At 34.8% G+C, this 144179-nt stretch overlaps 2 pseudogenes; both read right to left on the bottom strand.

Moving 5' to 3' along the window:
* Positions 1 to 71932: 71932 nt before the first annotated feature.
* LOC149560527 (GDSL esterase/lipase At2g23540-like) lies at positions 71933 to 81891 on the bottom strand (annotated as a pseudogene).
* A 943-nt stretch (positions 81892 to 82834) lies between these two features.
* Positions 82835 to 120219, bottom strand: LOC149560526 (GDSL esterase/lipase At5g45960-like; annotated as a pseudogene).
* Between the last annotated feature and the right edge of the window lie 23960 nt (positions 120220 to 144179).

Raw genomic sequence — 144179 nt, 5'->3', positions numbered from 1 at the left:
TGATAATTTTTCCCTTTGGCATTGATGGAAAAAAATGTGTACTACAAAAATTTTTAATTTCTTACTTGGCTAGCCCCCCCTATGTGTTTGCATTTCTATTCATCTGATTTCTAGTTCTCCCTCTTTTTTCATATACTTATCCTCTCACTTTTAATATATGTAAATTTTGAACTTATTCTCCCTTTTTTGGGTAGAAATGCCAAATATTATAGCATTAATAATTAACTAGGGTATTCACCAAAGTTATTTATGCATGTTCTTGATTCCTGTCAAAGTTTTATTCCATAGCTCCTTGAGTCAATTCATTGTAGTGATATTTCTTTCAACTCTTATTGTTGTTTTTGTGTTGTTGTTGGTAATGCTCAAGTCTAATGTACTTGGTATTTTATTAATTAACTTAACATGTACATAATAGGTGTAATCATATACTGTATTTCATTTTTTTCTTTTGTATCTCCATCTATGTACATTTTCTTATAAATATTATTTACATCTACCAAAATCTTCTCCAAATCCTTTAATTTTCCTAATAATTCTTTTGTAAGTTTTGTCATCTTTCTTACTAATTTATTATCTTTGTTAGTCTCCAATTTATTCTTAACCTTTTCTTTGAACTTTTCTTCCATAATTTAATATGTGTTGACTAAGTCCACAAACTTATTCAATTGATCAATGCAAGGTTGATCTTCATAAGTAGTTATTGTCAATGGCAATCTTGAAAATGTAGTAATAGTTACTTTTAGAATCTTCTTATTCTACTTCTTCCTTATATGTGTCATATGTGTCTCTTTTTCTATGTTTTCTTTATATGTTTGTGCATATATGTGCATCTCTTTGTATTTTAATATATTTGAGTCTTTCTTCATAATACATATTCAGGTTTCTCATCAAGATTTACATTTTCTTCATTTGATTGTGATTCTCTTATTGCTAAATTTGGGAAAAAATTTCAATGATAGTATAGTGAATCAACTAAAAAACAAGCATTGGGATACCAACTCAATGAGATGTTGAACATGTCTCAAAATTTACAATAGATCTTGAAGCTATCAAAATATCGAAGATAGATATCATCAAAATATTAGGAATGAAAGCTGTGAGAGTAACTTAATCATGGTCATTATTGTTAGAGGTCATCAGTATTTCAATAGTTATTGGTTTATTTTATTGATGAAATATATTGTCATGTATAAGGAATCTTCTTCCGAAGGCACGTCAAAAAAAATTATTAGTGCTATCATAAATATGATGATATACTTCAATAGTATAATTGTGTCAGGAAAATGATTTGTCAATTAAAGTATTACCATTTTGGTAGTGATATACTATTCTCTCACCATAAACTATTTTTTATTGTTTAACTTAAGAACTGCATAAATATTCTAAAATAATGCACAAATAATAAGATGAGAGATATCAATTATATAAGAGGCATGTACATCATGCTTCAAGTCCTAGTATTGGAATGAAAATCAACTTAAAGACATTTATAAAATAGATTGACACAATTCTATTAATCTCTTGCATAAATATCTTTAAGTTGCTTATCATTCCAATAATGGGACCTTAAGCTAGATATTTTCTACTTCTATAATCAACACATGTCATATAACCATTTGTGCATTATTTGAGAACATTATTGTAGTTTTTAAGTCAAACTTTAAAAAACATGGTTTGTGGTGGGAGAATACTATACCACTACCAATATTGAAATCATTAACACGTAGATCCTTTTGCTAACATTATTATACTATTGAGAGCTTATCATATTTCAAACAAAGAGAACTGACACTATCGACAAGTTTAAAGAATATAAAATAATAAGAAATATGAAAGCACATTATGGATTTATAGTTATTTTTATAATAGAAAATGAGGTCCGTGTTAATGATGTTCTAGTTATACCAATAAAGGCATTTCTATTATGATTTTGACAAGGATAGGTGGGTGCTTCCATGAGACATAATAACATGTACATTGTATTACCAACTATAATGAGGTATACAAATGGTTTCCTAAGAGACAATTGATGCAAGAACTAGTCAGTTGCCAAAAGTTGCAAGGAACCTTTGAAACAATTTTTTTCCCTAGGCATAAAATATACTACTCATCAAAGTTACTATAATTGTACCACAATAATACATTAAAAAAATTTCCCCTAATAAGTGCTATGAGAGTTTTAAGGAATGTGGAACCCAAATCAATTTAGAGAAAAAGGATGAGCTTGGGTCATTGGAGAAACAGTCATATTTTACTTCATTATATCTTTTCACTAGTAATATTTTAAGCATGCTTTCCCTATAACAGGGCATTGTAGAGTTTTAACTATACTTGCTAAATTTACTCATGGGAATTTTCTCCCACAATGGGTTTCTAACATAAACATAATGTTAAGGTGATGTTCTTGAAATAGTTTGTTTGCATAAATTTTTAAGTTATTATCTCATGCTATACTTCTATTTCATTTCCAACACTATGTCAAGTAAAGAAACATATGTAATCTAATTTAATAAGAACATTGACATTTCAAAAGACTTACAAATTAATATGTAAGATGATTAAAATTTTATTAGCTGAATATTTGAAGAGAAATTTATAAGGCTTGTGGACAAATAACATATTTTGGACTTCCTTCATCATTTGGTCTTGATGGAACCTTGTGCAGTTAATAAAAAACAAAGACTTGAGATTCTAGGTCAGAGCATAAAGGGAAAATCCCTACAAGAAACACCCATTACAAGTATAGTTATTGTTATCTTTTTCTCCCTCATTTCACAATATAAGAGAACTACAAAATTACAAGAAATTATGGTGGAAAGTGCTTGTTTCTAGTATTTGCAAATTATAGTTTCAAGTGATAAAGTTATATATCTTTGATTTTAGGTGAACAAAAAATGAATGTAAATAGTTGATGAACTAGGATAGTACAAATGTTGAAACCAAAAAAAAACATCACTACTTTGTGACAGCCATCCATACAAAAGATCCATTTCATCAAATGATAAACCAAGAAAGTCTAAAATACGTAATAAAGAGATGTAAAATATCAATAATGAGGAGACAAACATACTTTAAATTGACAAGGTTCCATGGAAAAGTAGATGTAAAAATGAGGTGAGTGTAGAGTCTACTAAATTAGAGGAAAAAAGGCAAGGAAGAAAAAAAATGATTATTTTCTAGTAAAGAGAAGTACAGTAGGAAGAAAATTCATCATAGTAGGATTATTTGAACTAATAATATCTTATTGAATTATAGAGGAACAAACATAAACATTATTGTTTCCATCATAAATATGACTTAGAGACGTATGCTATGGTTCAAGACATTAGGAGGCAGAGACATTACTTAATACCAAAGGAGTTCATTGTATATACAAACAACCAAGCACTTAATTTCCTTGATAGCCAAGAAAAAATAAGTAATAGGGATATGAAATGGGTGGAGGTTTTACAAGCATATACCTTCAAAATCAAGAATAAGAATAGCATAGCCAAAAAACTAGCTAATTTGTGTAGGGGTACATAGGTGGGCTAGAGAAAGACCTAGGGCTCCTAGGGTATCTTGTTTAGGGCAAGTTGCTCGTAGTTGCTCATAGTTTCTCAATTAGGTTATATGGGACTTTTTTGTGTTTTAAGGGGTAGAATGGTAAAAAGAGTGTTTGAAGGACCTTATTACATGTTTTACAACTATTTAAGGCTTTTGGAAAGGTTTTACAACATTTGGAGCAAGTTTGAGGGTCAAACACTCAAAATTGCAAAAATTGCTCAAAAATTGTCAATGTTGTCATTGACAACATTGACAACTTTCCTTACAATCGAGAAAATTTTCAATTGGAGCTTTATAACTATCTAAATTAGTTGGGATAGGTGTGGGGTTGTGTTTATAATTCCATCCTTGACCTCTTGGAAGGGTTGGATTTCGGAGAAAATTCTGGTTGTACGGATTGAGCAATAAGTTTAATATCATAGTTTTATGCTTTTGAGTTTTTTTTGGATTTTAATGGTTTAGATTAGGATATTTTGTGCTTGGAAGTGTTAGAGTAGATTTATTTGGAATACTATACAGTGCTAGTTTGTGGCTTTGTTGATTTTTGGTTACTTGAATAAATTAGTTTGGTTTTTGTTATCCCGTTGTTCTGAACTTAGTGTTTGAGAAAAATGGACTCATAAATCCCTCTCCCATCTATACAATCTCTTGGGATTTTGGAGAATACTCCTTGTACATTTTTTAAAACAAAGAATGGCCCTTGGAAAAAAAGGCAAGTGATTTATTGGCAATGCCCTGGGCGAGCCTATGTTGCATGGCTAGGGATCATAGTCAAGTGTAGAGGCATGTGAGTGATTGAATGTATGTGATACTTCAATAAAAGCTTGGAAAGTGTGAGGGGAAGGTGTAATGAATCTCCAACATCATTGGAAAGAAATGGTGAAAGTCCAAGGGAAGAAAAAAATATCTTTTCATCAGACAACTTGCTAAACCCTTAAAACCCTTATTTTTAGGCTAAATTTGTGCTCATACTGTACAAACAACTTGAGAACCATAGACCATTAAAATCCTTAAGGTTTTTGAAAAGGGTGTCTAGATTGGTGGTTTTTTTGACCCCTTGTTAAGGAATTTTACAAGATATTTTTGTATTACTTCATTTGGAGGGCTAATTGCTTGTAGGCCTATTACAAGTATTTGAGTGCATCATTGCTTGGTTGTTGGAACTCGATGAGGGTCACAAGTATGATCATGAATCAAGACCTTGGAGGAAGTACAAATACCTTCCTAAATGACCATTCAACCATTGGGGTGTCAATTGGGCAATTAGAGTTGATTGTAGTGTGGAAGAGTTAGTAAGCTTTCTAATTAGTGTGCACTAGTTCAATGGCCTATGACCTCATGGTTAGGTTCCTAAGGAGATTAGGGTGATTAGAAACCCTAGTATATCTAGTGGAAGACCTAAGGTTGCCCTAGAGGAAGCTAGGGTAGGAGCAAGGCTAATTGTCACATTCGAGTGGTATCAAAGCAAGTTAAAGACCTGGGAACTTAGTGTATGTCTATAGCTACTGGAGAGTTAGTGGGTGAGTCAAGTATGGTGACTAATGCAGAACTAGCTAAGGAAGTTGATGAGAAAAAGTAGAAAAATAGACTCCTTGAAGTAACCTTGGAAGAGGTGAAGATAAAGTTGGAGGAATTTGTTGATGCAGCTAAAAAGAATGAAGAAGAAGATAATGACAAGGGTAAGGAGGTAGAAGAAGAAAAAATTGTCCTTGAGCTTGATCTTGTCTTGAATGAGGAACCTTTCTTGAAAGCCATAAAAACCCCAGGTGGAAAATCTTTGGAAGGTGTGCCATTATTTAGTGGAAAGATGGATATAGATGTAGTGATGGATTGGTTGGATGGGATGGAGAATTATTTTGAGTGTGAAGGGGTATCAAAGGCACAAAAGGTCAAAGTGGCTAAGTCAAGACTTAGAGGATAATCTTTGACATGGTGGAAGTATGTACAAGATGAGAGGATTAACATGGGTAAGAAAACTATAGCCAACTGGAATGCCATGGTTACCAAATTGAAGGAGAATTTCCTACCTAAGGATTTTGAAATCTAGCTTCACAACATAAGAGAAGGATTGAAATAGAAAGATTTGGATGTAGCCTCTTATATAGAGGAGTTTCAAAGGCTATGCCTTAGATCCAAGAACCAAGAGGAAGAGTCAATAAAGGTGGCTAAGTATTTGGGTGGTTCGAGGTGGAGCATCCAAGAGGAGCTTAGTTTATGGGCACTTACTATAGTTCAAAGGTTCCATCAACTAGCCCTAAAGGTGGAGGAAAAGAATAGGAAGAAAGGGGATTCCAACTTCAAGGATAGAGGTAAGGGTAGAAATAAGAGATGACAAAGAGGAGGTTATCAAGGTAGAGTAAATGAATAGAGGAATTAAGGTGAAAACAAGTTGATAGAGAAAGTCGTTGAAAGCACTCCTATAGAAGGATATAGTAGAGGAAGAGTTATTTATTCAACATTTCAAAGAATTTCTTAGCTTCTAAGGTCCACTTGAACTTATACTTGACCCCACCCTTTATTGTATCTAGCAAAGGTGCACATATACCATTAAAATTCCTAATGAATTTCCTATAGAATTAAGCTAGACCATGAAAACTCCTTACCTCAGTAGATGTAGTAGGTGGTGGCTAGATGAGGATTATAGCAACCTTCTCTTGATCCATCTTCAAGGATCCCTTAGACACTACAAAACCTAGGTACACAAGTTCCTTCTTAAAAAAGTCACACTTGTAGTGCCTGCCCCAAGTTTGCATTTTGTTGTTATTGCCAAACTCTTTTAGGCTAGTTTTATGCTTGATTATTAGTAGTATTGTTTTGAGATTATCAGATATTGTTTCACATTTAGTTGATTATATGATGAGATTACTTGGTACTATATACTTCATGTATGCATGATGATTATTACAATGTTTTTAGTTATTGACAATGATTAGTTAGATAGATTATCATATGTGTTTTCTTATGGATACTTACCTCATACTGCATATGTATGGTGTGCATGTATGTTTTCTTTACGTATGGCATTTTTGATGTGGTTAAGGAAGGGAGTCATAGTCACTTGCTTGTCAGGATCTACACGATTCCCCACTTCCTACCATTGCTTGTTCATCTCAATATATATGTGTTTATACATGGGTGGATTTTTTTGCAGATTACAGATAATAAGTATCGGCTTCCCTGAATTGCTAGGATGAGCATACCCTATCACATTATCTCAATGGTAAGAGAGGGGAGATAAATTCTTAAGTCCAGATCCTAACCTTTAAACCCATTTGTCCTAGAAAATTAGGACAAGTATCAGTGTTGTTTACCTTCCAAATGCATCGTATTTCATAAATTCATGATTATAACCCTTTAGTTTGATCTTGTATGTATTTTTCTATGATGGGTTTTCGTATTTTGTCCTATTAGTCTTTGGTGATTTTTCTATTAATTAAGTCAAATTAAATAATTTAATTTAATGAAAAATTGTTATGATATTTTTAATATTTAATTATATTTAATTAATTTAGAGAATTAATTAAATAAAAATAATTAGTTATTATTATTTATTAAGCTTATAAAGAGTCAAACACAAGACCTCTTCACTAAGAGGCTCACAATTTACCATTGCGTTGTAGGCTCTTGCCTATAAAAGAATTAAATTTAAGATAAAATTTATAAGTCCAATTTTAGAACATGATAACATTTATTTAATTTAATAATAATATATTTAGAGTTCATGTTCAAATAAATTTTAAATAGTATTATTATTTAAGTTAATAAATATTTTATCAATTAACATTTCAAAAATAAATTAAAAAGTGAAAAACATATTAATTTATTAAAATTTTTAAGATTACATAAAGTGTGCATGAGATTAAAATTTAATACATTAATTAAAAAGAGAAATCAAGTAAAATTAAATAAAGATATTTTATATTTCTATAAATGTGCATGGAAAAGATAAAGAAAAGATAATAAAGAGTTAAAGACTAGTAAGCAAGGAGTCCTTTTGGGTAATCGCACAATTAGTGCCTTGATTTTATGAGAGAACTCCTTATCAACAATTGAGGACTGCAAAATTTGGAGGAAGAATTTTTGGAAGAGAGAAGGTTTTGAGAGGAGATTTTTATTATTAGATTGAAACAAAGCAAGTTTACAAAGAATAACAGCTACACGAGGTAGCTGGAAGAGAGATTCATCATATACAACAAATCACTACAACAAATAGCTGACATTACATTGATAGGACATGAAAAACACTTTGCAAAGGTCCATATGGCAGTTACTTTGTAGCTGATTCACTTGGTCTTTGAGTTGATGTAGTTGGGCCATGGCCAATAGATTCCTTATAGATAAATTTGATATCTAGGACAACAAAAAAGAAACCTGAAAAACTACATTAGAGTACAACATTAAGATGCCCCTTTCCTGCAAATAATTTCCTGAAAAAACAACACTGCATCTAGTTTTCCAAATATGTCTTAAGATAACTTGCCTAATAGAATTAGCAATAACATCATTATGAAGGCCAAAGCCAAGGAGAGCTTCCTTCCAATTCCATTTATGATGAAAAATAGCTGAAAAGTTTTTAAAGATAACATTCCATTACTTTTTTACGTAGGGGCAGTGCCAAAATATATGCTTCATATCTTCAGTATGCAAACAAAATGGGCACCTAATTGGTTGCACTACAATGTATTTTAATTTCCCACCGATAGGTAATTTGTGGTGTAAAACCTTCCAGGCCAGCAATTGTGAATCAACATCAACTTTGGATTTCCAAACTTGTGCACTCATATTGATCCATCTTTTAATATAAATCTACATTTCCATTTTTGATTAAGATAGGGGAGGATAAACCAATGGGGTAAGGAGCACAAATATGCTTTCTTAAGTGGAAGATGGTTAAAATGAGATGAAGAGAACCATTTCCAATCTTTAAAAAAGTTGCATTCTCTTGGAGTGCAGATTTTAATGGACAACTCAAGTGGAACTAATGACTACACAAATATGATAAACGGTTTATATTTTTTATCTAGAGAAAATTGATTTTTAATATTTAGCCATGAAGCCCTCTCAAGAATACTAAAGTCCCAAATGTCCTTAAAGTTTCTCACACCTTTCTTGAACAAATAGGAGGCATGCTTTGGAAAGAAAATAGCAAGGGGTTGGTTGTGGTATTGAACCAACTTGTTCCACCAAATGGATGAAGAAGAAAAGCTAAAACCATGCTGCAAAGAGGAATCATTCCATTGAAGAAAATGACAAACATGTTGCCAAGCCTTCCAAATGGATTGCTGGGGAACATAAGCCTTAATTTTTTTTTAAAAGGAGCTATGATGATCTTGTCAAGCCAATTGACTGTCTGCCATTTTTTATTTGCAGCAGCCTGCAACACACCATTATGAACAAGAATTTTCCATGGTTCATCTCCTTTAGCAGCTCTTAGTATCCATTTTGTAGCAAGACACACCCCTTGAGTCTTAGGGTCAATAATTCCAAACTCACCCCTATGCCTTGGTTGAATGCAATGAGACCAAGAAGCACCAATAGATCCATCATTTCTATCCCATTTAGACCAAAGAAATTTTTGAATAAGTTTGTTCAACTCTTCATATTTCCTCTTTGATGGCATCCAACACAATGAATAGTAAACATGGGAAGCAATGAATATTTTATTTGCAACTCGTATTTTCCTTGCTAAAGATAAGAATCCATTATTCCAATTGAATATTTCCTCTTTATGTCTATTAAGAAACCACTTCCACATGTTTGAAAGAGAAACCCCAATACCAAATGGAATGCCCAAATATCTAGTGATCTCTCCATGCCTAATATGTCTCCATTCCTTAGGAATCCACTTTGGAATCTGCTCAGAATGGGTCATCATAAATTTAGTTTTACTATGGGCCAACTGGGAGCCATAAATAACACAATATAATTCCAAGATATCCAACACATTATTTAACTCTTCTTCAGAATTTTGCAAGAAAAGCATGCTGTCATTGGCAAAATGAGAATTGATAACCACCTAATTTTGAGGGATGGAAATCCCTTTTATGAGATTCAAATGGTTAGCACCATGAAGGAGATAGCCCAAGGCATCAACTGTAAGAATGTATAAGAAGGGTGATAAAGGGTAGCCCTACCTAATAGATCGCTATAATTGGAATGGTGTTGTCAAAGAATTATTAATCACAATTTGAGTATCGACATCCTGAAACAACATTTTGACATGTTTTTGTAATTTAGGTCCAAATCCCAACCAATGAAGCATTTTAAGAATGAAATCCCTATGAATTTTTTCATAAGCTTTATCGAAGTCTAGCTTGACTAGCAATGCATTTTGCCCCAATTGTTGTGCCCATTCAATAGTCTCCCAAGCAAGCATAAGGTTATCCAAAATGAATCTACCTTTAATAAATCCTATTTGTTCAAGTCTACCAATACTTTGAACCACTAGTTTAATTCTCATAGCCAAAGCTTTTGTAATAATTTTATATGAAGTGTTTAATAGAGTGATTGGTTTCCAACCAGCAATAGTGTTTTCATTCCTCCCTTTAGGAATCAATTTGATAAGACCTCAATTAATATCATTTCCAAGGGATCCTTTATGAAAGGATTCCAAATAAAGCATGTAAAAATCATCCTTAATATAATTCCACATAATTTGATAGAATTCAATAGGAAGACCATCCACACTTGGGCTCTTGTAAGGTTTCATACAAAAAATAGCACATTCAATATCTTCTCAGGAAAGAATGCAATCCAAATAAAGACTATAGCCGGGATCAATTTTTGTAGGGATGTAATCCTTGACCATCTCTTCTAAGGCTTGCTACACATCCATCCAATTTGTATCTTCCTTGAATAGATTCTCATAAAACTGTTGGAATGTTGCAACAATGTCAGCAAGGTCAGTATGTGTTCCAAACTCATCAGATATGGCACCAATTTTCTCCTTTTTATGCCTATAATTAAGATATTGAAAGAAAAATTTAGAGATTTTATTCCCTTCCTTAATCCAATGAAGATGTTCCCTAATCTTAGCCCCTTGGCCCTTATAGATATCCAATTTTTGTAGCTGAGCCTTAATGACATCAATAGAGTTTTAGATATTTTCATTATAAGGGTTGGAATTTAGCATTTTTCTAGCATTTTCTAGCTTCCCATGGAGAGATTTCTCTCTACGTTTTCATCTCCAAGCCATTCTTCGACCAAAGGATTATAGAAAGCTCACACATTGATTCAAAGCGGAGCACCACCAGTTAATCCACGAATCCCCCTCTTTAGGTTTTGGTAGAGAATTCCATATTGCTATTAATGCAGCAACACAATCAGGGTTCTTTAAATGACAAGTATTGAGTTTGTAAGGCAATTGAGATGAAGATCTTGGATTTTGAGTAGTAGAAAGAGAGCAGATGATAGGAAAATTATTAGAAAGGGTAGTAGAGTAATCCACAAGCACCGCGAACCCTGCAGAGAGGTTCTCTAATTGGAGGTTGTGTAAAATATAAAATTTGTCCAATCTACTCATCTTCCTATCAGCACTGAATCTACAATTGGACCAAGTAAACTAGTTCTCACAATTGGTAGAAAATTGGTTGTGGATAGGATCCACCACTCCCAATAAATTGTGATAATATATCCATTTTCAAATTCTTCTTTGCCAAGTTTGTAATAATTATACCAACTATGATCAACATGATGCTCAACCATATTAAAATCCCCTCCCAACACCCAATCAACATGAGGAAGATTTTTCACCATCCAATCCCAAAGAGATGTTCTATTTTTAGGATCATTAGGAGAATAGATAGAACAAAACCCTATGGGCTGTCCATTGATAAAAGTACGCACCCAAACACAACAATGAGAAGGGTCTTCACCATTATTAATGACAAATTTAGCAATCCAAGGAGCCAAACCAATAACCACCTCACCACTACCATCTCTATGTGTGGAATGAAAGAAAGTAGCTTCCTTCCAAGTATTGAATAAGGTAAATTTGAGGTGCTCATTGCTTAATTTGACTTCTTGAAGGAAAAGGACATCTGCTTTCCATTTTAATAAAGTCTTTTTCACACCAAATTTTTGTTGAGGAAGGGAGAGCCCTCTCACATTCCAAGACAACATTTGTAGTTCATGATGAACTTGGGTAAATGTTGTCATCATCTTGTGGCAAAATCCCAAATCGATTTGAGAGAGAAACTGAGAGTTCCTAATTTTGGCAGCCTTCGATAACTTGTGAAAGAGACCTTGATCTTTAGTGAGAACTAGGAGGAGAAGGAGATGTTCATTTAGAAGAATTTTGAATGCTTGGAGAATTAGGTGGAGAAGGATCTATAGAGGTGAGATGAGTATTTGTAGAAAAAGTTATTTCTCAGACATAATGACATCTTTGTAAGTCCCATGACACTCAGTAGATAAAATAGGAGATGGCTGAGGCATGGAAGTAGGGGACAATGTCTTAGTAGGGGGTGATGAGTCCACAACAAGTTTAGCATTAGACAAGACAGATGTATTATGCTTAACACCATTTTGGCTAGGAGTTGAAATAGACTAGTTTCTGGTAACCCTAGGCTTCCTAACAGGACAATCTCTAATAAGATGACCTTCTTGATGATAATAAAAACATGCATTAGGTTTGTTCAAATATACTATTGGCTACTGCAATTCAAATCCTAGACCAAACAATCTAATATTCTCAGGCGAAGGAGTGTTCAGATCCATTTCTACACACACTCATGGGTGGACATGCAAGCTAGAAAATTTATCAGTTGGCTGCTTACACCACATGACTCTACCAAGTTGAGAATCAATGTTTTTGAGAAAAGGTCGAAAGGCTAAGTTTAGATATGGAAGTTCAAGCCACATAGGATAGCATGTGTGGGAGGGGCCCTCTGGATGGAAATCAAACATCCAAGCTTGAAGATAGCAAACTTGGCCACAGATAACCCATGTCCCATACTATAGCACTGCTTGGGCTTGCTTGACATTTTTAAACATGCAAGAAATATAGCCTTTACCTAATCCCTTTATCATTTCAATATCTCATCCCCTGTTATCCCAATTTTTTTGCCCATCTGTAGAATTCAATTTCTGACGATATCCCCCTTTAAAAAATAAATAAAAGTTCTAGTTTAATATTCAGCAATATCATCTAGGAGTTGGTACTCAAGAGTTTTATCTTGATCTATATTTGAAGATTCATGCATCAATCACAAGAATCTACTTAGATTCTGATGCTAATTTCATGATACCCAAAAGATTTGTGAGAGAAATTTCTCCTCTCTGTTGCAGGTTGAGAGGAGAAATTTCTCTCACAAATCTTTTGGGCATTATGAAATTAGCATCAGAATCTAGGTAGATTCTTATGATTGATTCACATAGTTAATTATGATATTTCTTTTCCTGTCTTCTTTGTGACTATGAATTGATTGTCTGTATTTCACTGCAATGAATATTTCAATATTGTAACTTGAAACTTAAGGTATGCATCTTCTATATTCTTGAAGATTAGAATATCTTAGAATCCTATTTTTCAGTCATTTTACAAACTGGGATTTAACCCAGAAGGGTTTTGAATTTAAAAATGGAAATTTTAGATTAAAAATCCGGATGGTTGATTGTATTTTTCCTATCAAACTAAAATTGCAATTGTTTATTAAAAAATATATATTTTATTTAGGGGAGGGGTATTATCTTGAAATGAATTTCATAAAATATAAACAAAATAGTTTAAAAAAAAAAAAAAAAAAATTACATTTAATATGAGGGAGGGGGTTTTACCCCACCTCCCCTCCATTCTTCTTACCTCCCTTGCGACACAACGTGGCCTGCATATGCAGACTGACTATTGACCACAACAATAGTCAAAACTAATGCATGCAATTGCACAACAACCACCATCTTAATAAAGGCTGGTGAGCCTTTTTAATACAATATGTGTGTGGTTTTAAAGTTTTTTATAAATTTGTTTTTTTTAAATTATTTTAATTAATAAATTTTATTAATAAGTTAATTTATTAGTTATTAATAAATTTTTTAATATATTTAAATTTAGTTAAAATTAATGAATTTATTAATAATTTTTTTATTATTTTAATTAATAAGATATTATTTTAATTATTTATTTTCATAATTATTAATTAATTTAACTAAAATTAGTTTAAATAAGCTTAATTAATGATGAATATTGTTTAAAAGAAGATGTAGAGTTATTTTAATATTACTACTAATAATATTGATTTTAATAAAGTGGTAATTATTTTATTTAAACATCAATGATTTTTTAAAAATAAATTAATAAATAATTACCTTTTTTGATTATTTTGGAAAATTTACTTAAAATCAAATAGGGGTAATTGAACATTTTATTTGAATATAAGAATGGGGTAAATTGTAAGGGTTAAATTGTAAATCATAGGTATTTGAAAACTTACATTTAACGAAAACTAAAACCTTACATTTAACTCATCATTATGTTTTCAAATTCAAACCAAACTATGAAACCTACACTAGGTTATTTGTATGTTGTCTATCTTTTAGGTTTGGGTTGACTAAAATGTTGACTAGTTTTAGGATGTTTACTAGAGGCTTGGGAGTTTTGTGAATGTGGTATTTTGCTGAACTAATCTCGATCTTTTAAAATCAACCATGGTAATGTATTGTTATGCTCTACCCATCATGTAGCAACCCAACCTATTTTGCAACTACCTAGCTTTTAGAAATTTTCACCACAGAGTGTGATGGAAGTGACTTAGTAGTAGGGGGAGTGTTAGGTCAAAAAGGTAGGCTAGTAGTCTTCTTTAGTGAAAAACCTAATGAGACAAAAAAGAAGTATTCATCCTATTGTAGACACCTAAAAACCTTTAGAAAATAAAGTATTTTTATTTTCTGAAAAATTCCTGATGACATCATCATTTATTAATTAATTTTTATGCTATTAAATCCCTTTATCTTAATTAAAAATATTTAATTAACGAATCCCTCCCAAAATTTTTTAAATCTTATATAAACATTATTTCCTTATTTATTAATTATTTAATTAATAAATTAACCAAAAATCCCAAAATAAATAAAAAAATTTTTTTTTGCCCAAAACTTGGCCAATTTCCTTAAGATCACTAACCTATTCCAAAATATTCTAATCCTTCTTTAATTTTGATTAAAGGCTAATCCCATCATTTCCTACCCCTAATCCCAACTCAAAATATTTAATTAAGATCAAATATTAATCCTCATGTTTATTAAAAAAGTTTTAATAAATATCTCCTAACCCAAACCCTTGAAATAAATAAAACTTTATTTATTTCCTAAAAATCTAATTTATCCTCATCCTAAGAAGTTCTAGACTCTTGTAGAAAGTCTTCATCCTCATCCTAGGAAATTCTAGACTATTGTAGAAAGTCTTTATCCTCATCCAAAGTCTAGACTCTTCTAGAAGATGTCTTTAAACCTAATCCTAATCCCCTCATAACCTTGTCACATTCCCTAAAAATGGATTAAGACTTACTAACCCAAGCCAAAGTTAACAAATATCTCCTCCTTCACCCACCCTCATTAAATGCCATCCACTTGCCTATCCCTAAGCGAATCCTAAACGATCATAATCCATCCTCTAATCATTTGCACAATCCTAAGCAAGCTTAAAGTCCTCCTAATCAAGCCCAAGTCAAAATTGCTCTCATCTCCCTCAAAATATCTCAACCATAAAACTTTATGAAGCCCACTATGCCATAAATGACTCTTCCAAGCCCTTTTATTGCTCTTACAAGTCATTATGAGGGTCTTTATGAATATTTTATCCCTTGAGCCTCCTTTGTTGACTCATCCTTCTCCTTTCCTCCATCCTCTCACCCTGTGACATGTGTCACTCCTTGATTGGCTGTAAAGAAGCACAATCCATGTGCTCTCTTCTCATGCAATCTGAGCCCTCCATGAGCTTTTTCCCATCCTTGCATCTTAGCCCTCAATCCCTCAAGCCTCTTGCCTATAAATTGGATCCTTCCCCTTTGCAAAATAACAAAATCCATTAAGTAAAGTCATAATGCCATTTTAAGAAGCCATTTTACATCAAAACCATACACTCACACCCAAATTCCAACTCCATTTGAAGCCCTTTTTGAAGCATAAGCTTGAGCATACGTCCTATCTATTTAGAAAAAGTCACTCAACAAGAGAGCTTCTCATTGAGAGATCCCATTAATGGCTCATATTCTCAATTGAGAGTTCATCTTAGTCTATCTTGAAGTTTATTTATTTTGTTTAGTTTGTAGAAGCTTTATTTAAATTTGGTTTCTATTAGCATACTAACATTGCTCATATACATTTTGGCATGCCCGGTGGGACCCCACATGGGTCATCTTCATTAGCTTTTTTTAGTCAAGTTTTGTATGTCATTTGCTGATTTTGGCTAATTTTGCTTGTTTTTGTGATTGGTAGGATTGTATAAATTGGTTTTGTAGGTCCACATGAGCATGAAGAAGACAAAGGAACTCGTAGTCCATCTCATATTATTTGCAGATTTTTCAAGCTTATAGGTGGACAAAGCACTTGGAATTCTTCTTCCTCTTCTTGTCTATATTCTTCTTATTCCATCTACTTCTTATTCTTCTTCTTGTGGGAGATCTTGGCCATTTTTTTTTAAGGAAGCAAAATCATACACACTTATTTTTAGTGCTTAAAATGAACCCCCAAATCATACTTAAATGCATTAAAAAATTAAAAATTTGCAAAAAAGAATTTTTTTTAAAAAAAGTGAAACTAAACCAATCCAATCATTTGCATCCTTGCAACATCAAGGTTTTAGATGCATTCATGCAAAGTTAGGAACACTTCATTTTTGGGAATTTAAAAAGAACTTCAAGTTTCCATTTCAAAAAGTTCAAAATCAACACTACGTGCACACTAAAATCTAAATCAAACTCAAAGCATCAATCAAGGATAAAATGAACCTCATTAGCAAATATTTTAAAGTTCTTTTAAAAATCTCATGAAAACTAAGAGTCCTAAATGGTTGCCAAAAATTGTCCTAAAAGCTTTGTTATTTGTTCCAAACAAATGTCTTGTTGCAAAATCTTGAATGTTTCTTAGGTTTTTCATGCATCAAAACAATCTAGGAATATCATTTTTGGGCTTAAAATATGCAAACTAGAACACAAAATCTTGAATGAAAACCAAATTTCAAAGAGTCATTTTCACTATTGAGTCCAAAACAATCTTGAATGATCTAAGGTTTAAACAAAGCACTTCAAAGTTCTTAAAACAACACACAAAATATCAATCTTGAATGCTCAAAGGAAAAAAAACTTGAATGTTTAATCACTTGTCTTTGAATGCATGTTGCTAAAATCACCTTGAGTGCCATGGATTAAAATCAAGTTTTTTTTTTTTATGAATGCATGATTAAAACAACAAATCCAATCTTGAATGCCAAGGATCAATTAACCATTGCAATATCAAACACTTCATTTGGAGCTTCTAAAATTGAACAAAACAAATCTCTTTTCCACATGCAATTTAGGTAAAGTTTGATTTTTGGACATTTAAGAAACTTTGTTAAGTTAAATACAAATTTGCAAAAATTAATTTGAGTAGTTCCTTGGACTCACCTCTTTTCTAATCACCCATCAATTCAACCATTGGTTGCAATCTCAGCGCCATTTATGGGGCTGGGTCTACTTGAAAAAGGTGTTAAATGTTCCACAATCTAACTCACTCACTTGGTCTTTGAACGTTTGCTTTAACTTTATCAAAAAATTTAAATGACCAAAACTCTAGATTAAATCGATCACACTTCAAGTTTGGGCACTAAAATTAAACAACTATTGACGTGGAGGGCCTCCGGGCGCGCACTTGACAAATCAAGTCTCACACATCTTTGCTTTTGGCTTAAAACAAAATCACACCAACTCTTGAATGCTTTAAAAGAAATTAATCGATACTTGACGTGGAGGGCCTCCGGGTGCGCGAGTTTGCTTTTGTTGACCCTAACTCTTCTTCTTGTTTGCATTTTTCGATCGATTTACTTTTGTCGGCGCTTCAAGTTGGAATTGAACATTGTCTCTTAAATATGAGTGCTTGCAAAGTCTATATTAGCACACATAAGAGTCAGTTGGTAAAAGAACAAGCATATTTTTTTTAGCCCAAGGTCATCCAAGTCTTCTCTCCCCTTGTCGTCTTTCGAGGCCATCTTGGTTACATAAGATTAGGATCCAAAACCTTGTTTCTTTTTAGGAGGCCTACTTGGGGATTTCATCACCCCTTGGATGACCTCAACTCCCACGTTCCAGCAGAGTATAAGAACCGGGAGGTGAATCGAAAGACACCTCTCTTGGGATCAAGATTTTGTCACTTGGGCTAAGCCTCAAGGAACTTTATACCCTTGAGAAGTGAAAGAGGAGAAGTGGGTTATCGCTCCTCTCGGCTGTGTGACATCTTGTTGGTTTCATCTACGGATTTGGGCCTCACGTACCTTGGGTATATCGAGGAATCCCAAACTAAACCAACTGTTAGCCTTGTAGACAACCATCTAGGATGTTAATGTGCTTGAAGTGACTGATCGAAACATTTGTAGAACACACACACTCCTTGGTGCAAGTATCACATTCTAGGAATCAAAACTTCTATCTGGTTGTTTCTATCTATTGCTTGGTCTTTTACTTATTGAATGAATGTTTGCCAAACTTGGTCAATCCTAGCTTAGGGTACACTTAGCGTAGTCACTGCCGATTCCAGAAGTTGAACAAGTTGAAGCAAAATAATCGAGGTCTCTCAAAGCCAAGCAGATTCAAGAATTCATGTCAGAGCAACCCAAACCCAAACAAAAGTTTCACAAAGTTAAACTCAAGCCATCTTAGGCATACCAAGAACTTTCAGCCAAGAGAAAAGAAATAACACCAAGCCCGCGAATTGCCAAACTCCACAAAGCAGAGGATAAAGCTGCTGATGAAGCACTTCAAGAGGCTTGGTTAGAGCACACCATCAAATTTAGCCAACATCCAAGAGTTAATCCTACTTATGCCTTACCAACTAGGCACGATTTCTATGATTAGACAACCTTGTTTCTCCACACCTTCTTGTATAAGCTTCACCTTAGAGTCATCTTTGTAAAAAAGTCGGCCATCTTAGGTTATCCCCTTAAGCATTATTAGCTCATCCATCTCATTTAGGACCAAACCATCTAGCCAAAAATCCAAAATCTTCACATCTAAGCCTTCAAAAATTGTTGTCACCTTGCTAAAAGTTTGTCATTCCTAAAATCTTTCAAAACCACCAATCTCACCAAGGTTATCCCTTTGAAAAAGCTTTGTCTAGGGTAATCTAGCTTTGCCACTTGTCATCCCTCATCACCTTGAGCTAAAGGTTGGGATCCACAAGTGGTCAATCTCATGTTCTTCCTAAAGGATCATCAGTCTATCCTTAAGTTGACACAATCACCACCAAGCTTGCACATAGGAAAGCAAACCTTTTGTGCTTTGGCAACATATCTTTGAAGTTAGAATCCCCAACCCAATCCTCCTTAGGTTTTTTCATATAGCTTTGCCTCAACCTAGGAAATCATTTGCATAGAAAAGCCTTCCTCCCTTTTGTATCCACCAGCATTTGTTGCATCTCATCCCTAGGAGCATTTTTCATGCCACCCGTCACTCGCTTTGCCAAGAAGAAAGAAACAATGGAGCCCTATCATTTGGATCGAACAGCCTCACCCCCCTTGAGCACTCAGCCATCCTTCAGCCCAGAGAAAGCTATGCCATCATCTACTGACATTGAAGCTTTCATGAACCAACCAGGAAATGCAGTATTCGTAAGCGCCATTATAGACAAGAACAAAGAGACAATCATGGCTAATTTTCGAAGGGAAAATGTAGGAACCTTTGACTTTGGAAGACCCCCTCCATAATCAGATCCATCTCACCCATTGTTTGGGCAGCTGCCACCACCCATAGGCTCTTATGATCCAAATTATCCTCAATATATTCCAAAAGATGAGCCTCCAGCCAATCCATATGATCCAACAAACCCAAACATACCATCATCCACCCAAGTTGAAATCTCCATGCCGCAAGCCAACTCAGCCACCACCACTCCATCCTTGGTTCATACCTCTCCGCTCTAAACCCTCTTTACCCAAAACACCTCACCGTTCACACCCTTCACTATTGTTGCTGCTGCTCCCCAACCCAGCCTTCCAAATCCACCCATCTCCCAAATCAGTGCTAGCATCTTTGGGAAACCTCAGCAATATACAACAGGGATGCCACCCATGGGGCCAAGTAATCAAAATTTCATCACCCTTAGCTTGTTCACCACAACCCAAAGCACAATCCCATCATTTCCATTAGGTCTTGGGAGCTCAGTGCCATCAGCCACAAATCCACAAGCTACTACCCTCACTCCACAAAGCTATCAAACCCCACAAGCTACTACCAATGTTTTGCCCAACTCTCAAGTGACCCAAGCTCCCACCACCACTCTACCAAGCTTCCAAATCTAGCCACCAAGCTATCAAACCCCATCAATTCCATTTCCTAGCTTTCAATTCCCACCACCTCCACCACCAACTAATCCATTACCTCCTATTACCAACTACTTTTCAATGCCACTTATAGGAGGTAACCCACCAATCCAGCCAACCACCAATTATTTGAAGGTAATAGGGGCGCAAACCACATACCTTGGTCAAACCCCACAAGCCCCTTGATCCTTTCCCCAAGCTTCACAACCATCTTATACCTTACCTCCACAAAGCAATTCATTTATCCCACAGCCAGCTTATGTTCCTCAATCCCAACCTCAAATCCCATATCAACAGCAATCCTCGCAGCACATGCAACACTATGTGCCACCTCCCCCTCAGCAAACCGTCATCCACCATGCAGCTGCCCAAACAATGTACAATCCCTATCAGAAAATCCCTCATAGCCATCCATATTCAGTGGCCCCATCTAGTGCATACCTACCTCAAGGCACTCCTACATTGGGGGCACCCTAGCCATCACCCATTAATTCAGAATGGGAAGGCATGAAAATAGCTTTGAAGAACATCCAAGAGGGAAATGATCCAAAAACTTTCAAGTTTGAGAATGTGTGCCCTTACCCATTTGACAGAGCCATTACCATGACACCATTCCCCAAGCATTTTGAGACACCCAAATTTGACAAATTTAGAGGAAAAGGAGACCCTGTCACACATATCAAAGAATTTTACATGCACTGCCAAGAAGTGGCATATGATGACGTCTTCCTCTTGCGTCTCTTTCCCAAAAGCTTGGCCAGACCAGCTCTTGAATGGTTTTATAGAATCCCCTATGGCACAATTAAAAATTTTGCTGAATTATCTGAGGCATTTGTAGCCCAATATGCCCATCTTGTTGAAATAGAGCTATTAGTATTAGATCTTGTCCACACCAAGCAAAAAGGTGGAGAAAGCCTTCTCGAATATTTGCAAAGATGGAAAACCCTTACCACCTGCATATCTTGCACCTTGCCAGAGCGCCATTTGGTGAAAATGTTTATTGATAATGCCCATCCTAGCTTGGCTCACCACATGACAATGAACTGTTTGCAGACCTACAAAGATATCAAAAAGAAAGGAATGATCCTTGAGCAAGGACTCATTAAAGATGGTGTGGTCAAGATTTACAAGGAAGCCAACCAAAATCAATCACATTCCAATGACAAGTCTAGGTATTGGAACAAAAACAAGCATGTTGCAACAGATGGCGTCATTGACACCAGACATGTGAATATTTTTGGCCCTTCTCACAACCAGTCCAACCCACCCTATCAACCAAAAAATCAACAAGCTATCAACTACCAACAGCAGAATAACCACAGCTATCAAAACCACAATCCAAGACCAAACTTTCAAGGTTCTAGCAATCAAGCTAATTCCATCAATGTAGCTGTAGGAAAAAAGCCCAGATTCCAACCTACACCTAGAAACTATACACCCCTTGGTGAGCCATTGGATGTCATTTTTGAGAAATTAGTCAAGGAGAACCTCATCAAATTTCTTCCTACCCAGCAAATTAACCCAAGCCAATCCAAAGCTACATGGTACAAAGACAATGAGTACTGCAAATTTCATAGGGTAAAAGGTCGCACTACCCTCAGATGCATGAAACTGAAAGACTATGTGCAGGACCTCATTGATTGGAAGGAAATCACTATTGGTGCCCAAACCTCTCCCAATGCAGGCTTACAGATCTATCAGAATGCTTTTCTTCCTCACAACAATCAAAATCCTAGAAAAGCACCTATCCAAACCAACAACAACACCAACAACCGTCAGCCAAACCAACAGCATGGGAAGAACAATGACCACACTTCATCCTATATAGACTATGGTAGCCTTATAGGTTGTTTATCTGAGAAAGAGCCTTCTGTCAATGTTATCAATATCTAAGGACCAAACAATGAGTGTGCAGTCACCTCTCGAAGAGCCCGATTTAACATTGCAGGCCCACTTGTTTCACTAGCACCATCAGCTCCATCAAAAAGCTAGTACAATATCTTGGAACACCTTGGGAACATGCCAGCCCAAATCTCCATTTTAGACCTTCTTTGCACTATTCATGTGTACAAGAACATCCTTGACAGTGCTCTCATAGAATCCTGTGTCCCTTCTGATATCAATGCTACTAATTTTCGTAATCTTGTTGGACACCTGTCATCCTCATGTGCCCTACCATTCAAACCCACTGACATACCCGTGGTCGAGCCAGATCACACCCTTCCACTTCCCATAGCCATCATGGTATCCAATTTTTCCATGAATAGAGTAATGATAGATAATGGATCAGCCTTGAATATTTGCACCCTAAAATTCATAAAACAAGTTGGGTATACTGAGGCAGATATCATCAGTGAGGTTATCACCATCAAAGCTTATGACAACTTGGAAAGAACCACAGAAGGAACTATTTTGCTACCAATCAAGGTTGGGCCAGTCATCCAAGAGACACTCTGCCATTTTATTGATCTAAACCTACCATTCAACATCCTCCTCGATCGCCCATGGATTCATGCCATGAAAGCTGTTCCATCCACTTACCATCAGTGTGTCAAATTTTTGCATCAAGGCACTGAGGTAACCATGCATGCTGATCCAGAACCCTTTGCTTATTGCAATACGGTTGAAGCCTCATATACAAACCATTGCCCTGGAATTGATATCGGCACAGCCATCGCCAGCTCATCCCACACTTGTAATGACCCAGAAACCATCCTCGCCTCCACCCTATCTACTGTGAAGATCAATAACAAAGGCTGTGGAAAGTATAGTCTATCAGATGCCTTTGTTGTCAGGGCACTCCCACTTGATCCACATGCCCATGGAACACTGACATATCACAAAGCTAAGGAGATTCCACCTCCTCGGTACAAACAGTTTGGCCCAACAACCTTTGTATCCTCGAAAATCCCTCTTCATCAGGAGCTCACTCTGGATATCAACAATTGGTTACATAAGGACGCACCTCAAAGAAATCAAGCATGCCTTGATCAATTCAGCCAAAAGTATCCCCAAGAACATAAGCTCATCACTGACAAATGGAACTATCAAGGTGGTGGCCTAGGACCAGAAGAAAGAGGCATGCAGTGCCCCATCGACGCACACAAGTGGGAATTGAAGTCAGGTCTTGGCTTTGGCATACCAACAACTGGGGGCACCAATGAGAATGGTCACGCTTTTTCAAACATTCACCACGACCTTGTCAAAATCGAAGACATTCCTGAGGAAGTTGAAAAGAGAGCCTACGACGATATCCTAGACCAAATCTCCCTCGAATACATTATTCTCCAAGAACTATCCATCCACCTCATTGACCTACCACTCGCCCATCCACAACTCATAGATTGGGACCAACCAAGCGTCATACACATTGATAAGTTCACATCAGAGGAAGCACTTCTGAGATTCATGGGAGCCGAGACACCTCACAAGAAAACAAAGCCAGATTTTGCCTATATCTACAAGCTAGATCTCAAGGGGTATTTTGGAGAAAATCCCCAACCTAGTTCCGATACACCCAAAACTGGAACTAAGGTGAATCTGAGACTAGCTAAGGAAATGAAGAGAACCCCTCAGCAAGAGCATCCTGAGCCACAAGAAGAACATTAGGATTTAGCATTACCTCCTCAAGATAATCGACCAGAGATATCTTCTATTCTAATTGAGGATACTAGGGAAGTCAACATCGGTTCTTCAGAGATCCCTAGGCTTGTTCACATGGCTGCATCCCTATCACAAGACCAAGCTAATCTCCTTTTTGAGGTCTTAAGAGAGAACATTGGCCAATTTGCATGGTCATATCACGACATGCCAGGACTTGATCCAAAGCTTGTAGTTCATCATCTTGCAGTTGATCCAAAGATCAAGCCCGTCAGACAAAAGCTTAGAAAAATGCACCCCAAGGTGGCATTATTGGTCAAAGCTGAATTAGAAAGAATGTTAGCTGCTAAGGTTATCTAACCTATCGACTACTTAGAGTGGATCTCCAACATGGTCCTTGTCACTAAACCTTCTGGTGACATCATAATTTTTACTGATGTTAGAGATCTTAACAAAGCTTGTCTAAAAGATGATTTTCCCTTGCCCAACATAGATATGATTGTAGATCTTACAGCTGGACATGAAATTTTGTCCCTCATGGATGGATTTTTTGGGTATAATCAAATCAAGATTGCAGAAGAGGATCAGCATAAGACAACATTCACTACCCCTTGGGGAACCTTTTGCTACAACATGATGCCTTTTCGCCTAAAGAATGTTGGGGCTACCTATCAAAGAGCTATAACAGCCATTTTTCATGATCTCATCCATAGCATTTTGGAGGATTATGTGGATGATATCTTGGTCAAGTCTCATACCTTCATGGATCATCTTGCTGACCTGGAGAAAGTCTTTGATAGGTTAGCCAAATATCATCTCATGCTGAATCCCAAGAAATGTGTCTTTGGGGTCACATCTGGAAAGCTTCTAGGCTTTATAGTTTCTAAATGAGGTATAGAGATCGACCACAAGAAGGTCAAGGCTATCTTAGACATGCCTCCTCCCCAAACACTGCGACAGCTTCGTTCTCTTTAGGGAAAGCTTCAATCTGTTCGGCGCTTCATCTCCCAGCTTGCAGATAAGTGTACACCATTTTCACATTTACTGAAGAAGGATGAGAACTTCAAGTGGGATCCTTTATGTCAGTGCAGCTTCGACCATCTCAAGCAGTATCTCATCAATCCCCCTATCTTGGTTCCACTAGTTCTTGGTCGTCCCTTGATTTTGTACATATCAGCAACACATACTACTCTTGGGGCACTTCTAGCACAACTCAATGACTACAACAGAGAAAGAGTCATCTACTACATCAGTAGAACCCTAGTTGGTTATGAACTCAATTACACTCCTATGGAAAAAGCTTGTTTGGCAGTTGTTTTCTCAACTCAAAAGCTTTGCCATTACATGCTAAGTCATACCATCCAACTAGTCTCCAAGATTGACCCTCTCAAGTATATGCCATCTAGAACAGCACTTATAGGTCATTTGGCCAAATGGGTTATGCTCCTTAGCGAATTTGACATCTAGTATGTGGATAGAAAGGCAATCAAAGGGCCAGCTATAGCAGATCACCTAGCTAATGCACCTCTAATAGATGCTTATCCATTGATCACAAAATTTCCAGATGAGCATATCTGTCTAATTGAAGAACAACCCCCATGGAAACTTTATTTTGATGGCTCATACACATCTCATGGATCAGGGGTAGGAATATTGTTGGTCACACCTCAAGGAGATTACATTCCAAAAGCCTTCAAGCTACAATTCCCTAGCACCAACAATATAGCTAAATATGAGGCCCTCATAGCAAGATTAAAGATAGTTGCAGAATGGAACATTGCTGAGCTACAAATCTTTGGTGATTCTCAGCTCATCATCAAGCAAGCCCTAAATGAATATCAAACCAAAGATGAAAAGCTATTACCCTAAAAAGAGCTAATTGATCATCTAACCCAGCATTTTACAAGGCTTCAGTTTACACAAGTGCCTCGAATACAGAACAAAGCAGCAGATGCTATGGCTACTATAGGCTCGCTCTTGGAAATTCCCCAAGTAGCTACACAGTATGAGTTTTTAGTGGAGCAGCTCCTCACACCCGCCTATGTGAATGAGGATTCAAACCATGTTTGTATCTTGGTTGGTCCCCAATCCCCTTAGTACCATGAGATTCATGCTTACTTTAATGATGGTATCATATCCCCTCACCTCACACGTACCCAATGCCAGAACCTCATCTAAAAATCATCCCGCTATGTTATCATAGCCAATACCCTATATCGTCGGGGTTATCACGATACTCTCTCTCGATGTTTAGACCAAAACGAGGCCACGATGGTGTTAAAGGAAGCACACTCTGGATTTTGCGGTACCCACACGAGTGGTATTGTCCTAGCGTGACAAATCCTTAGAGCAGGCTACTATTGGCCTACCATTGAAGAAGACTCCTGTGAATTTGTCAGAAAGTGTCTCCCATGTCAGTAGCATACAAATCTTGTGCACGCTCCAGCACAAGATCTACAACCTATTGCACCACCTTGGCCTTTCGCTTGTTGGGGCCTTGATCTAGTTGGAACTATCACACCTCTCTCATTTGATGGACATAAATGGACAATAACAGCTATAGACTATTTAACTAAATGGGTGGAAGCAGTCCCCCTAGTCTCAGCTACAGGAGTTCAGGTCTCCAAGTTCATCTTGTACCACATTGTTTTCCACTTTGGCATCCCATCCACCATCTTCACCGACCACGGAGGTAACTTTGAAAATCTCAACATGAAAGAATTATGCACTTCCCTCCGCATCCATCACCACTTTTCTAGCCCATATTTCCCACAAGGTAACGGCTAGGCAGAGGCAACTAACAAAACCCTCCTCAAAATCCTAACAAAAGTTGTTAATGATTCCAGTCGTGATTGGCACCTACAAATAAATCCAGCCCTATGGGCCTATTGAACTTCCTTCTGTACATCCACAGGCACAACTCCATACTCCCTAGTCTATGGTGTCAAAGCGGTACTACCTATAGAGGTTAAACTTCCCTCCTTGCGCATATCTTTGCAAGGGCAAATATCAAATGAAGAATACAGAGTAGCTCAGCTCACCCAGCTAGATCTCTTAGACGAGAAGTGATAACAAGCCTATGATCATCTCACAATCTATCAAACTCGTCTCAAAAGGAATTTCAACAAGAAGGTGCTTCCATGACACTTTCAGCCAGGTGACATGGTCCTCAAAGAGAACATGAAAGTCTAAGCAAATCGAGAAAAGAAAGGCAAGTTTGAACCTACATAGTTTGGTCCTTATGTTGTCACTGCTTCCTTTGGCTCTGGAGCCTATCAACTATCTACACCAAAAGGAGAACTCTTGAATGATCCTACTAACATCATTCAGCTCAAGAAGTTCTATGCTTGAAGATCCTTGGTATACCCAGCTTTTGAAAAATACAAAAAAAAAAAAAAAATAGTAAAGAGAAATAAGTGTCCAATGGTGAAAACTTGGCAATTCAAGCACCTTGGATAGGTACCTTGGTGAAAACCTAGTGATTCAGGTGCCTTGTGTACTAAGACTAATCCATTATCTATCACTATCCTATCTGTCATCCATTCACCCACCATCCCATAAAACACCTGCTTGTTCCCTTGGTGTTCCAACCAAATATCCAAAATCTAATGGAGCTTGTAAATACCTCCTGTGCAGCTTGTAAAATCTTGTACCTCATCTTGTAAAATCTTGTACCAAAGCTTGTATTATACCTTGTAAATCTTGTACCATACCTTGTATATCCAAATCTTGTCCAAAGTTTGTACCATATTCCAGCCTATAAACAATCTTTTATCCTAGCTTGTATACTATCATGTGCACACATAAAACCCCATTTTCACTTAAGCTTTTCGCAAACCATCTACCTATCCACCTATCACCTATTATAGACATCCCATCCTTCACGAACATTTCCATCTCACAAAAACCAAAACATGAACAAACTTGTACATTTGTATCATATCTTGGTCCATCAGCTTGTACATCCTCTTTAGCATAGTACTCATACAAATCCACCATCTTAGGTGCTCTCCGATAGGTCCTTGCAAGATATAGCTCTCCTCATGTCTGATCTTGGTCCATTAGTACCTCATCCTACCCATCTCATTGGCAAATGGTTCTCTTTTAGATTTTCGCTTTCTTTTGATTTGGACTCTTCCCTGTTGGGCCTTGAAATATCTTTTCTAAGCAATCTCCTTGTTCCCTCCTCAAGGTTGCCACAATCTTCCATATCGTGGTATACTACGAATGGGGCAATCAGAGCGTAAGGTCTTGATCATGTCTTTTGCTTGTTTTCTTTTCTGCTTGTGGGTTACCCAGTGTCGTTTCCACACTGCTTCCTCTAGGATTCATGTGTGATACTAGGGCAATCCTTGTGTGTTTGTTTTGAGTCAGTTCATCAATCCTCTAGACAGTTGGTGAAAAGGCCTTGATGTTCTTGGTAACCTTGGCAATTAACCAACAGTCCTATAGCAAATCTAGTGCTCAACTACATGGTGGTACTTCTCTTTGAAGTATCCCCCCGCTCAAAAAGCTTCAATGGTTTTCCTTCATCTCCATTATCCCCCATCCATATCCAACATCTATCTCTCCTACCCTAGCTTATGCATCAGTATCTCTTTGAATCACTCCTCACCTCTAGCTTTAGGGATCCACAATCCTAGTCTTAGGGATCCACCAATCCAAATCAATCCACCAAGCCTCATCTTTCGAGATCCACAATCCTAGTCCTGGGGATCTCTGAAACCCATCTTCCACCAATCTAACTCTTTGAAATCCTATTGCATCAGCTTTATAATCCCCCCATCCATCTCCCTATCCTATATTCCTTTTTATAGCACTCCGCTCCTTCATCCTCCACCTTCCCTAAAGTCTTAAGCTTGCTTCCTCTTGTGCATCTGATTCTCCTTTATCATTCTCCCATAGTGAGAGTTTGAGCTAATTCAGCCCCTTCTCTTTGCCAATCTGAGTTTCCTTGCTCATTCGAGATTCTTGTACTTTTCAAGAAGCCATCGAGCCTCACTTTCTCTCCCTGCCACCTTCTTGAGGGGGCATCTTGCAGTCCATTCTCTCCTCTTCTGCTCTAGTCTTGGGCATCTTATTTTCTTATCTTTGATGCCATGTCACTTGCGGCATCACATCAAAGAGGGGCAAAATGTGGACACCTAAAAACATTTAGAAAATAAAGTATTTTTATTTTTTGAAAAATTCCTGATGACATCATCATTTATTAATTAATAAATTTATTTATTTTTATGCCATTAAATCCCTTTATCTTAATTAAAAATATTTAATTAAGGAATCCCTCCCAAAAATGTTTAAATCTTATTTAAACATTATTTCCTTATTTATTAATTATTTAATTAATAAATTAACCAAAAATCCCAAAATAAATAAAAAATTTATTTTTTGCCCAAAACTTGGCCAATTTCTTTAAGATCACTAACCTCTTCCAAAATCTTCTAATCCTTCTTTAATTTTGATTAAAGGCTAATCCCATCATTTCCTACCCCTAATCCCAACTCAAAATATTTAATTAAGATTAAATATTAATCCTCATGTTTATTAAAAAAGTTTTAATAAATATCTCCTCAACCCAAACCCTTGAAATAAATAAAACTTTATTTATTTCTTAAAAATCTAATTTATCCTCATCCTAAGAAGTTCTAGACTCTTGTAGAAAGTCTTCATCCTCATCCTAGGAAATTCTAGACTATTGTAGAAAGTCTTTATCCTCATCCAAAGTCTATACTCTTCTAAAAGATGTCTTTAAACCTAATCCTAATCCCCTCCCAACCTTGTCACATTCCCTAAAAATGGATTAAGACTTACTAACCCAAGCCAAAGTTAACAAATATCTCCTCCTTCACCCACCCTCATTAAATGCCATCCACTTGCCTATCCCTAAGCTAATCCTAAACCATCCTAATCCATCCTCTAATTATTTGCACAATCCTAAGCAATCTTAAAGCCCTCCTAATCAAGCCCAAGTCGAAATTGCTCTCATCTCCCTCAAAATATCTCAACCATAAAACTTTATGAAGCCCACTAGGCCATAAATGACTCTTCCAAGCCCTTTTATTGCTCTTACAAGTCATTATGAGGGTCTTTATGAAGATTTTATCCCTTGAGCCTCCTTTGTTGACTCATCCTTCCCCTTTCCTCCATCCTCTCACCCTGTGACATGTGTCACTCCCTGATTGGCTGTAAGGAAGCACAATCCATGTGCTCTCTTCTCATGCAATCTGAGCCCTCCATGAGTTTTTTCACATCCTTGCATCTTAGCCCTCAATCCCTCAAGCCTCTTGCCTATAAATTGGATCCTTCCCCTTTGAAAAATAACACAATCCATGAAGTAAAGTTATAATGCCATTCTAAGAAGCCATTTTACATCAAAACCATACACTCATACCCAAATTCCAACTCCATTTGAAGCCCTTTTTGAAGCATAAGCTTGAGCATACATCCTATCTATTTAGACAAAGCCACTCAACAAGAGAGCTTCTCATTGAGAAAGCCCATTAATGGCTCATATTCTCAATTGAGAGTTCATCTTAGTCTATCTTGAAGTTTATGAATTTTGTTTAGTTTGTAGAAGCTTTATTTAAATTTGGTTTCTATTAGCATACTAACATTGCTCATATACACCTATGACCTAGAATTATATGCTATAGTTTAGTCTCTTAGGCAGTGGAGACACTACCTATTACCTAAGGAATTTCTTGGTTTTACAAATAATCAAGCTCATAGCTATATTAACACCCAAGAATATTTGAGTAATAGGCATTTGAAGTGGATGGAATATTTACAAGCTTTCACCTTCACAATCAAGCATAAGAAGGAACATATGAATAAAGTGACAGATGGATTGAGTAGGAGGTTGCTAACAATTCAAGAGGTACAGTTACATAGCATTGGGATAGAGATTTTCAAGAGTCATTATAAGGAGTATGTGGACTTTGCTCAGGCATACAAGGTATGTTTTGACTTTGAGAATCACTTTAATAGAAAATTCTCTGAGTTTACATTGTGGAATGAATTGTTATTCAAGGGAAACCAGTTGTGTGTACCAAGAGATTTAATAAGGGAGAACCTAATTTAGGAGAAACACAATGGAAGCCTAAGTGGACACTTTGGTGTGGGGAAGACCTTGGAGTTAGTCCAAAGGTTCTATTAATGGCCTAAACTAGTCAAAGATGTGACTAAGTATGTGGAGCAATGTGCAATGTGCATGAAGACTAAGGGTGGAATGAGTAATGTAGGTCTCTATCAACCCCTACTAGTCCCAAATAGGGCATAGGAATGTGCGAGCATGGATTTCATAGTGGGACTTCCCAAGACAAAATAGGGTTATGACATTGTCTATGTAGTTGTTGATAGGTTCAACAAGATGGGGTACTTCACTCAATGCAAAACTACTAATGATGCAAGCCACATTGCACATTTGTTCTTCAAAGAGGTTGTAAGGATTCATGGCCTTCCATTGTGTATAATTTTAGATAGGGATCTAAAATTTATGAGCCACTTTTGAAAGACCTTGTGAAATAGACTTGGCACAAAATTGCCATTTGGATCAGCATACCATCCTCAAAATGATGGTCAGACTAAGATGGCCAACAAGGTGATAGGTAGTCTCTTGAGGTCCCTAACTAAGAAGTATGGAATAACTTGGAATATCATTATTCCCCAAGCAGAGTATGCCTATAATGATAGTAGAAATAGAACCGCATGCAAAAGTTCCTTTGAAATTGTCCATGGAATGCATCCTAGAGGTGTACGTGAGTTAAGGGATCTTGGAGGGATGGAGCATAGAAGTGGACATGCTGAGGATTTTTCTAAAACCATGAAAGAAATCAAAGAACAAGTCAAGATGACTATTCAAGACAATACACAAAAACCAAAAGCCAAAGTGGATGAAAGGAGGAAACACATTTATTTTGTTTTTGGTGACTATGTCATGGTGCATTTGGACAAGTCTAGGTTACAAAAAGGTATGCTAACCAAGCTACAAATGAAAAGCATGGGACCTTTCAAAAATATAGCCAAATATGGAGCTGATGCCTATAAAACTAATTTACCATCAGATTTGGGCATCTCTTTTGTCTTCAATATGAAGGATTTGGTTGAGTTCAACGGTCCACTACCTTAGATCAGTCATGGGGTTAACACTGATCTAGAGCCACAGTAGTACCTACAACAAGCAAGTTGGTAGCTGAACAAGTGTTGGGTTCTAGAGTTAAGAAGGAAACAAGACACTAGGTGTAAATTGAGCACCTCATTAAGTGGAAGGAAAAACTTGATTTAGGGAAACTTGGGTTATTGAAGTAGATTTCAAAAAGGTAGGCATCCCTCAAGACCTATTGTCCAGAGGAGTGACATAGTTTTATTTTGTGGGGGAGTATGGTGTAGGGGCACCTAGGTAGGATAGATAAAGACCTAGGGCTCCTAGGTTATATTGGCTTGTAGTGGTGCTAGGCACAACACTAGGTGAATAATAGGGCTAGCCTAGTCCTAAGGTGAGGTTGATCAAGGCAAGTTGCTCATAGTTTCTCAATTAGGCTATACAGGACATTTTTTTGTTTTAGGAGGTAGAATGGTCAAAAAAGTTTTTTAAGGACCTCATTACATGCTTTATAACCATTTAAGGCCTTTGGAAAGGTATGAAAATATTTGGAGCAAGTTTGAGGGTCAAACACTCAAAATTGCAAAAATTGCTCAAAAATTGACAATGTTGTCATTGACAACATTGACAACTTTTCTTGCAATCGAGAAAATTTTTATATGGAGCTTTATAATTTTTTTAAGAAGTTTGGATAGGTGTGGGGATATATTTATAAGGCCATCCTCGACCTCTGGGTAGGGTTGGATTTTGGAGAAAATTTTGGATGTACGGACTAAGCAACAGGTTTAATATCACAATTTTATGCTTTTAAGTTCTTTTTTGCTTTCAATGGATTAGATTAGGACCTTTTGTGTTTGGAAGTGTTAGATTAGATTTATTTGGAATACTGTACAATTCTAGTTTGTGGCTTTGTTGAGTTTTTGTTACTTGAATAAATTAGTTTGGTTTTTGCTATCTTGTTGTTCTGAACTTAGTGTTTGACCAAAATGGAGTCCCAACTCGCTCTCCCATCATATAATCCATATGGTCTCTAGGGATTTTTGGAGATGACTCCTTGTACATATTGTATAGAAAATGAAGGCCCTTGGAAAGCAAGGCAAGTGATTTATTGGTGATGCCCTAGCCAAGCATGTGTTGCATGGCTAGGGATCATAGTCAAGTGCATGCAGAGGCATGTGAGTGATTGAAGGTGTGTGATACTTCAATAAAAGATTAGAAAATGTGAGGGGAAGGTGTAATGAAGCTCCAAAATCATTGGGAATATTTTGTAAAAGTCTAAGGGAAGGCAAAACCATCTTTTCATCAGACAACTTGCTAAACCCTTAAAACCCTTGTTTTAAGGCTAAATTTGTGCTTGTACTGTATGAACAAATTGAGAACCTAAACCACCAAAATATTTAAAGTTTCTAAAAATGGCATTTGGATTGGTGGTTTTTTTGACCCCATATTAAGGATTTTTATAGTTTTGCTTCATTTGGAGGGCTAATTGCTTGCATCCCTATTACAAGCATCTGAGTGCATCTTTTCTTGGTTTTTGGAACTCAATTAGGGTCACAAGTATGATTATGAATGAGGACCTTGGAGGAAGTCCAAATACCTTCCTAATTGACCATTCAGACACTGGGGTGTCAATTGGGCATTTGCAGTTAATTGTAGTGTGGAAGAGTTGGTAAGCTTTTTGATTGGTGTGCACTAGTTGAATGGCCTAGGACCTCATGGTTATGTTCCTAAGGAGATTAGGGTAATTAGAAACCCTAGTACATCTAGTGGAAGACCTAAGGTGGCCTTAGAGGAAGCTAGGGTAGGAACAAGGCTAGTTGTCACATCAATAATGCACTTAGTAAAAGGAACAACTATTTCTTAGATTCAACTAGAAAGTGTGGGAAATGAAGCACTCAAAGAAAGGTGTGCAACATATCCTAATTTTGGACGTATACATAAGGTATTTATGTGTTGAAAATATATTGTTCCAAAATGCAGAACCTATAATGGACCAATCATTTTTTTGTTAATGATGTCAAACCTGCTGCTTGTTGGTGAGACAATTGCTTTTTGGTCTAAATGTTATCATGTGGTTGATTGATGAAGAGGATTTGAAAAAAGGAGATAAGAAGAGAACCTAGAGAAAGGTTGAGTTATTTGGTGTATAAAAGGAGCACTAAGACCAAGTAAGACATTGATACTATAGTGTACTGTTTATCTACTTAAAGTCTATAATTAAAGATTAATCAAGCAAAGTTTGGAAGAAGATCAAGTAAGAAAGATGTCCACTAAGCCTTGCCAAGCAATCAGTGTAAGCCAAGCCGAAAATAATAAAAGCTAAGTGTAAATCAATAGGTTTTGAGTGAAGATGATAAATAGTGCAAGCCGAGTGAAAGCTACTATATGCTAAGTAAAGTTTAGTTGGTGCCAAGCATTTGTAAACTTTAGTGTTTTCTGAGTGAACTAGTATTAGCTGAGTTTGATTAAAGATTTGATGAATCTAAGAAAACTAATTTGATTTCTTGAATTATGTGAAGTGTATGGAAGATAACTATGATGAGATGGTGGCACAAAATTCAAGATAAAACTCTTTGAGGAGAATTTAAGGAAGATTGTAGAGGAACTTTCTAGAGAAACTAAATGAAAAGTGGGTAGATTCATTGAATCCTACCTAACCCTAAAATGGATGATTTTGGTTAAGTGACAAAAGATCTAAACTATCTATTTATAGAGATAGTTGGCCAAAAGAAATGATTGTTGTTACCTATGGATTGGAAACCCTAATTATTTCCCTCTCGTTCAACTATGTGAGAAAATATAAAAGGTAAGCTTTTAAAGATAATTTATAAATTATTTTACATTATATAGTATTTTATTTTTTAAAGAATTAAATATTCAAATATTCAAATATAAAATAATCAAATACCAAATGAATTTAAATAAATCTCTCAAATAATTAATTATTATTTTAATGGGCAAAGAGATAAGGGAGGTAAGATAAAAGTGAAAAAAGAATTTAAAAGAAATAATTCTTTAAAAGAATTAATTATTATTGTAACATGAGACATTTGTGGAAAACCTGTACAAGGAGAAACTTTTGGGAGATGGGGTAGGTTGGAAAAGCAATAATTAATTCTTAATAGAACTAATTATTATTGTAATGTTCCTAAGAGATAAAATATTTGTGACATGAAGTTATAGGTAGTTGGGGAACTACTTGGGTAGGATTTCTTTAAAAGTAGGAAATTTTATTATAAAAGGGTTCTTCTCCCATTTCATAGGTCTACAGTTTTGAAGGAAAGGGATGACAATTTTAGGGTTTTTTAAATTCATAACAAGAAAGGGTTCATCCCTCCATAGATACAAAATTAAAACTACTTTTGTTTAAGTATTTATGCTTTAAACTTTGAACATGTTTTTCAGAAGCTGTGACAAAGTAATAAAAAACTATGTAGTTTTATATGCTGAACTTTTTGGAGTATATACTATTGTTTACTTTGTATTGGTTCATTTTCTTGTGGATATCAATCCCTTGTGAAAGTTTTGGCTTTTCTTTGTTGCATATTGGAAACTTGTTTTTGGAGTTTGAAGGTTCTCAGGGAGGAAGTTAAATTGCTCATTTACTCCTCATTTTAATATTTAGTCATGTTGATAAATGGATGTGAGTGTTCCTTCATTGTATTTTGGGTAAAAGGCATATCAAAAAATTATTTATTTTTAATCAAAAGGAGGGAGTTGTAACTTTATTTCAAAATTCAGAGATCACTTGACAAGATAATTGCAAGTGATTATGTTGTTGGTTTTAGATTTTATCTTCCTTTTTTTGGGTATTCAAGAGTCTTTTGTGAAGGTTTTTTTGAGAGGACAAACCTGTTTAGCAATAGTTTTTGGAAACTCTACTAGGGAAATCAGAGTGCCTTGTGCAGTTGATTTCTAAATTTTGAGGTACTTCCTCTAGGATGGAAGTTGGCAGCTCTATTGAAGATGAATACCAAAATTTATTTCAGAAATATCTAGTAATCCTTAAGGATTGGATCCCTAGAAGAAATGAAGATGATATTGATATGTTTATTTTTATTCCTCCATTTAGAGAAAATCCAATCCAAGAAATCATAGAGGATTTGGCAAAGCCAGTAGCATTTTAAAAATCTTTTTATTATGCTATCCTCATCCAAAGAAGATCTCCTATAAAAGAACTAGAAAAAATAGAAGAAATTTTTGAAGAAAAATAAATTGGTGAAGTAATGCATGAACAAGAAAATTCTCTTGAAGAGGACTTAGGGGACAATCAAGAGGAGGAAAAAGATTCACATATTTTCCAGCATTCTACAAATCTTTTCCACTATCTTCCTTTGGAGGAATCAACACAACAATTTATGGTGGAAAATCACATGAGCAATCAAAAGTTAAAGAAACTCAAGGTATGGAAATATTTATTGGCATTTAATATACCTTTGTGAAAGATGCTTTTGAAAAATGTAGAAGGAGATTGTAATTTTGTATTTATTTTTCCCCCATGCATATGTCTTTCATAGATGAGATAAAATTTACTTTGGCCATGTTGCTTTCCCTTCAACCGAATATGCATTCATCTTTCCAAAAATTGATTAAAAAAGGATCATACTTTTTCTAGCTTGTAAATGGTCACAATTAGTTTTTAGGGTTTTCCCCTTTCCATTGTAAATACCTACCCTTTTTTGCAATTTTGGCTTGCTCTATTTCCCTTTTGTTTTGTTTGTTGTTTCCCTTCAATAAAGTTGCATCATCTTGAACCTTCCTCCTTTTCCTTATTAATCTACATTCTAAAATTTTATAAAGCTTTTAAATGATTGACAACACTCCGTACCCATCTAGTTTCACTATCCAAAATTATTCAAATTATTTGATTAAAATTCTTTTATGTTTCTGAGAGCCATATGTAAAAATATAATGACTACTTTGTGAAAAGCATTTGGTGACATGTGGAGTCTCAATTGAGAGTGGAATTTGGTTTTTACAATAAAAAAGGGCTTTGACATGTGAGTTAAAGAAATTATGGAAATATTTCAATTAGATAAGATGGTTCCTTTTGCTAAAGACACAAATATTTTTCAAAGTGGCTTTTCAAATAATTATGCACACAAGCTCTAGAATTTTTTGCATTTTCATTGGCAAGAAGTTAGGGTGTTACAAAAAAATGATTGGTGGGTGGAGTATTGTGTTGATATTGCTCATGAATTTCCTACGAGTGGAGGAAAGCTACAGGGTTCAACTTGAAAGCTTAATGAGAAACTATAGGAAATTTGCTGCTAAAATGGTTCATATTTGACTTTTGGAATTTAGGAAAAAAAAATTCAAATGTAGAGGGTGAAGCATAGGATCATATCTGATAGCATACACTAGCATGTATATTCTTAGTGTAGTTTCATGTGTTGAAAACTTTCAAAGATATAGGTGATGCTTTGCACCAGTGAAACTAGGAAAATTACATAGGAATATATTGGCAAATGTGCCCGCAAAATGTGGATGATGAATTGAGAGGCTACTTGCATTTTTTAGTTCTTGTTATTTTTTTAAAAGAGGTCATCCCTAATATGTAAGTAGTAAATTTGGAAGCACGCGTTATGGTCGTGGCTAGTCCAAGTAGCTTACAAAGTGGTTTATTGAGGCAACTCTTTGATCATAAAGAATGAACCATAGGAGGTGACCCTGATGAATGGTTTGTAAGTGCCTTTGAATATGCAGTTTCATTATTTTTCATTTTTAGCTCATGTTGATATCAACCAGACATATGTATTTTTAAATAAGCTATGTGCACCAAACATAATTGTCATGCATGTCAAGACATATGATAAGAGACACTTTAAATTGAAGCTACTCTCAGTTTACAAACCAAATATAATGGTTTTGTCACCAAAACAAGGGTCAGGTTGTAGAGATGATGAGTTTCTATGAGCAGAATCAAAACTATAGGAAATTTGAATTTTGCTTTGTGCTGTAGTTGGTCATTCCAAATGTGAAAGCAATACTTTTTGAAGCATGTTTGGGATTGTGCACATAGTTGAAACTATATGATTAGTAATATAATTATTGTAACCAAGCACAAATACGTCCAATGCATATGGCAATGCACCACCAATTCAAGGAATCAATCTTGTAGTCAGAAGGTCATGCAACAATGGATATTTCTTAGAATTGCCCTAATACTTTGCTTGTTGTATTATCATATTAATTTGTGTTTTCATCTCCATGATTTTTTTGAATAGAGCTATTGCACTTGGTGTTTTAGATTCAAAATTTTTTGGACTGCAAACCCTACAATATGTGTTGTGAATTATTCACACTTGGGATTCATCAATGGAAATGTTACTCAAGGGAGGAGAAATAATTTGGGGGAGTCTTGATTGGTCACCTGAAGAAAGATGTGATATCTTTACATACAAAAGTAAATTTAATGCAACACACATATGTAAGGAGCATAGCTCAAACAAATCATTTTCAAAAGAGGAGGGTTTTAGAGAAAAATGTCAAGTCCACTATGGTAGGATCCTTCCATTTGGTAAGGAGGCATTAGAACAATCATTATCACAACTAACAATGGTTGAGATGTCTATTTCCACACAATATCAATATTTTTGTCTACAACAATGTTGTAGTAGCCTTAGCAAGTGGTACAATGAATAAACTTCATGGGTGTGTGTTGATCACTAGCACTAGAACTATAGCTTATGGTTTTACAAAAGGTGGCAGATGAAAAATCAATTTCATAGCTTTTCAAAGCATCTTTCTTGGCTATAATAATATGGAAGCTATACAAAGTTGTGAAAATTGAAAATGTTGATTAGGTAAAAGTGGAAAATTTAAAGGATAAAGCATTAGACTAAACAAATTTGATGCCTTGGAAGGTAGGCTTAAAATCTCCAAATTCTATAATAAATTTGTGTTCAAGCCACACTCAATGAATTGATAACAGAATAGCAATATTCTCATCCACAACCTCTGCATGACTCTCAACCACATAGATCATTTGTAGTCTCAAGCCCTTAGATCTTCACATCCACTAGGGTGCACATAGCTCCATTAGTGATATTGGATTTTTATTTTTAATCATGCCATTCAACAGCAAACCCACAATGTTAAGAAGATGATTTTTTCCTAGAATATTGAGGATGCCCATGATAAATGTTAAGGTGTATAGTGGTACAAAATTGATATTGTCTTGGACTATTTAAGAAAATCATTGCATAGAACTATTGACTCAGCATATGGAAGAATCTATTTATTTTTGCTACTGTAAGGAAGATTCTTTTGTGTTGGATGCAAATTGAATGCACTACAATTAGAGATTGTGAATAACATCCCGATGTGCCTCCCACACTCACTCTTGAATGGTGCTCATGTGATTGACAATGAAAACAATGAAGATATGAATGCAGTGCTGATTGGTATGTTGTGGTGATTTATTTAGAAAAATATCAAGCAACATAAGATGAAATATCCATGTAGCTACATTCCTCTCTGAATTGAATTCCATAGAAGGATATAACAGTGAAGATTTTTATATCAATTTTACAAGTGTAATAAATTCTCAACTATATGACTATGCATTCTCTTTAAAAGCTAAATGTAATGGGGCTTTGGAAGTTTTCCATCAAATGATTGCAAGTGTTTGGAGTAGCTTGAATTTTTACAATGTAAGAACAACATCTATCGAATAGCAGAACCATAGATATGGATAAGAATTTTATTGAAATATTCATTCAAAGGGTACATGTTCAAATTTACATTGATTACTGACTCTACAACCAATAGATGAAGCACTAGATTGTAGCAGGCTGAGATTCTATAGTTCTCTACATCTTGGCATATAATGTAGCCCCTAATTAGAGCCATTGTGACCTATGGATTGGAAACCCTAAATATTTCCCTCCCATTCAACTATGTGAGAAAATATAAAAGGTAATCTTTTAAAGATAATTTATAAATTATTTTGCATTATATAGTATTTACTTCTTTAAATAATTAAATATTAAAGTATTCAAATGGAAAATAATCAAATACCAAATGAATTTAAATAAATCTCTCAAATAATTAATTCAATAAGGATTAATTATTATTGTAATGGGAAAAGAGATAAGGGAGGTAAGATAAAAGAGAAAAAAGAATTTAAAAGAAATAATTATTATTGTAACATGAGGCATTTGTGTAAAACCTGTATGGGGAGAAACTTTTGGGAGATGGGCTAGGTTGGAAAAGAAATAATTAATTCTTAATAGAATTAATTATTATTGTAATGTGCCTAAGAGATACAATATTTGTGACAGGAAGTTATAGGTAGTTGGGGAAATACTTGGGTAGGATTTCTTTAAAAGTAGGAAATTCTATTGTAAAAGGGTTCTTCTCCCATGTCACAACTCTGCACTCCTGAAGGAAAGTGAAGACAATTTTAGATTTTCTCAGATTTATAATGAGAAAGGGTTCATCCCTCTATAGATACAAAATCAAAACTACTTTTGTTTAAGCATTTATGCTTTAAACTTTGAACATGTTTTTTAGAAGCTGTGACAAAGTAATATAAAATTATGTAGTTTTATATGTTGAACTTTCTGGAGTATATACTATTGTTTACTCTGTAGTGGTTTTATTTGTTGCATATTGTAAACTTGTTTCTAAAGTTTAAAGGTTTCAAGGGAGGAAGTTAAACTATTCATTTACTCCTCACTCTAATATTTAGTCATGTTGATAAATGGATGTTAGTGTTCCTTCATTTCCTTCTGGGTTAAAGGCATATAAAAAAATTATTTATTTTGAATCAAAAGGAGGGAGTTGTACCTTTATTTTAAAATTTAGAGATCACTTGACAAGATAATTGCAAGTGATTCTATTGTTGGTTTCAAATTTTGTCTTCCTTTTTTTTGGGTATTGAAGAGTCATTTGTGAAGGTGTTTTTGAGAGGACAAACCTGTTTACTAATAGTTGTCATTTGTGAGAACCTAACAAAGACAAGAAGTCTAGGGTGTTGCTTCATGTAGTGGCTAAATAGAAGAAACTGTAGTTGGCATACAGAGCAAGAACGCTTAAGAGGTTGAATTATTGAAGAGTGAACAAGCTATCAAAGCTAAAGAGTATGAATGCCAAGCAGAATGGAGGACTAAACCAAGGATTTGTAATCTATAAGTGAGTTTTAAGTTTTTATCAGATCAAGTCCTATTGTTTCTTTCTAACAACTGTACCAGTGTGGATAAAATCCTTTGGATTAAGGATGACCTAATAATCATTTGTAAATCCTTTAACAAGGTGACATTCTAATGGAATGTTCTAAATTACTCTAACAAGGCTCACTCCTAATAGGCTGATTGAAATCCTCTAACTAGGTCACATTTAATAGTGTGTATTGTAATATTTAACATGGTTCACCTTTCATAGGGCATCACTTCAGAATAGTGAGATTTAGTAGCATGTTATTGGTGGTTTTTCCCAAATTGGGCTTCTACGTAAAATCCTTGTGTTAAATTGTGTGAATTTTCTTATGGCATTTCACGTTTACATTTTTGCAATGTTATTTTGACCTAGGATAGTAACATACCAAGTTAAGAGATTGTATGATCTAATGGATGCATGCATGTTATGGTTTTATGGATATGGATTTGTTAAGCACTAAAAAGTTTTATTTGTACATCTAGACCTAGGATAACTAATTCACCCCCCTCTCATTTATTTTAAAGAATTCCAATAGTGTGGTGTTTGGTGATAGGTATGATGTTGAATTTATAATTTTCTAATTTATGACATACTTCTCTTCAAAGGATGGAAACTATGTTGATATCTCTAAAACTTGTTGTCTATTAGTGTCAAATACTTAGTCATGTATAAGGCAGAGTTAGACTATCATCACTACAACCAAGCTACTCTATATAGGGAAATTCATGTAAAGACTTATAAATAATGATGTATATGTTGAGCTCTTTAAGAGCTGAGCAAGTCTTTGGTCACTAAGTATTTTCCATACAATTCAAGACTAGTGAATTCTAAGAAGACAAAGCAGATAGAAGTCGAGTAAAGTTAAGGTTGAGTATTACAATAAAGCATAGTTATGACTAAGCATCAGAGACAATAAGTTCCAAGTAACATAGAGAATATAAACTTTGAGGTTACAAAGTAAGGAATATATAGAGGTTGTTATGCATTTTGATGTGAATCATCGATCCCTATGAGGTATGTATAACCAATCAGATGAAGAGGCAAAAAGGGAAGAATCTAGAAGACTCCAAAAAAGTATTTAAATAGGTAGATCCAAACCATACTTTAACATAGAAGAGTGAGTTATCATTGAAGATATTGTAAAGTGTGCAAAGGAAGTGAAGAAGTTAAGTTTTGGATGTTGCATGCATGAGAAAGTTGTGAAGAACAGAGTATAGTGACCTTATGAAGTAGTGAAGGATTGACCAAAGCTATATAAGATTGGAAATAAGATCAACAATTGGAAGGAGGAGATATGTAATTAGTAATTACATTGCATACCAAAGGATTAGGTATTGAGTTAGTTCTAACAGATTAAATTAGGGAAAATCTCTTAACTGAGTGGTTTTAGGAGACCTTTGTAAATATGCTAATAGGTCCTTCATTTTAAGTGTAAAATAATTTAATAAAGTAAGACCTAATAGCCTTAAATTCCTTTAGTAGAGGAAACCCCTCACAAGGTAGATCATCAAAATTGATCAAATTGTAACCCTAACAGGTTAATTTTGTTATTGCAGTAGTGAATATTTGTAGGTGTCATCCCCACCCCATTTTTACCTTCACCTTGGAGGGTTTCTAGGTAACCAAATATTTTGTGTTATGGGTTTACATTACATGGATATTTTTTGATAGACAGATTTACTTATTTCAACATTTAATTTACAAGTTATCATAAAATAGATATGAGAAGGTCAATATGGTGAATACAATAAAGTTGTTTTGAAAGATAAAAGTTTTATAGATCTTAATTCACCCCCCTCATTGTATCTAATTTTCCCAATTAAAATTTCTAGCAATCGGTATCAAAGATATGGTTCTCTTGAAGGAAGTCTAACAACTTGTGAGTTTAGATCTTGGAGATCGAGGCTTACAAATTGGGAAAGGTTATTGATAATCAAGTGATTGACATCTAGCTCATACTGCAACAACTTGAAGTAGCAAGAGAGGAACTAAGGAAATACATTAGAAACATAAAGGATATGGTCATTCAATAGAATGAAACACTTTATGAAGAAGTTGACACAAAAGGATTGTTTGACATTGGAATTTTAATGAAAGTGATGTAGCCATTACAAATCCACTAGAGAAGAACAATATCCTAAATGAAGAAGTTAGAGGATTGAAGAGAGAGCATGAAATCCAGTCAGTAAGGTTATGTGAATATCAAATAGGAAAAAGAAAGGGAAAGAAGAAAAAGTTATAGCTATGGAAGAAAAAAGAAAAAATGACTACTAGATTTGAAGAAAGATCATCTGATGTGAAAAAAAATACAAACACTCAGTTGGACATGATGAATTAATTAATGCTTGAAAATCATGAATTGAATAGGAAATACATGTAGATAGTAAAATTGAGATCAAAGACTAATCTATTGAGGAATGAGTCAAGATCTAAAAAAGAACTTTTGAAAAGAGTGGACAAGCTCGGTAGGGCATTAAAATACTTTGAAGAATTGATGAAATCACCTAGGTCATCAGATAGTACTTTTTGACTAGCACATACAAAGAAAGATTCATCTACTGAAGAAGGAGGATCATCCAAGAGTGGAGAGATAAGGAATAAAAAATCAAAAGGAAAACCTAAATGTTGTTATTGTGGTAAACTTGGACTCATTGCAAACATTTGCAGAAGCAAGAATGGTATGCAAAACCCTAAACCTAAGTTTATTGGTTATTTTTTTACTATAAGAAGCAAGGACATCAAATACATGAGTGTAGAAAAATAATAAAAAATACATCTACTACACCTAGATTTGACGAATATTGTTACAATTGTCAAAACTTTGGACATAAAGAATATGAATACAAATCATAGGTAAAATCCTACTAGACGAAAATGACTTCAGCTAAGAAAGTTTTCTCTGATTGTCACAAGATTGGACATGTTAGCAAGATTTGTAGGACCCAAGAAATAGTACCAAATAATGAACACAAGGGTAAAGGAAAAGTATATGTTGAATAGATGAAGAAGGAGATAAGCCAAACCTAGAAGGAAAGGTAGAAGAAGAAAATAGTGGATCAAATGAAGTCAAGGTCACCCAATCCAATGGAAAGAGTGTTCACATAATCTTAAATTGATCAAGGAAGGTACGTAAGGAATTGCATACTTAATGATTTATCTTACATTAGTTCCTAACATCAAATGTGAAAAATTTTGTATCAAATTGATTAAACATGCATAAGAATAGATCAACGGAAAGAGTAGTGAAAAAAGATCATTTACATAATAAGTGCCATGCATCAGTATAATTGTTTATATTGACCAAGCATTACAATATGGACCAAGTACTCTAGTGTAACACTAATGTATAGGCTGAGTTAGATGGAATGGACCAAGCTATATAATGGAGACTGAATTCAAAAGTGTCAATATCGACCGAGATAACTAGATTCCACCTAATAGAGATACAACATTAATGGAGACCCTAATTTGAATGAATGGAGGTATATATTGAAAATTTGAAGGTATTTTTCATACATTGCATTCAAAGTTTGAGAGCATAGAGAGATTAAGCAAATTACAAAGCAATCTCAAAGTCAACTAAGAGACAAAGAGTAATGAAAGAGCGATTGAGTAGTATTATTCTTCACTTGTGTCGAATAGTTTAGAGAAAAAAGTTTTAGAAACCTAAACACAAAAACATGTCATCTTCATCATCTACAATGAATAATCAAAGAATAGAGGTAAGAAACATTTAATTGGTGATGAATGGTGCTTCACCTATATTTCATGCTATTCTGGATATTGCTATGAAATGAGATTTGACAGGTACGCTATCATTGATACCACCTAAGGTTATTGTGATACATGATGTAAAAATTTGTTACATATGTAAAATTGGCATAGTTGTTGATTATGAGGTTCATGTGGCATATGAGAAATTATGTGAAGAAGGTATACTAAAGGATGAATTAAAAATTATTGAGAGGAAAGGGTTAACTCGTGCCCTAGATTTTTTGAGAAATCTTAAGATGGAATGGATTAAATTTTTTATAAGAAGAATTCATCACATGAAGTTGTGGCTAGATAATGGATCTATCAAAATTTGGAAGAAAGTAATTCATAATGTTATAAGGTATCCAATGATGAATAAGAAGAAGAGTATGTGTTGTCTAAGTTGAGAAGAAATTGAGGCTAATACAAAAGTTGAGTGGAATAGATGAGGATTGTCTATTTCAACCATTACAGATCTAGTGATTGAGTTTGTAGTGGGAGTCATCTAATAAATTTTACTAGTTGAGCATATTGAACAATGTTCCTTGTATGGAAGTTGACCAAGCATCTAAGATTTTGATGAAGGATCATGAATATGATCTTGCCAAGTTGTAGAGGCCACAATTGGAAGAGAAACTGACATCTATCAGGAAGGAAAATAACTTAATGTGTAAGTTTGGATTATTAATTATGTGTATTTTATTCTATCACCTGTCATGAGACAAATATGTTAGTACATAACATAGTTGGGAGAAAATTTTGAACTATTATGGATAAGTACTTTGAGGAATTCAAAAAAAAGATTAGAAAGAGAATGAGAATTCCATCATCATTAGTGATGAAGCATTACAATGATGTATGTTTTTTGGTAGATACAAATATTACATTTTTGTAGGTAGTTAAGCCTAGGAAAGCATGACTTAATCCCTTTGATTATGAGATTGAAGCTAATAATGTTAGTGCAAGCATTGATGCACTATTTAAAGAAGAAATTGATACAGATACCAAACCCTTTGGCAAATTTGAAGAAGCAAAGGCAAGAATCATAGTTGATATCAAAATTGCTTCTAGAGATAAGAAGAGAAAGAAAATGATTAAAGACCTAGAAGAGAAACTAGATAAAAAAGAAAAAGGAAAAGAACCTTTATTTCTAACACAAGGTCTAGGAGAAGATGAAGAAAATGATAGTGGTGATGAGGAAGAGGAAGAAAGTGAAGAGAAAAAGGGAAAAGCCCTAGCTCTAGTACCTCCACAAGAAAAAATGGCTAAAAATGTGAAAATTACAAAGCCTAAGGAGAAGAAGGTTGCAAAAAAGACAACACCAAATCCCCTCTCTCCTCTTGCACCATAAAGAATAATGACTAGGGGATCAACAACAATAAGTTCCAAGTCACTAGTGAAGAAAGGAGTGGTTAAGACCACCAAACCTAGTGGCACCAGTGCAGAAAAGAGGAAAGTACCAACCACTAAAAGCCAACAAAAATGAAGAAGTATAGTAAAGAAGAAAGAAGATGAAGAGGAAGATGTAGAGAAGACTAAGTATGACAAACATGGACATCATCGAGTCATTGTACCTAAAAAGACAAGAAATATTGACAATGTATGTGCCAATATCAAAAGTTTTATAGGATTATCAAGTTTTACATTTGTGACATATGATGTAACGAGTAATGATGACAAATCCAAGGTAGAAGAGGCCATAATAGATGTGATGGCTAACAACAAAATGGACCCTATTGAATTGGAAAAGAAGATTCCAAGAGATTTGTATAGTACACTAGAAAGAAGATGGCAATAGGCATTCGAAGGATTATGCTTGACTTATAAAATAAAATAAAGTCAAAATTTTTGGAGAAGCATAGTAACTGATTTGTTCCTAAATTTAGAACATTCATAATTCTATAGAATAAAATTGAGGTTATTATACAACAAAATGAATTGCTATGGAAGAGTATTATTGGGTTAACTACACAAGGATAGAACAAGTGAAAATAATGGACAAAGTGACTATTGAAGATGATCAAAATGAAGAAGAAATATCAAGTGTGTTGAATCCACAAGAAAACATATCACCTATTCATGACACTACATCTGACACTCCTACTGATGAACAAAATAAAACCTCAGAAGTAGAGGAACTAGTCAAGGAAACAAATGTAGAAATTTCTACTATAGATCAAGAAGGACCACTTGTCTTAGGACCTTAGGATGAAGGGGATAAGGAGACTAGACAAAAAGGAGAATAAATAGAAAATGCAGTGCCAAGTGCTACCATTTTTGCTGCAAGAACTAAAGTCCAAGCAAGATCAAGTTGTGACACCTCATCACCTACTCTCAATGTAGTAGTGTTGAGCAACAACACTCCAAAGAAAATAAAGGGAAAATAGATAAAGGATAGTTCTCTAGATATTAACATTAGTCTAGATGAGGTAATTAATATGCCAAAATGGGATCTAACCAATCTCACTTATGAGAAAATTGTCATCTTACAAGACATTTTAGCAAGGAAGAAGAAACAAGAAGAGATGAAAAGAGAACATCAACAAAAACAAGTGTTGCATGAAATTACATACTATTGATCTCGTTTTGGCTATGAAAAATTAGTGACAAAACACTTAAGTAATACTCTAGTAGAATTTTAGTGTGTATCGAGTGAAAAGAGTAAACTGAGCATAAGTGGTCAGATATTGCGTGCCATGCAATATACTTAGTTAGTGCTGAGTCATTCAAGTGTGAAGAAAGTATATACATGCTGACTAATTCAAGTGCCAAGTAAATAGTGGATGTTGATCCATTCAGAAGCTGAGTTACAATATTATAGATATAGTGGATGCTGAGCATCAGAGACTTTAGGTGCTGAGTAAATAGTTTTTGGCATAGTTGTTTGTAATGGCACAAACTTCTATGTAAACCATTTTTGGGCTGACATAATGATTGTTTTATGATTGTAAAAGATAAGGATGGATGTATATTATGAATCCCTATGTATAACATGAAACTGATTAGATAAATGGATGTTTTAAGTGGCAATATGGATCAATCATAGTCATTGATTCTTACCTAACCCTAGTCCACTTGTGTCTACTTAAGGAGAAAATCCCTAAACAATTTGTGTGTGTGAAGATAGAGAAGGAGATGCAAGAGAGATGAATTTTAAGTGTAGAGAGAGAATTCAATGGCTATGGAGGTTGTGATAATGTTATGAATTGCAAAATTAGTTAGAGAGAAAAGAGTAAAGCAGAGAGAGGACAGAGGAGACATATCTAATAAGGAGGATCAAGTACACATCAGGAAAGAAAAGATCTGACATCTAGCAATAAGGTGCTAACTAAAGGATCATGGTGTTGAATCATTTTAATAGGTAATACAAAGTAAATTTCCTAACAAAGTATTCTTAATAGATTTGTGTAAATCTCTTAACCAAGTGCTCACTTTATTGCAAGTTTAGGTCCTCTAACAAGGAACACTTTTAGTAGGGTATTGAAATCCTTTAATAGGGTGAGACCTAATAGCTTTGTAAGCCTTTAATAGGGTATAACCTTTATAGGGTAGGTCATAGTTTATGATCAAACTTATTGTAACCATAATTGGTGACAGTTGTAGTAGTGACTTGATTTGTGGGTGTCATCCCCACCAAAAATTTACCTTTTCTCATTGGAGGGTTTTTGGGTAAAATTTTTATTGTGCTATGTGTTATTTGATTCATGCTATGGATGAACATGTTTAGTGAACTATTTCAGTTTACATGCTAAATTATGAGATGGATGTGTTGCAAATATTTTGTGGCTAAAGTTTTGAAGTGCTAATTCACCCCCTCCTCTTAGAGTTTACTTTCCCATTGCTATTTCCAACAATTGGTGTTAGAAGTTTGTTATCTGGGAAGGAAATATTTATAGCTTTGGTGGAAAGATCTTCAAGATGGAAGTCTAGAAGTTGGGAAAGGTTATTGAGAACTAGAAGATTGAAATACAAATTTCCCTATACCAACTCAATCAAGTAAGAGATGAATTGCAACATTCATTGAAGAGAAGAAAGGAACTAGCTATTGAGCTAAATGACACTCATTACCAAGAAGAAGATACTATTGGATTGTTTGAGAATGGAAACTCAAGTGAGTTTGATGTACTAGTTGTATATCTCATTCAAAAGAACAATGCCCTAACTTAAGAGGTTAGAGATCTAAAGATAGAACAAGATGTCCAATTAATATTGCTATGTGAGGTGACCCAGTAGAAAAGTAAAGTTGAGGAAAAAAAAGTCATGATTGAAGATGATACAAGAACACTAACAAAAAAAATTGCAAGAAAAGACATTAGATGTGCAAAAGATTGCTAACATGCAATTGGATACAATGGATCAATTGATGATTACAAATCATGAATTGAATGGAAAGGACATTAAGATCACAACTCCAAAGTTATAGAATGAACTACTTAGGAATGAACTGAGAGAAGAAAAGGAATTTGCTAAAAGTTTCAACAAACCTAGTGAAGCCATCAAATACTTTGAGAAATTGTTGAGATCTCCAAGATCTAACAATGATATTGCTAGATTAGGATATACCAATATGGAGGAAGGCGAATAATCTAAAAGTGGTGAACAAAGAAACAAAAAGGGTAAGAACTAAAAACCCACTTGTCATAATTGTGGAAAGTTAGGCCATACAACAAATGTTTGTAGGAGCAACAATGCAAAGCAAAGCATTAAGCAAAAATCCAAGGGTTACTGTCATAAGTGCAATAAGCAAGGACATCAGGCACATGAATGCAAGACCAAGACCATGAACACTCAAAGATTTCAAGGATACTACTATAATTTTCATAAGTATGGACACAAATCATATGAGTGTAGATCCAAGCCCAAATGGTCATCAAACAATCAAGTCAAGGTACACCATGATGTGAACTCTTACAATTGGGATTATAATACAAGATACACTTGTCACTATTGTCAAGATTATGGACATGTTCCTAAGAATTGCATAAGAACACATTTCAAAAGTGATTACAGTAGATGGTTGAGCAAAACTACATGTTTTGGTTGTTTGAAGACTGGTCATATTAGTTGAAATTGTCCAACAAGGTCACCAGCACCAAGTAGTAAATCGAATAAGGGTAAATAAAATATTGATGTTGTAAAAGTAAAATTTTAGATGAATAAAACATGGAACAAGAGAGAATATTGCAACACATCAAGTCAAGATGATGTCACTTCATCTAATGGATTAGGTGATTGCATCACCCCCAACTAGGCAATCAAAAGGTATGTGTGGGATTGATATTTCAAAGTTATATTATACATCCGTTCCAAGAATCGATGATATGAAAAGATTACATATGCATGAATTATGATGCAATATATTAGTTAGAACCTAGAAGAAATCTTTAGTTCTATTATTTTCTATGTTATTTCCGAGCATGTGAAATTTCATAGTTATTGCTAGGCGAAGAAGCTATGTTAGTATTGGATGAGCTTGTTGTATAAGGTGAGCATAGTGGAAATCATGTGTAAGCCAAGTGAATTGGAAACCCTATGGTATCCAAGATTACATCTATGTAAGCATTAATCCTATATTGTAGAATTCTAAGAGTTCATAGTTGTTTCTCAACTCATTTGCATTCACCAACGATCAAAAAGAAAGCATGAAGAGCACAAAGGAGAATTGAAATAGGACATTCTTATGTTTTTGAACTGAATTAAACTACAACTTGATAGAATTCATCAAATAGAAAGGTATTTTGCAAGTTTTGAGTGTCACTATTTGAATTTTTGTAAACCCTAAGTAGCAAATATGGAATCTAGCTCTTATACAAATGTTAGGAAGGATGGAAAGGAAGTGTTTAATGTTTAGCTAATTAGTAATGATGTAAGACAACCACCTTTGTAAAAATACTTGAGATAATATATAAAGGAGACCTATTTAGTTCATTGTCCATGATACAACCAAAATTTCTCATGATCTAGGATGTTAGGTGTTTTTATACTTGTAAAGTTGGAAGTATAGGAGACATGAAGATAATGGATTTGTACAAAAAAAATTGTGAGAATGGAGTCTTGAGGGAAGAAAACAAAATTTTAGAAAAAGAAAGGGTTGACCCTGCCCTAGATTTCCCTAATGTATTCAAAATAGAGTGGATAAAGACTATGCTCAATAGAATACATGACAACTTCATATGGTTAGAAAATGAAACAATCAAGATCACCAAAGGGATCATCAACCAAGTAATAGGGTATCCTACCCTAGATAGACATAAGACCATGCGTAGTGATTCAAAAGAAAAAATTGAGAAAAATATAGGTGTAGTATGGAACAAGAAAGGGATATCTATAGATTCTATCTTAGACCCCCTAATTGCCTTTGTAGTGAGAGTGATTGCATATAAGTTCTTTTATTCTCGTAGATTGAACAATGTATCTTGTATGGCTATGGATTTAGGATGCAAGATAGTGAAGAAAGATCACACCTATGACCTCGCCGAGTTGCAACTTTAGCAACTATATGAAAACTTGGAGGCCATAAGGAAAATAAAGAGTGCATCTTGAAATTTTGGTTCTCTATTGGTCTACATATTCTTTTATGTGAAAAATACTTTTCCTACATTTGGAAAAGTAGTGTGGATATCAAATAGGCCGGTTACAATTCAGATTTCAAAGTTGATAGAGCAACTTGGAGATATTTTTGGGTCAGTTATGACTAGCTATTTTGAGGATTTTAAGAAATCCATGAAGGAAAGGCTAAGAATTCTTGTGTCACTAGTGGAGAAACATTACAATTATGTTTTCTTCTTAGTTGATGTAGATTATACATATGTCTAGGTAGCTATTCCTAAGGTTAGATGGCTTAAGCCCTTTCCATATGAGATTAATGTAGAAGAGAAATTTACAAATATTGCAACACTATTGGTAGAGGACATTGTTAAAAGTTCCACCTTATTTGGAAACTATGAGGAATTCAAATCAAGGATAACATTAAGTTGCAAATAAATTTTGTGATAAGGAAAAAGAACAAATTGGTCAAGAAGTTGAAGGAGAGATTTTGCAAAGTGGGAGAGGAAGAGGAAGATGAAGATAATGAAGAGGATGAACAAGGCCAAGCCCCATTGGCACTCACTCAAGGCCAAGGAGAAGATCAAGAGGAAAATGTAGAAGGCACCAAGGAAGTAGAAGCCAAGGAAGCACCTGAACTAGGTAAGAAGAAAAGGAAGACAAAGGAATTAGAGGTCAAGAAACCAAAGAAGGTTGTGAGAAGTTCACAATAAAAGCTAGTAGTACCTGCTACCAAGTCTAGGACAAGGGTAGCCACCAAGCAAGTGAAATAATTTGAAAAGCCAAAGGGTAAAAGATCTATTGCCATAACTAAATAAAGTCAGCCAGAAGAGCAGACCTACAAGAGGCTAAGAAGGAAATATAAATCACTAGCCAAGTCAGATGAGGAGAAGAATAAGTTAGACGAATTAAGTCAATTTAAAGTGGTCAGTCATAATTGTTAGAATAGATAGTCCATTGATATAATTGGGGGGGGGGGGGGGGGGGGGGAGCGGGCAGGGGGTTAATTAGTTATCTAACTAATATCATAATTATTAACCTTAAACAATGTTAGCCATATGAGTAATATAAACTAAAACAAAAAAAAGATACTCATACACAATAACATAGATATGTTGACTAGGAAAACCCTTGATCAGAGGGAAAACCCCAGTGGGGATGGTACCCACAAGATGATGTTTCTAATATAAATATTCATTCCTTGTTAGAGGATAGACCCTATTAGGAGGTCTATTACAACATTCAATACATATCAGCCCCTATTAGGAGAATTTGAAATCCCTGTTAGTAGATTCCAACCCTATTAGGAGTTGCGGAAGACAACTGATCCCACTACCCAAACAAATTCAATGAAAAGATCAATGAACCTAGTGTCCAAATGATCTCTATATTATTCCTTATAGAATAATAGAATGGTACTATTCTTCCTCTTTCTCAGTCCTATCAACCAAACCTTTGCTCCTTCTGATCTTGTAACCAAATCACAAATCTCGCATCCCAATAGTCCCCTTGGATTTCATACATGCATTCAATAAGAACTCTATTTTTTTTGCACTTCAAACTTCAACAATGATTATAATACACATCATACACTTTAAAATCAAGGAAAAAAACCTTTCCTTTATACCATATCTTCATAATAATTTCCTTGAGTTAGCCTTGACGCTTTCCCAATTAATTGTAATAAGATAATTAATTAATTATACTTATAATAGCACAGTTGGCTCACAGTCTATACAAAACTTCACACATGCGATACTAAGGCTTGCATACTTGTTTGACATCATTAGTTGACTATCCTCTATCATTGCCTTACTACACATCTCTTCATTACATCTTAGAAGTAAGATAGCTAATAACCATTAGGAGTTGGTTTCCCAATACAATGTCCCTGAGCTACTCTCTATAATCAAATACATCTTTCATATGTCTTTGACTAAGGACTCTACGCACTTGAACATATCATCAAGACACTATGTCAAACAGGTCCATAATTGCGTATGTCTAGAAAAATCAAACCATTGTCCATACCATCAAGATCTTTGTCTGCTACTCAGCCAATCTTTACAAGAACCGTGCTATGTTGACATCAATGACAAAAAAAGTCATGAATGAAACATGTCAATATTCTCCAATGCTCAGGATACTGCCCAAAGTTATTACCATTAGCATTCATGCTAACAAAAATCCCCTCCTTAGATATAGATAATTTTTATGAAAATGTAGAATCAAATGTAGATTTATTTGGTTTTAAACACATTGATTTTGATAAATTAGGGAAAGTTGATCAAAATAAGGTAGAAGGAAGCCATATATGAGATGATGGCTACATTTAAATCAACTCCTCTTAAGATTTCCAACCCACTACACAAGAGTCTATATGACTGAGTTGAGAGGAAATGACAATATTGTTTACATAATGAAAGACAAATCAAGGGAAAGTACTTTAGCCCAAGTAATGCGTGAATTGAAAAAGAAAAAGATTAAGAAGGCTATGGAATTGCATAAAGGAAAATTTACTCTAAAAATATATAAAATTTCATATTTTGAGGGAAGAATATAGAAGATGTGGTAACCAAGAGCTCACAAATCTAGAAAACAATCTATGGGTTTCCATAAAGGTTGTCATAGAGAAAGGTGAACAAGAAGTAGTAGGGACTACAAAAGAGGTATCAAACAAGGAAGGTGATGTGGGAGGCACTAAGGGAGACAATAGAAGATGAGGCTACAATTAATGAAGAGAAGAAAAATGATTTGAATGTACCTAATGTACAAGTGATGAGTGCCAGTCCCCCACATGTAGACCAAGAGAGTTAGTAGGACTCAGTGCTAATTAAGGATGTTTCTAATTATCAAATCGGAACATCAATCTGTTGATAGAAGAAGACTTGAAGAAAATTTTGATAGACTCCACCACAACAAAAATTTATGCAGTGATCCTATGTTGGTGAGAGTAGATGAGATTGAGAATGCAAAACTAACATCTCTAGGAGAAAAACCAAAAGAAACATCCAATGTGCCCCCTCAATCTCTAGAGGGAAAAAGACAAAGAATATCACAATAAAAGCACTGAATAGGAAAATGTTACTATTGACACACAAATTTCCATGCCTTAGTGGTATTTGAAATGAAGGATGCAGTGAAATAGAATTTCAACACATTATTGATAGACATTACAAGAAAGCAAGCAATGCTAACTATTGAGAAGGATGAGACTGAGGTTCACATAGGTCAGGAAGCTAGTCATGCACCTACTTCACAAGTGCAATTTGAGTAAATAAGAGATTAAAGCTGAAGAGTTGAAGGTGAATACTACACTAGAAGAACAAAATTGCCATACAAACTCTAGCTACCCTACTAGTTTTCATTACTTCTATCAATAGTCAAGTTCTCTAGAGATCGACCATTGATGCTACACCAATGCAAGTACCAAGGCCTAGTGTAGAGACATCTAGGAGTCAATATTATACACTTATGGAGATGTGAGCTTAGATGAGGTGATTGAACTACCAAAATTTGATCTTTATAACAATCACCATAGAGTAGATGAGGATTCTACAAGAAGTTCTACAGAGAAAGAAACAACAAGAGTTTCTTAGAAGGGAGCATAAGAAGAAGCAAGTACTCCATGACATTAAAGATATATTTCTTGGTTCTTTTAGGACTTCAAGAGCCAAATGACGACATACCAATCATTGAGCAACTGGTAAACATTGTTGACAAGATTAGAGATGAATACCTAGATTCTATTGTCAAACTTTTAGAATGATCTGAAAGAAAATTTTACTCTAAAGTACTTGAAAATATTTCTAGTGCTATTGTGCTTAGATAGGTTGATTTAGCAACCAAGGTAGAGAGTGTGAAGAAGGTGTTGGAGAACATATTCTCTCTTTACACCAATTTATGTGATGTAAATCTATTCACATAGGAAGTACAAAGGGCTATTGGTCAACTATAGGGAGAGCTACAACACACAGGTACAACTTTGAAACTTTCTTTTGGCAAAGCTAATCCCTTTTTTAGAATTACTATCCATCCAAGGAAGACTTGCAAGCTACAAGCATAGGATACAAATATCAGATCCACATTGATAAGTATCTAATCCATGTTGACCCCTCACATGGACATATTGTATAAGGAACTAGCCTGTGTTGAGACATTGATGAAGAAAGATAACCAACTTTCTACTCATTATGGCTTAGTTGATCTTGCTGTTGAGCTAGATATTCAATACCAATCTCTAGAGGTAGCATGCAATAACTATGATGAAACATTAAAAATAATAATGGAGGTCCATAAAACATTTTTTGGAAAACAAACTATTAGTGTACCACCCATGACATAAGTGTCAAAAAAAGGGGGATAGTGAAGTGAAGGGGATAGTGAAGTTTTTGGGATAGTAACATTTTTGAGTAAGGGGGAGTACTAATCTAGAAACATGGGACAACAAAAGAGCACACATTTACTTAGCAAGAGTACCCGAATCAGATACAAAAGGAAACATTTACTCAAGGAGATTAATGGAGTAATGAATTTTTGAGAGGTATGACTATTAGTCATCCATTTTGCAAAATTTTGAAGTTTTTAAATTTTGTATGTGAGCTGAGTAAAGATTATAGTTTTTCTGAGTTATGCTCATATTGAGGTTATATATACATGATCAAGTGTTTTAGCCACTCATGTCGAAGGGGCAATTTTTTAATCTCATTTTAAAAAGTAGTGACAAAACACTTAAGTCATACTCTTGTAGAATTATAGTACAAGCCAACTGCAAAGAGTAAGCTGAGCATAAGTGGTCAGACAGTGCATGCCAAGATATATACTTAGTTAGTACTAAGTCATTGAAGTGCTAAGAAAGTATATACATGCTGAGTGATTTAGGTGTTGAGTAAAAAATAGATGTTGAGCCATTCAAAATCCAAGTTATAACATTGAAGATATAGTGGATGTCGAGCATTAACGACTTTATGTGCCGAGTAAATAGTTTTTGGCATAGTTATTTGTAATGGCACAAGCTTCTATTAAACTATTTTTGGGCCAAGCTAATAATTATTTTATGATTCTAGAAGATGAGGATGGATATATATTATGAATCCCTATGTATAAAAAGTAACCAATTAGATAATGGGATGTTTTGAGTGGCAATATGGATCAACCATAGCCATTGATTCTTACCTAACCCTAGCCCACTTGTATCTACCTAAGGAGAAAAACCCTAAATAGTTTGTGTGGATGAAGATAGAGAAGGAGACACAAGAGAGATGAATTCTAAGTGTAGAGAGAGAATTCATGGTGGCCATGGAGGTTGTGATAATGTTATGAATTGCATAATTAGTTAGAGAAAATAGAGGAAAGAAGAGAGAGGACAGAGGAGACATATCTGATTAGGAGGATCAAGTACACATCAAGAAATAGAAGATTTAACATCTAGCAGTAAGGTGCTAACCAAAGAATCATGGTGTTGAATCATTTTAAAAGGTGGTACAGAGTAAATCTCCTAACGGAGTAGTCTTAAGAAACTTGTGTAAATCTCTTAACCAAATGCTTACTTTATTGTAAGTTTAAGTCCTCTAACAAGGCACACTTTTAGTAGGGTATTGAAATCCTTTAACAAGGTTAGACCTAGTAGTCTTTGTAAGCCTTTAATAGGTCAAACCCCTCATAGGGTAGATCATAGTTTATGATCAAACTTATTGTAACCATAATTAGCTACACTTTACGGCTACAATAGTGAAGATTTTTGGGTGTCATCCCACCCCAGTTTTACCTTTTGATTGGAAGGTTTTTGTGTTATGTGTTATTTGCTTCATGCTATGGATGAACATGTGTAGTTAGTAATTTCATTTTACATGCTAAATTATGAGATGGATGTCTGGTGAATATTTTGTGGCTAAATTTTGTAAGTGCTGGTTCACCCCCTGTCTCTCAGAGTCTACTTTCCCATTGTTATTCCCAAAAAATACATATTTGTTGATGCTTTTGGCATTTGGACCATTGAAAAATAGGAAAAGGTCAACATTGATGATATTGAAGCAAATAAAAATTTGATGGCCTGGTCTGAAAAAATTTTTGAGAAGAAGATATTGGAGAAAGTTTTAACTCCCATTGCAGTTAGAAAAGTTGAATTGTAGGAACTTGGAAAGAAATTAAATTATCTATACAACATACTTTGTGACATGCCTAGATTCAAAAATTAATTTTAGGCAAACATACAAAGCATTTAGGCTGACATGAAGCAATTAGGAGGATCTATCTCTTAGTCAGTTCAATCAAGCACAATGCACTTTAATAGATTGTTGTTTGCACAAGGGAGGTTGGTTGAACTACAAAAAAGAGATAGCCAAATGAGGGCCAAATTAATCTCCATATAATCAATGTTGATATCTAATTTGGAGGTTATGCAATGTGAGCTGATTTCAACAAAGGATCTACTGCAAAGAGATCATTATCTTTTGATTATTGATAGCATAATTGACTCAGTAGTGAATTTGGAGTTAAAGATTCATGTTATCAAAACAACAAGAACCACATTGGATCATGTGCCTATTATGATCAACCAAATTCACAAATCATTCATTGATAAATATAGTTTGGTTCTACCCTCACAACCCCATTAGAAAAACACCCTAGTAGTAGACATAAGTGTAAAAAATAAAGAGATATATGATTGATTGAAAAACATAATAAATGGTGGGTAGATGATATATGTTGAAGGGAACATAGATTAGAAAGAGAAAAGGACAGACAAGGTATGACAAAGTTACAATCAGATTTATTTGAGTCATGTAAGTTATATTATATATTGTATGGTATAGAAAACTTTTGAAGTTCTATATGAATTGAGTCATAGGCTAAGGGGTAGTATGGTTATTCTTTTATTGTAAAGATGTAATAATGACACAATATTTTGTCTACTTATGTCAAAGGGGGAGATTTTTGATATCTCTAAATCTTGTAGTCTGTTAGTATCAAAAACTTAGTCATATATAAGGTAGAGTCAGACAGTCATCACTATGACTGAGCTACTCTATATAGGTGAGTCATGTAAAATCTTATAAATAATCATGTATATGCAAAGATCTATAGGAGCTGAGCTAGACCTTGGTTATCGAGTATTTTCTATACAAGCCTAGCCTAGTGAATGCCAAGAAGAAATAATGCATAAAACCTAAGTACATTTAAGGTCAAGGATTAGAATGAAGAATAGTTATGATTGAGCATCAAAGATAGTGACTGCCGAGTAACATAGAGAGCATATAAAAGTCAAGAATGATACAAACTTTGAGGTAAAAAATTTCAAGCTGACATGAACATGACATTTAATGATCACAATGTTTGTTACAGAGGTTGTTACAAATTTTGATGTGGACCACCCATCCCTATGAGGTATGTGCAACTGATCAAATGAAGAGGCAAAAAGGGAAGCATCTATAAGACTCCACATAAGTCTTTAAATAGGAAGATCCAAACCCTATTTTAACATAGAAGAGTTAGTTATCATAGAAGATATTATAAAGTGTGTGAAGGAAGCGAAGAAGTTAAGTTTTGAATGTTGCATGCATGAGAGATTTGTGAAGAATAGTGTATAGAGACCTTATGAAGTAGTGAAATAATGAATAAAGCTATATCAGATTGGAGATAAGATTAGATATTGGAAGGAGAAGATCCATAATAAAAAATTATAGTGCAGATTGAAGGATCATGTACTGAGTCTATTCTAATAGATTGAATTAGGGACATTTCTTAATAGAGTTGTTTTAACAAATCTTTGTAAATATCCTAACAGATTCCTTACTTCATTTTAAGTGTAAAATCTTTTAACAAGGTAAGACCTAATAGTCTTAAACTCCTTTAGCAAGGTAGACTCCTAATAGGGTAGATAAATAAAAGTGATCAAATTTTAACCATAATAGGTTAACTTTGTTACTACAATAGTGAAGGTTTGTGAATGTCATCCCCACCTTAGTTTTACCTTCACCTTGGAGGGTTTTTGGATAACCAAATGTTTTGTATTATGATTTTACATTTCATGGATGTGATTAATAGACATATTTATTTATTTAGCACTTGCTTTTACAAGTTATGCATAAACTAGATATGAGAAAATCAATATGGTGAATACAAAAAGGGTTTTTTTGAAGGATTAAAGTTTTATAGATCCTAATTCATGCCTCTCCCCCCCCCCCCCCCCCCCCCGTATCTAAGTTTCCTAATTAAACTTCCCATAAACTATGTGTGCCTAGGTCTTCTATGAGGTCAAATATCATCAACGAAAAGCATAGTAGAACCATGGGTGGACACGTTGGTTTGGATAAAAGCTTAGAGTAGGTTAAGATATATTACTATTGGCAAAAAATTTGGACTAATGCCTAAATTTTTTTTGAAGCATGCATGATTTGTCAAAGAGCTAAAGGGAGGACTACAAATGCAAGGCTCTATCAACCTTTTCCAATATCATCTAGGCCATGGGAAAGAATAACAATGGATTTTTTGATGGGGTTTCCAAGGACACAAAGGGGACTTGATAGTGTGTTTTTGGAAGTATGGAGGTTTATGGATTGCAACAAGGTATATTATCAAGGTTTGCTTTGTTTCAAGAGAAGTTTACTATTTTATGCTTAACAAGGCCGACCACATGAAGGTGAAATCTCAAATGTGCCCCTAACCCACACCCTAGCATACCCTGTTAACTTCTCATTAATTCATTATTTCATCAATTAATAAAATAAAATATTCATTCATTATTATCACATTTTTTTTTTTAAATATCCATTTAGTAATCTCATAATATCTAGAAATAACATTCATTAACATTAGAAAATAAACACATAACACAAAAGAAGTTAGAATTCATTACCATTCGATAACATTCATTAAAATTCAATTACATAAAGAAAATTAATAGAAAATGATTACATGCACTCCTTGAGGACTAGCATAGGTTCCTTTCTTTCTTCTTTACCATACATTTGTGACAACAATATTATTAAAACTATCAAAATTACTCCATTTCACTCAAAGTTTTTTCTTGCTTCTATTTAATTTGAACAATAAGAATGAGGTTTTCTTGCTACAAAGAAGAGCCAAGAGTATCAATACCCCCATCAATGCCATGTGGACCTGAGATAGAGATCAAATATAAAAACATCAGAAAAATAATTAATGATAAAATGTTGTAGCAAAAACTCTTATTATTCATAATTGTATTAAATCAATTATCTCTATATGATATATTGACTTATGCATGTTGATCCATGAGATTATAAGAAATGCTAGAGAAAGGGATTAGGTTTTTTCATATGTTAGCTAAAAAATGGAACCATTAAAAATTGGGGCACACACACATTTATATATAAATTGAGCACTATGTACTTACCACTCTATCAAGGTCAAATAAATATATGGGGGGCCAATAGTGCCCACATGGGAATAAAATAAGTTTTAAGGGTCTTATATAGGGTAGATTAGCCTTAGAGTATAGTTGGAATCAATTTGAATGAGTCTTAAATCCATTAAAGAAAAGAAATGTAAGTTCAAAATTAAAAAATTTGAATTCTAACAGCTAGCAAGTTTTTGGAAGGAAAGTTGATTTAGACCATTAAACATATTATTAGTTCCTTCCAACCTACTTGGATTAATTGGGAAAAATAAATTCCACCCTATATATCCTATTCGAGGTATAGATGATACATGGGGTGTGGATTGGACAACATTCAGTACATAATTTTTGAGGAAAAGCAATAACAACTGACTATTTTTGCAATTTCTTATAACTCTTTGATTGTCTCCCATTCCTTTTATTTCTATAATGATCTAGGAATATATACTAATCCTTTGAATCATTTTTGAATGTGTTGAATTCATTTTTGTTGTATCCTCAACAAAAGTTCTCTCAAGCATTAGGAAATTGCTTGGTTTCTAATCGGTATGTAAAAATATATATGCACCGATATATCCAAAAGAACATGAGTATGTAAAAATTAAATACATTTTCATCTATATTTTGGACTTAGTTTGATATGTAAATTTCTATACATGTGAGTGTCTACCTCAAGTTATTCATATGCTTTCTCTATGCTTCCACAATTTGCATCATTATTTACTTGATCATGTGCAACTACAACATCTCATGAAATTACCCTATCTTTTATACTTTAATGGATGTTTATAACATGTTCCAAAGTTCCCATTTTAACATAGGAATGATATATACTAGTAAATTTCCCATATCAACATTCCAAATGAACTAGCTAAGTAAAGAAGTGGAATGGTAAGTAGAAAATATATTTGAAAATAATGTATGCAATATTAGTAGAGTTTATTATTTAGTAGTGGTGATTGTTAAAGGTATGGATTGTATGAATTAAAAGAATGAGATTCTACATATACCAACCTTACAAAGGAATCAATCACATCTTTATTTGAGATGGACAACTCACTCATAGAAATATAAATTTTCATATAAGGTAATCAAAAATATCATACAAACTTTAGTGAGAGTAATGTGTTGGAATTATTTAAAATAACTAAGAGGGGGGAGGGGGGAGTGAATTAGTTATCCAAGGTCTAGATGTACAAATAAATTTTTTCACAACTTAGTGAATCCATATCCATAAAAAATATTCACCATGCATGCATCCATTAGATCATACAATCACTTAAACTTGTAGGTTATTGTCAAATCAACTTTGCAAAAATGTAAGAATGAAACATAAAAGATTCAATAACACATTTAACACAATGATTTTGTTGGAATTATAGATGGGGTAACTGAGAAGGGGGGGGGGGGGGGGGGGGGTTGGGTGGTGTGGGGGCAGTTTTGAATTAGTTATCACAAAAATAATTCACAGATCCTTTAGATGTCTTTAATGCTTATACTTGGTAAATAATGCAAAAATACTGTAACTCAGTAGATTAACTAGTTACTGATCATCTAGCATTCATGGTTATTAATATGCATGCAAAAGTTAAATAAAATGAACACAAGAGACACCAAATTTAATGAGGAAACCCAATATGGGAAAAAACACCAAGTAACTAGCTACCAATTTTCACTCTTCTGAAGTGAGCCCTGTTAGGAGCCAACCCAGTTAAAGGTTACAATACACACTATTAGGTGTGACCCTATTAGAGGATTTAATCACCCTGTTAGGAGTGGCCTTGCTAGAGGTCTTTTAGAAAAATTCAACTGAACTATCACCTTGTTAGAGGATTTACAAAATGGTTGTTAAACCAACTCTATTAAGAGATTTGAAATCACTGCTACAATGGTTAGAAAGCAACAATGAATTGACCTGAACACGATGCAACTAAATTTGTTGGCTACAGGTCTCTGTTCAGTATCATTAGATCCTCCTTGATCAATTATGGCTCTGCTACTCCTCAATGATCTTTGATCATCCTACAAATTCACTTCCATAATAATCAGTCTTCATATCACATTTATTCCATACACTTCCACGCACTTAGAATTCACAACTTGACCTCTTACTTAAACCATTCAGATTGTCAAGTCAGCCCATTTACATGTTACATTTACCAATAAACCATACATCAATTGGCTGCAGATATTACTCTAAAAAAAAAAATGTTATTTCATAAAATAGTGAAATCCTTTACTAGCCAACCCTGCTTGGTAAATACTGCTTCCAAAAATTTCCTAAGTTAACCTTCTTGACTCGGTTAACATTGTAATATCCTTAAAATTCTTTGGCTACTAAGTTTACTTAGTAAGAACTATTTCTACCATATTTCCTTTGATGACCGAGTGAGCTTAGTAAGAACTATTTCTGCCATATTTCCTTTGATGACCAAGTGAGCTCAGTAAGAACTGTTGCTTTTTGCTTCACTGACCATCTAAGCTCGGTAGACACTATCCTTTGCCTTGTTAACCTTCTGAGCTTAGTAAACACTATCCTTTGCTTTGCTGACCTTCTGATCTTTGTAGACATTATCTGATGACTGATATGACATTTGTGTGACATCAAAGACAACACACAATTTGAACAATTGTATCCAACAGATTTTACATGGAAACCCAATTTGGAAAAAACCACTAATAAAATGTTACTCATTCTCACTCTTCTGAAGTGATGCCCAGATAAAGGCCAACCCTATTAAAGGTTACAATGAACATTGTTAAATGTGACCTAGTTAGAGGATTTCAATCACCTTGTTAGGAGTAAGCCTTGTTAGAGGACTTTAGATCATTCATTTGGAATGTCACTAAGTTAAAGGATTTACAAATGACTAGTAGGTCAATCTTAATCTAAAAAATTTACCCTAGACTAGTATAATGATTAGAAAGTAATAGTAAGGCTTGATTTGATAACAACTTACAACTCACTTTGTAGATAATAGATCTCTATTTTAGTCCTTCATTCTACTTGGCTTTCACACACTTCAGCTCTTATAGCTTGTTCATCCTTCAAGAATCCATACCCTTAAGCCTTCTTGGTTTTCTTTCCAATAGCAGTCTCTTCTCTTTGGTTAGTAAATGAAGCAATACCTTAGACTCCTTTTCTTCCTTAGGTTCTCACACATGAAAACCTTTGCTTCTAACCAACCATCTCTATAAATAAAAATATTGAGATCTTTTGTCATTCATCCTCTATCGTCCATTTTAGGGTTAGGTAGGATTCAATGAATTTACCCTTCTTTTCATTTCATTCCCTTCTAGAAACTTCTCTTAGACTTCTCTTTGAATTCCCCTCAAAATGGTTTATTTTGAATTCTATACCACCAGCTTATCAAGTTTATCTTCCACACAGTTCACATAATCTCAAGAAATCAAACTTGTCAGCTCAGATTCATCAAATTTGTGATCTTTCTTATAATGTTGACACTCAACATTAACTTGCTTCTGATGTTTGACACAAACTACATTGCTTGGTATCCATTTCAAATCACTCAACACAAACTAAAGTTTACTGGTACTCAACATTAACTAAACTTTACTTGGCTTACATTGTATCACTCAGCATACACTAAAATTTGACTTTGCTTGGCTCCAACTAATTTTTTTCTTGGCTTACACTAACATTGCTTGACACCTACTATGTAGATTGTTAAACTTGACAGAATTAATTCTTTTTACTTTTTCTTCTAAACTTAATTAGTGTATCTATCCTATGCAACCATAAGTAGATAATCAATGCACTATAATATCACCATCTTAATTGATCCTTTTACTCCTTTTCCATATCATAACTCAACCTTTTGTCTAGGCACTCTTGTTACCTCATTTGATCAAATCTTCTTTATCAATCAAACAAATGATAGTACTCAAATCATTTAAGCAAGTGTCTTACCAGCAAGTAGTAGGTTTGACATTAGTGACAAAACAATGATTGAAACATGTTATCATACTTATATCAATCTGGTTTCAAAAATCTCCCTCTTTGGCATTGATGGATAACCAAACTTAATTAGTATAGCTGACAATAATACAAAAAGAAAATAATTCCTTATATTGAAATCTCTTCCTCTATTAGCAACTTTCATCTTTTGAATAGGTTACAAAATTCTGTTATGTTCAACTAGTAATCAACTCATCCTTATGACTCCCTCTTGATCACTTCTTATATCTTTCTCAACTCTATCTCCCTCTTACTAGGTAGATGTAATCAGCATGTACACTATCTCCCTTTGATTAGATATTCCATGTTTCTTCTATCTATATCTTCTATAATCTTCCTCTCTAGATTACTAGATTTCTACCTTTATTTGTCATTTTCTTTGTCTTTCTTCCTCTTTGACAACAATGCCAAAGACTTGTAATCTTAAAATGTAGATATGAACATTTTTAGTTTCTCCCTTTTTCACTTAGCTTGTGATTGATTTGTATCTCTAGCTCTTTGATTACTTTAGGAAACCCCTAAAGTAAGATCCACTACATCAATGTGTAATATATGTCAATCATCTCAGTTGATGCATGACACTTCTCATGCTTCTTAAATAGCTTTGGATGGGGTATCACCCCTAGTTTACCTCTTAGCTACTCATGAGGATCCTTAGGTAATGCTTTTGTGAAGATTTCAACCATTTTCTTGTTTGTGTTAACATATTCTATTTTCACCTCTTTATCTTGAACCAACTCTCCCAAGTCATGATACTTGATTGAAATGTACTTAGTCTTTGTATGCATCACATGATTTTTTGATATATTTATAGCACTTGTATTATCACAATATAGTATCACAGGTTCACTGATTTCCTCCTTCATACCTTTGAGTAGCTGTTTGATCCACATACAATGTTTGTACAACTTATTGTAGTAGCAACATATTCAACTTTAGCAATAGATTGAGATATACAATTTTGTTTCTTGCTACTCCATGTAACCAACCTTTTTCCTAAGAAAAATGCTTCTCCACTAGTGCTCTTTCTGTCATAAATATTTTTAGCCCAATCAACATAATTGAAGGCTCTCAATTTAAATTTTTCATTTTTCTTTTAGTATAGACCACAGTCTTATGTTCCTTTTAGATATCTCATTATTCTCTTAACAATCATCAAATTATTCTCCTTGGGATTAGAAAAGAATCATGAAACTATTCGAATAGATAATGCAATATCAAATTTTCTATGTACTACATATTGTAATTTACTAATCATAGACCTATGCAATGCTTGATTCACCTCAATTGAATAATCATTCTTAGATAATTTATGTCATATCACCATAGGTGTGGTTACTAGTTTGGAATTTTCCAATCCAAAAGTTTTTAGTATCTCCTTGACATATTTTGACTGAGTGATGTATATACCATATTTCATCTGATCTACTTGCAAACCCACAAAGAACTTGATCTCTCCAAACATAGACATCTCAAATTCTTTCTTCATTTCATTTACAAAAGCTTTACATAAAGTATGTTGACCTCCAACTATGATATCATCAACACAAATTTTAGATAGTAAAATAGCTTTTCCTTTCTCTATCTTCAAGTAAAAATTGTTGTTATCATGTCCTCTCAAATATAATCTTCAAAAGATAATTATGAAGTCTTTCATACCAGGCTCTTGGTGCTTATTTCAAACCATATAAATCTTTGTGTAGTCTCCATACTATATTTTTTTTGTTAGCATCAACAAATCCTTCTAGCTCTTCTTTATAAACCTCCTCTTCCAATATGCAATTCAAAAATATAGATTTAACATTCATTTGGTAAACTTTGAAACCTTTGTATGTAGAGTAAGCAAGTAGAGTTCTTACTCTTTCCAATCTTTCAATGAGAGTGAATGTCTCTCCATAGTCTATCCCTTCTTCTTGTGCATTTCCTTTGCAAACTAATCTTGCCTTATTCCTTGTGACTTCACCATTTTCATCTAACTTGTTTATGTACACCCACTTGGTTCCAATCAGATTTCTATCTTCTAGTCTAGGAACTAGAGTACATGTCTTATTTTTCTCAATTTGTTCAATCTCTTCTTTCATGGCTTTACTACAGTCCACATATTCTAAGGCATCTTTCACTATTTTAGGTTCATACATGCTAAGAAAGTATGTATCATTTCTCAACTTGTTCCTTGCCATTTCTCTTGCATCTTTATCTCCAATTATTTTTGTTGCAGGGTGATGTACCTCAACTTTTTTTTCGTCATTTGGTCTCTCAACTTTTGAATCACTATGTATGTCTCTATTGGACTAATCTCAAAATAAGAATGTGGCTCAACTTCATTCTTTAACTCAGCACTAGAATGTAGCTTTGTTCTTAAATGCAACTTGACATTCATAGTATGTGACTTGAAAACCACTAAAACTTGTTGTTGATTTGCAACTTGATTTGCAACATCTTTATCAACAGGTATACCTTCATAAAAGTATACAAATTTTTTTTTTTCTTTGGTTCCTTCATAGGTTTAGCCTCATGTACTTCTGTATATTTATTAAATTTCACATTTGCAATTTCCACAACTTTGTTAGTGTTAGTGTTTAAACACTTATAAGCTTTAGCTCTTGTGAAATAACCAAAGAATATACCTTCTTCACTTTTTTTTACCAAGTTTACCATTCCTAAAATCTTTGAGAATATAACACTTGCTTCCAAATACCTTCAAATATTTTACATTTGGTGAGTATCCATACTATAGTTTAAAATATGTTGAGTGAGTACCTTTCTTGACTTGCACACAGTTCAAGGTATAGACAACTATACTTGCAAACTCTCTCTAGTATTTCAAAATAACATTCTTCTCCATCATGAATGTCCTAGCATAGTCCATTACAAATCTATTCCTCCTTTCAGCAATTCCATTTTGTGGAGGGCTCCTAGGGGTAGATGTCAATCTTTTGATTCCTCTATCATTACAAAACATCTCAAACTCATTTCATCTAAATTCTCCTCCTCTATCAGATCTCAAACATTTCAAACTTTTACTTGTTTCCTTCTCAACTCTTGATGAGTACCATTTAAACATTTGGAAAGAATTAAATTTCTATTTCAAAAACATAACTATCATCATCCTAGAATAGTCATAAAAAAATAACATAATGTACTTATCACCTTTGTATCTTTGCACATTAGTTGGTCCATGTAAGTCAGTATGAACAATCTTCAATATTCCTTTAGAGGTATGAGTCTTACTCTTAAAACTAGACTTTGTCATTTTGCCTAATTGACATTGTTTGGAAATTATATTGTAAGGTTTCTTCAACTTAGAAAAACCTCTGACTCTTCTCATGTTATTGATACTAACCGGTTATCAAATTTTACATGACATAATATCTTGTGCCATAACCACATATCATCAGACTCGACAACTAGACAAGTAGCATTATCCATATCAAGGTAGAATAGATTACCTCTAGTTTGATCACCTTTTCCAATTAGTTTTCCATTAGTAGCATATATCTTAGCAATCTTGTTCTCAAACTCAACCTTACAATCTAAACTATTCAGTTGTCACACACTAAACAAATTGTAGTTAAGTCCTTCGACATAATAAGCACTATCACATAAAATCATTTTTGTGAGTTTGATAAAACCTTTTCCTTTTATTAGACAAGGTGCATCTTTACCAACCCTTACATTATTTCCATTAGAATAATTCAAGGTTAGGAACTTACATTTATCTCTAGTCATGTGATGTGAACGCCCATTTTCAATGACCCATCTATCATTCTTGTTCACACAAGAGACTAGTGCAATTGCCTCATCCTCATCAAAATCATCCTTCATTGCAACATACAACACTTCATCATCATGATTGTTAGATCCATCTTTAGTTTCCTCTTCAACAGTGTAGCAAGTATTCTTACCTTTGTCTTTGTAATCTTTTTTGTCTTCATCTCTTCTACTTTTGTACTTATCTCCACCTTTATAATTATTCTTCTTTAGACATCTAGCAGCAATATGACCAACCTCATTGCAATTAAAACACATGACAGGTAACTTACCTTTGAATTTTCCTTTACCTCTATGAAATCTCCTTGTTAGTAGTGCTTCAAGTTGTTCTACATCCTCCTCATCTGTAGCATTGTCACTAGAAACATATTTTACCTTTTTCTTCTTCTTCTCATTAAGTTCCTTCAATGATAGCTTAGCTTTGAAAGTAGATTCAAATTGTCAAATTTGAAGTTATCAAAATTAGATAGCTCAAAATCAATGAGCCTACCTACAAGACCTTCAAGAGTTAGATTAGAATCTGGTATACATCGTAGTTCTTGAATTGTAGATTCTCTAATAGCATAAATGGGTAGTAGTATTTTAAAAACCTTGCTTAGTATAGTATAATCATCTATCTTACCAATAACTCCTCTTATTACATTAACAGAATATTTTATCCTAGAGCAATATTGAGCAACATTCTCACCTTCTTGCATTCTCATATCATCGAACTTACCTCTAAGACATTCAAATTTGGAATTTGTGTCTCCTTCATAAATGGTGTGAAGAACATCCCACATTTTCTTTACACTATCACAATCCTTAATGTCATCAAACTTGGCATAACTTAGGGCAGAGGCAATCTCCAACATTTCTTGGTTGTTTTCTTTCTTTATTTTAAAATCTTCAAGAGTTAGTGCTCTAAGAGGATCAACATGCTCTATGGTAATTGTAGATTGTGCATGATCACCAAGGCCTCCTAGGTGTAGCTTCATCATAATTTTCCATGCAAGAAAGTTATCTCTATTATGCTTGGGTACATCTCTTTTTGACATCGTTATCTTTTGCTTCTAGTACCTTCAAACTAGTCCTCTTAAGTAGATGGCTCTAATACCAATTGCTGGAATTCCTTAGAATAACTTGGTTGGGGGGGGGGGGGGGCTGTAAATAATTTATCCAAGGTTCAGATGTACAAATAAAACTTTCACAACTTAGTCAACCATATCAATAAAATATATTCATCATGCATGCATCCATTAAATCATACAATCACTTAAACTTGTAGGTTACTGTCAAATTAACTTTGTAGAAATGCAAGCATGAAACATAACAGATTCAATAACACATTTGACACAATGATTTTAAGTGGAAACCAAATTTGGGAAAAACCACTAGTAACATTATTGATAAATAGATTTTTTCTTTTTAAATTAACTCTCAAATGCCCAAATTTGAAACAACAACCAGATACCAACAATTCGATAATCTATCTCCTGGTTGATAGATTTCTTCTGAATTGAAAGTTACAACTCCCTTATCAAGTGATATTCAATGAATTTACTAGTTCCTAAACTAATTGGTTACATTCTTAACCTAAGAATAGAAGAGGGGAAACCTAGCCAATGCCAAGAACCCACAATTCCTATGACTTCTTGATACTGGCAATTCAAAATGAATGTAAATTATGCAATTGCAATGAAATGATATAAAAGAAGATTAAGAATTATAATCTTTGCAATAGAAACAATTGAAAATATTCTAATCTACAACCCACTCACCATTCGACTCAGAATGCAAGAAAGTGCTCAAACTGGACCATAACAATACTCTAAGTGAAAGTGAATAGAAAAAGTGATGCACAAATACTCTGATTCATAACAAAACCTTTCTTGTTTTAAACACAACAAACACAATGCTTTGACTATATTTTCTTGTAATTTATGGTCAAATTTATTACAAAAATTGAATAACAATCTGCCATGCATAAACATAAATATAGAAATTAAATGCCCTCCCCTCTACTCCAGCAATGCCTACCTTTGCGAAAAAGAACCTCTAATCCATCTCAAAATCTACCATAAATACTATCCTCATAGCAACTATTTAGTTTCTCTGTTGGTAACTTTTCAATTACTAAAATTGTCCTTTCATTCTCTAACTTATGACTTTTCACATTTATGTCTTCATAGCTTTGGAGTTTCTCTTTCATATTTAAATCCATTTCAAATATTTCCAAAACTTTTCTTTTTATGCAACACCGATTGAAACCTTTCGAATTCTAAAAGAAATATCATTTAAATGAGATTTCTTTTTTTAATGGAAGACTTGTAATCTACCCAATAATTATGTGCATGCCATGTTCTACTTTTTCAAGCTTCATACCAAGCTCCTCTGACATGACCTATGCACCAGTTAGTGTAGCTAGATCCTGCAAGCTATTTTTCCTATTCTCACCAAAACCAAGGGCCTTAATAGCACAAACCTTCACCCCTGCACGAAGCTCATTCAAGATGAAAGTAGCCAATGCTTCACTCTCTACATCCTCTACTACAATCTGAAGAGGTATTTGTTTCTATAGTGCTAGCTCCATCACTTGAACTACTACTTGCAAGCTTGACACTTTCTTTTCATGTATCAAAACCACAAGATTCTCCATTTCACATTTCTAAGTCTTTTGGTCTAGAGTTATAAACTGGTATGGAACCACTGCATTTCAATATTAAATGTTGAAACATCAAAATTTAGTGGACTTGAAATTCAATAATTATGAAGAAACCCTGCTGCAATTTTTTTCTCAAGTTTCTCTTCATCCGATGGTTCTCCCATTGATAGCAACCTCACATTGCTAGTGAACTGATATTAACTACATATCCATTTTTATACCTTTCTGACTCTAGTTTTGTGACCAATGACACATCTTTGTTCATTTTGGCATGACCAATATTTTGGCACAATGAATATTATCCTCCAATTAGAAGAAAAATTGTGGGGAACATAACTCATCTATTTTAACGTTGATAACGTTTGTGTTGGTAACCAATATTTTTTGTGAAAATTTTGTTTCATAACATCTTCATCCATTGGAAATCACACCCATATGACAGTCTTCTAGTTGTCCTCTACTATTTTAGAAGATAGAATCTTTTGAGTCTCACTCCTGATGCATCATTTTAAAACCATAAACTTCATTTTTCTCATAGATTAATAAAACTACTTAACATGATCATTTTTAAGTATTGGAAAACTTTATGAATGTATGGAGAAGATACGGTGAATCCCAATATTTGCTCATTTTTCTAGTCCTTCCATGTCACATGCATCTTCATGTTTTCTCTTATTTGATTGCATACATGTGACCGAGCTACATTGTTTTGGTAGATTTTTGTATATGAGAAAGAAACTCTAAATTTGACATGCAATCAAATATTGATTGGATACTTGTGATATGTCATAATGGCTCTAATCTTTTAAGTTGATAATAATAGCCAAATCATGTGATTGTGAACTAATTTGATGCTTTATGTTTCTCTTATCTAATCCTCTATTTAGATTTATAAGGATCTAGAGATTAGACATCATTTGTAACATGAAGCTTATAACACAAGACTAGTCTAGAAATATTAAATGGTACATAATAGAAGAATTTCCCCTCTGTATCTTTTGTGAAAATAGTTCATACACTTTTTTAGTTGGACATGCAATATCCCAGAACACATATGCACTTGTATCATTGCAATACAAATCCTTTTGATTTGTCATTCCACATTGTACTTGTACATTAAACAATCTTGATCCACAACATGCTGACTTTATATCTTTGAATCCATAGGCTTCACCATTTTGAATTATGTTCAAAAGATAACCATAAGTTTGAAATTTTATGATGGATAATCCAGATAGCTTTTGGCTTAACTGGGCCATATGTGACTTCACAACAATGTTATATGAAATGAATAGCTAGTTTGCTATGTCCAAACGTTCACCTTGATCTGTAAGTCTTTGATAAGGATCAAGGACTTTTCTTGCCCCCACCTGATAAAGCCTAGCTATGTTCTGGTCAAAATTGGAGATCAAAAATGTGATAAACTATTGAGGAGAAGTGGTGTTTTGGAGAGTTGTGTTGCCCATGTAAAAGTTAATATCATTTACTCTAATTGAAATGTAGTATATACATTTCTTAAGGTAGGATTTCTCCTATGTAGTTCTAGATGTGTATGTCTTCCTGAGGATAGAAGAATAGTGTTTGAACTAATCTACTTGGCAACCCATTATGATAATATCCTCATCAACTACTATTGATTCAAGCAATCCATTTCCTCTCGATGCAAAATTTGTAAGGAAACTTAGGTGTGGAAGCAACTTCCTACATTAATCTCTTAAGAGGAGTATGGTGCAAATCCTATTAAAATCTTTTACACTTACAGATTCAATATCATGTAAACATCAATATTTCAGCCAAGAAAGTGTAAAGAAAATAGACAAAGAAAGAAACACATAACACAAATATTTTTCGGTGGGGAAAAACCTTTCAGTAAAACAACCCCACCCCTCCAGAACCTACACAATGTATTATCTTCAACACAAGGTTACAATACACTTGCAATGCAAGTTCAATAGCGACAACAAAGGACTCCAGTAGTAACTCACAGTACCAACAATACACTTTTTTGCATCCTCCTCTTTGTAACCCTAAAAATTCTTCTAACATGCACTTCACTTTTAGGGCTACTCCCAAAGATAATCGTATTAGGGTTTTACCAGTCTCCAAGAAAATAGGAACCCTAAAAAAAAATTTGAACCCCACTATTGGGGTAGAGTGTACAGTACTCAAATTTATCAGTTTCCACATGTCTTCACCTATCATTGAATCTTCCTAACATAGCTCTTACGTGTCATTGGAATCTTTCATAACCGTTTTAGTGATGATCTCCTTATATACAATTCAAGATGTCGACACATCAACATTATTTTCAAGAAATACATTTTACAAAACAAATAATAAGAATAGGAATTGTCCAAGGTTGAGACACCTTATTCCTAACACAAAGTGAAACTGCACATCAATGTGCTTCATTCTGGCATGGAAAGTTGGATACTCTGCAAGGCAAATAGTGCTCTAACTGTCACACCAAATAGTAATCTATTCTGCATCAACACCAACATCAAAACACAATCTCTTAAGCCAAATGGCTTCGTTACAAGCATGAGTAGTAGCCATGTACTCAGCTTCTATAGTGGAGAAAGCAACCATAGGTTTTCACTTGCTCATCCAACTGATTATACCACCAAACATAGTGAACACATAAGCACTGGTGGATCTCCTATGATCAATGTCACCTGCCCAATCTGAATCCACAAACCCATGAATACAAACTGAATGCAAAAATCTAGAATAGTTACCATGATAACATATGGAGTAATCTGATGTACCCCTCAAATATCTGAATACTCACTTAACTGCATCCCAATGTACCATCCAAGATTAGCCATAAACTGACTTAGGACTCCTACTACTTGGGCAATGTCTGGTCTAGTACAAACCATAGCATACATAAGACTGCCAACTGCACTAGCATAAGGTACTCTACTCATGTCCTCCATCTCACTAGGAGATTTTGGACAATCATCTACAGATAACTTTGTTCCCACAGAAATAGGAACACATAGTGGTCTACAATCTGCCATGCTAAACCTATCCAACACAAACTTCACATACTTACTCTGACTCAACCAAAGTTTTCTGTTAGACCTATCTCTACTAATTTCCATACCCAAGATGTACCTAGCTGACCCAAGATCTTTCATCTCAAACTGTACTGACAAATGAGATTTAAAATTAGAAATCATACCCTTACCCTTCCTAAACAACAACATATCATCAACATATAATGCAACAATAAGAAGGCGATCATTTTCAACTCAGAAATAAACACAATGATCTGATTTCGATCTTACAAATCTAATTGACAACACAAAGGCATCAAACTTAAGGCACCAGATCCTAGGAGATTGCTTCAAACCATATAGAGATTTCTTTAATTTGCAAACTAAGGATTCTTTACCTTTAACAATGTAGTGCTCAGGCTATGACATATAAATCTCTTCCTCCAAATCACCATGAAGGAAAGTTGTCTTCACATCCATCTATTCTATCTCCAAATCATATGATGTAGCAAGAGATAACAAAAATCTAATGGATGTCAACTTTTCAATAGGAGAGAATATTTCACCATAATCTATTCCCTCTATCTGTGAATACCCCTTTGCAACCAATCTAGCTTTGTACCTTTCAACACTGCCATCTGCACATAATTTCTTCTTGAACACCCATTTACAACCAACCAATTTTCTCCCTTTAAGAAAAGGTACAAGGTCCCAAGTTTTTTTTTCTCTAATGAAGCCATCTCATCATCCATAGCCTCAATCTAGGAACCTGCATCTTCCATGCCCAAAGCCTCTTTCACAGATCTAGGCTCATCAGTGTTAGTAATCAAAGCAAAGGTACAACTGGAATCTAACATAGAATAACCAAACCTTTCTGGTTGCTTTCTTTCTCTCATGGATCTCCTCAAGGGCTACGGTTGAGGTTGTTCTTCCTCTTGTTCTAAACTATCAGAGCTATTAGAGCTCTCCTCATCATTAGACCCAACATGGTCTCTCTGTTTAGTCTTCTCAGGGGTAGGAGGCAACTAAAAACCATCTTTTTCCTTTTCTTTTTCATCTGGTTGTAGCACAATAGGAGAAGATGTTAGCTCTCTAAGAATAACATTTCTACTATACAACACCTTACTAGTCATAGGATCCCAAAGCTTGTATCCTTTCACACCAGCATTGTACCTGATGAAAATACATTTAACAACTTTATTTATCAACTTGGATCTTTTCTCCTTTGGAACATGTGCATAAGCTTCACAACCAAAAACATGAAGATGTCTAATTGAAGGCTTCTTACCAGACCACACCTGAATGGGTGTCTTACCAAAAAGGGCTGGAGTAGGAGATCTATTAACCAGGTAGCAAGCAGTGGCCACAGCTTCAACCCAAAACCTTTGTTCTAAACTAGCTCCATTAAGCATGCTCCTAGCCTTCTCCATCAGTGTCTTTCATTCTCTCTGCAACTCCATTTTGCTATGGGGTATAAGGAGTTTTCTTATGCCTCTCGATACCTTGTTCTTTATAGAATTGTTCAAACTTTGCTGAGCAAAACTCACCACCATTGTTAGTTCTCACACACTTAATCTTCTTACTAGTCTGATTCTCTACAAGGGCTTTAAATTCCTTGAATCAACTAAAGACTTGTGTCTTAATTTTAAGGAAATAAATCCATGTCCTTCTACTATAATCATCTATGAAACATACAAAAAATATAGACTTGGAGATTGAAAGAACTTTTACAGGACCAAATACATCAAAATGAATAAGATCTAAAACATCAAAAGATTTGTGAGAACTAGAGTAAAACTGAACACAATTTTTTTTACCATAGACACAGTGTTTATAGTATTTGAATGCAAGATTACAATCATTTAACCCCTCAACAAGATTTTTATTTTTCATGGTTTTGAGACCCTTTTCACCAATGTGACCAAATCTCATATGCCACAACATTTTCTTTTCTGTAGGAAGCTTACCTTCCAAAGTGTTTGCATTACCATCAAAATCAATAACCATAGAATTCTTCACTACTCGTTCAGATGGTGGGGATGAAGAACTATTGCATAGAGGGATACATGTATCTAGCTGAAACAAGGTACCTCTCCTAGTACCCCTTGCAAGCACTATCGATCCTCTCATCATCTTGCATCCTTCTTTTGGAAAAACAACTTGCACACCTACATCACTCAGCATACTTACAGATAATAGGTTTCATGCCAAACCTGGAATGTGCATAACTCCATTGATTCCCTTTACTTGTCCATCAAGAAATTTGATAGCGACCCTTTCGCATCCAACTATCTTTAGGTGAGAATCATCACCCAAGTACACCTTTCCACCATCAAACTCTTCATATTTTGAGAACTAGTTTCGATGAGAGGTCATGTGAAAAGAAGCACCTGAGTCAACCATCCACACATCATCAGATGCATGGGCTACCAAAGATTCAATTAATGCATCACCATCTTCTTGAGATCTTTCTGAAGCTGAATATGAACCTTTCTTCTTCTTCTTCGGCTCTTTGCAGTCTTTACGAAAGTGCCCAAGTTTATCACAGTTCCAACATTTTGCCTTGGACTTATTGGAAGTCTTTGAATTCCCACAGGATTTGGATCTACCCTTGTTTTCATTCTTATTTTCATTTTTCTTCCTTCTTTTTGTGGATCTCCCACAAATAGCAAGGGCTTCTTTTTCCAAAATGGAAGCCTTTCTCTACATCTCCTCTAATAGCAGTGAAGACACCACATCATCCATTTTGAAAGTGACTAATGTGCTTCCGAGAGCCATCACAAGATGGTCCCATGAATCCGGTAAAGAACACAAAAGTGTGTAGCAATGATCTTCCTCCTCTAACTTGACACTAGTTGATGTTGACTATGTAGCCAATAGATTAAATGTATTTAAATGATTCGTTAAGGATCCACCTTCCTCCATTCGCAAAGATTAAAACTTCTTCCTCAGGAACAACTTGTTCACCAAATATTTGGCCTGATACATGGCCCCAAGTCTTTCCCACAAACTATATGCAATTTTCTCATCTAGAACATTCAAAAGAACTACATTGGTTAAATAGAATCTTATGAGACCCTTAGCTTTATAGTCTTTGATATCCAAATCTGCTTGAGCTACAATTTCTGGTCTTGTAGCACTTGAAGTTGCTTCCCATAGGTCATGATCTTCGAACATGTCTTCCATCTTGAGTTTCTACAACTCAAAATTAGTGCCATTAAATTTCTCCACCTCCATTCTTCCATATGATGAACTCACCATCTCAATCTGCAAATAAGATTCAGGATGCTCTACACAAGACTCCCACTCAACTTGAGATTAGCTCAAAAAACCCTACCCAAAAACTAGGATCAAAAGTTGATTAGGCTCTGATACCACTTGTAAAGAAATTCAGGTGCAAAAACAACTTCCTACACTAATCTCTTAAGAGGAGTATGGTGCAAATCCTATCAAAATATTTTACACTTACAGATTCAATATCATGTAAACATCAATATTTCAGCCAAGCAAGCATAAACAAAATAGACAGAGAAAGAAACGAATAACACAAAGATTTGCCGGTGGGGAAAAACCTTTTGGTAAAACAACCCCACCTCTCCAGAACCTGCACAATGCATTATCTTCAACACAAGGTTACAATACACTTGCAATGCAAGTTCAATAGTGACAACAGAAGACTTCAGTAGCAACTCACAGTACCAACAATATACTTTTTCGTATCCTCCTCTTCGCAACCCTAAAAATGCTTATAACATGTGCTTCACTTTTAGGGCTACTCCCAAAGATAATCGCATTAGGGTTTTACCGTTCTTCGAGAAAATAAGAACCCCAACAAATTTTTTGAACCCTAATATTGTGGTAGAGTGTACAATACTCAAATTTATCAGTTTCCACATGTCTTCACCTGTCATTGAATCTTCCTAACATAGCTCTTATGTGTCATAGGAATCGATCATAACTGTTTTAGTGATGATCTCCTTATACAAAATTCAAGATGTCGACACATCAAAATTATTTGCAAGAAATACATTTTACAAAACAAATAATAAGAATAGGAATTGTCCAAGGTTGAGACACCTTATTCCTAACAAAATTTATACCTTTGCTAAAATTTTCCTTTTTCTCTAGATATAGAGGACTAAAGGGAAGCCTCAAGTAGGTAGCAAAAGTGGCATGGTCTCATTTGTTATCTAAGATCTTCCCATGCCAAAAGCTAAAATAATAAGCCTGCATCAATATGATTATGTTTAGAGATACTATCCCTAAACTCTCCTATAGCCAAGGTAGCTTGGAAAAAAAATCTGCCCATGTTGTTATCAACATCAAAATGGCAACTCCATATGTTAGATTTTCCATCATTGCACAACTTATCATCCCTAATGACAAACCATCGATAGATTTTCTAGACCTATTTTTAAGTATCTCTGATACATGAGAACTTAGATATAGCATTGAAGAGGTCCACCCAAATAGAAATCCAATATCTCTAGTCCATAGTGATGTGGATTCACTAATTGCTAGTAGGGTTCTCTATGAAAGTCCTTTATTCTCCTCTTGTAGCTCCTTTAAGCTTCTCCCTAAAACAAAAAATTTATTCCCCTCTAGAATGGTACTCCTAAAATTAGGCACACTTGAAAAGGATTGCCAACTGAAAGATGCTAGGATTAATAGACCAGTGAAGCAAAAGGAAACCTTGACATGAGATTTCCTTACATGACAATCTATGTTCATGAAGTTGTGCTTGGAGGTTGATCTTTCAAACTATAAGTCAGAATTTGATTGAAACCAAGTGTGTGTACAAATTTGAACATTTAAACTTGAGGATTAGGATTTAGGTTTAGTGATTTCACCAAATGCTACCATAATCATCAAATGAACCAACAAAAGATTTACTTGATGGGCTAAGTTGGAAGCTTAAAATTGGGGGACTGGAAGTACACCTACAACTAGCTCTAATTGGGGATTATGCCCTGCAAAGTACATAAAGAATCCAAAATCTCTAGTAGAATACAAGTGCCTTGCCCATTGGGTTACAGAGTCAAGCCAAAAAGATAGAGTTTCTTGTTAGGAGAGTTGAGGGAAGTGAGGCAAAACCAAAACTGGGAAAGTGAACAACAACACAACAACACAAGGAAATACTAAACTAGGCAAGCTAAAATTTGGAAAGAAAAACATATTTACAAACAGGTGAGGAAACCTCACCAAAAGGAGGGGGGGCATAATGAAACTCATACATAGCCATTAACCAGATGAGAAAAGAAGGAGCCATTCTAGAATAATGTATGTTGTCTCAATGGAGTAATCCATCTCAGCTGTAATTTAATGATCCCCTAAATATTGAAAATCAACTCAATATAATGAAGAAGTCTTGCAAGCTAAATATTATACCCAAAGAGCCATGTTTCATCATAGAATTCCAAATTTTCTTTATCCTTTTGCATGAATGATTCTAGGCCATTCCCAAACTTAAATTGAAACGAACATTCCTCAAATATCTCCAAAGAAGACACTTCATTATCTTTATCATTCAAACACTTGGGACTATCGTAATTTGGAGGATTTTTAGCATACATGACAACCTCAAATTTTGAACACACCTCTCCAATTTTAGGATAAATTTTGACAGAAACAATTTCCTTATCATCCTCATAAATCAACTCTAAAAATCTTCTATCCAAAATAGTGACATAGGATGATGAATCAATAATTGAAGTTATCGGAGGAGCATCCCTTTCTTTAATAATCAGTAAGAGCTAAGAGATAACCTATTCCTTGCAAGGTAATTTGTTTTTTGAAGTCATGGATGGTGTCAACTTTTGTAACCTTTTAACTTCTTCAATCCCAACCATACTTTCATCTTGAAACTCAAAGGAAGAGTTAGAAAACAATGATCCTTCATCTATTTGACATGATGGAATCTTATCATAGCATATTGCTGGAACCAATAAATCTTGAATATTTCCTTCTATTAGCATCGGATCAAACCTCAAACTGAAAGTTCCTTTATTCTCAAAACAATTGACCTTTTCCTCATTCAAACAATCAGGCTGAAAATGTAAATTATAAAAACATCCATCATTACTTACTTGAAGGTCATCTTGTATATATTGTTCTTCTTCTTGTTCATGCGACACATGTAATGAGATGATGTTGGGTTCCTTATTTTCAGCTTGTTGAAGATCTTTACATGCATGGTCTTGTTCCTTGGGTTCTTGCACTGGAGGTTTCTTCTTGATGAGGAAAGAGCCATAGGTAGCCTTCAACCAATTCACACTTCTTGCCATATCTTTTGTAACTTCTTCAATTGGGTTTTTGAATCTTGGGATAAAGATAAAGATGTCTAAAACATCTTCATCTCTTTCTGGCATCCAATCTTTTAAATTTTTTGAATATTTCAAGAAATATTCCTCAACAAAACTGCCAACCTCCATCCTAGGGGAGATACCTTAAATTCTAAAAATGAAAGCACTAAACTACTTGACCACAAATTCTAAGAATTAAAAAGATGGCATCGCCAATCTTCAAGCAACAGAGATAATAATAAATTGAGGAAGTAAAACTCCACACTAATCTTCTTTTCCATTTTCCTAGTAGAGTCACCAAAAATTTGTTGGTAAACAAATTTGTTCTTTTTAAATTAACTCTCAAATGCCCAAATCTGAAAGAACAACCAAATACCAATAGCTAGAAAATCTATCTTCAAGTTAATAGATTTCCTCTGAATTAAAAGGTACAACTCCCTTATGAAGTGACATTCAATGAATTTACTAGTTCCTAAACTAATTGGGTATGTTCTTAACCTGAGAACAAAAGAGGGAAAAGAAAGCGAGCCCTAGAAAAAATTGACTCAGGCAGATTTTAGTTCCTAAACCTAGCCAATGCCAAGAAACCACAATTCTTATGACTTCTTGATATCGGGAATGCAATATGAAAGAAAATTATGCAAGTGCAATAAAATGAAATAAAAGAAGATTAAACATTCTAATCTTTGCAATAGAAATAGCTGAAAATAATCCAATGTACAACCCATTCACCATTTGACTCATAATGCAAGAAAGTGCTCGAAATTAACCATAACAATAATTTTCTTGAAATTAATTAGAAAAAGTGATGCACAAATACTCTAATTCATAACAAAACCTTTCTTGTTTTAAACAGAACAAATACAATGTTTTGATTATATTTGTTTGCAATCTATAGTGAAATTTATTACAAAAACTGAGTACCAATCTCCCATGCATAAAATAGAATACAAAAATTAAATGCCCTCCCCTCTACTCTAGCAATGCCTACCTTTGCGGAAAAGAAGAACCTCTAGTCCATCTCAAGATTTTCCATAAATATTGTTTAGTTTCTCTGTTGGTAACTTTTCAGTTACTCAAACTATCCTTTCAGTTTCTAACATATGTATTTTCACATTTATGTCTTCATAGCTTTTGCGTTTCTCTTTCATATTTCAAATCCATTTCAAATATTTCCAAAACTTTGCCTTTTATGCAGCACTAATTGTAACCTTTCAAATTCTAAAATAAATATCATTTAAATGAGATTTCTTTTTTTAATGGAAGACCTATCATCTACCCAATAATTATGTGCATTCCATGTTCTACTTTGTCAAGCTTCATACCAAGCTCCTCTAATATGACTTGTGCACCAATTAGTGCAACTAGATCCTACAAGTTATTTTTCCTATTCTCACCAAAACTAGGGGCCTTAATAGCACAAACCTTCACCCTTGCATGAATCTCATTCAAGATGAAACTAGCCAATGCTTCACTCTCTACATCCTCTACTACAATCTGAAGAGGTCTTTGTTTCTCCAATGTTAGCTCCATCACTTGAACTACCACTTGCAAGCTTGGCACTTTCTTTTCATGTATCAAAACCATAGGATTCTCCATTTCACATTTTTGAGTCTTTTGGTATGGAGTTATAAACTAGTATGGCACCACTGCACTTCGATATTAGATGTTGAAACATCAAAATTTAGTTGACTTGAAATTTAGTAATTATGAAGAAACCCTGCTGCAATTTTTTTCTCAAGTTTCTCTTCATCCAATGGTTCTCGCATTGATAGCAACCTCACATTGCTAGTGAATTAATACTAACCACGTATCCATTTCTATACCTTGCCGACTCTAGTTTTGTGCCCAATGAGACATCTTTGTTCATTTTGGCATGACCAATATTTTGGCACAATGAATATTATCCTCCAATAAGAAGAAAAATTATGGGGAACATAACTCATCTATTTTACCACTGATAATGTTTGTGTTGGTAACCAATATTTTCTACAAGTACAAATTTGTTTCATAACATATTCATCCATTGGAAATCACACCCATATGCTAGTCTTTTGGTTGTCCTCTGCCATTTTTAGAAGATAGAATCTTTTGGTTCTTGCTCTTGATACATCATTTTAAAACCATAAACTTCATTTTTCTCACAGATTAATAAAACTACTTAACAAGATCATATTTCAGTATTGGAAAACTTGACGAATGTATGGGGAAGATATGGTGAATCCCAATATTTGCTCATTTTTCTAGTCCTTCCATGTCACCTACATCTTCATGTTTTCTCTTATTTGATTGCATACACTTGATTGAGCTACATTTTTTTGGTGGATTTCCATTTATGAGAAAGAAACTCTAAATTTGAAACACAATCAAATATTGATTGGACACTTGTGATATGTCATAATGGCTCTAATCTTTTAAGTTGATAATGATAACCAAATCATGTGATTGAGAGCCAATTTGATGCTTTATATTTCTCTTATCTAATCCTCTATTCAGACTTATAAGGATCTAGAGATTAGACATCATTTGTAACCTAAATTTTTTAACACAAGACTAGTCTAGAAATATTAAATGGGTACATAATAAAAGAATTTCCCCTCCATATCTGTTGTGAAAATAGTTCATACACTTTTTTAGTTGGATGTGCGATATCCTAGAGCACATATGCACTTGTATCATTGCAATACAAATCCTTTGGATTCATCATTTGACATTGTACTTGTAAACTAAACAATCTTGATCCACAACATACTGACTTTATATCTTTGAATCCATAGGCTTCACCATTTTCAGTTATGTTCTAAAGATAATCATAAGTTCAAAATTGTATGATGGATAATCTAGATAGCTTTTGGCTAAACTGGGCCCTATGTGACTTCACAATAGTGTTATATGAAACAAATAGCTGGGTTGCTATGTCCAAACATTCACCTTGATTTGTAAGTCTTTTATAAGGATCGCATCCTATTGGTGGAGTAGCCACTACAAGGAATTTTCTTGCCCTTTCCCGATAAAGCCTACCTATTTATTGATCAAAATTGGAGATCAAAAATGTGATAAACTATTAAGGAGAAGTGGTGTTTTGGAGAGTTGTGTTGCCTATGTAGGAGGTAATATCATTTACTCCAATTGAAATGCAGTATATACATTTCTTAAGGTAGGATTTCACCTCTGCATCTCTAGATGTGTATGTCTTCCTGAGGATAGATGAATAGTGTTCAAACTAATCTACTTGGTGACCCATTGTGATAATATCCTCAATAGCTACTATTGAGTCAAGCAATCCACTACCTCTTGATGTAAAATTTATACCTCTGCTAAATTTTTCCTTTGGCTCTGGATATGGAGGACTAGATGGAAGCCCCAAGTAGGTAGCAAAAGTGGCATGGTCTCATTTTTTATCTAAGATCTTCCCATACAAGAAGCTAAAATAATAAGCCTGCATCAATATGATTATGTCTAGAGATACTATCCCTAAACTACCCAGTAGCCAAGGTACCTAGAAAACAAATATGCCCATGATGTTATCAGCATCAAAATGGAAACTCCATATGTTAGATTTTCCATCATTGCACAGCTTATCATCCCTAATGACAAACCATCAACATATTTTCTAGACTTGTTTTTAAGTATCTACGATACACAGGAACTTAGATATAGCATTGAAGAGGTCCACCCAAATAGAAATCGAATATCTATAGTCCATAGTAATGTGGATTCACTAATTGCCACTAGGGTTCTCTCTGAAAGTCCTTGATTCTCTTCTCATAGCTCCTTTAAGCTTCTCCCTAAAACAAAAAATTCATTGCCCTTTGGAAAGGTACTCTTGAAATTAGGCACACTTGAAAAATACTACCAACTGAATGATGCCAGGATTAACAAACCAGTGAAGCAAAAGGTAACCTTGACAAGAGATTTCTTTCCTTGACAATGTATGTTCATGAAGTTGTGCTTGGAGGTCGATCTTTGAAATTGTACCCAAAATTTGAACATTGAATTTGATTCAAACCAAGTGCATGTAAAGCTTTGAACATTTAAACTTGAGGATTAGGATTCAGGTTTAGTGCTTTCACCAAATGCTACCATAATCAACAAAATGAACCAACAAAAGATTTACTTGATGGGCAGAGTTGGAAGCTTAAAATTGGGGGACTGGATGTACACCTATAGACATGTTACTCATTGTCACTCTTCTAAAGTGATTCTTAGTTAAAGGCCAACCCTATTAAAGTTTACAATGCACACTATTAAATGTGACCTGGTTAGAGGATTTCAATCACCTTACTAGGAGGGAGCCTTGTTAGAAGACTTTAGATTATTTACTTGGAATTGTAGAATAAGAAATTAGCATACAAATAAAATTAACTAAATTGAAAATATTCACAAACAAAGAACATGCTCACATATAAGTTTAGCCAAAATAAGGTGTAAGAGAGTGCAAACCAAGAGTAAGATAACTCCCAAAGCCTCCTCAATCATGTAGATGCATCCTTGGATAGAGATGTGTGCTCAATGATGTTGCTCAAGCTTCAATGGATGAGAGATATATGAGTGCAAGCGTGGATGGAATTTTCCATTATAATGATATTTCAGTAGTTTTTAGGCTCTCAAAATAGCATGATAACTTTAGCATGGAAGTGGATGATATTTGAGAAGGGAGAGGGTTTCATTTATAGGCTAAGGGGTGATCAGATGGAGGGTCAGGAGGTGAGCGTGGAGAAAGGATGAGGGAGGGCTAAGATGCAAAGAGAGGAGAGCACATGGATTGTGCTTCTTCAAATCCATAGTATTGTGACAAGTGTCCCAAGGGGATTGGATAGAGGAAGAGGGTCAAGATGGGTGTTCAAAGGGAGTTATAAGATAGAATAAGGGAGGATGAGGGAAAATGAGTGTGGAAAATGTGTGTGGAAGGAATTTAAGGGCCATTAAGGTAGGTAAGCACATGGGGGAGACTATTGAGTTTGGCTTGGGTTAGAAAGTCTTAACCCAAGTTTAAGGTTGTGCACATGTTTAAAAGGGAGATTAGCTTTGACTTAGGATGATATTAGGAGGCAAGTGGTTTGGGATTTAATGAGGTGGGTTAAGTCTTTGTTTGAATATTTTAAGATGAGGTTAAGTCTTTGTATGAATATTGAAATAGGATATTAAGTCTTTGTTTGAATATTAAAATGAGGGGTGAAGTCTTTGTTTGGATATTAAAATGGAGGTGAAGTCTTTGTTTGAATATTAAAATGAGAGATGAAGTCTTTGATTGAATATTAAAATGGGAGGTGGATGGAAGTTTGACTTTGGCTTGGCTTACGAATTCTTAATCTAGGATTAAGGTTGTGCACATGGTTAGAGTGAGGATTAGACTTGGATTAGAGGGGGATTAGGTGGCAAGTGGTTTATCTTTGATGGGATGGGTTAGTTAAGTGGCTAAGTGAGGTTAGTATGGGTGGATGGGTTGGATTAGGGGTAAAGGTAGGGTTTAGAAATGTTAAGGGGTTTGGATAATTTATTAAATGATTTATTTAAAAGAATGGGGGATGTAAGATGAAATTAAATAGATTTAAGGATTTAATTGATAAATTGATTTCAAGTTATCATTTGATTTTATCAATTGGACTATAGTTAATTAAATTAACTAATTAACTAGGGAATGATGATTAGTTAATTAAGTAATAATTATTTAATCAGTGATGTCCTAGGAGATGACTAAATAAAATTATCTATTTGTGTAATCAGATTTAGGTGTCTACATTTTCCCCCTCTTTGACACAGTGTTAGGACAACACTATTTCAAAGAAGTTTGAATATAAATGATGCAAAGAAGACTTTTTAAAGCAACATGTTTCCCCATTTTTGAGTAGAAGAGGAGAGAATGAACTGTGTGATGGCCCCTCAAGAAGGTGGCAGGGAGAGAATGCAAGGCCCAACAACTTCTTGAAAAGTAGAAGAATCTAGGGTGAGCAGGAAGACTGGGAGTGGCTAAGACAGGGGGTTTAAGGAAGCACATACTCTCATAATGGGAGAATGATACAAAGGAAAACCTTGTGCGCAAGGATAACCAATGGTTAGGAACACTAGTTATAGGGGGAGGGGGGGGGTGTGATTGGCTTTTTACATTGGACCCAGGGAAGTAATTTGGAAGATGGGAGGTTTGGGGAGATTATGATTCTAGGATTTATGATTGGTGATGACTAAGATTACAATTGATGTAGGAGCTATGATGATGATTTATGGAGGAGCTATGATTATAATTGATATAGGATTGGATACTATGGGATTAATGCAGGAGATATGACTATGCTATGGATAAAACTATTGGATCATGATTGTAGGATTGATTGGATGGGATACTTAGATAGGATGGGATGTTTTGATAGGATGGGATACTTGGATAGGACAAGATGCTTTGATAGGATGTGATTCTTGGATAGGATGGGATGTTTTGATAGGATGAGAGTGTGAAGTAATCCATTGAAGCTTGAGCATGGGGGTGTTCCAAAGGGGAGCACCACCATGTAGTTGAGCACTTATTTTGATATAGGAATGTTGGGGATATGCCAAAGTTACTAAGAACATCAAGGCCTTTGTACCAATATTGCATAGGATTGACTTGAAACAAACACACAAGAATTGCCCTAGCATCACACATGAATCCCAAAGGAATCAGAGTGGAAACAATGCTAGGTAACCCACAAGCAAACAATAGTTCTCAATTGCATCATGTGATCATGAATGAAAACATGTTTGAAATATGTAAGGGTGATATCTGATTGACTCACAAGTAGAAAAAGACCTTGTTCAAAAATCATGCTTTCAAGTTGCCCTATAGTTAAAGCACACCATGATATAGAAGACCATGGCAACCATGAGGAGGGAACAACTAAATTATTTGGAAATGACCTACATAAATAAAAATACATTAAAAAACCAATAGTAGAAGAAAGAATAAATCCATGATAAAGTAACCTTTTTCCAAAGAGATTGGGATAATTGGAAACTAACAGGCCAATGTTAAGGACAAGGAAGGATGCATCCTATAAGGACCTAGTGACAGTATGTTTGGGGTGAGGACAAAATTGGGAACTGTACCTATCTACAGACAATGGACTAGTGACACAAGGTTTCACTATAAGACTCAAAAAATGTACAAGAATGACTATACATTGGACAGAGGGTTGAGGAAATTATGATAGACTATAATTGCAAGTGTGCATATGATGGGAAAAATCTTAGGATATGAAGATAGTATCAATGCATTACATTTATTGTTACATGGGTATGATACACAAAGTTTGTTATTGTTACAAAGGTATGGTACATAAAATACCACTATTGTTACAAGGATATGATACATAGAATACTGCTATTGTTACGAGGATGGGATACATAGAATACTACTATTGCTACAAGGATATGATACATAGAATACTATTGTTTGTTCAAGGATGGGATACATAGAATACTATTGTTGTTACAAGGATATGATACATAGACATCATACAAAGGATAAAATAGACTTGATATAATACACATGGTAGGATACAAGAATGGGACATATATGCTAATCATGCTAGAATACATGATCTATGGAGGCTTTTAAAACCAAAGGATGCTAAAAATAAATGTTGTGATGTGGTGAAGTGCGAGGATGAGACACATAGAACATCTTGGAAAATGGGGAGCTGGGTGATGAGGTGCAAAGCGATGATGAGCAAGATGTAGGTCATTGATAGATAATGAATAGGCTAGGTGAAAACCTAGAAATTAAATGCTAGGTGTAGTTAGCATTTAATTTCTAGGTTTTCACCATGTAATCCTCTAGAGTCTTATGGATTAGGTCATGCAAGATGATTTTCATGGCACATTGATATGTTGCCTTGGCATTCTTTAACCTAAATGGCATCATGTTATAGTAAAATGTCCCCCAAGGGGTGGTAAATGTTGTCTTATGCTGGTCTATCTCTACTATCAAAATTTAATTGTAGCTAGAGAAACCATCTATGAGTGATAAGAGTTCATGACATATAGTGAGATCAATAATCATGTCTATTTTTGGTAATGAGAAATCATCCTTCGAACAAGCCTTGTTGAGATCTCTGAAGTTTGTACAAATCCTAATATCAATGGAAGGCTTTGTGATAGGTACCATGTTGGAGATCCATTCTAAATAGTCAATTGGGTGAATGATCTTTGCCTCTAGACATTTTTCTAACTCTACTTTAACTAGTAAGGCAACTTTGAGATGCATTTTGCAAAGTTTTATCTTGACATGCTTAGCCTTTAGATCCATAGCCAAATGATGCACTGCTAACTTGGGGTACAAACCTAGCATGTCTTGATAGGACAATGCAAAGTGACCAACATTTAATGTAGGACTTTGATGAGGAGTTTTTCCTATTTAGGTGGTAGATATTCCATAATGTATGTGATCTATGGTACGTCGGTCAGACTGATATTGACTAGTCTAGTTTCCTCTATTAAGATTGGTGATATGGCAAGCCTGTGACCTATGGGGCGAGGATGAAATCTCCATCCTTGAGTTCCTCTAAGAGGTTTTCATAGTTAGATGCATCTTTTATTTTCTTTTCATTTTTTGAACCATTTAGGGGTGCTCCATAGGAGTTTTTACTAGAGGATGATTTTTTTTTTCTTTTTTCCTTTAGTTTTTAGTTCAATTTTGCAACCAAAGATTTCCTCCTCCCCAAAGTAACCTACTGGATCCAGTTTGTATAAATATGTTAATGGTGGTGTCAATCATTTATGTGGTGTTTTTGCCCCCATGAAATCAAGGAGTGCATGTTCTATAGAGAATTTGTCAACATGGACAAAACTTGGTTGGTCCCAATTGATGAGTTCAAGGTGAGCAAGCGGTAGGTCTATGAGATTTAGGGATAATTAGTAGAGCACAAAAGCTCCTAGGATAATTTTTTCAAGTAAGATATCATCCTAGGACTTTTTTTCTATCTCCTCAGGAATGTCCTCAACCTCAATAGGACTATTATGGATGTTTGTGAAGGCATGGCCTTCTTTCATGGTGCCCCAAGTGATGAGGAGTCCATAGCCTAAGCCTTTCTTTTTCTTTTCTTTGTATGCTTCCACAGGCTACTTAATGCCTAACTCCAAATGACCTAGGCCACCTCCTTGATAATCCCATTGTTTAGTAGCAAGGCAATGTAACCATGGGTATTTTTATTTGAGGTGATTGAGAAGTTCTTCACTTTTTAGAGGTGGCTCTTTCTATAGCTATGTACTAATGCCTAGAATTTTTTCCTCTCCATCAAGGATAAGTTTGGTAATAAATGTGGTAGGGCCACTTTCTTGAGTTGAGGGGTTGTATCTAGACTTTTTCCTTTATGTGTCAGGCAACCTTGAGTATGTGAATCAAGTGGTAAAGTATTGACAACAAAAGCATCTGTGAGACTATACTCTCCGCAACCTTGGTAGTTGATCTTAACTGTTGTAGGTGCTAGAGGAACTAGCCATGGTGTGGCCAATTTTGATTCCAGGATAATGGTTGGTGTATGAATCTTTGACTGCATTGCAATAAGCAAAGGGTTTAGGATCTACATGGATGGTTACCTCAGTGCCACTATGCAAAAACTTGATGCACTGATGATATGTAGATGGAATAGCTTTCATGGCCTGAATCCATTGTCAACCAAGGAAGATGTTGTACAAAAGGTTAAGATCAACTACATGAAAAACTATTTCTTGAGTGGCTAGGCCAGCCCTGATAGGCAGAAAGATGGTTCCTTTGGTGGTGTGCTCCAAGTTGTCATATGCTTTGATGGTAATGACCTCATTAAGAATATTTGCCTTATCATATTCTAATTGTTTGATAAACTTTGAAGTGCATAGATTTAGAGCTGATCCATTATCTATCATGATTCATTTTACCAAAAAATCATAAACCATGACAACAATGCAAACAAGAAGTATATGATCAGGTTGAACTACTAGGATGTTGGAGAGTTTGCAGGAAAAAGCACATGATGTGGAAAGATGGCCAACCAAGTTGTGAAACTCAATGGCATTTATATCAGTGGGGACACATGACTCATGGAGAGTACTATTGTGGATCTCTTGATAAAGTGGGCTTGTTCATAAGAGATCTAGAATGGAAATCTAGGCTAGCATATTTCCAGGTGTTCCAAGATATTATACTATGGTCCTAATGGGGATGATCCTGATGACGGTGGTTTTGATGGTGTAGATGTAGATGGACCAACTATATTGAGTCAAGCTTGTCGAGTAGTAACTACACATTGGACATCTAGGCCTTTGATGTTTATAATATTGATAGAAGGCCCAATTTTTTATATGCATTTGATAATGTTTCCATAGTCTAAGTATGATGAGGTTTAGTTTTGAGCTTTATCTTAGTTATCTCCTTGTTTGTTATGAGAACTTTTGGATTTGTTGATAGGAGAGTTTGTAGGTGCCTTACCTATGTTTATGTTATAGGGAGGAAAAGCATTTTGGTATATCAATAATCCTTCATTTGGTGAGGCTAGTGCCCCCACTATGATCTCTTTTTTATCAATAAGGTATTGGATGTAGTCCTTAAGTTGCATGCACTTGAGGGTGGTATGTCCTTTGACATGATGGAATTTGCAAAACTCATTATCCTTATACCAAGATGCCCTAGATTGATTTGGTTATAAGGGTTGTGTTTGTGGATGTCAAATAAGATTATCCTTGGCTAGTTTTCCAAAGATTGCATCAAGGGGCTTTCCCAATGGGGTGTATACATGAGGTTGTCTTTGAACACATGGTTTAGGTCCATCCAAAAGTGTAATTTTGTCCAACTAGCACATGGTTTAGGTCCATCCAAAATTAGCATTAGTCTAATTTTGATGGCTAGGTATTTAGACATTGTGTTGATTTTTCTACATAGGCAGCTACTTATATATTGGTGGTTGTTGTTGGTAAGGTTGTTGTTGACAAAACATGGTAGGAATGTTAGCTATTGCCTTGATGACATGAAAATGTTGAGTGTCATTGATGCCATCAGTAACTATGTTTTTATTTTTATTCCAATAGCATGGTTTGTCATTGCTTGGACCTAGGTCTAGGGTGTTTTTTTTGTAAATTTTGATGACACAATCCTTGATGAGCCCTTGCTTGAGTTAGATCCCTTTTTCCTTATTATATTTATAAGTTTTTAAATAGTCCATAAGAATGTGTTGGGCAAGATTAGGATGTGCATTTTTAGTGAGAATTTTGACAAGGTGACGTTCGGGGATAGTGCATGAGATGCTAGTTGTGAGAGTTTGCCAACATTGTAAGTATTCAACAAGGCTTTCTCCTTCCTTTTGCTTGGTATGAACTAGGTTGACTAGATGAGCATATTAAGCCACAAAGGCTTTAGAAAGATCAATAAAGGATTTAATGGTACCTTGGGGTATATGACAAAATCATTTGTGGGTAGGGCCCCCTAAGCTTTTTGGAAAAATTTGCATGAGGAACACATCATTATAGGCCACTTCTTGGTAGTGCATATAAAATTCCTTGATGTAGACGACTGGGTCACTTTTCTCTCTAAATTTATCAAACTTGGGGATCTTAAAATGTTTAGGAAATGGTGTCATTGTGATGATTTTTTCAAACGGGTATGGACAATCATTTTTGAGCTTGAAAGTTTTTGATTCTATCCCATCCTTGAGGGCTTTGAGAGCATTTTTCATCTCTTCCCACTCAAAGTTTATAGGCAAAGTAATGGGTGCCAATGATCTAGGTGCCCCTAGTGTAGGTTATGTAGCAGATGTTGAAGGCTGATATGAAAAACCTTGACTACCATATGGTGGTGCCTGAAAAATAGGTTCCACTACTATTGGGATGGATATTGTGGGTTGTTGGAATATAGTTTGGGCATACTAATGCATTTGCTGGATAGACTGTTGATGGGGAACATAGGTGTGAGTTTGTTGCCCTACTAAAGAATTCTGCAGGGATACCTAGGCATATTATTAGTGTGATGATTATGGCTAAAAATATGGTAGTGTAGGCAATATCTGGGCCATGCTCTAGGAGTGTATCCCTTCCCCAATATATGTTGGTTGTGTTCCTCCTTGAGAAAGTAATTGAGTATTAATAAGTGCTAGGTAATTGATGTGAGGAAGAGTGTTTATAGGTAGGTATTATGATGGAGGGGGGATTTTATTGGAATATTTTAAAATAAATAAGGTTGGGGGGGGTGTGAATCAATTATCCAAGGTCAATATGTATAAATAAAACTTTTCACAACTTAGTGAACACATAAAAAAATTATACCCATGGATGCATCCATAAGATTATGCAATCATTAAAAACTTGTATGTTATTGTCAAATCAACTTGCATAAATATAAAGCATGAAACATAACAGATTCATCAACACATTTGACACACTAATTTTTGTGGAAACCTAGTTTGAAAAAAAACCACCAGTAGCATGCTACTCCTATTCACTCTTCTGAAGTGATGCCCTATGAAAGGCCAAACCATTTAAAGGTTACAATACACACTATTAAATGTGTCCCAATTAAGGGATATCAATCACCCTATTAAAAGTGAGCCTTGTTAGAGGACTTTAAACTATTCACTTGGAATGCCACCTGGTTAAAGGATTTACAAATGACTATTAGGTCAACCTTAATCCAAAGGATTTACCCTAAACTAATACAATTGTTAAAGAGTAATAATAGAGCTTTGATTTGATACAACTTACAACTTCTCTTGTAGATTTTAGATCTTTGTTTAGTCCTCAATTCTACTTTAACTTCATACTTTGTATCTCGGATAGCTTGTTCAACCTTCAAGAACTCATTTCCTTAAGTATTCTTGCTTAACATGCCATTGCAAATTCTCCTCTTAGGTCACTTAATGAAGCAAAAATCCTTAGCTCCTTCTTTTCCTTAGGTTCTCACACATGACAACTTTTGCTTCATGACCAAACATTCTTATAAGTAGGATTAGGTAGGATATAATATATCTACCCCATATCTTGTATCTCTTCTAGAAACTTCTCCTATAATCCATTTGAATTTTCCTAAAAAATAGCTTACATCAAGTTTTGTGCCGCTAGCTCATCAACCTTATCTTCCTCCTAGTTTACAAGTTTCAAGAAAACAAACTTGTTAGCCTAGATTTGGTGAATCTTTGATCTTTAACATAATGCAACACCTCAACATTATCAACCTTTTGATGCTCAACTCATACTATGTTTCTTGGCATCAACTAAATTTTTTTGGTGCTCAACATCAACTAATCTTTACTCAGCATCAACTGTCTTGCTCGACATCCACTAGAATTTTCTCTTAATCGGCTCCAATTGACTTTCTGCTTAGCTTGCATTGACTTTTCTTAGAACCTACTATCCACTCAGTCAAGCTTGGGAGACAAATTTTGTGTAACTTTTTTTTTTAGACTTTCTAAGTGTAGCCAACATTTGTAACCTTAAGTAGATTATCAATACATCATGTCATCACTATCTTAACTGATCCTTGTACTTCATTACATAATCATAACTCAACCTTTCCTCTAGGTGCTTTTGTTACATCTTATTGATCAAATCCTCTTCATCAATTAACTAAGTGATAGTAGTTGAATCTTATAAGCAGTTGTCTTACTAGTAAATAGCAGGTTTGACATCAGTGACAAAACAATGATTGAAACATAGTCTTCCTCAATAATCTCTTTTAATAATAATCTTTTCAATCAAATTTCAACAATCTCCCTCTTTGGAATTGATAGAAAACCAAACTAATCAAACAAATCAATGAAATGATGAATATCTTGTTCAAGAAAATTGATTTGGTTAAAACAATAAGACAATACCAAAAAGAAAACTTGTACCAAAATTTCTCCCTCTATCAACAACTTCCATCTTTTGATTAGGTTACAAAACTCTTTCTTATAACTCACTCTAAGTTCCTTCTTGTATCTCCCTCTTACTAGGTAGATTAGAATTTATCCCTTTGTCTTACATTGTTCTCTATCTTTTTTATCATACATCAACAATTATCTAATCTCCCTCTAAGATCACTAGCTTCTTTAACAACAATCTCTTCTACTTTGTCTGACATAATTTCTCCCTCTGATGATAATCAATTTAATCTACTCTCTCCCTCTTTGACAACAATTTCAAATACATATACCAAAAAAAATTCATCATAAAATATGCAGATATAAGCTTTTGCATTTTCTTTAATTTCTCCCTTTGTCACCTTGCTTGTGACTGATCTAAAGTTTCATCTTTGTGATTACTCTAGGTAGCTCCTAAAGTAAGATCCTCTGCATCAATGTGTAATATATGAATATTAGCTTGTTTGATGTAGGGAACTCCTCTTGTTACTTAGATAGTCTTTGATATAGGTATCACCCCTAATTTACCTCTTAGATACTCGTGAGCATCCTTAGGTAATGGTTTTGTGAAGATATCAACAATTTTCTCCTTTGTGTTGACATATTCCATCTTCACCTCTTTATCTTGAACTAACTCTCTCAAGTAATAATACTTAATTTCAATGTGCTTTGTCTTTGTGTGCATCATTGGATTCTTTGATATATTGATAGCACTTGTATTATCACAGTAAGATATCACTTGTATATGCTACTTTAGTATGTTAGAAACACTAAATTAAAACAATCAAAAATCATTTGCATACTAATTTAACATAACTTCATGAGAGACAAAGTGAAGTCCTCAAATGAGAATATGGGCCATGGATAGGCTCTCTCAATGAGCATGATCGCTTGATGTAGAGGTGTGTCTAATAGCTAAGATCGCTTGATTATGTATGTATGCTCAAATGCTCAAATGGGCTTTCAATGGAGGATTTTTGATAGATTTTGGTGAATGGATTTGATGTAAAAATGGCATCATGGCTTTACTTTCAAGATTGTGTTGTGTTTGCAAAGGGGAAGGATCCAATTTATAGGCAAGAGGCTTGAGGGATGGAGGGCTAAGATGGAAGGAAAGGAGAAAGCTTATGAAGGGCTCAGATTGAATGAGAGGAGAGCACATGGATTGTGCTTCCTTACAGCCAATCAAGGAGTGACACATGTCATAGGGTGAGAGGATGAAGGAAAGGGCAAGGATGAGTCAACAAAGGAGGCTCAAGAGATAATATCTTCATAAAGACCCTTCATAAGTGCTTTGTAAGAGCATTGAAGGAGAGTGTAAGAGATATTTGAGGGTCATTTATGTTGGAGGGTAAAGAATTTCGACTTGGGTTGGATTAGGAAGGTTTTAAGCTTACTTAGGATTGTGCAAATGATTAGAGGATGGATTAGGATGGTTTAGGATTAGCTTAGGGATAGGCAAGTGGATGGCAATAAATGAGGGTGGGTGAAGGAGGAGATATTTGTTAACTTTGGCTTGGGTTAGCAAGTCCTAACCCATGTTTAGGGAATGTGACAAGGTTAGGAGGGGATTAGGATTAGGATTAAAGATAAGGATTGACATCTTCTAGAAGAGTCTAGGCTTTGGATGAGGATGAAGACTTTCTAGAAGAGTCTAGAACTTCCTAGGATGAGGATAAAAAAGATTTTTTAGAAAATAAATAAAGTTTTATTTATTTCAAGGGTTTGGGTTAAGGAGATATTTATTAAAACATTTTTAATAAACATGAGGATTAATATTTAATCTTAATTAAATATTTTGAGTTGGGATTAGGGATAGGAAATAATGGGATTAGCCTTTAATTGAAATTAAAGAAGGATTAGAAGATTTTGGAAGAGGTTAGTGGTCTTAAGGAAATTGGCCAAGTTTTGAGCAAAAAATAAATAAATTATTTATTTTGGGATTTTTGGTCAATTAATTAATTAATTAATTAATAAGAAAATAATGTTTAAATAAGATTTAAATATTTTTCAGAGGGATTCCTTAATTAAATATTTTTAATTAAGATAAAGGGATTTAATGGCATATAAATAAATAAATTAATTAATTAATAAATGATGATGTCATCGAGGACTTTTTCAAAAAATAAAAATACTTTATTTTTTAAAGGATTTTTAGGTGTCTACATTTTGCCCCTCTTTGACATAGTGTTGAAACAACACTATTTCAAAGAAGTTTAGATATAAACGACACGAGGAAGATGTTTTAGCAACAAAGTTGCCCCAGTCTTGGATAAGAAAGATAGACTAGACTATGAGATGCCCCCTCAAGAAGGTGGTGGGGAGACAAAATGAGGCTCGATGGCTTCTTGAAAAATACAAGAATCTGGGATAAGCAAGGAGACTCAAATTGGCAAAGAGAAGGGATTGAATTAGCTCAAACTCTCACTATGGGAGAATGATAAAGGAGAATTAGATACACAAGAGGAAGCAAGCTTAAGACTTTAGGGAAGGTGGAGGATGAAGGAGCGGAGCATTATAAAAAGTAATTCAGGATAGGGAGAAGGATGAGGGGATTATAAAGCTGATGCAATAGGATTTCAAAGAGTCATATTGGTGGAAGATGGGTTTCGGAGATCCCTAGGACTAGGATTGTGGATCTCGAAAGAGGAGGCTTGGTGGATCCTTAAGACTAGGATTATGGATCCCTAAAGCTAAAAGTGAAGATTGATTCAAAGAGATATTGATGCATAAGCTAGGGTAGGAGAGACAGATGCTAGATATGGATGGGGGATAGTGGAGATGAAGGGAATCCATTGAAGCTTTTTGAGCAAGGGGATACTTCAAAGAGAAGTACCACCATGTAGTTGAGCACTAGATTTTCTATAGGACTGTTGGTTAATTGCCAAGGTTACCAAGAACATCAAGGTCATTTCACCAACCGTCTAGAGGACTAATGGACTGACTTGAAACAAACACACAAGGATTGCCCCAGCATCACACATGAAACCCAGAGGAAATAGTGTGGAATCGACATCAGGTAACCCACAAGCAAAAAAGAAATAAACAAAAGACCTGATCAAAACCTTACACTCATATTGCCCCATTCACAGTATACCATGATATGGTAGATCATGGCAACCTTGAGGAGGGAACAAAAAGATTGCTTGGAAAAGATACCTCAATACCTAAAGGGAAGATTCCAAATCAAAAGAAAGTGAAAATCCAAAAGAGAACCATTTGCCAACGAGATGGATAGGATGAGGTACTAATGGACCAAGATCAGACATGAGGAAAGCTATGTCCTACAGGGATCTATCGAAGAGCACCTAAGCTGATGGATCTAGATGAGTGATGCGTCTGGCAAGTTGAACTAAGAAGGATAACACTTTGGTGACAGGATATCTAGCTAAAGGATGCATTGGAATAGCTAACCAAGGGTTGTGCAATGTGTGCAAGATGCCAATCAAGGATGAACTAACACAAAAGCTGGATAGATGTAATGGTACTAAGCTAAAGAGGATGTACAAGCTGATAGACCAAGATATGTTACAAATGTGCAGGTTGTTCATGTTTGGTTTTTGTGAGATGGAAATTTTTTAGACTGTGTTGGATGGATAGTTGGATAATTTTATGGTTTTGTGAAAAGCTTAAGGAAAATGGGATTCTTTTTGTGCATGTGATAGGATACAAGATTACTTACAAGCTAGAATATGGTACAAGTTTTGGACAAGATTTGGATATACAAGCTATGATACAAGGGATGATACAAGATTTACAAGGTATGATACAAGCTTTAATACAAGATTTACAAGCTGAGGTACAAGATTTACAAGCTATACAAGAGGTATTTACAAGCTTCATTAGATGTTAGCTATTTGGTTGGAACACCAAGGGAACAAGCAAGTATTTTATGGGATGGTGAGTGGATGGATGAGGGATAGGATAGTGATAGATAATGGATTAGTCTTAGTACACAAGGCACCTAAATTACTAGGTTTTTACCAAGGTACCTATCCAAGGCGTTTGAATTGCCAAGTTTTCACCATTGGACGCTTATTTCTCTTTACTATTTTTTTTTGTATTTTTCAAAAGTTGGGTATACCAAGGATCTTCAAGCATAGAACTTCTTGAGATGAATGATGTTAGTAGGATCATTCAAGAGTTCTCCTTCTGGTGTAGATAGTTGATAGGCTTCAAAGCCAAAGGAGGTAGTGACAACATAAAGACCAAGCCATGTAGGTTCAAACTTGCCTTTATTTTCTCGATCGGCTTGGACTTTAATATTTTCTTTGAGGACCATGTCACCTAGCTGAAAGTGTAGGGGAAGCACCTTCTTATTGAAGTTCCTTTTGAGATGAGATTGATAGACTGTAAGGTGATCATAGGCATGTTGTCACTTCTCATCTAGGAGATCTAGCTGGGTGAGCCAAGCTACTCTGTATTCTTCATCTAATAATTGCCCTTGCAAAGATATGCACAAGGAGGGAAGTTCAACCTCTATGGGTAGTACTGCTTTGGCACCATAGACTAGGGAGTATGGGGTTGTTCCTGTGGATGTACAAAAGGAGGTTTGATAGGCCCATAGGGCTGGATTTATTTTTAGGTGCCAATCGCGATCGAAATCATTGACAAATTTATTTAGGATTTTGAGGAGGATTTTGTTAGTTGCCTCTGCTTGGCCGTTACCATGTGGGAAATATGGGCTAGAAAAGCGATGATGGATGCAGAGGGAAGTGCATAATTCTTCCATGTTGAGATTTTTAAAGTTACCTCTGTGGTCAGTGAAGATGGTGGATGGGATGCCGAAGCGGCAAACAATGTGGTACAAGATGAACTTGGAGACCTGAACTCCTGTAGCTAAGACTAGGGGGACTGCTTCCACCCATTTAATGAAATCGTATGTAGTTGTTATTATCCATTTATGTCCATCAGATGAGAGAGGTGTGATAGTTCCAACTAGATCAAGGCCAGAACATGCAAAGGGCCAAGGTGGTATAATAGGCTATAGATCTTATGCTGGAGCATGCACAAGATTGGCATGCTGTTGACATGGGAGACATTTTTTGACAAAGTCATAGGAGTCTTCTTCGATGGTAGGCCAATAGTAGCCTACTCTAAGGATTTGTTGCACTAGGACAATACCACTCATGTGGGCACTGCAAAGTCCAGAGTGAACTTCTTTTAATGCCATCGTGGCCTCGTTTTGGTCTAAACACCTAGAGAGAGTATCGTGATAACCTCGATGATATAGGGTATTGGCTATGATGACATAGCGGGATGATTTTTGGATGAGGAATTGGCATTGGGTTTGTGTGAGGTGAGGGGATATGATACCATCTTTAAGGTAAGTGTGGATTTCATGGTACCAAGGGGATTGAGGACCAACCAAGATGTAAACACGATTTGAATCCTCATTCGCATAGGCAGGTGTGAGGAGCTGCTCAACTAAAAACTCATACTGCGTAGCCACTTGGGGAATTTCCAAGAGCGATCCATTTAGTAGCCATAGCATTCACTACTTTGTTCTGCATTTGAGGTACTTGTATAAACTGAAGCTTTGTGAAATGTTGGGTTAGCTGATCAACTAGCTCTTTGTAGGGTAATAGCTTTTCATCTTTGGTTTCATATTCATTTAGGACTTTCTTGATGATGAGCTGAGAATCACCAAATATTTGTAACTTAGTGATGTTCCATTCTATGACTATCTTTAATCCTACTATGACAGCCTCATATTCAGCTATATTATTGGTGCTAGGGAATTGTAGCTTAAAAGCGTTTGGAATGTAATCTCCTTGAGGTGTGACCAACAATATTCCTGCCCCTGATCCATGAGATGTGTATGAGCCATCAAAATAAAGTTTCCATGGGGGTTGTTCTTTAATTAGATAGATATGTTCATCTGGAAATTCTGTGAGCAAAGGATATGTATCTACTAGAAGTGCATCAGCTAGGTGATCTACTATAGCTTGCCCTTTGATTGCCTTTCTGTCTTATACTGCATGTCAAATTTGGTAAGGAGCATAACCCATTTCACTAAATGGCCTGTAAGTGCTATTTTAGAGAGCATATACTTGAGAGGATCAATTTTGGATACTAGCTAGACAGTATGACTTAGCATGTAGTGGCAAAGCTTTTGAGTTGAGAAAACAACTACCAAACAAGCTTTTTCCATAGGAGTGTAATTAAGTTCATAACCAACTAGGGTTCTACTGATATAGTAGATGGCTTTTTCTCTATCGTAGTCATCGTGTTGTACTAGAAGTTCCCCTAGAGCAATAGGCGTTGCTGATATGTACAAGATGAAGGGACAACCAGGAACTGGTGGAACCAAGATAGGGGGATTGGTGAGATACTGATTGAACTGATCAAAGTTGCGTTGACATAAAGAATCCCACTTGAAGTTCTCATCTTTTTTTAGTAGATGTGCAAATGGTGTACACTTATCTGCAAGCTGGGAGATGAAGCGCCAGACGGATTGAAGCTTTCGCTAAAGAGTATGAAGCTATCATAGTGTCTGGGGAGGAGGTTATGTCTAAGATACCCTTGACCTTCTTGGGGTCGATCTCAATACCTCATTTAGAAACTATAAAGCCTAGAAGCTTGCCAGATGTGACCCCAAAGACACATTTCTTGGGATTTAGCATAGATGATATTTGGCTAACCTATCAAAAACTTTCTCCAGGTTAGCAAGATGATCCATGAAGGTGTGAGATTTAATCAAGATATCATCCACATAATCTCCCAAAATGCTATGGATAAGATCATGGAAAATGGCTATCATAGCTCATTGATAGGTAGCCCCAACATTCTTTAGGCCAAAAGGCATCATGTTGTAGCAAAAGGTTCCCCAAGGGGTAGTGAATGTTGTCTTATGCTGATCCTCTTCTACAATCTTGATTTGATTATACCCAAAAAATCCATCCATGAGGGAGAAAATTTCATGTCCAGCTATAAGGTCTACAATCATATCTATATTGGGTAAGGGAAAATCATCTTTTGGACAAGCTTTGTTTAGATCTCTGAAATCAGTGCAGATTCTAATGTCACTGGAAGGCTTAGTGATGGGGACCATGTTGAAGATCCACTCTGATTAGTTGATAGGTTAGATAACCTTAGCAGCTAACATTCTTTCAAATTTATCTTTGACTAGTAATGCCACCCTGGGGTGCATTTTTCTAAGCTTTTGTCTGACAGGCCTGATCTTTGGAACGACTGCAAGATGATGAACTACAAGCTTTAGATCAAGTCTTGGCATGTCCTGATATGACCATGCAAATCAGCTAATGTTCTCTCTTAAGACCTCAAAGAGGAGATCAACTTGGTCTTGCGATAGGGATGTAGCAATGTGAACAAGTTTGGGGATTTCTAAATAACTGATTTTGACTTCCCTAGTATCCTCAATTAGAATAGAAGGCACCTTTGGTCAATTATCTTGAGGAGGCAATGCTAAATCCTCATGTTCTACTTGTGACATTGGATTTTCTCACTGAGGGGCTCTCTTTTCTGCCTAAGCTAGTCTCAAATTTGCCTTAGCTCCAGTTTTGGGTGTATCGAAACTAGGTTGGGGATTTTCTCGAAAATACCCCTTGGGATCTAGCTTATAGATATAGGTAGAATCTAGCTTTGTTTGCTTGTGAGGAGTTTTGGCTGCCATGAATCTTAGAAGTGTTTCCTCTGATGTGAACTCATCAATGTGTATGACACTTGGTTGGTCCCAATCTATGAGTTCAGGGTGAGCGAGTGGTAGGTCGATGAAATGGATGGATAGTTCTTGGAGAACAGAGTCTCCTAGGGAGATTTGGTCTGGGATATCATCGTAGGCTCTCTTTTCAACTTCCTTCAAAATGTCTTCGATTTCTACAAGGTCACGGTGGATGTTCAAAAAAGCATGACCATCTGTATTGGTTCCCCTAGTTGTGGGTATGCCAAAGCCTAGACCTAACTTCTTTTCTCATTTGTGTGCTTCGATGGGACACTGCATGCCTCTTTCCTTTGGTCCTAGACCACCACCTTGATAGTCCCATTTTTCAGTGATGAACTTATGTGCTTGGGGATACTTCTAGCTGAAATGATCAAGGCGTGCTTGATTTCTTGGAGGTGCATCCTTATGTAACCAATTGTTGATATCCAGAGTGAGCTCCTCATGAAGGGGGATTCTTAGGGATACAAAGGTTGTTGCACAAAGCTATGTGTATCAAGGAGGTGGAGTCTCCTTGGCTCTATGATATGTGGGTCATCCATGGGTGTGTGTATCAAGTGGCAATGCACCAACTACAAATGCATCAGGCAGGCTATACTCTCCACAACCTTTGTTCTTGATCTTTAGGGTAGATAGGGTGGAGGCGAGGATGGTTTTTGGGTCATTACAGGTGTTGGATGAACTGGCAATGGATTGGCCAATTTTGATGCTATTGCAATGGTTTGTATATGAGGCTTCAACTACATTGCAAGAAGCAAAGGGTTCTGGATTAGCATGGATGGTCACTTCAGTGCCCTGATGCAAAAATTTGAGGAATTGATGATATGTGGATGGAACGGCCTTCATGGCATGGATCCATGGGCATCCAAGGAGGATGTTAAATGGTAGGTTTAGATCAACAACATGGCAAATTGTTTCTTGGATGACCAGCCCAACCTTTATGGGTAGCAAAACTGTTCCCTCTGTGGTTCCCTCCAAATTATCATAAGCTTTAATGGTGATAACCTCATTGATGATATCTGCCTCAGTATACCCAGCTTGTTTTATGAATTTTAAGGTGCAAATATTCAAGGCTGATCCATTATCTATCATTACTCTTTTTACGACAAAATTGGATACCATAATGGCTATGCAAAGTGGAAGGGTGTGATCTAGCTCAGCCACGGGTATGACAGTGGGCTTGAATGATAAGGCACATGAGGATGAAAGGTGTCCAACAAGATTACGAAAATTAGTTGCATTGATATCCAAAGGGACAAGGGATTCTATGAGAGCACTATCAAGGATGTCTTTTTACACAGGACTAGTGCAGAGAAGGTCTAAAATGGAGATTTGGGTTGGCATGTTCCCAAGGTGTTCTAAGATATTGTACTGGCTTTTTGATGGAGCTGATGATGTTGCTAGGGTTGATAGTGCTGATGGGACTGATGGGGCTACAATATTCAATCACGCTCTTTGAGTGGTGACTGCACACTCATTGTTTGGGCCTTGGATATTGATAACATTGAAAAAATGCTCTTTCTCAGATATACAACCTATGAGGCTACCATAGTCTATGTAGGATGAAGTGTGGTCATTGTTCTTCCCATGCTATTGGTTTGGCTAGCGGTTGTTGGTGTTGTTGTTGTTGGTTTGGATGGGTGCTTTTCTAGAATTTTGGTTGTTGTGAGGAGGAAAAGCATTTTGATAGATCTGCAAGCCTGCATTGGGAGAGGTTTGTGCTCCAACTATGATTTCTTTCCAATCAATGAGATCTTGCACATAATCTTTTAGCTTCATACATCTGAGGGTAGTGTGCCCTTTCACCCTATGAAACTTTCAATACTCACTGTCTCTATACCATGTAGCTTTGGATTGGCCTGGGTTGATTTGCTGGGTAGGAGGAAATTTGATGAGGTTTTCCTTGACTAATTTCTCAAAAATGGCATCCAATGGCTCACCAAGGGGTGTATAGTTTCAAGGTGCAGGTTGGAACTTGGGCTTTGGTCCTGCAGCTACATTGATGGCATTAGCTTGATTGTTAGACACTTGAAAGTTGGGCTTTGGATTGTGGCTTTGAAAGCTTTGCTGATTCTACTGTTGGTTGTTGATAGCTTGTTGATTGTTTGGTTGATAAGGTGGGTTGGATTAATTTTGGGAAGGACCAACAATATTCACATGTCTGGTGTCAGTGACCCCATCTATTGCAACGTGCTTGTTTTTGTTCCAATACCTAGACTTGTCATTTGAATGTGTTTGATTTTGGTTGGCTTCCTTGTAAATCTTGACCACACCATCTTTAATGAGTCCTTGCTCAAGGATCATTCCTTTTTCTTTGATATTTTTGTTGGTTTGAAAATAGTTCATGGTCATGTGGTGAGCTAAGCTAGGATGGGCATTATCAATAAACATTTTCACCAAATAGTGCTCTGGTAGGGTGCAAGATATGTGGGTGGTAAGGGTTTACCATCTTTGCATATATTCACCAAGACTTTCTCCACCTTTTTGCTTGGTGTGGATGAGATCAACCATTGATAATTCTGTCTCAACAAGATTGGCATATTGGGCTACAAATGCCTCAGACAATTTAGCAAAGCTTTTGATTATGCCATATGGGATTCATTCAAGAGCTAGTCCGGCCAAACTTTTGGGGAAGAGGCACAAAAGGAAGATGCCATTGTATGCCACTTCTTGGTAGTGCATGTAAAATTCTTTGATATGTGTGACAAGGTCTCCTTTTCCTCTAAATTTTTCAAACTTGGGTATCTAAAAGTGTTTGGGAAATGGTGTCATGGTAATGGATCTGTCAAATGGGTAAGGACACAGATTCTCAAAATTGAAGGTTTTTGGGTCATTTCCCTCCTAGATGTTCTTCAAAGCTATCTCCATGGCTTCCCATTCTGAATTAATGGGTGATGGTTGTGGTGCCTCCACTATAGGAGCACTTTGAGGGAGATATGAGTTGAATGGTGCAATTGAATATGGATGGCTTTGAGGTATGGGCTGGTAGGGATTGTAAATGGCTTGGGCAACTGAATGGTGGATGATGGGTTGCTGAGGTGGAGGTGGCACATATTGTTGCATGTGTTGCGAGGCTTGCTATTGATATTGGATTTGATGTTGAGATTGAGGAACATAAGCTAGCTGTGGGATAAATGGATTGCTTTGTGGGGGTAAGGTATAAGATGGTTGTGAAGCTTGGGGAAAGGATCGGGGAGCTTGTGGAACTTAACTTTGGATTTGAGGAGTTTGACCAATATATGTGGGTTGTGCCCCCATTTGGGAGGGTATGTGCATGGAAAAAGAGGCCAAGTAATTGGTGGTTGGTGGTGGTGGATTTCCTCCTAGAAGTGGCATAGAAAAATAGTTAGTAATAGGAGGTAATGGATTAGTCGGTGGTGGAGGTGGTGGGATTGAAAGCTTGGAAATGGAACTGATGGGGTTTGATAGCTTGGTGGCTGGATTTGAAAGCTTGGTAGAGTGGTGGCAGGAGCTTGGGTCACTTGAGAGCTTGGCAGAACATTGGTAGTAGCTTGTGAGGTTTGATAGCTTTGTGGAGTGAGGGCAGTAGCTTGTGCATTTGTTGCTGATGGCACTAAGCAGCAAGGACCTAGTGGAAATTATGGAATTGTGCTTTGAGCTGAGGTAAGCAAGCTTGGGGTGATGAAAGGTTGATTACTTGGCCCCATGGGTGGCATCCTGGTTGTATATTGCTGAGGTTGGCCAAATATGCTAGCACTGATTTAGGAGATGGTTGGAGAGTAGTAGCAGCAATAGTGAAGGGAGTGAATAATGAGGTGTTTTGGGCAAAGGGGGTTTGGGATGGAGTGGTATGGACCAATGCTAGAGTGGTGGTAGCTGGATTGGCTTGTGGAATGAAGATTTCAATTTGAGTGGAGGCTGGTATGTTTGGGTTTGTTGGATCATATGAGGTGGGTTGAGGCTCTTCTTTTGGTATATACAAAGGATGATTTGGATCGTAAGAGCCTATGGGTGGTGGCAGCTACCCAAACAGAGGGTGAGAAGGATCTAATAAGAGAGGAGGTCTTCCAAAATTGAAGGCTCCTACATTGTCCCTCTGAAAGTTTGCCATGATTGTTTCTTTGTTCTTGTCTATAATGGCATTCACCAATTTTACATTTCTTGGTTGGTTCATGAAAGCTTCAATGTTAGTAGGTGATGGTATAGCATTCTCTGGGCTGAAGGATGGTTGAGTGCGGAGCGATGTTGTCTGATCCAAATGATAGGGCTTCATTATTTCCTTCTTCTTCTTGGCTAAGTGAGTGACGGGTGGCATGAAAATGTTCCTAGGGATGAGGTGCAACAATTTTGATGGATGCAAAGGGGGGAGGCTTTTCTATGCAAATGATTTCCTAGGCTAAGGCAAAGCTATATGACAAACCTAAGGAAGACTGGGTTGGGGATTCTAACTTCAAAGATATGTTGCCAAAGCATGAAAGGTCTGCTTTCCTATATACAAGCTTGGTGGTGATTGTGTCAACTTAAGGATAGACTGACGATCCTTTAGGAAAAACACGAGATTGACCACTTGTGGATCCCAACCTTAAGCTCAAGGTGATGAGGGATGACAAGTGATAAGTCTAGATTACCCTAGAAAAATCTTTGTCAGAGGGATAACCTTGGTGAGACTAGTGGATTTGCAAAATGATAGGAAAAGCAAGTTCTGGGAATGCGACAACAATTTTGAAGGCTTGGATGTGAACTTTTTGATTGTTGGCTAGATGGTTTGGTTCAAGGCAAGGAACTAGATGAGATGGATGAGCTAAAATGATTAAAGGGATAAACTAGAATGGTTGGCTTTCCTACAAAGATAACTCTAAAGTGAAACTTATGCAAGAAGATGTGGAGAAACAAGGGGGCCTAATCATAGAAATCATGCCTAGTTGGTAAGACCTAAGCAAGGTTAACTCTTGGATGTTTTCTAAATTTGATAGTGTGATCTAAGCAGGCATGTTAAAAGGCTTTGTCGGCAACTTTGTCTTCTACTTTGTAGAGTTTGGTAATTTGAGGGCTTGGTGTTACTTCCTTTCTCTTGGCTGAAATTTCTTGGTATACCTGAGATGGCTTGAGTTTGGCTTTGTGAAACTTCTATTTGGGTTTGGGTTGTTCTGACATAAATTCTTGAATCTTTTTGGCTTTGAGAGATCGTGGTTGTTTTGCTTCAACTTTGGTCAACTTTTGAAACAAGCAGTGACTACGCTAAGTGTGCCCTAAGCTAGGATTGACCGAGTTTGGAAAACATTCATTCAACAAGTAAAAGATCAAGCAATAGATAGGAACAACTAGATAGAAGTTTTGATTCTCAGAAGATAGTAACTATGCCATGGAGTGTGTATATTCTACAAATGTTTCAATCAGTCACTTCAAACACATTAACATCCTAGATGGTTGTCTAAAGGCTGACAATTGGTTTAGCTAGGGAGTCCTTGATATACCCAAGGTATGTGAGGCCCAAATCTGTAGATGAAACCAAAACAATGTCACACAGCCGAGAGGAGCAGTAACCCACTTCTCCTCTTTCACTTCTCAAGGGTATAAAGTTCCTTGAGGCTTAGCTTGAGTGACAAAATTTTGATCCCAAGAGAGGTGTCTTTGGATTCACCTCCCAATCTTTATACTTCGTCGGAACGCTAGAGTTGAGGTCATCCCAAGGGGTGATGAAATCCCCAAGTAGGTCTCCTAAAAGTTAAGACAAGATTTTGGATCCTAATCTTATGCACACAAGATGGCCTCAAAAGATGACAAGGGGAGAGAAGACTTGGATGATCTTGGGCCAAAAGACAGAGTTCTTTTCCAATTGACGCTTTAAGTTTTCTGATCTAGACCTTTTGAAAACACGCATGATTTAAGATGCAAAGCTTCAATTCCAATTTGAAATGTGCCAACAAAAGAGAAGTGATCGAAGAATAAATACACTAAGAAGATTTAGGGTCAAAAAAAAGTAAACTCATGCACCTAGAGGCCCTCCATGTCAAGTATCAATTAATTTTCTTTAAGGCATTCAAGATTGAGTGTGAGTTTTTTTTAAGCCCAAAACAAAGATGTGTGTAAAGCTCAATTTCAAGCGCGTGCCCGGAGGCCCTCCACGTCAAGATTTGTTCAATTTTTATGCCCAAATGAAATGTTAGTGAGACTAATGTGCATTCAAAAAAATTTCTATCTTAGAAAAACCAATAAAAACTCAAGTGAGTGGAATTTGATTTTTGTGGAGCACTTAACACCTTCTTAGGTAGACCCATCCCCATATATGGCGTTGATATTGCAACCAATGGTTAGAATGATGGGTGATTAAAGAGGGTGAGTCCAACAACAAATTCACTCAAAGTGTCTTTATTTATTTTTATAACTTAGAAAGTTTCTAAAATGTGGATTCTTTTTATGCCCCAAAAGATGATTATTTGATCTATGGCATTCAAGATTGGATTTTTTGTTTTAATCATGCATTCATAAAAAAAACAAACTTGATTTTAATCCATGGCACTTAAGAGTGATTTTAGCAATATGCATTCAAAGACAAGTGATTAAACATTCAAGTTTTTTCCTTTGAGCATTCAAAATTTGAGATTTTGCGTGTTGTTCTAAGAACTTTGAAGTCCTTTGTTTTAACCTTAGATCATTCAAGATTGTTTTGGACTTAAAAGTGAAAATGACTCTTTGGACTTTGGTTTTCATTCAAGATTTTGTGTTCTAGTTTTGCATGTTTTGAGCCTAAAAAAATGATATTTCTAGATTTTTTTGATGTATTAAAAACCTAGAAAAAATTCAAGATTTTGCAACAAGACATTTGTTTGGAACAAATAACAAAGCTTTTAGGACAATTTTGGTAACCATTTAGGACTCTTAGTTTTCATGAGATTTTAAAAAAAACTTTAAAATATTTGCAAATGAGGTTCATTTTATCCTTGATTGATGCTTTGAGTTTGATTTAGATTTTAGTGTGCACTTAGTGTTGATTTTGAACCTTTTGAAATGGAAACTTGAAGTTCTTTTTAAATTTCCAAAAATTAAGTGTTCCTAACTTTGCATGAATGCATCTAAAACCTTGATGTTGCAAGGATGCAAATGATTGGATTGGTTTAGTTTCACTTGTTAAAAGATTTTTATTTTTTATTTTTGCAAATTTTTAGTTTTTAATGGATTTAAGTATGATTTGGGGGTTCATTTTAAGAACTTAAAAAAAAATGTGTATGATTTTGCTTCTTTAAAAAAAAAGGCCAAGATCCCTCAAGAAGAAGAAGAAGAAGTAGATGGAATAGAAGAAGAATATAGACAAGAAGAGGAAGAAGAATTCCAAGTTCTCCGTCCACCTATAAACTTGAAAAATCTACAAACACTATGAGATAGACTATGAGTTCCTTGGTCTCCTTCATGCTCATGTGGACTTGCAAAACCAATTTATACAATCCTAACAATCACAAAAACAAGCAAAATTAGTCAAAATTAGCAAATGACATACAAAATTTGACTAAAAAAGCTAATGAAGATGACCCATGCGGGGTCCCATCGGGCGTGCCAAAATGTATATGCTACTTTAGTATGTTAGAAATTCTAAATTAAAACAATAAAAAAGAATTTGCATACTAATTTAACATAACTTCATGAAAGACAAAGTGAAGTCCTCAAATGAGAATATGAGCCATGGATAGGCTCTCTCAATGAGGATGATCACTTGATATAGAGGTGCGTCTAATAGCTAAGATGGCTTGATTATGTATGTACACTCAAATGCTCAAATGGGCTTCAATGGAAGATTTTTGATAGATTTTGGTGAATGGATGTGATATAAAAATGGCTTCTCAAAATGGCATTATGGCTTTACTTTCTAGATTTTGTTGTGTTTGCAAAGGGGAAAGATCCAATTTATAGGCAAGAGGCTTGAGGGATGGAGGGCTAAGATGGAAGGAAAGGAGAAAGCTTATGGAGGGCTCATATTGAATGAGAGGAGAGCACATGGATTGTGCTTTCTTATAGCCAATCAGGGAGTGACACATGTCACAAGGTGAGAGGATGGAGGAAAGTACAATGATGAGTCAACAAAGGAGGCTCAAGAGATAATATCTTCATAAAGACCCTTCATAAGTTCTTTGTAAGAGCATTGAAGGAGAGTGTAAGAGATATTTGAGGGTCATTTATGTTGGAGGGTGAGGAGTTTTGACTTGGGTTGGATTAGGAAGGTTTTGAGCTTGCTTAGGATTGTGCAAATGATTAGAGGATGGATTAGGATGGTTTAGGATTAGCTTAGGGATAGGCAAGTGGATGGCAATAAATGAGGGTGGGTGAAGGAGGAGATATTTGTTAACTTTGGCTTGGGTTAGCAAGTATTAACCCATGTTTAGGGAATGTGACAAGGTTAGGAGGGGATTAGGATTAGGATTAAAGATAAGGATTGACATCTTCTAGAAGAGTCTAGGCTTTGGATGAGGATGAAGACTTTCTAGAAGAGTCTAGAACTTCCTAGGATGAGGATAAAAAAGGTTTTTTAGAAAATAAATAAAGTTTTATTTATTTCAAGGGTTTGGGTTGAGGAGATATGTATTAAAACATTTTTAATAAACATGGGGATTAATATTTAATCTTAATTAAATATTTTGAGTTGGGATTAGGGATAGGAAATGATGGAATTAGCCTTTAATCAAAATTAAAGAAGGATTCGAAGATTTTGGAAGAGGTTAGTGTTCTTAAGGAAATTGGCAAAGTTTTGGGCAAAAAATAAATAAATTATTTATTTTGAGATTTTTGGTTAATTAATTAATTAATTAATTAATAAGGAAATAATGTTTAAATAAGATTTAAACATTTTTGGCGGGGATTCCTTAATTAAATATTTTTCATTAAGATAAAGGGATTTAATGGCATAAAAATTAATTAATTAATAAATGATGATGTCATCAGGGACCTTTTCAGAAAATAAAAATACTTTATTTTCTAAAGGATTTTTAGGTGTCTAGATCACTAGTTTTGTGATTTCTTCCTTCATTCCTTTGAGTAGTTGTTTGATCCATACAATGTTTGTGCAGTTTACAATAGTAACAACATATTTAGCTTCAGTAGTAGATTTTGAAGTACAACTTTGTTTCTTGCTAGTCCATGTAACTAGTTTCTTGTCTAAAAAAATGCTCCTCCACTGGTGCTCTTTCTGTCATTAATGTTTCCAACTGAATCTATATCAGTGTAGTATAGACTAAACTCTTGTAGTATAGACTAAACTCTTATATTCCTTTCAGATATCTCATTATTCTCTTCACAACCACTAAATGATTCTCCCTAGGAGTAGCTAAGAATCTTGTAACTATCCCTACAAATAATGCAATATTTGGTCTGCTATACACTACATATTGCAATTTGCCTATCATAGCCCTATATAATGTTTGATTCACTTCAATAGAATCATCATTCTTTGACAATTTGTGTCTTGTCACCATAGGTGTACTTACTGGTTTGGAATCTTCTAATCCAAAAGTTTTCAACATTTCATTGACATACTTTGATTGAGTAATATAATATACCATACTTCATTTGATATACTTGCAATCCCACAAAAAATTTGATCTCTCCAAACATAGATATTTCAAATTCTTGCTTCATCTGATTTGCAAATTCCTTCCATAAAGCATCTTGTCCTCCAAATATGATATCATCAAAAAATATTTTAGATAGAAACATACCTTTTCCTTTCCCTATCTTTATGTACAGATTGTTGTTATCATCAGTTCTTTCAAATCCAATCTTCACAAGATAAGTATGAAGTTTCTCATACCATGCTCTTGGTGCTTGTTTCAAACCATATAGAGCTTTGTACAATCTACATACCATGTTCTTATTGTTATCATCAACAAAACCTTCTGGTTATTTTATAAAAACTTCTTCCTCTAGTATGCCATTAAGAAATGTAGATTTAACATCCATTTGCTAAACTTTAAAACCTTTGTATGCAACATAAGCAAGTAGAGTTCTTACTCCTTCCAATCTAGCAATAGGGGAAAATATCTCTCAATAATCAATTCCTTCTTCTTGTGCATATCCCTTGTAGACTAGTCTTGCTTTGTTTCTTGTGACTTCACCATTCTCATCTAGCTTGTTTTTGAATACCCACTTGGTGCCAATCATATTCTTATCTTTTGGTCTAGGAACTAGACTCCATATTTTGTTCTTCTCTATATGTTCAATCTCTTATAATGTATATTTCACTATTTTGGGTTCCTACATGCTCAAAAAACATGATTCACTTCTTAATATATTTCTTCTTATTGTTATAGCATCTCTATCTTCAATGATTTGATCAATAGGATGATGTCTTTTGACATATTTGGACAATCTTAGCTCACCTCTTGTTTCTTCATTGTGTGTTTCAGCCTCAGAATCACTATGTACATCTTTGTGATGTATCTCAACATCTCTTTCATGTGTACTAATATTAGAGTTAGAATGTACATCTTCTTCACCTTGTAACTCAGCATCTAAATGCAACTCAATTCCTAAATGCTACTTGGCATTTGCAGGATGTGACTTGACAATCACTAAAACTTGCTATTGATTTATAACTTGATTTGCAACATCTTCTTTAGTAGGCATTCCTTCATAAAAGTATACAAATGTTTTGTATTCTTTTGGCTTTAGCCTCATGTATCTCTTTATATTCATCAACATTCACATTTGAAATTTAATCATTGTGTAAAATGTGTTATTGAATCTGTTATGTTTCATGCTTACATTTCTACAAAGTTGATTTGAGAGTAACCTACAAGTTTAAGTAATTGTATGATCTAATGGATGCATGCATGATGAATATGTTTTATGGATATGGGTTCATTAAGCTATGAAAAGTTTTATTTTTACATCTAGACCTTGGATAAATGATTCACCCCCCTCAATTATTCTAAAGAATTCCAATTGATATATCCATATCCTCTGGAAATTCCACTTCATAGGCATTTCCACTATCATACATCAAAATCGAGGTCCAAACTTCTTCATTTTCAACTTATTGTACGTACCAACTAGAAATATTTTCTTCTTCAAATGAATCATAACATCATCATCAACTTCAAAATATTTGTGTCTCTTCCTTTTATCAACTCTCTATTTATAATTCTAATTATCGTCCTCTAGTTTTTTTTAACTTCCTCATGTAAAGTCTTCATGAATACTGGAAATTCCTCAGCTTCAGTACTCCTTCTTTTCTCAATAGAAAATTCCATCAACTATTTGGTTCCTTTAGGATGAAATCCAATAATAATCTCAAACGGTGTCCTCTTAGTGCTTCTATTCACAAGATTATTGCATGCAAACTCTACTTGTGCCAAAACTAAGTTCTAATTGGCAGGCTTATCTCCAACCAAACATCTTAGTAAATTACCCAAACTTTTGTTCACTATTTTAGTTTTTTCAGCTAGTCAAGGGTGAATTTAATGTAGAACTAAAATTCAATTATGTACTCATCTTTTTCTAAAGTGTTCTCTAGAAATAACTAGTAAACTTAGTGTCTCTATCTGAAATAATAATCTTAGGCAAACCATGCAATCTCACTATTCCCTTGGAAAATAACTCAGCTACATGCAATGCATCAATAAGGTAAAAAATGTGCCATATTGAAAATATGTCAACCACTACAAAAAATAGAATCCTTTCCTCTCAGAGTTCTACAAAATCCAAGAACAAAATCCATGCTCACATCTTTGCAAGGTCTATCAAGTACAAGTAATGGTGAATATAGTCCCACATTCTGACTAGTTCCTTTTTCTACTTGAGAAATTCTATAACCTCTAAGCATTGGATGCACATCCTTATAAATATATGGCCAAAATTATCTCTAAGAAATAAGTTTAATAGTCTTAACAATCCTAAAATGTCTATCAAGTCTACCACTATGTTTCTCTTTTATTATGTTCTCTCTCATAGATCCTCTAGGTATGCATAGTTGAATTCCTCTAAATAACATAACCTCTTGAATGAAATAATCAGTCCACTTCTCACTCCCTATCCATTGTTTAAAAAATTTCCAAGGTTCTAGAAAATCCAAATCAATCTCATACATATACTTAAAGTCATCAAAACCAAGTACCTCAACTCTCATCTCTGCCAAAAAATTTCTTCTTTGAGTCAATGCATCAACAACTTTGTTCAACTATCCGCTCTTATGCTTTAATGAAAAAGAAAAACTCTAAAAGAACTCAACCCACTTCTTATTTCTCTAATTTAGCTTACTTTGACTTCCAAAATACTACAAAGCTTTATGGTCAATGTACAATACAAAATATAAGGCATCAGATAATCTCTCCATTTCTTCAAAGCTTGAACAATAGCATAGAATTTATGATCATAAACTGAATGTTTTCTTTAAGAATCATTCAATTTCTCACTAAATAAAGCTATAGATCTTCCTTCTTGACTCAAAATAGCTCCAATTGCACTTCCACTAGCATCACATTCAACTTGAAAAACCTTACTGAAATTAGGCAAAGCAAGGATAGGAAATTCTACAATCTTTTGTTTCAATGTTTTAAAGCTCTTTTGTGCTCCATGTGTCCATTTGAAATCCGCTTTATCTCCTCTCATAGTCTTGGTCATAGCATTACAAATAGAATTAAAGTTCATGATAAACTTCCTATAAAACCTTGCCAATCTGTGAAATGATCTTACCTCTCTAATATTCTTTTGTGTAGGCCAATCTAGAATTACTCGAGCACCTTTTTAGAGTCCATCTTCAAACCATGATCAATAGATATTACAAAACCAAGGTACACAATTTCTTCTTTCCTAAATGAACATTTATTCAAGTTAATCAACAAAATTTCCTCCTTCAATCTCTTCAATAGTTGTCTGATATGTTCAAGGTGTTCTTTCTTACTTTTACTAAATATAAAAATATCATCAAGGTATACAATCACAAATTTACTCAAGAAAATTTTTAGAACTTCATTCCTTAGTCTCATGAAAGTACTAGTTGAATTAGTTATACCAAAGGTCATAACCAACCATTCATATAAACCTTCAAAAGTCTTCCATTCATCTCCTTCTCTTATACTAATTTGGTGATATCAACTTTTCAAATCAATCTTTGTAAAATATTTTTCTCCACTCAAACTATGCATTATGTCATCCATCTTAGGCAAGGGAAATCTATATTTCACTTTATCTTATTTATAGATCTAGAATCAATGTACATTCTCCATTCTCCATGCTTCTTAGGTGTCAATATTGTAGGTACAACACATGGACTCAAACTTTATCTGATCAACCCTTTCTTTAGCAATTCTTGCACTTGTCTATTCAACTCAATCTTCTCATTAGGTGTTAACCTATGTGGTGCTTTATTAGGAAAACTAGCTCCAGGTATCAAATCTGTACAATGACTTATACTTCTCATAGGAGGCAAACTGTTAGGTACATTATCATAAATAATGTCATGAAATTTTATCAACAAAAGTTTAATCTCAGGTGCATGTTTTAAGTCATCTTGTTTCTCATTTTTCCTAGGAATCAAAGCATAGAGAACATTTTGTTCTTTCATTTCTCTTGCAATCTTAATACCCTCAACTAAATATACTTTGAGTGTAGTACTATGATTTTCACTCAACTTCTCTACCAAAGGTAACTCTATTTGTTTTATTCCATTCACCCAAATAGTATAGTACTGATTCAATCTACCATCATTTAAAGCTTGTCTATCATACTACCAAGGTCTACCAAAAAGAGTATGATAACAATCCATAGGCATAATATCACACAAGACTTCATCATGATAATTCCCAATTTTAAATTTGACAAGGAATTGTTCACTTACAAGTAATTTAAGATTCTTATGGATCCAAGCAACATGGTAAGGCTTAGGATGTCTCAAGCTCTGCAACTATAATTTTTTAACAAGCACTTCAAATTCCAAATTATCATAACTTCCACTATCAAAGATTACCTTGCACCATTTTCCAACTATCTTACATCTAGTCTTGAATAAACTTCTTCAAAAGAGTAGGTTCTTCATCTATTTCTTCATTCCATGAGATTCTTCTCACCTTCAAGTTTTCACCCTTCTTAGGTTCATTAGATGTTTCATCAACTTCTTCACAAGCCAAAGTATTTCTATTATTACCTCTAGCTTTCTTTCCAAAATTAGTATATTCAAAAGCTCTATGACCTTCTTCTCTACATTTGTAACAAGTACCCTTCAACCAAGATCTTTCTTCCTTTTTTCCATTATATTTATTCCTAGAGTATCCAATATAGTTTCCTCTAGAGTAATTACCTCTCTTACCAACAGGTTCATACTTTCATCATTTATCTTGCAACTGAATTTTCATATCTACTACTTTCTCCATAAGTTCTACCTCTACTTCTCTAAATTATACCACCTCTTCCTCTTTGTCTTTGATAACGCTTCTTTTTCAATATTTCTTTATTCTTTAAATAAAATTTATATGCTTCCTCTACATTTTCCATGTTAACATAGCCTATCTTATCTTGAATTGATGTTCTTAGACCATCCAGGTATCTAGCCACATTTTCCACTTGATCATCCACATGTCCAGATCTAATATCTAGTTTGTATAATTCCTCACCATATTCCTTTACACTCATATCCTTTTTCCTTAAATTGTGCATCTTCCTCAATAAACTAACCTAGTACTATGTAGGGAGAAACTTCTTTTTCATCTTCCCAAGCATTTTCATCCATGTCTTGATCTTTTCCTTCCCCCTCTTCTATCTATCAGCTTGCAAATGAACCCACCAAAAAGATGCATGAACTTTCAACTTTGTAATTGCTATCTTAACCTTCTTATTATTAGGAGTACCTTCATACTAGAAATACTTTTCCATTTTAGATATCCAATCTAGTATCACATTAGTCTCAAGTTTTCCATCATACCAAGCAACTCAAATAGTAGGTCTAGCATTTTCTCTAGAAAAAACTCTCAGAAGCCTTTCTTCATCTTGTTCAACTTTAGGTTTAGGATTAGGGCTAGGTACTACCTATTCCTCATCACTAACATCTTCAAGGTGTATTCTTCTTGTCTAGGTTATCTCCACATCTTCAAATCTAGTTGCAATCTACCTCAACATATATATTATATCATTATCAACATTTTATCTACCACAAACCATCTTGACAATAGCTCTTGCAAGATCATAACCTTTTGCAAGTTATAGGACAAATATAAAATCTTCCACCCTAAAACCAATGCAATAAGATTCACCACAATCCAATCTACAAGAAATAACCCACTCTAATACCACCTCATGCAAGGAGAAATGAAACTTAAGCAGAGTTAGCTCAACTTAAGCTCGCAGATAGCCCTACTTAGAGTTACACACGAAAGAAGCATACAAAACAATGTACATAAGGAAAGATTCCATACTTTTACTCAAGTGTAACACATTCAGGTTTGACAATTGGAAGCCACACTGATGTAATAATTAAAAGAAGTCTCTCAACATGCTCAGTTGTGAAGCCTTCTGGGTTTCAGCCATATATAATGAAATTATGAAGTTAGAATCCAAGTTAACATCTTATCCTCCTTCTCTATATCCCATATCATCCCCCATTTCCTCTTCTATCTCTAACCAGGATTTTTATATAGCCCACTAAGCCACAAGTCAGCTAGTCAAGTATTTAATTACATTATAAGTCCAAGCTAGGAAGAGTAAACCAAAATTGACTGTGAATGAAGCATAAGGCACTGTGCACTTGAAGAAAGATCCACACATGTCTTAGGGGTTGGCTCCTAACTTTGCAACATGTCATGTTAACATAAGAAACAACATTAAAAGAAATAACATACATTTCTAGATGGAAACACACCAAAACAAATGCTACAAAGAACGGTTCACAACTCGAGAAATACAAATGATAAAAATGCGCACCCTTAGGAGAAGGATCAAGCATAGGTCCTCATCAAAATGTTAACTAAACATAACATGACACCAATAGTAGCAAAAACTACTTCACAAACAACAGACTGGAATAGAAAATAAGATATATTTTTAGTTGATGCAAGATTTCTCAAAGACCCAAGATACTCCTGCATCATAGCTAATATATTCACTAAAGAATTACCTAAATATTCTCATGAATTTCTAAGAGGTAAACTAGGGGTGATTACCCTAGATAAGGCTACTTAAGCTAAGATGGAGCTTTGCATCAAATTTGTTGATAAAAATATAATTAAAATTGATGTAGACAGTTCTACTTTAGGAGTTTCCTAAGGTAGTAATTGTTGGGATTAACCTCACACAAAAATAACAGTTACATGAAAATATAACCAATATCAAAAAATAATAGATTACATAGAAGAGAACACAAGACAACAAGATTTAACATGGTTCACCTAATCCCTAGGCTATGTCCACCAATAGGTCCAATATTATTATGATCTAGTGATTACAACCTGATTATAATCTCTAATCCCTTACAGCTCAATACTACCACAAGGACCAATTTTTACATCACACACTATTAAAATCCCTAACCCTAAACCATTTTATACAAGCTTTTTACTGCTTACAAAATTAGGGCTAGAATAATATAAAAATAGTAGCTGACACCTTTTACAATATAAGGTGATTTTTGGGTTTGGGAACACTAACCTCAAAAACCCCCATAGGGGCATTGCACCTCGATCCCACCTTGTACTATGATAGGGAGTGCACCAGGGGCCTTTGAATCTCAAATAATTCTAGTCAATATTGCCTTGTATCAAATTTACTTCATCATCACACTCCATCCTCTATTACATTACATGGCTTTTTCAATCTCATTTCATCATATATGATTTCATCTCCCTTTCATAACTCACTACATCACATGTCATCCCCCCCATTCATTTTCTTACATATCACAGTTTGTTTCATTTTATTATATTTCACTTTCCCTATTTTTCTACATTTGTGACTTGCATTTTGTGTTCTTCATCACATTACCTTTAATTCATGCATTTCATCTATTTCATTTTGTAGCTTTTGAATCTCAAAAGTTGACATCCCATCCCACAGCTTTCAAATCTCAAACCATTCCATTTCCTTCTATTTTTCACCTTCATTTCATCCCATCTTCACATTTTCATTATTTCTTCTCATTTTACCATATTCACTTCCAAGATACTTTGCCACACCTTCATTCATTTACATTTTTATTTTCATTTACACATTCATTTCATTTTCATATCATTACATTACATTGCATCACATCACAACAAATTCTATTTCATTCCATTTTCATATCATTACATTTCATTGCACTACATCACAACAAATTTCATTTCATTACATTATATTTCATTGCATTATGTTCATTTTTATTCCATTCCATACAATTCTATTATATCATATCGCCTATCATATTTCCCCTCATTACATCATATTGTTTTCATTTCCTTACTATTTCATCACATTTCTCGTTCCCTTACCAATTTCATTTCATTTCAATACATTAGCCCTGATCATTTCATTACCTATCGTTTCATCACATATCATTTCTTGCATTACACATTTCATTACCCATTTCATTTCATCACATATCATTTCATTCATTAGACATTTTATTTTATTTCCTTACCTATTTTATTTCATTACATTACATTACCACAGCATTCATCCCATTGCAATTCATTTTTTTCACACTTCATTCTATTACATTACATTACATTACAAATCACTTTATTACATCACATTACATCTCATTACATCATATTACATTACACCAAATGTCATTCCATTTTACTACATTCCATTATGTCTCATTTTATCACATCACCTTTTCATTACACCATTATTGTCATGTCATTTATTTTAATCATTATCCATTTTGTCAAGCTACATTAACCATTCCCATATATATACACATCTGCATCTACTACTACCATATCCATCAAATGAAACCATCACATGCATACATAAGTCCATGATATAACATGTGCACACATTTGAACATCAATAAGCTTGGATATATCATAAAACAAAAAAAAAAAATCAAACAATACATCCAAAGGCCAAAATCCACATGAATATAAGATAGACTGCACTCACATGCACATCCAATAATCACATAACATTAATGTCAATAAATCGCAAGCATCTATCTATATGAACATCTAAAAGTACATCAGCATAAATATCAAATAAACATCAAAAGAATAATCATACATGATGAGAAGTGAGGCTACAACACATAATGTATACTCATCCATGCGTAGGTGCCTAATATGATGGTCCCTACTCACTAAGGGCACTCGTCCCCTCTCGGGGCACCTACTCTGTCGCATCTTTTGACAATGCAACTTGTCTGATCACAATGGCCTAACCTGTCAATGTCCCATCTATCCTTGGTGGTGGTGGTGGTGGTGGCCCTGGTTTCATCATACCTATAAATGTTTGTAGGGTTCTCAACACCTCACCCATCTGAGCCTCCACGGCACTCATCTTGACCTCCAAATCGATCAATCCCCCTGGCCTCTCTGGTGGTGGTTGTGCATTTGGTGGTACTAGTTGTTGTACCTATCATTATACCTCTGGTAACACTTACTACTATCCCTATGGATGTGCACTTGGTGGATTTCTAATCAGAGCCTACACTCATGGCCTCTAACGTCAAACAAAATACACATCCTCTAGCAACCTAACCCTCACCTACACTTCTCTAGCCCATTCCACCCATCTATCCTACTGACCAGCACCCACACCACTAACCAATCCTTCTCTCACCCTCACCCCACCATGGCCTTGGATCCCTCCAATCCTCCCTGCACCCACTGGTACCTACATTGGGCATCATCCCACTCCCCTCTGTGGTAATACCATGGCTACTTGGCCTCAACTCCCTCGTGCTCTAAGCACACCTCTCACCCTAGCTCTAACCTGTTGTCTCCCTCTACCTCTCCTCGGGCCACCCTCATCATCATCATCCTCTCCCCCACTCAATGGCTTGTTGATCTCCAGAATAGGCTCGATCAGATTTGTGTATCTAGTGAAGGGATGCTCCCAAAACCACCATGCATAATCCCCCTCTATCCTTGCATTTGCCACCCCATCTCATAAGGCCCATGGCTATGGTGTGTCTATCATCTACAAAAAGGCCTCTACGAAAGCCTTGTACTCCAAAGTTAGCCCCCACACCGCTCTCTCAATGTACCTGAGCATAATGAGCTAACCCTTGTGGTATGCCTTGTCACCGACCGTACTGTCTCACCACCCATAGAAAGAAAAACTACTCTATCACTATAAGTATTTAGCCTAGCAAATACCTCAGACCAAACAAATATATCATCTCATCATCATCCTCTACCCATGACTCTATAAACTTGTAAGGTCTCCACATGACCTCATCAATGTCATCCAAAATTTGTCACCAATACTCGTCTTGCCCAAATGGGGTTGCATGATCACACCAGAATAAGTATACATGAATGGCATACCCTAAGGCCTCTATCACACATATACACTAGAAAGTAATAGGAAAATGATCCCATGTCCATAGCTATAACAATATCACCCGTGTTGATAATGACGACATGTCAAAATACACAACCTAATCTAAATTGTGATATAAGTGGGCCAAAATGCAACTACTCCATACAAATCTCCATGGCTAATCAATCATATCCTATATTAATCAGCCCCATCCAACTGGACATCCCCGCCCCCATCAATCTAGCAACAAAAACCCTCCTATCAATCCCACCAAAATTGTTAGCAGTGGCTCAAACTGTAGCATTTGGAACCAGGAGACATTGTCATCCCCAATGTTTTAGTCTCCAAACATATCTCTAAAAGTAGTGTCATCGATAGTCTGATCATAATACACCAAATCTCCCACTATCATGATCCAAAATATCCTATATACATCCTCGACAATAACTATCATCTCCCCCATCAACAAATGAAAGTTATTGTGGTCTGAGTGCCATCGCTCGGCCATAGCTGTCAATATCCCCTAGTTCACTTAGAGTTGGGGCATCTGTAACAAATATCTAAATCCACATGTCTATCATCTAACAGTCTATGCCCAAAAATTGGCCCATGGCCTCTAAAGTTCATAGATTCAATCCTCATACCATGAGATTTTGCCCACATACCTATTTTTCATTAGACAAACAAAAATGTGAGTTTTCATCACAAAGTGATCATCACACATCAATATCCTATTTATCTATAGCTATCTTGCTATTGGTTTTATGTTGGACCTGTTACTCATCTTTCTCTATCCTGAGTCAAACTTGTTTGTTTTCCCTACTTTGTATCCTAAGCTGGGGCATCTTTTTTACCTATCTATCATTAGATTGATCCTACAACATCACTTCCTGAATACTTGATTACTATTGTTTATTTGTTATGATTATCCCTACCTGACAAACCTAGAATCTAGCCTTTTGCACTCAATTAAGGCCCTAGAATTAATTTTTGTACTTCATTAACCATTTGCACTATTTCCTAGGCCATATGCACTACCAAATCAATTAAATGTGTTAAAATAGATAGATGCACTATTATGACATTTAAAAGCATTATTTCATACCTAGAATGTGCTATAATATGGCTAAGCACTATTACAATACACATATGCATCATTTTGGATTGCAAATGTGCTATTATTAAAAAAAGTACTAAAAAACTCTACATATGTGCTATAATAACAATCGTATGCACCAAAGTGTTCAAATGTGCTACCAAAACACCTATATACACTATATGTCCACTATATGTGCTAATTCACCAAAAACCTAGGGTTTTATATGCATTAATTTACCTTATGCATGTGCTAAAATATTACTCAAATTTGCTAAATGAATTCAAATGCACTAAAAGAAAAGGTAAATGTGCTAAAAGGATAAAATTACCACATTTCTCATGAAAAATTGTGCAAAAATCCAAAAATAAGGTACAAATGCAAAATCTCAAAAATGGCAAATCTGGACGACTTACCTCGGCACCACAGTCTATTGGATGCTCATATTGATGACCCCTCTTCAATCTGTTCTCTTGTAAAGGGACCACCATCCTCACTAAATCAAAGCTCCAAATCACTAAATGCAAAAGAAAAGTGTGAAAATGACAAGGATAAAAGGTCCTTTGACCTATTTAACCCTCCTAAGGGGCATTTATATCACTTTTTTTACCCACCCTTGGAATTCTTTTGCTTACTTTTTTGAATGACCATTGTCTCAAACCAACCCAATCATTTTTATCCGTTTCTTAATTTTCTCACTTCCATATTTTTTTCTAATTTCATTTCTGAGGGGGCATTATTTCTATATCAAACTAAGGAATTCAAACTAGGGCATTAAAATCTTCAAATATCAAAAACACACTACCCCAACCAAAATTTCAAACATCAAATCTACCAAAACTAGGGTATCCAAGTAAAATCAACAACAATCAAAACATAAAATCAATGACAATCAAAACATCAAATCAATGATAGTCAAGAAATAAAATCATCAAAGATCAGACATCAAGCCATCAACAACTAGACACCATGATAACTACAAAATGTCAAGACATCACTCAATCATCAGAATTTGACCTAAAATTAGACAATCTTTGAACTAATATGCTTCACATATTAGCTCAAAGAGGGGGATTTGTAGACACCCAAAAAATGGCAAAGACCTAAATCATGCAATTTTGATCAATAAATGCAAATTAAAGAGAAAATCAAAAGAAACACAATAGACTTTCAAATCAAAAATCACATCAAGTCATTAATTATCTATTAAATTGACAAGACCTAAATCAACTTTAAAAGAGGAGAAAAATAATTCAAATTCATAAAATGAAATTCAAAAAAGGAGGAGGAAAAAGACAAAGTGTTGAGAATAAATAAGACATGTATTAAAACAAAAAATCATTTATCCTCACAAAAGAGAAAATCCCCCTTTTTCATTTAAAAGAATTAGAAATATCCCCATTTATCCTCAAAACCAAGTCTGTTGGATTCCTCCTCCTGGTCTCTTATGAGATATTTTCAATTTCACTTTCATCCACTAGTCAAAGATAAAAATCCTAATTCTTGCCCCCAACCCCTTCTGAAATCCTATAAATAGGAGGAAATCCAAGAGCCAAAGGACCCAAATTTTAGGCATTTGCACTATAGGCACATTTTGATTCATCATTTTAGCAACATCATTCTAGCAAGTTCATAGCATTTTAGCATTGTTTTTATGTCATTTAGGATCATTTTTTACATGTTAGATCATTGTATGGCCATTGTCATAGCATTTTAAGAGTTGTTATTTTCATATAATCTGCATTATAGTCATAGATCTTGGATGCATTCTAGTATATCTACATTCTAAGCATACTCCTATTCTAGAACTATCACTGAGATGTCGGTTTGAGATTTTTCTTAGCACTTATAGTTAGGTAAACATGAGATGCTCATAGAATTTATATTTTGATAATGATTTCTTGGGTCTAGTCTAGCTCATTGTCAGTCTATCTGCATTCTACATTAAAGTTTCATGAATACATGTTTACACCATGTACACAAACCATAGCATACATCAAGCTTCCTCTAGGTGAAGCATAAGGTACCTTAGAAATCTTATCCTCCTCTTCTTGTGTCATGGGACACATCTCCTTAGTCAACTTCAAATGACTAGGTAAAGGTGTGCTAACTACTTTAGCATTCTCCATACAAAAATGGTGCAACACCTTCTCAATATAATCAACCTAAGATAAATTAAATTTCCTATTCTTCCTATCTCTACAAATATTTATACCAAGGATTTGCTTTTTTGTCGCCAAATCCTTCATAGAAAATGCATGTGCTAACTGGCGTTTCAGCCCCTTAATGTGATCCATGTTAGACCCAGCTACAAGCATATCATCAACATATAAACATAGAATAATGTAGTTGTTATCATCCAACATCTTAAAATAAACACAATGATCTCAATGACACCTATTGTATCCATGCTCATGCATAAACTATCAAATTTTAGATACCATTTATGAGGTGCTTGCTTTTAGCCATACAAACTTTTCTTCAATCTGCACACTAAGTTCTCCTTACCTTGACCTCAAATCCCTGTGGCTAAGCCATATATATCTCTTCATCCAAATCACCATGAAGGAAGGTTGTTTTAACATCAAGCTACTCCAAATACAAAATCTTCAGTATCCACAATACTTAAAACAATGCGAATAGAAGTCATCTTAACAACAGGAGAGAATATCTCATCAAAAATCAATGCCCTTTTTCTGTGCAAATCCTTTTACCACTAACCTAGCTTTAAATCATTTCTTACCTCCATCCTCTTCTTTTAACCTATAAATGCATTTATTTTTTAAAGTCTATTTACCTAAATACAAATTGAATAAATCTCATGTCTTACTTTTTAGCAAAGAGTCCATTTCTTCTTTCATTGCAAACTCCACTGAATCTTTGTATCCACCTACACAACTTCATCATAACATTCAAGTTCACTAGTATCAGTAAGTAAAATAGAATACAAGGAAGGAAAAAATCTTTTTGGAGATTTACTTATCCTTGTTGACCATCTAACATTTAGGTTAGTGCATGGTATTTGTTGTTATGGTTGTTGCACATCATGAGGAATTGTTGGAATATCAACTTTCAGAGTATCATCCAACACTACATGATCATCTTCTTTCTTCTCATATTGCTACAGTAGATCTTTGTACAACACTTTCTCATTGAATATGACATCCTTTCTTCTTAAAATTTTATGATTTGAAAAATCCCAAAGCCTATAACCAAATTCATTAATTACATATCCAACAAATCCACATTTCTTGGACTTAGCTTCCAGCTTGGTTCTATTTTCAGAATCTATATGAGCAAATGCTTCACAACTCAAGGTTTTGAGAAAAGAACAACTCACCTTCTTACCATTCCATGCTTCCTCTATAATACCACAATCCAAAGGAGTAGAGGGACCTTTATTAATCAAATATACTATAGTATTGACAGCCTTTCCCACATGTTTAAGGGAAACCTTGCATGCAACCTCATGCTTCTTGCACACTCCATTATAGTCTTGCTCATGCATTCAGCCACTCCATTTTGTGATGGATTCCTTTTAACAAATTTCTATCTACGAATACCATTAGTGGAGCAAATAATCTTCAAATTCATGACTGCAATACTCATCACCATTATCAGATCTGAGATATTTTAATTTCTTTCGAGTCTCATTTTCAACCAAGCATTTCCATTTCTTAAAAGTTTGAAATACATCAATTTTTTGTCTAAGGAAATAAACCCATACTTTTCTAGTTGCATCATCAATAAATGTAACATAATAATGAGAGCCACCAAGGGAAGATATATAAGATGGTCCCCATACATTTGTATGCACAAGCTCTAACTTCTCAGTTGTATTTTCCTTCTAGTCTTCACAAAACTCACTCTCTTTTGTTTTCCATACACACAAATTTCATAGAAATCCATATTGACACATTTCAAACCTAGTTAAACTTTCTTTGAATGAAGTACTTTCATACCTTTCTCACTCATGTGCCCAAGTTTGTTGTGCCATAGTGCTATATCAAAATCTACATCAAAATCTATAGCAGCTATTTGTTCTCCTTGGTCAATTGTAGCAGTTGTTCCTGAACATTCATTTTTCTCTAAAACAATCAAAGTATAAGGAACAATATAACTTGTACAAAGATATATGGTGTCTACTTTCACACCTTTTTGCTACTACAAGGGAACCTTTTGAAAGCTTCCAATTTTATCATTAAAAGTAACTATACAACCTTCATCACCAAGTTGCCCTGCGAAAATTAAATTCTTACTTAGCCTTGGAACATGTCTTACCTTGTAGTAGCCAATGATTCCCTTTCTATAACTTAATCTTAACTTTTCCCTTTCCAAAAATTTGACTGGGTTCATTATTCCCCAAATAAACAAGCCCAAAATCCCCTTCGACATATTCAATGAAATAACCTTTATGAAGTGTAGCATGAAATGAAGCACAAGAATCTAAAACCCATGAATCATCAACACTTTCTAAAGATATAAGTAAACCATCCTCTTCAAATTTTTTACTTACCACATTTGTCTCCTTATTCCCTTCTGATTTATCTCCTTTATTATTCTTTTGAGTCCAACAATCTTTCTTCTTATGCCTTGTTTTACCACAGTGCCAATAATCTCTCAATCCTCTAGATTGAGACCTCTTTCCCTTTGACTTTCCTCTTGATTTCCCATGATTTTCAAAATTATTTCCTCTCAGTTGTTCTACCTCTACTTTTTGCATTCAAAGCACTTTCTGATATAGATCCTCCTGAGGTTTTCCTATGAGTTTCCTCACTCATAATAACACTGATCACATCATCATGTTTTAGGGTATTAGATCCATAAATAGAATTACTCACATCCATTAGCAATCCATTCTGACTTTTAGAAAAATAACACAAAATCAAGAGAGCCCTAATTTATTCATCAAAATTAATACCCACAGAAGATAATTGACTAGTAATAGTATTAAACTCATTTAAATAATCTACAACATATCTACCTTCTATCATTTTCATATTAAATAAACACTTCATGACAAATTCCTTATTTGAAGCTAAAAGATTTTCATACAATTTCACTAGGGTTTTCATCAACTCTTTTGTTGTCTTCACTTTTGTAATATTAAATGCCACCAATGGGTCCAAGCATAATCTAATGCTTCCAAGTGCCTTCCCATCTAAAAGATCCCAGTCCTCATTTGTCATAGTTCCTTGGTTCTTAGTTTTTCCTCCCAACAGCTTCCATAAATCCTTCTAATAGAGATAGTCCTCCATTTGCATCTTCCATAACTAAAATTTCTATCCATTAAACTTGTCAACCCTCAACTTACCCTCATCTGCCATTATTCCCACTCAACTGTGAGAGTCTAACTCAACTGTGAGACCTTCCTGCAGAGGATTGCTAAAAATAAATGATGATGGTTTGGCCAAAAAAAATGACAACTATCTAGCTTTGATACCACTTGTTAGGATTAACCTCACACAAAAGTAATAGTTACATGCAAATATAACCAATATCAGAAAATAATAGATCGCATAGAAGAGAACATAAGACACCAATATTTAACGTGGTTCACCCAATCCCTAGGCTATGCCCACCAACAGAAAGTCCAATATTATTATGATCCAGTGATTACAACCTGATTACAATCTGTAATCTTTTACAGCTCAATATACCGCAAGAACCAATTTTTGCATCACATTATGAAAATATCTAATCGTAAGTCTTTTTATACAAGCTTTTTACTGCTTACAAAATTAGGGCTAGAATAATATAAAATAAGTAGCTGATGTCTTTTACTTGATATAAGGTCATTTTTGGCTTCCAAAAACCCCCATGAGGGCATTGCCCCTCATTCCCAGCCTGTACTGCGATAGGGAGTGCACCTAGGGCCCCAGGACCCCATAGAGGCATTACCCCTTGACCCCATCAAACCCCCATAGAAATAATCTAGACAAAAACTGCATCGAATAAACCTCTAAGTCTAATTAGGCTCCACATTACAATAATAATTAAGAAGGAAAAAATGTTGTATTAGTCATACAAAGATGACAGATGAAGGATTTGGTACTAACATGCATATATCTACATAGAAAGATGTATAAGTTAAAGTATCTTTGGAATTGTTGTCAAATAGGGAGAGATTATCCAGAAAGAGTAAATTACCATGAGAGTGAGATTAACCAAAAGATGGGAGATTTTCATCCATACATCAAAGGGAGAGATTAACTTGAAGATATAATTCAGATGGAGAGTATGTGAATTATTATGTAAATAATAGAGTATATATATCAAAGAGGGAGCTCATATATTATGCGAGTTATACATGGATGAGAATTAGACTGAAACTAAAGATCTAAACCTACACATAGAGGAAGTTTTCTTGAAGATAATACATGTTTTGGATTGCATGGTAACTAGAGGTGTTCCCATCAATGCCAAAGAGGGGGATTGTTAGAAACTACAATTCAAACAATTAGCATGTTTTCATTGATGTCAAATCTTATTGATGAGATAGTTTTCTATCTAATTTGAGTGTTATATCTATTTGATTGATGAAGAGGATTTGAGAAGTTAGTCATAAAAAAAATTACCTAAAAGAAAGGTTGAAGTTATGAGAAGAGACTACAATGGACACTTGATTGGTTAGACTTTGACAAGATAAAGTGATTGTTTAATCATATTCTAAATAAAGAAGATGGTTATACTAAAGCCATGAAGAAGTGATCAAAGATAGATCAAATGCATAGGCTTGACCAAGTAGCAAAGTAGAAGATTAAGAAACTTGAGATATATGTTGAGTAATAGTGGTGTCAACTGGGCACTAGTACAAGTAGATCAAAATCAATGTCAATCAAATATTAATATTGATCGAGTGTCGATATAAATAGTAGCACCGAATAGAGGATTTAGTAGTGACCAAGTTACACAGTGATGATCGAGTAACAAAATACAGTGTTGGCTAAGGAACAACATTTTAATTTTTTATGAGAAATTGTGATTTCCATTTGACTAATTTGTTTTATTGTATTTGTTGAATCTAGTCATAAACCCTAATATCTACGGTGATGAGAAAATGACAAAATATCAGAATCACCCATTTAAGGAGGTACAAGGGCTAAGTTTTAAAAAGGAGAGAGATGTGTGTGTGAGCACAAGTGTCAGAGAAGATCTAATAAGGTTGAAACAATGTGTTAGCAAGAAAATTAGAGACTGAGATGACAATGAAGGCCACTCAATAGATCAACATGAGATCCAAATAAAGATCTAAACTTGCAAAGTGAGTTATACTTGACAAATCAAAACCTATTGTTACTTTTTAACCATTATAATCAGTATTTGAAATCCTTTAATCAATATTGACCTAATAGTCATATGTAAATCCTTTAACTAGGTGGAATTCTAATGGATTTTTCTAAAGTCCTCTAACCATACCACTTTTAACAGGGTGATTAAATCCTTTAACAAGGTCACATTTAACAGTTTGTTTTTTAAAACTTTAACAGGGTTGGCTTCTAACAGAGCTCACTTCAAGAGAGTGAAAATATTGGTGGTTTTTTCCAAATTGGATTTCCACATTAAATCCTAGTGTCAAAATAGTGTAGATTTGATTTATAGTGATCTACAGTTGATGCTAATATTCTACAAGTATGTTATATTTAGGATAGTAGATTGCTAGGTGATGTTACTAAAAGTTGATTATAGCGATCGGTCTATGGAATGATAAGATATGACATTGTTTTTTCTTCAATTGATACATTTGGACCTTAGATAACTAATTCACATCCTCTCCCCTCTCAGTTATACTAAACATTCTGTCAGTTATTCTAAACATTCTAACACATGCATCCACTAGAAATTTCTCCATTGTGAAACTCCCTTGAGAAAGGAAAAAATAAGAGAAATGAGCACATGAAAAAAAAAGCACAAGAGGGATGTATCAATGCAAGGGTGATGTAGTGCCTGCCCCTAGTTCACATTTCTGTTATTTTTGTCAAACTCTTTTAGGCTAATTTTATGTTTAATGATTAGTGGTATTGTTTGGTGATTATCAGATATTGTCTTAGATTCAATTGATTTTTATTCTATATTTCATATATGCATGATGATTATACACTGTTTTCAGATATCGATGGTTTATTATCACATGTGTTTTCTTACGGATACTTACCCCATACTTGCATGTGTATGGTGTGCATGTTTATTTTCTTTATGTATGGCGTTTCTGATGTGGTTAAGGAAGGGAGTCGTAGTCACCTGCTAGTCGGGATCTACACGATGCACCACTTCCTGTCATTGCTTGTTTAGCTTAGAATATTGTGTCTATACATGCATGGATTTTATGCAGGTTGCAGGTACTGAGTATCGACTTTCCTGAATTGCCACGATGAGCATATCCTATCGCATTATCTCAATGGTAAGAGAGGGGAGATAAATTCTTAAGACCAAATCTCATACCTTTAAGCCATTTGTCCTAATTGAAAATTAGGACAAGTATTTGAGTTAGTACCCTCTGAATGTGTCGAATGACGTTTATTCGTGATTATAACCATTTTGTTTGATTTAGTATGTGTTTTGCAATGATGGGTTTTCGTATGTTGCTTTATGAGTCTTTGGTGTAATTTTTATTAATTAAGTCTAATTAAAAGATTAAATTAATGATTTAATTTAATGGTAAATTATTATGACATTTTAATATTTAATTATATTTAATTAATTGAGAAATTAATTAAATAAAAAGAATTAAATTTGGAGATAAAAGTTATAAGTTTAAATTTAGAACGTGATAATATTTATTTAATTTAATAATATAATATTTAGAGTTCATTTTTAAATAAATGCTAAATATTATTATTAATTGAATTAATAAATATTTTATCAATTAAGTTTCTAAAATGAATTAAGAAGTGGAAAAGATATTAAATTATTAAAAAGATTCTACATTGCATGATGCGTGCATAAGTTTAAAATAAAAGAAAATTAATTAAAAGATAACATAAGTAAATATAATAATGTTATTTTAATTTCATAAAGTGTGCATGAGATTAAAGTAATAAGTTAATTAAAAATAGAAGTTAGGTGAAAATTGAATAAAGTTATTTAATAATTCATTTAATGTGCATGAAAAGATAAAAGCAAAGATTAATAAAGGTTAATTTAGAGTTTGAGTCTTGTGAGCAAGGAGTTCTCCCAGGTGAACGCACAATCAATGCCCCGATTTAAGGAGAGAACTCTTTATCACAATTAGAAGGTTCATTTTAGAAGGACGGCAGATATTGGACACGAGTTTTGGGGAATGAAATTTGAAGACAAGTTTTAGAGACGATCTTGAAGACGAATTTTGGAAGCGAACCTTCTCACAATTTTCGTGGATTGCGTATTAGCATCAGGATTAGGTAGGATCTTGTGATCATTGATTTATTATGCAATTTTTCTATTTCCTGTCTACTTCGTGCTTGTAAGAAAATTGTTTTCTCAAATCATGTTGTGTGAGTCTTGCCACCCTTCGTTTTTGAAAACTTTTGTTATTCGATTACATCTATAAATCTAAATTGAAAGTTATTTGGGAAAAAAACCTCATTCTACAACTAAAAGAAATTGGAATTAAATCAGGTTTTAGGGTTTGAGTTAAATGGAATTTAAGAAATTTGGTCGGGATAGGATTTTGAAATTTCATTATATTAAGTTTTGATAGTTTTGATCTCTCTTATAGATTTAAATAAAATTTAAACAAATATATATGTATCTTATTGGAAATCGATTTACAAAGTTTTAATTTAAAATATATATATATATATATATATATATATATATATATATATATATATATATATATATATATATATATATATATATATATATATATATATATATATATATATATATATATTGTAGGATTTGAGCAAATAAGCCAATCAAATCCACAAAGCCTTCAAATCCCTGGATGCAAAAACCTGTCACAGAAGAAAAAGACAAGAGGAGGCAAAGGGTTTTGCTCTGAAAAATATGCTAATGTATTTTCAGAAATGGAAAAGATAATTGAATACAAAGGAGATCAATCCTTATAAAAGGAGATCAAAACCCTAAAAAGGGTAACCTAAAGCCTAAAAAAGCTAGATTGCACAATATAATTAATAAAATATTAATTATATGCACCTACAAGATAGCTTAAGCAAACTAGAGTAATAGGCAACTTAATTAATTAAATCAAAGTGATTTAATTAATAAGTGCAAACAAATAATTACTCTAACACCCCCCCTTAAGCGAAGCTTGGGAGGAAGCTAACCTAGCACAGCTATGAAAGAGAATTGGGTCCCGGCAACAAGGTCAGATTAGGTACCCAATTACAACAAAATCTCTATAAAGAGGAGAAATAGAGAAAACCACATGGGAAAAACCCTACTCCAAAAAGAGATAGCAAAGAATGTTCTAGAAGAAGGAACAAAGAGATCAGAAGAGAATCATTGAAGCATGAAGAATCGCAAAACTCTATCAAAATGCTGATCTGTAGAACCTCCATGGAAATAGAAGGCACGAACTGAGCATGTCTATATAGTAGATGATCCATCTCACCGAAATCCATAGGTAGCCAGCCACTGCAATCGCCTAGTATGTAGGATCAAGTACTAAATACATAGCTCACACCAACGAACCATCAACCAAAGAAGCATAGAACAACAATATAACCTCCCCTTAAGGCAGGTGAGGTGACAGGTAGCTGAAAAGGTGAGCCAAAAAATCTCCTACAACATAGGAACTAGACACATCGAGAGTGAGGTACAGACACCAATAAAGGCACGTGTCATTGACACTACATGAGAAAAAAGAGAAAGAGGGCCTATAAGTAGCAAACAACTATCCCCCCCATGGCATTTTATATAATAGTGCGAGTACAACGAATCACAATGATGAAAAGGATCCCAAAATGCAAGAGTGACACTTTATCTCAGTGCGTTGCATAAAAATGCTTACAATGAATATCAAAAATGATCAGAAAAGACATAAGGCTGAAACAATCGAAGGTAGAGCCCAAAATGAAGCAACTGAAGCAACAAAATTGATCTCTGGACTTGAAACAAACAGAATATCCACCAGAATGCAAAAATGCAAAAGACTGAATAAGATGTGCCTAGAACAGAATCTGGAACAACAACTAGCATCATTAGAAAGAGCAAAGAAAGAGCTTTCCAGCGATATAAAGAAGTCCAAAAGCAGAGATCGGAAGCTCAAGATACGCCTCCCGGAGTGCAAAATAGAACATCCAGCTTTGACTACCAAAATAGGAAACCAAACTACATCAAAACTCAAAAAAACCTATACCAACATCTTCATCTTGGAACCAGCTTTCCGACGCATTTTTTGAATTGAAAAAATACGTCCGTATGCTCGAGTTACGGAAGAAAAACCTCCAGGGCCTCTGAAAATGCATGAAAATTAATTTTTTTAATAAAAAAATAATTAAAAAACAAATAAACTTCATTAAAAAAAGCATCGCCACTAGGTGGAGGCAGAGCTGAGGAAGGCGGTGGAGCCACTAGTGGCCGCGGTGGTGGGTGGGTGGCGCCACCGGTGGCGGAGGCTGCAGAGCGGCAGCGGTCGCCGGGAGCCGCTACAATCAGCGGACCATCGGTGGTTTATCGCAGGTGGTTACTGCTAACCGCTAGCGGTCTCGGTGACCGCAGGTGGTTTTTTTTAACCGCCGCGGCAAAAAGTGCCACTTTTTTTTTTTTTTTGCAATTTTTTGCGTCTCGGATTGTGTGCAGAGGCCGTACGGCCCTGTACGGCAAAAAAATTGCCTCCCAAATCAACATTGTCCAAATCAGACAAATTTTATATCAAAACGAGGGTTTTGACGTCTTCTGAATCCATCTGTGAGGTCTGTTTGGCCTCAAACTGCTCTAAAAATTAGTGACCCCCCTTTTTTCTCATAAAAAGCCCAAAAAAACACCAGATCTGATCCGCCAAACCCTTGTTCTCCCTTTTTCTTGAAACACTGAACAAGCTACAGCAGATCTGGCTCTGATACCATGTAGGATTTGAGCAAATAAGCCAATCAAATCCACAAAGCCTTCGAATCCCTGCATGCAAAAACCTGTCACAGAAGAAAAAGACAAGAGGAGGCAAAGGGTTTTGCTCTGAAAAATATGCTAATGTATTTTCAGAAATAGAAAAGATAATTGAATACAAAGGAGATCAATCCTTATAAAAGGAGATCAAAACCTTAAAAAGGGTAACCTAAAGCCTAAAAAAGCTAGGTTGCACAATATAATTAATAAAATATTAATTATATGCACCTACAAGATAGCTTAAGCAAACTAGAGTAATAGGCAACTTAATTAATTAAATCAAAGTGATTTAATTAATAAGTGCAAACAAATAATTACTCTAACACCCCCCCTTAAGCGAAGCTTGGGAGGAAGCTAACCTAGCACAGCTATGAAAGAGAATTGGGTTATATATATATATATATATATATATATATATATATATATATATATATATATATATATATATATATATATATATATATATATATATATATATATATATATATATATATATATATTAATAGTTATAACGTAGTTTATTAATAGTTATATATATTTATTTTTAAAAAAAAAAAAAAATTATAACGTTTATTAATAAAGTTTATTAATATTTTATTAATATTTATTAATTAATTTATGAATGTGTATTTAATCAATGTCTTTTAATAATGTATTATTAATGATCTTTATTAATATTTAATAATTCAAATATTAATGTATTTTAATGTAATTTTCATAATTATTAATTTATTAATAGTTTTTAGTTAAATATTAATAAATTGATAATTAATGAATATTTTAATATATGTATTTAAATGAATAATTATTGATTAATTTAATTAATATTAGCTTAATTAAAGTTAATTAATAATGGACATTATTTGATAAAATTGTAAAATTAGATTATTGATTTAATGAAAGTTATTAATGAGGGTTTAATGATTTTAATAAAAAGTCAATTTTGTTTTAAATCATTAAGGATTATTTTTATAACATAATAAAATAAATGATTATCCTTAGCTTAGTTATAAGGTAATTGAACAATCATTTTCAATATAGAAATGGGTTAATTGAAAAGGGGTGATTGCAAAAAACTTATTACCTAGAACATATGTTTAACTGAAAATGAAACCTTATATTCAACTTAACTATGTGAGTTCAACCAAACCAAACATGAAACTTACACTTGGTATCTGTACTATTTTATTTTTTGTCTATGCCTTAAGGTTTTGGGGTTGTCTTAGCATTGACCAGTCTTAGGTTGTTACCAGAGGCTCAGGGGTTGTGCGATTGTGATATTATGATGATTTATTCTCGATCTTTCTTAACCCAACCATGGTGATGTGTGATATGCTCTATGATGTGTATGGATAATTGATTGTTATTGCTTTCCAGTTTCCTTGTGTGAAGCTGAGGTGTATGTTTATGAGATACTTGATTTAATCATTTTCGAGTCATCGTTCAGTTATATTTGATTTGTTCCCCAGTCGCTTTGAGAGGACTGAAGTGTTTGTTTAGATCTTGATGATGTCATGTTGTGACATGTTTTGACTTGACCATTTTGGAGTCTTCGATCAATATTGTGATTTATTTTTGGGATACTTTCTGGTTGCTTGAGAACCACTGGATATTGTGATTTATCATTGATGCCTTCAGTTGCTGATAGAGAACTGTTGTGATCATATGATTATTATTTGATGCTTATCAGTTGTTCATGAAGAACTGATGTGATTATTGTGGCTTATCTTTTGATGCTTTCCAGTCGCTTGTATAGGGCTGAGGTGATTTTGTGATTTTTGATTTCATGAGCCTAGGGTAGGTTATCTTTATGTAGTGTCGGAAAGTGGCTTGTAATGGGGGTCGGGGCCCTAAGTGGCTGCCAGGGTAACTCATTGTAAGTTGTTTTAATAAGTGATAACATTTACACTAAATGGGGATTAAAATGAACCTAATAAGATAATTGTATGTTCTCTCTCATGCCTTGAGTGCTAGTACAGACTAGGATGGGGTAGAGAGAATGCTTGGTTATGACCTTGCATTCCATAGTATGCCTCGTCAATATGAGAGGATACTAGTGGCCGTAGGGATCACTAGGGACTCAGGATTCCTAAGGGATTGCTCGGGTAACTTCTACATGACTTTTGCGATGACACTTTCCCGCTTGCATAGTAGATTCCTACATGTCTTTGTTGTGCCTCTAGGTCTAGATGTCGATCTATGTGTTGGAACCCTTGAGTTAGTATACTTTTAGGATTCTTGGACTTAGAGAGTATTTGTGATTATGTGATTTGATATCCTATTTGGGACTTGAGACTATCTCCTCAGCACGGTGGGAGTGGACCATTTAGGTTCCACGCGGTCGGGTGGTAGTGCTTCTCACTCTTACCATTTGAGATCCGTCTGTTGCTACCGTGGCTGGAGCTTCTTGGTATGCTTGTTTATCATGTATAGATGATGTTGTTTACTATGCTTTATTCTAGTATGTTAGATTTCTTTATGCATATGATGCAGTATGTTTTAGGAGTGATGTCCCTATTACTATAGTACCGATGATCTCTTCGGTGACTTGGGATGTTATGCGTGGGGGATGGCTAGGACCCATGATGGTCTAATGATGCTATTGATGGTTGGGAGGAACCATGCACTTAGATTAGTTGTATTTTATGATAGATGGATAGTTGTATTTCATGTTGGATGTTTATATTTTTTATGATGGATGGATGTATCGTGTATGGTATATGGTTTCATTTATTTTATTGTACTTAGTATCATGGATTCCTGGAGGATGATGTATCTTTATTTCTACTTATGCATATTCTTTTAGCCTTTCATACCCTGTGACATATACAATGGATGATTGAGCATTCTGAATTAATTTGCCAAGAGGCATTCAGAACAAATGTATATTAAATGGACATTGGACTTTCTTATTATTCTTTCATGTGGATGTGGTAGTTGTTAGACTTAGAATTAATTAAATTTAAATGTGACTCAACGTCTTGGGATCCTTAAGGAATGTAACTTGTCATGTATGTTTGTTGTTGATTACATGTTATTGCTTCCGCTACTATGTGTTTGATGTGTACATTATACTTTCTTGTTTTTAAAATTAAAAAAAAAATAATGTTTAGCAAACCTAGTAAAACTTTAGGTTAATTCTTTTGGATCCCTTGGTGGGGCGTTACAGGTGAGTATGATCATATAATAGTATATCAATATTATGTTCAAATAATATATCATCATTCCCTAAAGTAAATATAACTAAAGCATGGAAGAAAAATGCATAAGAATTACAAGAGAAGAGTATTTATGAGTTGGCAGCACAAAGATCAAAAAGATCAAGTGCTACTATTTTGCATAGTCTCAAGTAGACAACATAAAGATACATTTATGAACAAGGAAACTTGTAGAAGCTAATATGTAAAAAAAAATATAGAAAAAGTGTGATACAAATAGAAGAAAGTATGACATTGCAATTCATTGTTCACCTAGTTCTAATAGAGAAACAAGGGTCATTTAAATAAATCTAAAAAATATGTATAACAAGAAACACATAACATGGGAAGCACATTAGGACAGAAAAGTAGATAAAATCCACTACACAATACTTGAGCTAATCAATAATTTTAATTACCCCCTATCCTAGACCATGTAGTTTTTACGGAAGGAGGGAGACTCACGAGAGGATCAAAATAAATCACAAAAGAAGGAAAAATAGCTAGTTTTAAACATGGACCATGTTGTAAAGATAGGTCTTTTTGTTTATTACTAGGGGTGATAGATAAATATTGTGAAAGCATAAATGATAAATCATTATCAATATCAATACTCTAATATGTTGATTCCCAAGTCATTTTGTCTATTAGTGTCAAAAAGTTAGTAATTTACAATAAAAGTTTATTCGGTCATCATTTTGACCAAGTCATCCTTCATAGGTTGACAAAAGGAGTGAAGACTAATAAATATTCTAGGTCAACTACTAAGAAGTAACTACTACTAAGCATGTTAATGGTCATTGAGTACTCTAGTAAATATTGAGTTAGTAAGAGTTAGGGGAATTTGAGTGGTGTAGAATTCAAGTTATCTAGTTCATGTCGAGTAGAATTAAGGCCAAGGGACAACAGGAAGAAACAATTTATGCCAAGCATTTGTGTGATTTGAGTGTCAAGTAACACAATTTTATATTTTTGTTTCGAATCTAACTGATTCCTATGTAAACCATTTTTTATTGATTTGGAAGCATGTTTCGAAGATTGAAGAGGTAATAAAAAAAGTTGATTACATTAGTAATCCCTAAGAAAGGGAATTCACCTCTGAAAAATGCAAGGATTGAGCAGAAAAAGGATTGATTCTACATCATTGATTTGGATCTAGAAGATTCACCCAATCATTTATTTAAGAAGGTTCTATGACCTAATTTGAGGGTAATGAGTATGTGAGTATGCTTGGATTAAAAGTAAATTTTTGAAGGTGAATTAGAGTGTAGAGATCAAGCAATGTAGTGAATAGTTTTGTGAAAATTTAGTTGATATTATAATTAAATAAAGGAGATATTTTGTCAACAAACAAAGTGCTAATGAAAGGATTAGGTCCTGATACATTTTAATAGGTTTAATTATGGTTTAGACCTCTTAACAGAGTGGACCTAATAGACCTTTGTAAATCTCTTAACAAAGTACTTAGTTGTAAGGTTAAATCCTTCAATCAAGGTAGACTAAATAATTCGTGTAATCTCTTAATAAGGTAGACCCTTCATAGGGTAGACCATCAAAAGTGATCAAACTTTTAACCCTAATAGGAAAACTTTATTGTCACAATAGTGAAGATTTGTGGATGTCATCCCTACCACAATTTTACCCTCACCTTGGAGGGTTTTTGCGTAGCCCAATCTTTGTGCTCATGTGTTATGAGTTACTTTACATTTTTTTGAGTTATTCATGATATTAGATACTATATTTGATAATGCATCACAATAAATATTCATTTTATTTATGGTATTATTTAGATAAGGAGTTTATAGTGAAAATATCAGATTTGATATTTATTTGAGATTTAAAGTTCTTATAGATCCTGGTTCAACCCCCCCCCCCTTAGTATCTCACTTTCCCATTAGATTTCCAGCAATTGGGATTAGAGCATTGGTTCTCTTATTAGAATTTTAACCACTTGAGAGACAAAGATCTTGGATATGGAAGCCTTTAAATTGAGAAAGACTATTGAGAACAAAAACCTTGATTTGCATATTGCCTTTGAACAAGTCAAGTTTTCCAAAGAGGAACTAAGGAAGATTTTGAAACAAAGGAAGGATATGGAGCTCAAGTAGAATGACACACAAGACAAGGAATAAAGTATTGAGGACATATGTAATGAAGGTAGATCTAGTGATATTGATGCAGCAATAGTAGATTTATTGGAGAAAAATAAAAAATCTACATGAAGAAGTCAAAGCATTAAAGAGAGAACATGAAATGATGTCAGCAAGGTTATCTGAAGTCATGGAGCAAAAGAGAAAAGTTGAGGATGACAATTTTTTGGCAGAAGAAAATAATACATAGTTGACTACAAGGTTGGATGGAAAGATCACCGAGATTCAAACCTTAACACACAATTAGTTTGACATGGTAAATCAATTACTGAGTATTAATCATGAGTTTTCCATAAATGATCTTGAGATTATAAGTATGAAATCTAGAAATGAGAGATTGAAGAATGAACTAAAAGCTAAAAATGATTTCATGGAAATGTTACAAAAAATTAAAGAGGATATGAGATTGTTGAATGAATAGATGACTGCACCTAGGAGACCGAATGACACCTTTGGAAATAGGCTATGTCAAGTTCCTATCAGGTGTCGAGCAAGGAGAATCATCAAAGAAAGGAGAACAAAGGAATATGAATAAAAAACTAAAGAACAAGAATCCTACATGTTGTCACTATGGAAAACTAGGCCATACAACAAACATTTGTAGATGCAAGATTGGTAAGTCAAACCATAAACCTAAATTCAATAATTATTGCTTTACATCAACAAAAGAGGTCATCAAGCACATAAATATAGATAAAAGGTCAATATAGCGCCAACCACTTCTATATTTAAAGCTTATTACTATACATGTTATAAGTATGGTCATTAGATAGAATATTGCTAAGGCAAAGAACAATTAGACACCCAAAGAACTAGGAAAGGCACCTAAGAAAGGCAATACAATCCGTGGGGATTACAATACATGATAAAATTGTTAATTATGAGGTGAGTATGGACACATTATAGTTAATTATGTTGAACACATTTTAGAGATAAATCCAAATTTTGGATGAATGGTGCTGTAGTGTGTTATCATTTTCATAGATCGGGCATTTGAGCATAAAATGTAAGAACCAAGTTCAAGAATCCAACATTGAGTTGAAAAGGGGGAAAAAAACAGTTGGAGTTGAACAAATGAGAAAGAAGATAAATCAAACTAGGAGAAAGAAGGAAGAAGGAAGAAACAATGCAACATGTGATTTTGAAGTCACCCAATCCAATGGGCTAGGTGATCTCAATACCACAAAATAAGCATAAGAGGAATGTGTGGAACTATGTTTCAAATTGCTAAATCTTACACGATATCCTAACACAAGATGTATTGAAGTCCATATCAGCATAAGTGAGGATGCACAAGGATAGATGAACTAAAGCACCAAGTTGAAAAGTTGGTAAAGATCAAGTGTCAATTTATTATGTTAGTATGAATTGAGTCTCAACACTAATTGAGTGAGGGTGAAAGGTATGTATAGAAATTTTTATTGAGCAAGACAAGAATTGTGTCATGCACCTTGTGTTTACCTACTAATCATATAAAGAATTTAATGGAAGTTTAATTTGACCGTTCAAATGTATATAGTTCATTTTGTAGTTCATTTTACCTCACCATGCTATCAAGCTTTCAAAGAAAACTAATTAAGTGATTTTAAAGAGAAATTTGTGCAAAATGAGAAAAGATTTAAGATCATGTCATTGACTTAAGAAAGTAATTTGTGCAAACTATTTTAAGTTGAGTTTTAAATTTGTGAAGCTATTCAAGTTTGAAACCCTAGACTACAAGAATGGCATCATCTGTGTCTACAAGTGAGAAGAGGGAGGCATTGAAGGAAAGAAATGCACAACTTTTTCACAATGATGCATGCCCTCCACCAAAATTCAAGGCATATCCAAAAATTGTGTTAATAGGAGACTCATCAAGAGTGTTCTTTGCAATCCCACCCCAAGTGATTGTGGTTCATGTTGTAATATTAGGTTATATGTGAAAGATTGGAGAGATAGGCAACTTTGAGTTGTAGAGTGCCTATGAAAAGTTGTGTGAAAATGGAGGACTGGAGGATGAGTATAAGGTCATGGCCAAGAAAGGGTTAACTCATGCCCTAGCATTCCCTAGTGTTTAAAGTGATGGATTCAAATCATGTTAAATAGGATACATGACATAAAATTATGGTTGGAGAATAGGCTAGTAAGGATCACAAAGCCCCTTGTTCATCACGTGATTAGTTACCCTATTTTGGATCGAGTAAATATTATTCATTTCCAAGTATAGGATGTGATTAAAGCCTCACAAAGGAAAAGTGGAATGGCTGAGATATGTCAATCAACACTATTGAGGATCATGTGATTGAGTTTGCAGTTAGAGTGATTTCTCACAAGTTTTATCTATTGAGTGAAATGAATAGTGTGCCACATGTAGATGTTGACATGGATTACCAAATGGTCAAGGACTACAATTACAATTTGGCCAAATCATAATTGATATAGCTTGTATATAACCTCGGAGCTATTAGAAAGGCCAAGAACACAGCTTGTAAGCTTGGTTCTCTCATCATATGCATAATTTTTTTACATACATAATTATTTTCCCACTATTGGGGGTGTTGTTTGAGATAAGATCAGGCCTATAACTGAGTAGATAAATGAGTATAATAATCATATAGGTGATAATTTTAAAACCATTATGGATGATTATTTTGAAGACCTCAAGAGGAAGATGAAGAATAGGTTTAGAGTAGCCAAGTTGGTGGTTGATCAATATGATGATCACATATATTTTCTTGTGGATACAGATTACACATTTGTACAGGAAGTAATACCTAGAGTGGCATGGCTAAGGCCTATGTATTATGAAGTTTATGTTGATGAAGTTTCAACCATCATTAGAAACTTTTTAGCTGAGGAGATTGGTAAGAATGTTGAGCCATTCGACACATATGAGACTGCTACAATAAAGATAATGATACAAACCAAAGTTTCCAAGTTAGACAAAAAGTGAAAGAAGATGATCCAAGACTTGGAAGGTAATCATAGAGAGGCACCATTATAGATTATTGAGGGGAAAGGAGAAGATCTTAGCAGTGATGATGGTGATGGTGAAGAAGATGAAGGAAAAGGAAAAGAGCTAGTTGGTGTCGATCCTAAGGAAACCAAGGGAAAAGAGGTTATTGTAGTTGATTCTAAGGTGAAGAAGAGCTTTAATAAACTAGCTACCCATCCCACTACCATGCCACAAAGAGTCACCTAGTAGATAACTTAAAAAGCAAGGCTTGCAATTTTTGAGCCAATAAGAAAAGGGCTAGTCAAGATCACAAGGCCAATCAAGGGAAAAAGTCCTAAGAAGAGGATACTAGATGCTAAAGGGGTCCAACAAGCTAGACAAAAGAAGAAAAGCCTAGAAGAAGTCTAGTTGTTAAACTAGATGACGATGAGGTTGATGAAGATGAGAGGACCAAGTCAGATCACTTGAGTCTATTTCAAATTGTACCAAGGAGAGAACCTTAAGACATTGATAATGTATGCAAAAATTTAAGGAGATAAACAAGACAAGCTAGTTTTAAGCATATTAAGTATGAAACTTTAAAAAAAGTTGATAAAGAGAAAGTAGAACAAGTAGTTATAGATATGATGGAAAATTTTAAATACACACCAATAGAGATAGGTAAAGAATTACCAAAAGATTTGTATAATAAAATAGATGAAAAATGGAAATGGGCATTTACCACTTGAAAGGAAAATGAGAGAGGCTACTTTAGCCCAAGTTATGCTAGATTTAGGTAAGTATCATATGTTACTAGCATTAAGGGACTATACAAAGAAGTTTGTGCCAAAGAAAAGGGCATAAAAAAGTTTGAGAAATAGAACTAAAGAGGTTGGACAGGAGAATAAGATTGTATGAAAGAAAGTATATGGTATAATGCCTATTGTAAGAATTTTCCTAAGGGAAAAATTCACCCAAGAACCAAGAACTCATACACAAGCACAATTGTAGACCAAAAAATGGAGAGAGTATGATCAAAATAACAATGTATTCAATAACATGATGCTTAGAGTACACTAGAAGTGCCTGAATATAAAGGCCTCAAGAGAGCTTCTAGAATGCATAGAAGTTAGCATCATGATGTGTCATACAACCAAGCACATGTCCACCAGATATGGATTATCCTCCATTAAGCACGAAAGTAAGTGTGGTGATGAGAGGATAAGCCTAGAAAGGTGGGACATGCAAAACAGTGTTGTAGACACTATGTGCTCAAATAAAGTTACGTACTCCTGTGTTGTCAACATGACGACTTACAAGGTTGCACAAACTCCTAAGTGTCTCATAAATAAAATAATAAAATAATGCAATATAATTAAATAATGCATTAACCTAAGTAAACTTAAGTGAGTGTAAATAGTAAAGTACATATTTACACCAATACCCCCTCTTAAGTGCAACTTAGGGGATGCCATTAAGCTTACGAAACTAGGATGAAGATGGATAATGGGTCCCGACTACTAGGCCATGTTAGGTACCCATGTACATAATGAAATGCAATCTCC

Source organism: Cupressus sempervirens, chromosome 4 (assembly GCF_028749045.1).
Source record: "Cupressus sempervirens isolate cs-2001-9-10 chromosome 4, ASM2874904v1, whole genome shotgun sequence".
NCBI lineage: Eukaryota > Viridiplantae > Streptophyta > Pinopsida > Cupressales > Cupressaceae > Cupressus > Cupressus sempervirens.
This window is presented reverse-complemented; position numbering and strand designations above follow the sequence as displayed.